The 114,461-nt window shown below is 47.1% G+C and overlaps 27 protein-coding genes across 27 annotated transcripts; 16 read left to right on the forward strand and 11 right to left on the reverse strand.

The window, feature by feature from the left end:
- The first annotated feature begins 6,707 nt into the window (after nucleotides 1-6,707).
- BT62DRAFT_642031 (uncharacterized protein) lies at nucleotides 6,708-8,607 on the forward strand. Its single transcript, XM_043181733.1, has 2 exons — nucleotides 6,708-6,869; nucleotides 6,919-8,607. The coding sequence occupies exon 2, from the start codon at nucleotides 6,921-6,923 to the stop codon at nucleotides 8,529-8,531; it is 1,611 nt and encodes a 536-aa protein (XP_043033553.1). The 5' UTR covers nucleotides 6,708-6,869; nucleotides 6,919-6,920; the 3' UTR covers nucleotides 8,532-8,607.
- Nucleotides 8,608-8,973: 366 nt separating this feature from the next.
- On the reverse strand, nucleotides 8,974-9,772 carry BT62DRAFT_938388 (phosphatases II). The gene has a single exon (XM_043187533.1). The coding sequence runs from the start codon at nucleotides 9,711-9,713 to the stop codon at nucleotides 9,114-9,116; it is 600 nt and encodes a 199-aa protein (XP_043033554.1). The 5' UTR covers nucleotides 9,714-9,772; the 3' UTR covers nucleotides 8,974-9,113.
- Nucleotides 9,773-10,179: 407 nt separating this feature from the next.
- Nucleotides 10,180-16,905, reverse strand: BT62DRAFT_938390 (uncharacterized protein). Its single transcript, XM_043187534.1, has 9 exons — nucleotides 16,820-16,905; nucleotides 16,700-16,760; nucleotides 15,815-16,647; nucleotides 14,620-15,762; nucleotides 11,813-14,568; nucleotides 11,458-11,755; nucleotides 10,857-11,405; nucleotides 10,378-10,810; nucleotides 10,180-10,321 (listed from the first exon to the last, which is right to left on the reverse strand). The coding sequence occupies exons 3-9, from the start codon at nucleotides 16,464-16,466 to the stop codon at nucleotides 10,246-10,248; spliced, it is 5,907 nt and encodes a 1,968-aa protein (XP_043033555.1). The 5' UTR covers nucleotides 16,467-16,647; nucleotides 16,700-16,760; nucleotides 16,820-16,905; the 3' UTR covers nucleotides 10,180-10,245.
- A 1,815-nt stretch (nucleotides 16,906-18,720) lies between these two features.
- BT62DRAFT_840452 (uncharacterized protein) lies at nucleotides 18,721-19,593 on the reverse strand (the record flags this gene model as incomplete). The annotated part of the gene is made up of 1 exon (XM_043182440.1): nucleotides 18,721-19,593. A coding segment is annotated over one exon (873 nt), but the record flags the coding sequence as incomplete, so codon positions are not given.
- Nucleotides 19,594-21,496: 1,903 nt separating this feature from the next.
- On the reverse strand, nucleotides 21,497-22,196 carry BT62DRAFT_911405 (PEBP-like protein; the record flags this gene model as incomplete). Its single annotated transcript, XM_043183833.1, has 3 exons — nucleotides 21,497-21,663; nucleotides 21,713-21,842; nucleotides 21,894-22,196. The coding sequence occupies 3 exons, from the start codon at nucleotides 22,194-22,196 to the stop codon at nucleotides 21,497-21,499; spliced, it is 600 nt and encodes a 199-aa protein (XP_043033557.1).
- A 934-nt stretch (nucleotides 22,197-23,130) lies between these two features.
- Nucleotides 23,131-24,639, forward strand: BT62DRAFT_1081140 (uncharacterized protein; the record flags this gene model as incomplete). The annotated part of the gene is made up of 1 exon (XM_043179639.1): nucleotides 23,131-24,639. One exon carries the CDS (start codon nucleotides 23,131-23,133, stop codon nucleotides 24,628-24,630), a length of 1,500 nt encoding a protein of 499 aa, XP_043033558.1. The 3' UTR covers nucleotides 24,631-24,639.
- Nucleotides 24,640-25,029: 390 nt separating this feature from the next.
- BT62DRAFT_642397 (uncharacterized protein) lies at nucleotides 25,030-27,050 on the reverse strand. The gene is made up of 2 exons (XM_043181734.1): nucleotides 26,825-27,050; nucleotides 25,030-26,776 (listed from the first exon to the last, which is right to left on the reverse strand). Exon 2 carries the CDS (start codon nucleotides 26,772-26,774, stop codon nucleotides 25,155-25,157), a length of 1,620 nt encoding a protein of 539 aa, XP_043033559.1. The 5' UTR covers nucleotides 26,775-26,776; nucleotides 26,825-27,050; the 3' UTR covers nucleotides 25,030-25,154.
- Nucleotides 27,051-27,278: 228 nt separating this feature from the next.
- On the reverse strand, nucleotides 27,279-28,641 carry BT62DRAFT_1013098 (branched-chain amino acid aminotransferase II; the record flags this gene model as incomplete). The annotated part of the gene is made up of 5 exons (XM_043178015.1): nucleotides 27,279-28,049; nucleotides 28,106-28,198; nucleotides 28,254-28,397; nucleotides 28,453-28,527; nucleotides 28,576-28,641. 5 exons carry the CDS (start codon nucleotides 28,639-28,641, stop codon nucleotides 27,279-27,281), a joined length of 1,149 nt encoding a protein of 382 aa, XP_043033560.1.
- Nucleotides 28,642-30,356: 1,715 nt separating this feature from the next.
- BT62DRAFT_642412 (uncharacterized protein) lies at nucleotides 30,357-31,723 on the forward strand. The gene has a single exon (XM_043181735.1). It carries the CDS (start codon nucleotides 30,602-30,604, stop codon nucleotides 31,628-31,630), a length of 1,029 nt encoding a protein of 342 aa, XP_043033561.1. The 5' UTR covers nucleotides 30,357-30,601; the 3' UTR covers nucleotides 31,631-31,723.
- A 984-nt stretch (nucleotides 31,724-32,707) lies between these two features.
- BT62DRAFT_957370 (Pkinase-domain-containing protein) lies at nucleotides 32,708-34,808 on the reverse strand. Its single transcript, XM_043188407.1, has 12 exons — nucleotides 34,740-34,808; nucleotides 34,652-34,694; nucleotides 34,344-34,597; nucleotides 34,228-34,292; nucleotides 33,985-34,167; nucleotides 33,848-33,929; nucleotides 33,686-33,793; nucleotides 33,548-33,629; nucleotides 33,387-33,497; nucleotides 33,251-33,332; nucleotides 32,925-33,194; nucleotides 32,708-32,874 (listed from the first exon to the last, which is right to left on the reverse strand). Exons 1-12 carry the CDS (start codon nucleotides 34,768-34,770, stop codon nucleotides 32,794-32,796), a joined length of 1,392 nt encoding a protein of 463 aa, XP_043033562.1. The 5' UTR covers nucleotides 34,771-34,808; the 3' UTR covers nucleotides 32,708-32,793.
- A 162-nt stretch (nucleotides 34,809-34,970) lies between these two features.
- On the forward strand, nucleotides 34,971-37,776 carry BT62DRAFT_938396 (cytochrome P450). Its single transcript, XM_043187535.1, has 14 exons — nucleotides 34,971-35,130; nucleotides 35,186-35,377; nucleotides 35,435-35,532; nucleotides 35,590-35,681; nucleotides 35,753-35,796; nucleotides 35,856-35,953; nucleotides 36,015-36,184; nucleotides 36,239-36,471; nucleotides 36,530-36,596; nucleotides 36,648-36,854; nucleotides 36,914-36,943; nucleotides 37,008-37,229; nucleotides 37,296-37,328; nucleotides 37,394-37,776. The coding sequence occupies exons 2-14, from the start codon at nucleotides 35,251-35,253 to the stop codon at nucleotides 37,584-37,586; spliced, it is 1,614 nt and encodes a 537-aa protein (XP_043033563.1). The 5' UTR covers nucleotides 34,971-35,130; nucleotides 35,186-35,250; the 3' UTR covers nucleotides 37,587-37,776.
- Nucleotides 37,777-39,262: 1,486 nt separating this feature from the next.
- BT62DRAFT_957377 (Serine/threonine-protein kinase) lies at nucleotides 39,263-45,643 on the forward strand (the record flags this gene model as incomplete). Its single annotated transcript, XM_043188408.1, has 29 exons — nucleotides 39,263-39,373; nucleotides 39,409-39,488; nucleotides 39,540-39,684; nucleotides 39,736-39,843; nucleotides 39,895-40,147; nucleotides 40,198-40,311; nucleotides 40,362-40,570; nucleotides 40,626-40,689; nucleotides 40,745-40,910; nucleotides 40,962-41,107; nucleotides 41,159-41,305; nucleotides 41,352-41,470; nucleotides 41,526-41,589; nucleotides 41,651-42,153; nucleotides 42,212-42,301; nucleotides 42,358-42,394; nucleotides 42,450-42,470; nucleotides 42,522-42,617; nucleotides 42,677-42,768; nucleotides 42,853-42,982; nucleotides 43,035-43,157; nucleotides 43,217-43,580; nucleotides 43,639-43,814; nucleotides 43,871-44,032; nucleotides 44,082-44,325; nucleotides 44,374-44,715; nucleotides 44,773-44,858; nucleotides 44,909-45,124; nucleotides 45,183-45,643. The coding sequence occupies 29 exons, from the start codon at nucleotides 39,263-39,265 to the stop codon at nucleotides 45,455-45,457; spliced, it is 4,683 nt and encodes a 1,560-aa protein (XP_043033564.1). The 3' UTR covers nucleotides 45,458-45,643.
- On the reverse strand, nucleotides 45,414-46,880 carry BT62DRAFT_976242 (uncharacterized protein). The gene is made up of 3 exons (XM_043189222.1): nucleotides 46,809-46,880; nucleotides 46,693-46,753; nucleotides 45,414-46,636 (listed from the first exon to the last, which is right to left on the reverse strand). Exon 3 carries the CDS (start codon nucleotides 46,612-46,614, stop codon nucleotides 45,610-45,612), a length of 1,005 nt encoding a protein of 334 aa, XP_043033565.1. The 5' UTR covers nucleotides 46,615-46,636; nucleotides 46,693-46,753; nucleotides 46,809-46,880; the 3' UTR covers nucleotides 45,414-45,609.
- A 215-nt stretch (nucleotides 46,881-47,095) lies between these two features.
- BT62DRAFT_938399 (uncharacterized protein) lies at nucleotides 47,096-48,033 on the forward strand. The gene is made up of 3 exons (XM_043187536.1): nucleotides 47,096-47,191; nucleotides 47,252-47,635; nucleotides 47,699-48,033. Exon 2 carries the CDS (start codon nucleotides 47,398-47,400, stop codon nucleotides 47,629-47,631), a length of 234 nt encoding a protein of 77 aa, XP_043033566.1. The 5' UTR covers nucleotides 47,096-47,191; nucleotides 47,252-47,397; the 3' UTR covers nucleotides 47,632-47,635; nucleotides 47,699-48,033.
- A 360-nt stretch (nucleotides 48,034-48,393) lies between these two features.
- On the forward strand, nucleotides 48,394-48,645 carry BT62DRAFT_833007 (uncharacterized protein; the record flags this gene model as incomplete). Its single annotated transcript, XM_043182413.1, has 1 exon — nucleotides 48,394-48,645. A coding segment is annotated over one exon (252 nt), but the record flags the coding sequence as incomplete, so codon positions are not given.
- Nucleotides 48,646-62,180: 13,535 nt separating this feature from the next.
- On the forward strand, nucleotides 62,181-64,693 carry BT62DRAFT_997967 (uncharacterized protein; the record flags this gene model as incomplete). Its single annotated transcript, XM_043190694.1, has 6 exons — nucleotides 62,181-62,445; nucleotides 62,500-62,532; nucleotides 62,585-62,804; nucleotides 62,856-63,031; nucleotides 63,082-64,382; nucleotides 64,450-64,693. Exons 1-6 carry the CDS (start codon nucleotides 62,197-62,199, stop codon nucleotides 64,691-64,693), a joined length of 2,223 nt encoding a protein of 740 aa, XP_043033568.1. The 5' UTR covers nucleotides 62,181-62,196.
- A 974-nt stretch (nucleotides 64,694-65,667) lies between these two features.
- BT62DRAFT_643044 (uncharacterized protein) lies at nucleotides 65,668-67,715 on the forward strand. The gene is made up of 3 exons (XM_043181737.1): nucleotides 65,668-65,784; nucleotides 65,843-65,929; nucleotides 65,979-67,715. The coding sequence occupies exons 1-3, from the start codon at nucleotides 65,763-65,765 to the stop codon at nucleotides 67,607-67,609; spliced, it is 1,740 nt and encodes a 579-aa protein (XP_043033569.1). The 5' UTR covers nucleotides 65,668-65,762; the 3' UTR covers nucleotides 67,610-67,715.
- Nucleotide 67,716: 1 nt separating this feature from the next.
- BT62DRAFT_642899 (uncharacterized protein) lies at nucleotides 67,717-69,765 on the forward strand. Its single transcript, XM_043181736.1, has 2 exons — nucleotides 67,717-68,005; nucleotides 68,062-69,765. The coding sequence occupies exon 2, from the start codon at nucleotides 68,064-68,066 to the stop codon at nucleotides 69,672-69,674; it is 1,611 nt and encodes a 536-aa protein (XP_043033570.1). The 5' UTR covers nucleotides 67,717-68,005; nucleotides 68,062-68,063; the 3' UTR covers nucleotides 69,675-69,765.
- BT62DRAFT_1081154 (uncharacterized protein) lies at nucleotides 69,748-72,082 on the forward strand (the record flags this gene model as incomplete). Its single annotated transcript, XM_043179640.1, has 10 exons — nucleotides 69,748-70,116; nucleotides 70,171-70,203; nucleotides 70,264-70,492; nucleotides 70,550-70,731; nucleotides 70,789-71,125; nucleotides 71,182-71,391; nucleotides 71,443-71,481; nucleotides 71,548-71,555; nucleotides 71,623-71,658; nucleotides 71,729-72,082. The coding sequence occupies 10 exons, from the start codon at nucleotides 69,748-69,750 to the stop codon at nucleotides 72,080-72,082; spliced, it is 1,797 nt and encodes a 598-aa protein (XP_043033571.1).
- A 478-nt stretch (nucleotides 72,083-72,560) lies between these two features.
- BT62DRAFT_924281 (uncharacterized protein) lies at nucleotides 72,561-73,616 on the forward strand (the record flags this gene model as incomplete). Its single annotated transcript, XM_043184594.1, has 1 exon — nucleotides 72,561-73,616. The coding sequence occupies one exon, from the start codon at nucleotides 72,561-72,563 to the stop codon at nucleotides 73,614-73,616; it is 1,056 nt and encodes a 351-aa protein (XP_043033572.1).
- A 239-nt stretch (nucleotides 73,617-73,855) lies between these two features.
- Nucleotides 73,856-76,563, forward strand: BT62DRAFT_1081156 (uncharacterized protein). The gene is made up of 7 exons (XM_043179641.1): nucleotides 73,856-74,214; nucleotides 74,266-74,687; nucleotides 74,739-75,278; nucleotides 75,830-76,048; nucleotides 76,081-76,218; nucleotides 76,275-76,347; nucleotides 76,398-76,563. Exons 1-7 carry the CDS (start codon nucleotides 73,974-73,976, stop codon nucleotides 76,478-76,480), a joined length of 1,716 nt encoding a protein of 571 aa, XP_043033573.1. The 5' UTR covers nucleotides 73,856-73,973; the 3' UTR covers nucleotides 76,481-76,563.
- Nucleotides 76,564-78,032: 1,469 nt separating this feature from the next.
- Nucleotides 78,033-82,398, forward strand: BT62DRAFT_938408 (OPT oligopeptide transporter). Its single transcript, XM_043187537.1, has 33 exons — nucleotides 78,033-78,230; nucleotides 78,345-78,671; nucleotides 78,726-78,760; nucleotides 78,824-78,914; nucleotides 78,967-79,191; nucleotides 79,242-79,262; nucleotides 79,316-79,369; nucleotides 79,425-79,459; nucleotides 79,511-79,548; nucleotides 79,597-79,625; nucleotides 79,678-79,722; nucleotides 79,773-79,795; nucleotides 79,851-79,882; nucleotides 79,934-80,053; nucleotides 80,108-80,131; nucleotides 80,188-80,324; nucleotides 80,377-80,452; nucleotides 80,510-80,550; nucleotides 80,607-80,670; nucleotides 80,722-80,803; nucleotides 80,856-80,942; nucleotides 80,997-81,064; nucleotides 81,115-81,190; nucleotides 81,246-81,295; nucleotides 81,345-81,346; nucleotides 81,400-81,493; nucleotides 81,594-81,659; nucleotides 81,717-81,752; nucleotides 81,809-81,840; nucleotides 81,887-81,947; nucleotides 82,000-82,024; nucleotides 82,071-82,189; nucleotides 82,241-82,398. The coding sequence occupies exons 1-33, from the start codon at nucleotides 78,053-78,055 to the stop codon at nucleotides 82,254-82,256; spliced, it is 2,409 nt and encodes an 802-aa protein (XP_043033574.1). The 5' UTR covers nucleotides 78,033-78,052; the 3' UTR covers nucleotides 82,257-82,398.
- A 1,518-nt stretch (nucleotides 82,399-83,916) lies between these two features.
- Nucleotides 83,917-85,003, reverse strand: BT62DRAFT_957389 (uncharacterized protein). Its single transcript, XM_043188409.1, has 5 exons — nucleotides 84,877-85,003; nucleotides 84,722-84,806; nucleotides 84,540-84,674; nucleotides 84,246-84,486; nucleotides 83,917-84,195 (listed from the first exon to the last, which is right to left on the reverse strand). Exons 1-5 carry the CDS (start codon nucleotides 84,890-84,892, stop codon nucleotides 84,088-84,090), a joined length of 585 nt encoding a protein of 194 aa, XP_043033575.1. The 5' UTR covers nucleotides 84,893-85,003; the 3' UTR covers nucleotides 83,917-84,087.
- A 108-nt stretch (nucleotides 85,004-85,111) lies between these two features.
- On the forward strand, nucleotides 85,112-85,523 carry BT62DRAFT_983239 (RING/U-box; the record flags this gene model as incomplete). Its single annotated transcript, XM_043189759.1, has 3 exons — nucleotides 85,112-85,274; nucleotides 85,331-85,432; nucleotides 85,486-85,523. The coding sequence occupies 3 exons, from the start codon at nucleotides 85,112-85,114 to the stop codon at nucleotides 85,521-85,523; spliced, it is 303 nt and encodes a 100-aa protein (XP_043033576.1).
- A 1,980-nt stretch (nucleotides 85,524-87,503) lies between these two features.
- On the forward strand, nucleotides 87,504-90,115 carry BT62DRAFT_643254 (PSP1-domain-containing protein). The gene is made up of 5 exons (XM_043181738.1): nucleotides 87,504-87,561; nucleotides 87,617-87,687; nucleotides 87,748-89,501; nucleotides 89,560-89,745; nucleotides 89,807-90,115. The coding sequence occupies exons 3-5, from the start codon at nucleotides 87,784-87,786 to the stop codon at nucleotides 89,862-89,864; spliced, it is 1,962 nt and encodes a 653-aa protein (XP_043033577.1). The 5' UTR covers nucleotides 87,504-87,561; nucleotides 87,617-87,687; nucleotides 87,748-87,783; the 3' UTR covers nucleotides 89,865-90,115.
- Nucleotides 90,116-95,503: 5,388 nt separating this feature from the next.
- Nucleotides 95,504-96,387, reverse strand: BT62DRAFT_938415 (uncharacterized protein). The gene is made up of 4 exons (XM_043187538.1): nucleotides 96,111-96,387; nucleotides 95,896-96,022; nucleotides 95,826-95,846; nucleotides 95,504-95,764 (listed from the first exon to the last, which is right to left on the reverse strand). The coding sequence occupies exons 1-4, from the start codon at nucleotides 96,340-96,342 to the stop codon at nucleotides 95,749-95,751; spliced, it is 396 nt and encodes a 131-aa protein (XP_043033578.1). The 5' UTR covers nucleotides 96,343-96,387; the 3' UTR covers nucleotides 95,504-95,748.
- Nucleotides 96,388-96,627: 240 nt separating this feature from the next.
- On the reverse strand, nucleotides 96,628-97,136 carry BT62DRAFT_643527 (uncharacterized protein). Its single transcript, XM_043181739.1, has one exon. The coding sequence runs from the start codon at nucleotides 97,065-97,067 to the stop codon at nucleotides 96,714-96,716; it is 354 nt and encodes a 117-aa protein (XP_043033579.1). The 5' UTR covers nucleotides 97,068-97,136; the 3' UTR covers nucleotides 96,628-96,713.
- Between the last annotated feature and the right edge of the window lie 17,325 nt (nucleotides 97,137-114,461).

Consider the following 114,461-nt stretch of genomic DNA (forward strand, 5'->3'; position numbering starts at 1 on the left):
CAATGCAGGAAGGGAAATTCAGGGTTGAAGCAGATTTGAGTGAAGAAGTGACAGACATGATACTCTCACAGGAGCAGAACAGAAGATGGCAATTGATGGCTTTCCTTTCTAAGGTGCTGACCATCATGGAATACAACTATGAGATTTATGACAAGGAACTCTTAGCAATCATGTTGGCTCTTGCAGAATGGCATCACTGTTATGATTTCTTCCACTTTTTATCTTCTTTTTCTCTGGATAACCCCTATCTATACTTAGTCAGAGCACCTAGATCAGCACTTAAGACTGTGAGACAGACTTAGTCATCACAACAAGCCTAGTTGGTCATTGTCTTTTGATGCAACAGCATTGCCTAATGATGCACAATGGACCTTTTATATATGATAGTGACATCCAAGGACAATGGGCACAAGAGACTTGACAACACACAATAAGTAGTAGTATATTTATCCATGATCTGTACAGTATATAAGATGACTCACTCTGGCTGGAAATCCCCAGCTTTAAGCTAAAGTTTATCTCTATACCATTCTATCCTCGAGCCAATCCTAAGACCTTGTCATACAATGATTAATATTCACAATAAAGTGAACTCTGATGTTCCACTCAAAGTGTGAAGTGATGTTAGTTTATCATGTGTTTATAATCATGTGCAGCTTGAGTCTAACAATCACTATCTGATTGGAGCAGTTCAGACTTTGAAAATCTGGACTAATCATCAAAACCTTCAGTACTTCTGTCTTCCTCAGAAACTCAATCACTGACAGGCATAATGGGTAACAGAACTCTCTAAGTATGACTACATGCTCTATCACAAAGCTGAAACTGCAAACAAGAAGGTGGATCTTCTCAGTCAATGAGCCAATCATGATCAAGGAAGCAATGACAATGAGAGGGTCATACTGCTAAATTCCAAGCACTTCTGTGCAATAATAATGCCAACAGAAGAGGAGATCCACAAATAGATCAAAAGCATGATGCAGGACAACAGTAAATGGGACCAATAAGTAGCCCCATCACTGAATCATGAACAAGAAATGATGAAGAAGAGTGGACTAATCTATTATGATGGATAAATCTATATCCCATGAGACCAACAACTTTAGAGTGAAATCATTGCCACCTGTCATGACCATATAACAGCAGAACACTCTGAAATTGTGAAGACCAAGGAATTGGTCTTACAGGAATATTAGTGGCCAAAGATGGGCTAAGACATAGAATGGTATATGAAGGAGTGCAAAACATGTCAACAAGAGAAGGCATTAACCCAACTACATGCAGCACCTCTTCACCCAAACAAGATTCCACAATCACCATGAACTCATATCTTAGTCAACATGATTACTGGCCTATCTGATTGCAATGGATATAATGCAATCATCATCATCATTGATTAATTCTTAAAGGCAATCATTCCAATCACCTGTTCAAGCAAGCTATCTTCAGAAGGATGGGTGAAGATTCTTCATGATGAAGTCTATGCCAAATATAGCATGCCCCAAATTGTCATTTCAGACTGAGGACCATAATTTGTCTCAAAATTCCTTGATAACTTATATCAACTTCTAAACATTTGCCACAATGCTTCCATCATATATCACCCTCAAACCAATGGCCAAACAGAGTGAGCCAATCAAGAGATTGAGAAATATCTCTGATTGTTTATCAACTATCATCAAGATGACTGAGTTAAGTGGCTTGCCTTAGCTGCTTTCCAACACAACAATCATGTTCACTCTGCCACTGGAAAAACCCCATTTTTTGTAAACTACAGTCACCACCCAAATGTCTCACATACAGAATGGCTCCATACAACAACATCCACCTCCTCTGATTTTGCAGCAACAATATTCAGGATTCATGATAAAACATATACTGCCTTTAAAAAAGCAGCAACATCTATGAAGAAATAATATGACTAACATCATACTCCCACTCATAACTATACCATATATAATAAGGTTTGGTTAGATACAACCAATCTTTATCTCTCTTGCCCAAAACAAAAGCTTGCAGATAAATGAACCAGACTATTCCCCATTCTCTCCAAAGTTGGCATCTCCACATATAAACTTCATCTTCTAGTGATATGAAAAATCCATGATGTATTCAACAAAACATTACTTACTCTGTATGGCATGCCTGTATTCTCTAATCAGGAACATCCACCTCTATCTGACCTGAAACTGATTGATGACAAAGAACACTATGAAGTCAATCAGGTTCTTAATCACAAACTCTGCAAGGTTCACACATAGGGTGGAGGATCTTGGACCTCAGTTGATTACTTGATCAGTTGGAAGGACTATAGTTCTGAATCTAACTAATAGATCAATGAACAACACATGCATGCTGATGATGCTATCTGCAATTACAAACTCTCTCTTGAGTAACCATCAAGATGATAGTCTTAAGGAGGGGGTAATGTTATGATTTTTCTCTTTCCTTTCTTGAATAACCCCTATTTATGCTTAGTCAGAGCATCTAGACCAGTGCTTTGGACTGTGGGACAGGCTTAGTCACTATAATAGGCTGAGTCTGCTATTGTCCTTCAACACAACAATGACTCTCAATAACAGACAATACTCTTTTGTAGATAGTAATGATGCTTAAGGACAAAGAGCACTATAACATAGAAGCTCACAATTAGTAGATATATATTTAACTCAAGCCTGAACAGTATATAAGTAGTGTAGCTCTCACTGTATATCCCCAGCTTTGAGCTAAAGTTTATTCTTTTACCACTTCATCTCAAGCCAATCATCTTTGGCCTTGAAGCACTAGATCAACAAGCACACACAAGTGAACTCTAGTGTGACTGTACAAACTTGATACAGTGCTAGTTTATCATGTGCTCAGATCATATGCAACTTGGGCTTAACAGGCCATGACAGGACTGCATTAGAGGTTTTAGACCATAATGAGATCAAGAAGTTTTTGAATGCACATTATATCTCTGCTATTGAATTATATTGGAGAATCTTTTCATTTTGACTACATCAGGAGGAGCCTAATGTTGTTCACCTTCAGATTCATCTTCCTGATAAACAGCTTATAATATATGATGAAAATGCCAGTCCAGAAGAGGTGTTAGCAGCTGCAGAGAAAAAGACAACTACTCTGTTACAATGGTTTGAGCTCAATAAGAGAGATCTAAATGCACACCAATATCTATATCAGAACACTCCTGCTCATCATACTTGGAACAAAAAGATCTAAAATTTATGCTAAAGATATACTACTATTGGTATTACAATTGGTTGAATATATCAAGCTGCTCTCTCATCAGGTGAACAACTCTATCTGCAGCTTCTTTTGACTGCTGTCACCAGTGCTCAATCCTTCCAACATCTATGCACTGCAAATAATATACAGTGTGCTACTTTCAAGAAGGCATACATTGCTATGGGTTTGCTGGAAAATGATAATGAATGAAAGCAATGCTTAGAGGAGGCAGCCATTATGAAGTCAGAAGCATAGTTGCAATCACTATTTGTAACTCTTCTTCTCTTCTGCCAGCCAGCAAAGCCAGACAAGCTAAGGAAAGAGTTTATAAAGAATATTTGTGATGATTTGGCATATAAGCTTCACCAATGTGACAATCAAAATTCAACAGATGCTCAGCTTTATGATTTTGGTCTCTATCTTATTGATAAACTTCTTCAATCTCATAGTTGGCATCTTTCTGAGTGGATCCAGATGCCAGCTTCCACTATGAACTGGGTCACTTATGAGAATAATCCTCTTCTGACTGCATAGCTGATCTATGATATTCCATCTCTTCAGCAATTAGTTGCCAACAATCTTCAAACTTTCAATGCAGAGTAAAAGACTGCTTTTGATATGATTGTTGACTCTGTTACTCATAAGCAAGAGAAATCAGTATTTCTTCATAGTGCTGGAGGTGGTGGGAAGATCTTTGTGTGCAATACAATTGCTGCTGTTGTTTGAGCTCAAGGATAGATTGTATTAACCTGTGCATCCTCAGGAATATCTACAATTATCTTAGTCAGAGGTTGCACAAGCTATAGTACTTTTAAAATTCCAATCCCCTTATGTGATGATACAATATGCAGTATTTGCAGAGGAACTCACTTAGCTGAACTTCTTTGCCAAACTTTTGTTATTATTTGAGATGAGATTCCTATACACAATCAGCATGACATTGAGACTGCTGACCAGTCTTCATAATATCTGCAATAATGATACTCCTTTTGATAGAATAATTATTCTTTTTGGTGGTATGTGTACTTATTTTTGAGTCTATATAGATTAGCATTTCTGATTATTTATTTTAGGAGACTTTCATCAAACATTGCCAGTTGTTTCATGTGGACCAAAAGAACAGATTGTTGCAACTTCATTTTGCCATTCACCATTATGGCTTCAGATCCAAGTCATTCATTTAAAGAAAAACATGTGTCTGAATCAGACTCCAGAAAATATCCAATTTGCACATTGGCTACTCACTGAAGATCAAACCATCTCTCTACCTGCTTCTATGTGCCTTTCTGGCTCTTCACTTTCTGGGCTTATCAGATACATTTATCCAAGCAATCAAGCAGGCTATTTTCAAGACTGCTTTTTTTCAGAATGAACAATTCTCTCTAGATGCAATGATGATGTTGATGAAATCAATCAACAGGTTCTGGATATGTTTCCAGGACAAGAGGCAGTCTATTGGAGCACAGACAAAATAATGGAGGAAGAGTTGGATGATCCTACTACTCTTTATCCAGTAGAGTTTCTTCAAAATTTCAATGCTTCTGCATTGCCACATGCAAAGCTGGCTCTCAAAGTTGGATGTCTCCTCATGCTTCTCCACAATCTGAATCCAGCAAATGGCTGATGCAATGGGACATGGATGATTCTCACATGTTTTTGTCTCCATGTTTTAGAATACTATCTTAGTGGCAACAGTGCTGGCAAGGCTGTTTTTATTCCACATATCACAATCAATACAGATACAGCTGAACTTCCTATTGCATTTTCACATTGCCAATTTCTAGTCAGGCTGGCTTTTGCAATGACAATCAACAAGTCTCAAGGACAGTCAGTTACCTGTATTGGATTAGATTTATGTACTCCTGTTTTTTCACATGGACAACTCTATGTAGCACTTAGCTGCTGCACTTCTGGACAACAAATTTGAGTTCTCTTTCCAGATACAGAAAAAGGTACAAATACTTTAAATGATGTATATCCTGAAGCTCTATTACACTAGTAATATATACTTGTTTTTGAACTGATACCTCAAAATATAAATAATAAGCTGGGTTTGGGGTTGGCCCCAACAAGGCAAAGTCCCATGTCATAGTCAGGTTTCCAGGAACAAAGGTACGAAGGTCCAGCAATCATGACAAAGACATGGGGCAGAAGCTTGTACTAACATACTTGAAATGCAAAGAGCCATGCTAGCCGTGCCATTTGTTTTTCAGGTGTGAAGGAAGCCCTCTTCCGACATGTGTACGCGTATCATCGTATTATCGTTTTGGGTGGATAACTTTTTGGCTGATTCCTTACTAAGACGAAAGAACAAACTTGGATACAGTTGTGCTATGGAGCAGCGGGTTGTCGCAAAGACGACAGCCTCTGAACCAAACAAGATATAAATATATCTGAGGTCAACTCCCATCTCGACTTTTCCTTTTCTCACATTTGCTCTCGTTTCTGTTTGGACGCATAAAATGGCTGGGAATTCTTTGACGATAGGAATTGTGTTGCATGCGCCAGCGCATTAGGTTCATTCGTGGTGATGGCCAAAGTGTTCGGCGTTTTCATGGGACCTCTACGTGCGTTATTGGGTGGTGAGTGAAATTATATCCACTGCAGTGATAGATATATTAATAGGAGCTGCAGGAGCATATCGATGAATATGTATACTCATTTGGGCGAAGGATCTTGGGAGTCTCTGAAGGTACAAGTCCTGTCCATTTGTTCCAGTGGTGAGGGCCTTCAGCTTATACCGTGTGTATCGGATTTGGTTGCCAATGTATGTCAAAATCTATCCGAGGTGAAAATTCACGAACGTCGACTATACCTTACGTGAAGATGAACTCGCTCTTCGTTGAACACATACATCTGCTTATGTATGCGAAAGCTATAGTCCCTCAGCTGAACATCCCGAAATGAAGACGAGAATCAATAGTATCCGTCGTAACAACGAGCGTATCTATCGAACTCATGGTATTTAAACTATCGAGAAGCGATGTAATATTTCATTTTGCTGGTTAGTTGTCCTTCTAGCGTCGCTTCATTCTCTATCTAAAAATATCGCTTTAAAGGGGCGTCCATTCGTGTCGAAGAAATAACAATGAGCCTTTCTTGCATCGGTAGATGGATATCACACTGCTACGACAACATACATATTCGATGGAACTCAGTTGCTGTACAACGAGTATATGCGCCTACTAGTTCGTCGTGGCTGAAAGATACCTTTCTACATTGATTGGACAGCGGCCCGAAAAAAATGCTTTTGTTCCTATGTATCGCTCTAAGCAGGAGGGATTGATCCCTAATCGTAAGCTGTGCATTTTCGCTCAACATTATGTGGTAATTAAAGCGTGGTCTTTTGATTGTTCACATAAACGGTATATCATTGTCATGTCCAGCGGTGGGTGTGCCAGAAAGGAAGCACAATACGAAACAATAATTGTCCGATCAACTGGCGCATCAATTGTCTTGTTGCATGTCCTTTGCTTATTTCGCCCGAAATGGCTTTGTGGCAGCCGAAGTCGGTTTATAGACCAGTGGTCTTCTCCGTCGAGGGCATCATACCACATCTCTTCGTCCCGGAGACGATACCTCGATCCCACCCTCACTTGTATTCCAATATCTCTTTCCTCTCTACTGATATCCAGCTTTCGGTACGTGCCTTTCACTGTCGTTTCTGCAACCTACTAACCCACTCTGTAGCCATGTCTGCAGCTGTCCAAGTCACATTTCAGATGCTCCCCGTCGAACTCATCCTCAAAATCTTCCACATGACCACCTTCGACGGTACTGACCACAACGTCCCATTGGCTCTCAGTCATGTCTCCAGGGGCTGTCGCAGCATTGTCAGCTCCGAAGCGCGTCTCTGGACGAACATCAAGGTCGACAATCAATCTGCGGTCGGACACCCGCGCAGAGTGGGCGCGAATCCCCAAGACGTCTTTCCCGCACTTTCCGTCTATCTCCGCAACTCCAGCCAACTTCCCTTCAACCTTTTGATTGAATATGTCGGACTCCCTCGATACGAAAAAGATCCGGGCTCGTACGACTTCAGTGAACCCCGCACGGACGGCTTCACGCTCTCCCATGCCACTCACCTCGGCAGCATACTCGCCGCCCATGTGCACCGCCTTCAAAGCCTCACCGTCGACACATTCTCCTGGGAGATATACACTCTGATCGTCAACCAATGGGCGGGCCTGCGCCTCCCGCTCGTCGGGAGTTGGAGCGTGAAATACGGCAACGTCCGAGATCTCTATTTGTTCAATGTCTATTCCGACATGTTACAATTTGATATCGGAGAGAGTGAGAATATCCTCACGAACGGTGGCGTTGCGAGCAGTCCGGATGAACTGGCCGGTATAGGTGGACACTATTTCCCGCGACTGAAGCGTCTCCGCCTTTGGGCGACACCGCACCAATGGACCTTCTCTACAAGGAACCTGGTCGAACTCGTCCTGAAGAACATGCCAGAATCACATCGTACTACCGACGAGCTCCTGCGAGTGATTCTAGCCAACAGCCAGCACACCCTGCAGATCCTGGAGCTAAATGGTGTCCTTCACCCATGGGTCAGCCCCCCGAGCGCTCGCTTGTCCCTCCCCGCTGTTCACACCCTCAGAATTGGATTTTCCTATGTCGAGGAAATCGCTACCCTACTCCGCATTGCCGAATTCCCCGCTCTCACCAACTTGTGGCTGAAGCATCTACTAGCCCTCCTAAATGAGAACACGCGACATCAGGAGGAGATGGCTGATATGTTCGACGCCATGGTGGACGAGCTGCCTTTGCGCCAGCTGACCGCGCTGTACATCGAAGCGGTGTCTTTTCCCAGGGAGAATCTGCACCGCATATTCACTTGGGAGGAGATACGCAATGGCACGGTCCCTCAGGACGAGTATCCCGACCCTATGCGATTCATATCGCAGCTCAATGCTCTGCAGTCGCTCACACTTGTCCGACCAGACCCGATGTTCCTCCAGTCCATGAACTACTCTCCGCCGCGTTCGTTGCTATTCCTTCCGTCGCTCTGGAAGCTCAGGTTCGAGACGTCGATTCCGACTGACTACTTGTGCATTGTAGAGTATTGGAGCTATCGCATGGGACTGCTAATGCATGCATCGGGGGGCCGGTACCTAGGGCCTGGTCTTGAGAGGTTGGAGTTGTTGCTTCCTGATACAGTGGACAAGGTCGGGCTGGCAAGATGGATACACAACCGTCGGCCGTATGTGCAGTCGATGGTTGTCGGTTTTCAGCCCGAGGATATTCCTTTTGTACTTGCAGAGGATGAAAGTGATTTTATGGCGGTAGATTAGTTCATCATCTGCGGGCTTTTCTTGCTATGTATTTCTATCACTGTCTTTTTCCCAGTATGGCTACTATCAAACTTGGATTCATGCTGCTATCGTAGTATCTCACAAGCTACGTCATCACTGTCAACATGAGTCTATGATAATGATGCCTTCCAATCCCTCGGCCCTCGTGCACGGGCCTCATGAGTATAAAAGATCAGCCGTGTTTGTTCTTTCTCTCCGTCGCCTCTTTCTTCCCCACCATCTATACCGTGCTCATGAACGCCTCGGTCGCTGACATGGAACAATCAATCTCTTGGCTTACTGCCGGCTCATGGGTCCCACCGTTCAAGTAAGTATATTATGCTCATGATGATGCTCTGGTATCCATATAGTACCCCCACCCCCGCTCCAGCAGACACTGCACTCTCACTCGGTGACACTCGCCCACTAAACTCAGTCTAATAAGTCCAAACAATATAACACGTAGCAAATTCCAACGTGCAGTTCATCACCTTTCTGGCCGCAAAAAAAAAATTAGGAACGATAACAAAAAATCCCCATAACAAAACCATACCCACCTTCAAGCTTCAATCTCAGCAGTAACTACCCCACCCGACGACGAAACTTCTTCACAAATTCAAACTGCGGTCCGGTCTCGGGACTGTGCGGATACCGCGTATGCTTCTCGACGGACCGCCACTCCTCCGCAATGATCATCAGGGCCTCTTCCCCGTCTCTTGCTACACCACTCTGCACCAGCCAACAGCCGATCACCATCCCTGTTCGCCCGATGCCGCCCCGGCAGTGGACCGCACAGATCCTCCCCCGCTCTTCATTATCCCGCAGGACGTCCATCACGCGATGCATGTACCCCACACTGTCTGGCAGGGACCTGTCGCGTATGGGGAACCGCTTGTATTCAATGGTTGTGGGATCCACCCCCAGTAGCGTCGCCCGTGCACAGAGTATGTGCGTGTAAGGCTTTAGCTCGTCGCGCTCGGTGAGGTCGATGAACGTCCGCACGCCCGCTGCGAGCAGGGCGTCAAGCTTGGGCTTACACGGAGCCAGGGGTGTCCATGGGTATTCGCACGCGATGAGGAAAGGTGTGGCCCAGTAGGAATTGGGTATCGGTCGTGGTCGGACAGCAGTGATGGCCAAAGGGCGTGATTCGTCTTTTGAATGGAAGTTGTGAGTGGAAAGCATAGCTTCGCAAAAAAATGGGGATTACTAGGGAACCGAGTGTGTCCAATTCTTATACTAATATACTAATATCTCGATTTTGGTCGTGTGACAGGTCAAACGCAAGGGATGCTTTTTTTTACTCGTATTCAGTACTGCCGCAGCGTGTACGTCGTGCCACGAAACGCGTGACTACCATGCGGTCCAATGGTAAAAACATGCTTCATTCTACAGGCCCACGCATTTTTTGTGACTTGAAACACGTGGTTTCCTCGTCAAATAAGAGGACGCAATACATTCGGTCTACGAACAAGTTTACATTTCGAAATCTTTACAACAAAACTTCTACACACAGTTGTTCTACACACAGCGATCCGCGTCCGAAAACAAACAGGTATAGCGAGGATAGTAGTATGAGCAACATACAACATCAGGAAGCATTAAGATCGTAAAAGCACAGAGGAGAACCAACTGGCAACGGATCCGACACCTCGTGTTCAAGAAGATATTTCATCCGTTAAGCAGTCGGTGAAGCAAAAGGATAGCCAAATATCTCTTAGAGCCTGACATGTCGGGCAGGCGTTGGCCGACCTTTCGGACGAGGCCTGCTGAGCCTCAGAGAATCGCCTCGCCTACATGAGCAAATCAGACCCAACAACAAAAAGAAAAGCAAGAGAACGAATCTCACTTCATGTTCGTCTTTGGTGTATTCTCCTTCAACCCGGTCGAAGTCTTCCCATTCCTCTTTGCCCATCCGATAGCAGTACGCCTAGCAGCCGACCCTACACGAGGACGAGTAGCCGCCACACCCCACATGGTCTCCTGCTTAGGCTCGTCAATCGAAGGACTAAACGGCTTAGAAGCCGATGGAGCGTTGGCATGTGGCGCGATATCCCCGAGCGGAGAGCTTGTGGCGTTCCGATATACATCCTCTTGCTTCGTGATGAGCGGGGATGCAGCAGCTGCTTTCAGCACTCTCGTCGAGGGATAGGGCGAAGCCCTCGAAGATGTGCGGGAACGGACACGCTTTGGTCGGAGCTCCGAGGGTAGCGGCCCGTAGTTCTGGACGGAATGTTCTAGCAGCGCTTGCATGCCGGCAGGATGTGTTGGCGGATCAAAGCCTACGAAAAGTCAGAACCTATACACTCGTCATGCGGATACACTTACATTGCAATGCAAACAACGAAAAAGGCGTGTCAACCCATACGCGTTTGCTCTCCGTTACCGCAGATTCCGCTTCATCACGCAGCTCGTAGTACCTCCTCAGAGCAACGATCCCGCGTTCATCATCCCGTGTAGCGGTAGCAGAGTGAATAGATGCAGTGTCTTCATCTACAACAAAGACCGGCTGGATGGCAGCATGACTGCTGGCTTTCTGCTTGTCGGGAGAAGACATTGGGGTTGCCTCTTCTTGGATCGTCTCGTAAACCGACGACCGCGAGGTTGGAGCATGTGAAAAGCGTTGACGGTGACCATGTCCCCGCGCTCGAGCACGAACTCTATTGTGCTGCACACTGGACATGGGATGGGTGGCATTGGTGAGCGCAGCATTGATCTCTTCAAGATCGATGCTCGACTGCGATCCTTCCGACATCGATGATCCGTCAGCAGGTGACAGCGGTGGTGTGTCAGATCCAGATGTTCCGGAATTCGAAGTACATGTGCTGGAGCATGACCGAGATAGAGGCTCAGGTTTAGTGCAGACGGTCGCGCCGACTAAGAACAGGCGGACATCAGACAAGACATGCGATCTCGCAGAGTAACTTACAAGAAAAGGACATATCCTCCCCGTCGGCAATGAGACAGCTTTCCTCCAAGCTATGCCTATCCAAAAGTCCCTGCTGAGCTCGGATCATTCGCTCTTCTCCAAACTTTGTAGACTCGGCAGTAGAGGCAATCGATGGCTTCATGACGATTCGAGCTTTAACTGCACCACCCTCTTCCACGTCGCCTTTCATTCGGAACTCTGAATGTTTTCTCTTCTCGACACGTATACAGGGTGACTTGTCGATATCCATAATCGATCCAATGGACTCTCTTCGTTCATGATGTCCTCCTCCAAGCATCTAAAGAGATACGGTTGTTAGCGATCTTTATCAATCAATATACGAAACCGAGCCTACGCTGATCATTGTATCATCTTCTCTGGGTCTATACGCAATTCTTGCATTCATACTCGGAACTGATGGCGGACGGAACACCGGCGGTGCAAGATGTCCCCTTTGACGTCCATACTCGTACCCATGCCCAAATGGCGATTCTTCAGTCTCACTCGACCCGATGCCGGTATGATCAAACAACGAATCCACTGCTTCGGACCTAGGGCTACCGACATCCATGGTCGAGTCAAACGAAGACTTTACACTCTCTGAAGGTGACGCAAAAATAGACGTTAACACCTCGTGAGGAGCGGTATCGAACATCTTGTCTCCAACACCCGGCCGCCCCAAATGCATCGCCGGAGAAAATTCACTTGCAGCCGAATCCTGAGATCGATGGTTGTGCCTCGCCCAAGCGGCCCTTCCAGCATTTGCACCACGTATCGCATGCAAATTCCCAACCGAGCTCATACCGTTCATCGAGTCATCCAGTCTGTGGCCACCGCCAAAGCCGATGCCAAAACTGCGATTGTAGCGGCTACTGGGGGGAAATTGGGACGAGATAGAGAAATTCGACTCATTTCGACGGCCAGAAGGCTTGAAGTAGAAACTGGATGCATCACTGTCGACTCTCCTCCGCCTGGGAAGGAACGCGAATGCATCATCCACGCTCATTGACATTGACGCCAATAGACTCTCCGAAGACGGCCTCTCCTGCAAGCTCGGAAGGCCACAGTCACCATAATAGGATGGGTCAACGACTCCAGGGTTGGCAACACGTCCGTAGGATGAGACTGAAGCGAAGCCCATCGCCGGTTCATACCTATTGGGCTTGCTATACGCCGCAGCAGAAGGAGGATAGAATGTGGGTCGATCATCGGGAAACTCAAAGCCCCTCCTTACTTCCTCAAAGGAGTCAAGGCCGGTGAAACTAGACCCAGAAGTATTTCTTGAGTGTCCTCCAGTTGGCCTCTTCGATGACGAGTCTGAGTTCACCCACGCGCGGGGCACTTCGGACACTTCGGCGAGGATGGACTTGCGAACGGAGTCATCCTTCATGTAGCTACCCATGGACAGTGAACGAGCATGTGCAGGCGGGGGGATGATATCAGATAGCGTCATTGGTTTCTCCCTTTCCTCTGAAATGGGAGGGGAAGAGCTCGAACCTCCGAATTTGAACTTGTTGGGTTCGCCGTCGGGCGGATGCGAACCTGAAGACGAGGGGCTCTTGAACTTGCCGCACCCAGCTCGACCGGACTTCTCATCGGTGAGGCTGTCTGTCGCAGACAAAAGAGTGGGTTGCTTCATATCGCGGACCTGCGAGGTGGTGTACATGTCGAAGGAAGATCTGCTCTTCGACAGTTCTTCATGCGAGGCAGAATCACGCAGTAAAGTGGGCTTCTGTACGTCCTTGAGGGCAGTCGCCAATTCGGTCCACTCCTGCAAACTGTCACCTGGAACTCGAGGCGGTGGTAGAGATGGAATGGAGGGGATATCGACCTGTAAGAAACCATCCCTGATAGGACCTGTTAAACTGTAGCGCAAATCAATCTTTGCTGGAGTCCGGAACGCCTTCTCCAACTGCTCCACGAAACTATGGCGATCAGATTCACCCGACTCATTCAGTTTCCGCAGCTCGCCCGTGAAATCGAATGACTTGTTCATATCTTCCTCAGCGGACTGAAGGTCCGCATGGTGTTCCTGCTCGTCGACCACTTGTGCATGGAAAACTGGAGGAGCCGGAACGTCAACCTCCATCTCCTCGTCGACAAATGACAATCCCCCCAGTCGATCATTGATGAACGATAATGCTTCATCATGATGGTCCATCGCATCATCCGCGCCGCTCCTCTTGCCACTCTCGACAATCTCCCAGTAGTCCATGATTTCCTCCTCCTCCTCAGCCTCTATTACCGACACTTTCTTCCCATGCAGGATGAACTGGAGCTCATCGGGGATATCAGAGTCGGGATCAGAGACGTCGACGTCCTCAGCATACGCAGAGACATCAGAGCCACCCATAGTTCCCTTCATACCAAGCATCTTACGTGCACCCGGTGCGAGCGGTCGTCGGGAAGTCGTATCCTCGTGTTCGGTACTAGCCCGAGATGCTCTGTTATCGGCGCCCAACAACGCCCTCTTTCGCATGAAAATGGGATGATTCTCCAGCTCGTTGAAGCCCTTGGAGGACGTCGAAGTTCTAAAACCAGTGATAGACGGCCTGAACGTTGACGGAGGAGGTCGTGCTGCTTTCTTGACACTTTGGGTGGGACTTTGTGCAACAGCCTTCAAAACTCTGGACTTCGCAGGTCTGAGCGGTCTCAGTACAGGTGAAGGATCTGGGGCCGGCCCAGGTGTAAAAGTCCGTTCATGAGTACACGTGAAGGCCGTGGACAGGGACCGTGGCGGAGGCGGAGGCGACGAGGGCGGTTTGACCGGAGGAAGATTATCAAGCACTGGCCAAGGAGCAATCTGCTTCCCGAGCTCAAGCTCACTCGCACGCTCCTTTACAAATCCTATTTCGCGCTTCTGCCCAGATTGAACGTCTGGAGGAGAGGTGCGCACGGTAGCTTGTGCATGTGGACGCAATGAAGTGATCGATGGTCGTGCTGGACGCAATGTCTTCGCCTTCATCTTTGTAGGAGTCGTGTCGGACACTCTTGTATTCCGTCTAGCAATAGGCGAAGGATCAGATGTCCCACCGGGTGTAGCCTCCAAGTCCAACGTATTGATCAGCATTGCGAGGTCATTTGTCACTGCGTCCAGGACCGATAAAGCGCCTAGGAATAACGTTCAAAATAGTGAAAGAAATGCCAGAAAATAGGACAGACCATCTTCAGGATCCTCGTAGATTCCCCGAGGCCTGGCTTTGCCCAGAAGTTGGTCAGAAGCTGGTCTTGGACGGGCTCGACGGACAGGCGTAGCCACCAGCACCTCATTCGTTCCAGGATCCTCATGACCATCACAAGTAGCAGTCTCCACTGTCACAATTGGGCACTCTTTGCTGTTCACAGAACCAGGCGGACCTTCCCCTACTTGTCTCGCTTCTTCGCCCTCTCCACCCATACCGATCTCCGGCAAAATATCATTCAATAAGGTCCTTTTCCTCCCTTCCGAACTCCTCCTACCCTCCCGACTATCCCTTCTCTTCTGCTCCTCCTTAATACCTTTCTTGATCCCTCTTTCCCTATCCCTCACCTCCCTCACGGTCTCCAAACCCGCTTCATCCCACTTTACCGATGTGCCTGAACCTGATGATGCGCGAGAGGTACGCGAATTCGGACGAGGCAAAGAGGCAGTGGACATAGCAGAGGCCGGTCTGGCCATGACCACCGCAGACTCAACCGAAAATCGATTGTTATCGACTACCGGAGGAGGAGCCTGAGACGCCGTAGAAGAAGGCGTAGATCTGCCTCGTGTAGCAGGCAGCTTCATCGTCATAGCCGAAGGGAGGCCAAGCCCGAGGATGCTTCGTTTCTTATTGAATCCAAGAGTCTCAGTAACCTCAGGACTGGTCGTCAATGCACCCGCCTCGAAGCTGCTAGTAGAGGGGGGCTTGAGCTTGGGCTCCGTCACCTTCTTCTTCTTCTTCTTCTTCTTCTTCTTCTTTTCAGTATCCTTCTTCTCAGTCTTCTCCTTCTTCGGAACGTCCTTGTGCTTTTTGGGCGCCTGAACCTCATTACCTGGATTCTTCAGTTGAGCCCAGCTCCCGATACGGGCTAGGGAACGCATAGCACGCAGCGCGATGGAACCCTGGCGTGGATTCTGATTCTGATCATTGGGTGGTGCAGGAAGTCCTCCAAGCGTCGGTGTTCGTGAACGGGGCTGAGGCTGGGGAACGATCTCAGGAGAGGAGAAATTATTCGCCTGATAAGTAGGACTGAATGTGTTCGGGGCAGAAAGTAGCGCCCCAGAGTCAAGGGAATTGAAGCGCGTTCTAGCCTCTTGCGGAGGAGATTTGAAAGGCTCGGGAGCTGAAAATGACTCTATGAGAGATTATTAGACGAAAGCAGCACGCAGACTTACTCTTCGACCTAGGTATAATGTTCGGCCGTTGCGAATCCTTGCCCTTGTCTTTCGCTTTGTCCTTCTCCTTCGAATCTTTCCGTCCTCTCCCCATTGCCCACCATTTTTCCTTGCTCCCTTCTTCTTTCTCCTTCTCCTTCTCCTTGGCCTTCGCCTTAACAGGTGGCACATTTGTAACTTCTGTCATGGATCCACCTCCCCACCCCATCCCATCCAATGCCGCCCTGGATTTCTTCTTCCTCACTAAAATAATCTCTTCGATATCCGGATCCTCGGTAGGATCCACGTAAATTTCAAAACCTCCCCTGGCAGATTCGGTGTTACCGCCAACGCGCCGAACGACGTCGGAAAAGTCCCGCATCTTCTCCCGCTCCTTGATGCCTCCCCCAACGCCTAGCATGCTGAGTTTGGATTTCTTGGGGACAAGGCGCTTCCTGGGGCTGGCCTCCTTGGGAAGTGGAGTGAGCGCAGAGGGACTCGCCCTTGAAGCCCATGGTGAATCGAGAGGGTGAATGGCAGACGGCTCAGATGACAAGCCTGTTGCAGAAGGCGTGGTGCCAACAAGGCGAATGCCGGGGACATCGGATATTTCTGGTGGTGGTGTTGTTACCGCTCTTGACTGTTGAAGCAGTGGATGGCGCAGCGTCGTCATGATAGTTAGTGTTGAAAATCGTCAAAAACCGGGAAGTTCGTTAAAAAGATCAAGCAGAAACAGAAATGTCGTAAGTCGAAATATCAATCGTTAAATCAGTCGTGTTATTGTGTCAATTGAAATGAGCCGTAAAAAGGCGGTTAGTTGTAATTGTTGGTGAGTTTTGCGATATCGGGCAAGTCTAGAGATTCATGTCAGAGGCCAGCAGCGCGTGACAACCACAGAGCACTTACTTATTCGTTACTCACCTTGAGTATACGTATGCTAGGAAGGATGGATATCACCCTTGGAAATCTGATGACGCGAACTAACGGTCAGGACGATGATGGTGAACATGAAGAGCGCAAACGCACAAATTCTCGACTTTCCTCAGGACTCCGGACGCTCTAACGCTGAGCCCAGTCCCCTCTGCCGCAACAGAAATGCCCTGCCTTCCTCGACTCTGGATATCTATTGGCGTAGTCAGCATATGCTACCAAGAGCAACAATAACAGCTAGGAAACGCGCCTACTCGTTTTACCTCTAACCCAAAATCGGCTGCCAGTCCGTCAGAATGACGGTCGAGGGGGAGAACAAAGCGATCTCCGACGGACGGGAATGTTGAACTTCGATCACGTGATGGTGACCATAACGTTAAATTTAGATAATTATTTTAAATTTCAAATTTCACCAACGAATTTGACATTGATCTTCGCTTACATAGTGCGCAAGCGCATACCGAAATAGGTTGGAAATAGGACCAAGAAATCACTAACAGGAACCTTGACAAATGCAATTGGTGCCCGATACTGTAGTGACATCGTGAACTTTCTATGAGAGGTTGTGCGTTCTCCAGAAAGGAGCGGATAATGTTGACAATAACATCAAGGGACAGGAACATCGACACGTACGGCTATGTAAATGCTTCTGGAATAAATTTATTTTAGCAATTTTCACAGCTAACGCAGCGGTGAGAAATAGTTAGAACTTATTACTGTCTCCAGTACGACGCCGGAAAGTGACTATCTCTAGGACGGCTTTTTATGAGATCCCTGGTCCCAAGCATAGCCACGCGCAGGCTAGTAGGGCGACCATCCACTAGAGAAGGTGAGCACTAACAGATAAAATTTCACCGTCCGAGTCGCCATGCTAATCTTACGAAGTCTAGGGGAAAAAATGTGGAGCCGTAATATGTAACCTAGTTGATATGCTCAAAGAAAGGCTGGCAGGAGTCACAGTACTACTTGCGAGGCAGTCCTCGGTGGTTTGGTTGTAGGAGAGAGGGGTACACAAAGGGACGGAACGAGCAACGGGGAAGCTACCGGTCTTCTCTGTATCCTATTCTAGGCACGCACTACTTATGCCTGTGTTAAAGAGTGCCACTGTGCGTCCCGGTCACAAACCATGCCCAGGACATGACGAGCTCCTGTACGGCCATTCAACGTAGGAGAAAATGTGCGCAGGCAGAGGTCGACCAAGTAGTGTCTCTCTCGTTTATACTTTTAGAACCTGAAATTGTCTCCAACCCATACGGCTAATGCTAATTCCATACCTATCGAAATTTTAAGCTACGGGAATAAACCGAAAGATACTCTTTGACTACATATCGCCTACGTACTCGATGTCCTTTTCTCCACCCACTGCGACATTTTACAAAAATTTTCTCCTTCCAGAAATATCACAATCATGGACCCTTGGTGTAATATACAGAAGACAGATTAATCACACCCAAATAAAGGCAGAGAACGATACGAAATGGAGAAATTGAAGGAGCAAAAATTGTAGGACAAAAAAAAACACAGAAGTAAAAGGTCGGACTTTAATCAAAGACCACGACGGTATCGAAGGAAAGCTCGACATTCGCCCTTCGAGTCATCAGACTTTCCTGCTCTCCGACAACCTCATCCCCGAATAGATCGACATGGACCTTCTCGAACGACGAGACCTCTAAACTCGAAGCTCGGGCATGCACCAACTCGGAGAGCTTGGGAAAATCGACTCCTCGGCAGCATATTTCTGTAAGCGCTGGACACGGTGTCAATGAACCCGGTTTCAGCACGTCCAACCAAACATCATCCACAGCAGTCAAACACATTTTCCCCACGGCAGGAAACCTGCAGAGAAATCTTCGCGGTGCATCGCTGTCACAGCAATGGATTCCATGCAGCTCCAGCGTCAAGAGCTTACTGTACGGGACAAAATCCTGGTTTCCCACAAACCAGTCTAGAAGAACCGTGGCATCCGGCAAACTCTCGGCGTCGTAGAAGCTCAAGCTCCTTGACAAATCTTCGAGGGCCAGCTCCACTAGAACCGGTAGTTCCATATGCTCCAGCAACCGGATCGCATACTCCGTGTCGACAAAACCGAAGGAGAACCGAATCAGGTTGGGCAAGCTAATGGTCGTCGCACTCGAATGCGGCAGCACTGCAGGATCGTCAAACCTAGGTCCCCACCCCACAATGGAAAGACACCTCAGCTCCGGGCATCCTTCTAAAATGGCTGTAAATTCCCGCAAAGTCGGCATAACGTCGCTCGCATGGTACTTGAGCTCCAAGTCCACCAAATTCCTCAGTCCCGATCCCGTCCAATCAACATGCACTCCCACCAGTCCCACCTCCTTCAACGCCGATATCCCCTGACCCCCAAAAAGCCGCAGCGGCTCCTTCAACCCTACGGGCTCGAACGTCTCCCCCTTTCCTACGAAATACGCGTTGCACCGCGACAATTTCACGGATCTCAGGGACGACATATCCACGCGCTGAGTCTCTTTCAGAAATGTCCACATTGGTGCCCATGTGTCCGTGAGGACGCTCAGGGACCTCCATCGGTTCGCGTGCGGCAAGAGAAGGCGCAGCACCACCTGCATGTCCTCTGGCCCGAACCCGTGTGAATGCTCATCCCAGTCCCAATCGGGGTCGCGAAAGTCCAGGTACAAATCAAGGGGATGGACCCTGGAGCGGCGGAGCCACGTCAAAGCGCATGAAAGCTGCCCGACGGAGGTAGGGAACGTGACGATAATATCCGTCCACAAGCTACCCGTAGAAAGCGCGACATTGCGCCACCGCGAGCAGACGTGGGAGAGGTGTACCGCGTTTGTTTGGCTGGAAGCATAAAGGAAGATGTACGATAGTAGTTCGTTGGGTACGCGTTGAGCAAAGCACGAAGCCGTTTCGAGGGCCATGATCCTCGTGAAAGGATGGAAGGAAACCTGAGTTGAAATGAAATTATCGACTTGGAATTGCCTTTCTGAGCGAACAATGGGCGTAGTGGCCATTGTCTGGCGTACCTGACTAAGAGTAAAATCCAATAACAGAATGCAAAGCAACAGCGTACGGGAACGTGGACGCAGGAAGGGAAGAGGTGCTGTGACAAGTCATATCACAGCTGTGGTGCTGAAATAATTTATACGTCTTCGGTACCGGCCATCACCTTCCAAAATCCCCACGGTTCGTGATATTAGGCGCGCACGTATACAAGAAACCCTCCCATTAAGGCGATAGCGTTCCAGTCTAGGACAAGGTGATGCCGCGAGGCGACCCCCGTGTCAAGCTAAGCGACATGTTGTATGCACCTGTATGTTGCAGTGGGTCCTTCCATCTGTTCAGCAACACGATATCCCTGCTTCGAGGTGACGGCGACCTTAGAAACATATTGTGTTTCGCATTTATCGCCTACAATCACCTCGCCAAGGCAGTACGGCCATACCATCACGGACTCCAAGGCGGCGGATCTAGTAGCAAACAGCAATAGGCGCCCAGGTATGATCGGCATTCCGACCAAAAGAGCTAGTTCACGCACGACATATATACATTCCATCGTCTTGGTGACGTTAAACGGTTGATGACAGCTGGTTAGAGCTTGATTAAGGGGATTATCATCCAAAAACAAGTGCGAGCCTCGTTCCAATCCTAATGAAGGATACGTAATCATCAAGGCCGAACAGCTCCCTTCCGATGGGATAATGAGAACCTCGGCCTTGTCCCTGTGCAATTGAAGATCCAGAGCCCAGAATGGTGTCCGTTGTTTACTATATGGAATAACAGAACTTATGTCCGAGAACGCGTCCACGCCTGGCACATGCTTGGCTCCCTAGTCGAAAATATCGGAGGAGAAAAGTGTGAAGAAAGCTAGCAACCGCATCGATCCGAGCTGTAAACAAGGGATAAGTGATAGGCGCTGGTTCACAGATACCTCATGTCGATACATTGAATTGCTCCCACATACTGTTTGTATACAGACACCAGTAGCTGGATTAGCAGATAAAACCCTGATGCAAAGAGTCATCTAACCACAACGACCGAAAAGAAATTTCCCAGTTGATTTTTACTTACTTCAAAGCACAAGACTATATGAAATTCACTCACCGGAACTGTTTTGTACTTCAGGTCCATCGGTTATGTCCGTCACAAACAGTATCCTGCTGAACCCGAGAATGTTGCCTGTTTGGTAGGAAGGCTGTTACTCCGTATGTAACTAGGTGAGCAAAAGGAGAAGTGGTGAAACAAAGATAACGGACCCGAAACATTTGCGCGCTAGTTGGTTTCATCAAGTATAGACCTTGCACCACACTCGGCCACTGATATTGAATCTAAGTAAAGAGAAAAGGGGGTAGGGATGCACATACTAACATCGACCACCATCACCTGTAGGGACTCTGAGTGATTGGCAGTCGCATTTCCGTGAAAAGCTTGGAAACTGAGGTGCAAGTTACGACGCCGTAGCTTGGTAACAAGAGGCGACAATACCTCAACTCCCTTTACAAAAAAATCAGATGAAAGAAGGCTTACTATCAGGCAGATGACAACGGCAGGATCATAATACATAGATCTCCATACTTTGGCGACGGTGATAAATCGCACGACCGCAAGAGCGGGGAGGAGTTGTGGCTGTGCCTGTTGGCCGCCGAGTCTCCATATCGTGCTGCTGTCACTTTCGTGAATCGTACCGATTGTGTAGAAAGGCAAGATCCAACGTTGAAAATACATCAGGGCGAACAAGTCAAAGAATTGAGATAAGCAAGATTATCAATCATCACTACGGGCCTCCCACGATTACTCAGTGGATCGGACCAAGAAATAACTGGCGCCGACAAGCTTCAGTCCATACTTCTTTCCGAACTCAATAGCGTTCCAGCTACGTCTCTGTGTCATTTCTGCCCCGTATTCAACGGCTCCCTGAGGGACAGAGAAACCTGCTGGCTCTTCAAACAGGAGGAAAGCTACGGGTGCTAATTAGAATCTCATCAGTGCTCGCAACTGATCACAAACTGTATCTATGAAGACCCGTGCCAGGAGGAGGTCCAGGAGGTCGATAAGGCGTAGTGGAGGTCTTGGTCTTGAAGGCAGTGAGATTGGTCGTCTCAGAAGCGCTCTCTATAGGCGACTTGATTCCAGTAATCTACATTAGCACGTCAGATCGCAGAACAAACAACACTTGCAGAAAACATACCACCCAATGCCTAAACTGCCTAAATTTTGGCTCTGCTCGCGATGGCGCATCTGGATCCGTCATAACGAGCGTGTAGGTGGGCTCGCCTTCGGTGCCAATATTATTCTGCATGGGCATGAAGTTGATCTCTGGTTCATCAAAAGCTTCTTCACGAGTGAGCTCGGAGCCCAGCAAGCCCTCCTTGCCGGTGGGGTAGATAACCGTGAATAGAACTGAGGGGGAGAACGCTTCGGGAATAACATCTGGTATGATCTTCTCTCGTTCAAGGGAGACGATTACAGATGATAAGGGATCGGTGGACATGACTGGTGCTAGAAAAGTAGTACAATTTCCCGCGAGTGCTGACGGTGCTGATCGTTTGAGGGAGACCTTTGTCTGTCTTATTAGTCGTAGTCATTTGCCAGCCGGGCCGGCAGCGGCCCGTTCTGACCCATATTTACGCGTAATGAAGTAAATGGAAGCAGGTAGAAGTCGACGAATGAAGAAGTCAGTCCAAGCGAAGCTGCTATCATTTTAGTATTGAATGAAGCTTCAAGTCTCCTACAACTTGAAGAAAACCAGAGAACAACCATGAGGGGCGGGATTTCACTTGAAGAAGTGTATACATTTCCTTTCGATACATACACAGTATTTTTGAAGAAAAGGTTAATTTCTGACAATCGACAGACTGATGAGGAGAACCTATGACATATATGGTGAATTTACAGCAAAACAATCATTCTGTTCTGGATCCCTCACCCTCTCTTACCTCTCTTGCAGATATGGAATACCGTGTTCCTAATACTTAGTAGAGAGAACCGACCTGACTGTTGGCATGATGACGGCGGTCAAAATTGAGAAAGATTTGAATCAGAATAAATTTTTTTGATTTTATCCACCACGTGATCTAGACGCGTCGAACTGAATCAGTAAATAACTAATCGATCGATCTCAACCTCGTCAGTCCAAAATGATATTACTTCCAGCTAATCCTATTCAGAGATATTGAACGTAGCAATGAGTGTCGAGACGGACCCTACATAGCAAAGATGTGGCATCCAGGACTCGCTGCCGAAAAGCGACATTCAGACTCCGATCCGATTTAAACCTCCCGGGCCGGACATCCTTACTCTTCCACTTACTTTGAAGCTCTACCACAACTCTTGGCTTATCAAAAAACACAAATCGAACGCCTTTTCCAGCGTCATTACCAAAGCCGGTATTAACCTGAGGAATAGAGACCTTGTTGTAAATCCCTATGTCAACTTCATCCGACAATTCCGTCGACGACACGCCCATATCCTCCTTCTTCCGTCATCCCACTGGTATCCTTCTCACCGACCTCGACAAGGCGCGCTTCGACAAAGAGATACCCCTTCTCGAGCATCAAGTCAGATACTTCAATGAGCAGATTCCTCTCTTAGTCTCACGGAGGGACCAAGTCACACTCTCCCTAGCAAAGCGCAGATCTGCTCTTGCACTTGTGTGGCACCTCCCGCCGGATGTCCTCAGAGAGATCTTCTCTCAAGTGGCTGCTGATCATGATAGTCTCGATCTCAGCGGTGGCGCGTGGACTTTAGGACAGGTATGTGCTCTATGGCGCGACCTCGTTCTTGACACGCCTTTGGTATGGTCCAGACTCACGTTGAAGGGCGTATACACCTCTCAGTCGCTCCAAGTCCTCGCCGAGTATCTTCGCCGTTCACGAAATTGTCCGCTGCATATCAGAGGAACGTTTATTGTACATCCACAGTCGGCCAGTGTCGATCTCTTTGAGGCGGTCTTCGAGATGCTAATAAAGAGCTCGCCACGATGGAAATTTGTATGTTTCGTGATACCAGCGGAATTCCTTAAGCATCTTTCTGCTCTATGTGGGAAAATGCCCCTTTTGGAGGAGGCTCGAATCCATTTGTGTACCTATTGCCGCGATAATCCTGATGGTGTCGAGTGGAGACACTTGTTTTCCAATATCCCATCTCTACGAAAGATGTCCCTTGACGGACCAATGCTTTCCGAACAGATGTTGACTTGGAACCATGTCACTCATTTCGCGGGAAATGTCGTTCGCCCAGGCGATATCAGGACTATTTTTAAGCTTCCCGCTCTTGTCGAGTGCCACTTGCGGTGTTACGGCTTCCTGGATGACTCTCTACAATCACCCATTCGGCACAACCGCGTCAAATATTTGGCTGTGAATGCCACGCGCGTGTTGGCCGTTCTCATGTTGCCCTCACTGAAGCACCTAGAAATTGACGAGCAATATGAACGAAACGAGCGTGTCTATGCCGAAGCGATGTCGGCTTTCATGGACAGATCTTCGTCTCACCTGCGCAGCCTATCCATGACCTGCAGGTCATTCAGAACACGGCTCAGACAACCCTATTATACGCAGATGGTCGAGGATTTTGCCATAACTATCCACACCTCTGCGACATTAGTAGCAATGTTCTCCTCGAACAGGTGTGACCTCTTTCCTAAACTGCGACGACTCCGTATCAGACTTTCCAGGGGAGTTTATCTCTCGAAAGATGTCCTGCTGCTCGTTAATTTCATCAGGGAGAGGTTGGATGAAGCAAAGAGTGTGGCTCTGGGTGTCGAAAAATTGGATAAGGTGTACATCTCGAGCCCGGTGCCATCCCATTTAGACAAATTTAGGAAGTGTGGGTTCGATGAATTTGAGATTGGTGTGTTGACGGTCGAGCAGCAACTCCACTACTTAGACCCGCCTTGGTTTGACCGTGCAATAGTAGCAGATTGACCTGGATATATACATGATAGATACGAAGTTTTCTGTTTATCAGCTGCTAGAATGTGATAATAAAGAAGTGTTTGCTGGCGATGTAATGAAGTTGCCCTTGGTCCCACTCGGCGTCTGAGAGGAATGATTCTGTCCCCATGTCTGTCTAGTATGACACTATGCACCGGTTCAAGACGGATCTGGGGTCGCGTTCTGCATGGTACATTGTCTAAGACGGATCTAGGGTTCGTGGCACGATAACAGAGAGCAGAAGTACCGGCACCAAAAATGGACATGGTCACCCATTGGATGATAGGCTCATATTCCGTGAATTCTGGAGTGATGGAACGGAAGGGGTGAAAAATCGGCTTCACACGGTTACATGCAACACTTTAATAATCAAGAGAAGCCATGGTATGAAGCAAAGTAATTGTGATATTATTTTTCATAATGTATACTAGGATAGCAAAGATGCAAAGAATGACCATAGTAGCCCAATTGGCAGGAAAAGAAATCCACAACGAGAAAGGAAAACAGATGGTGAACTAATCTACCGCCATAAAATCACCTTCATCCTCTGCAAGGACAAAAGGAAAATACTCGGGCTGAAAATTGACAACCATCGACTCTGCATACGGCCGACGGTTGTGTATCCATCTTGCCAGCCCGACCTTGTCCACTGTATCAGGAAGCAACAACTCCAACCTCTCAAGACCAGGTCCTAGGTACCGGCCCCCCGATGCATGCATCAGCACTCTCATGCGACAGCGCCAATACTCTACAATGTACGAGTACTCAGTCGGAATCGACGTCTCGAACCTGAGCTTCCGGAGCGATGGAAGGAATAGCGTCGAACGCGGCGGAGAGTAGTTCATGGACTGGAGGAACATCGGGTCCGGTCGGACAAGTGTGAGCGACTGCAGAGCATTGAGCTGCGATATGAATCGCATTGGGTCGGGATACTCGTCCTGAGGGACCTTACTATTGCGTATCGCCTCCCAAGCGACCGTGCGGTGCAGATTCTCCCTGGGAAAAGACACCGCTTCGATGTACAGTGCGGTCAGCTGGTGCAAAGGCAGCTCGTCCACCAAGGCGTCGAAAATATCAGCCATCTCCTCCTGATGTTGTGTGTCTTCATTTAGACAGTCTTCCAAATGCTTCAGCCGCAAGTTGGTGAGCGCGGGGAATTCGGCTATTCGGAGTATGGTAGAGAATTCCTCGATGTACCCGAATCCGATTCTGAGGGTGTGGACGGCGGGGAGGGGCAATCGAGCGCTCGGGAGGCCGACGGAGGTGTGAAGGACACCATTTAGCTCCAGGATCTGCAGGGTGTGCTGGCTGTTGGCTAGAATCACTCGCAGGAGGTCATCATTAGCACGATAGAAATCGGGGATATTCTGGAGGACAAGTTCGACCAGGTTCCTTGTAGAGAAGGTCCATTGGTGCGGCGTCGCCCAAAGGCGGAGGCGCTTCAATTGCGGGAAATAGTGCCTCCCAATACTGGCCAGTTCATCCGGACTGCACGCATCGCCACAGTTTGTGAGGATATTCTCACTCTGTTCTACATCGACCTTAAACATATCGGCATAGACGTGGAACAAACCGATATCTTGGACGTTGCCATATTCAACGCTCCAGCTCTCGACGAGCGGGAGGCGAAGCCCCACCCATTGGTTGACTATCAGAGTGTATATCTCCCAAGAGCGCGTGCGGACTGTGAGGCTTTGAAGGCGGTGCACATGGGCGGCGAGTATGTTACCGAGGTGAGTGGCATGGGAAAGCGTGAAGCCGTCCGTGCGGGGTTCAATGAAGTCGCCCAAGTCTGGATATCTCTCGTATCGAGGGAGTCCGGCATATCCAATCGAAAGGTTGAAAGGAAGTTGGCCGGAATTGCGTAGATAGACGGAAAGTGCGGGAAAGACGTCTTGGGGATTCGCACCCACTCTGCGCGGGTGTCCGACCGCAGATTGATTGTTGACCCTGATGTTCGTCCAGAGACGCGCTTCGGAACTGACGATGCTGCGACAGTCCCTGGAGACATGACTGAGAGCCAATGGGACGTTGTAGTCGGGTCCGTCGAAGGTGGCCATGTGGAAGATTTTGAGGACGAGTTCGATGGGGAGCATCTGAAATGCGCGCACGGGGACTTGAACAGCTACGGACATGGCTACAGAATGGGTTGGTAGGTGGAGAAACGACAAGGAAAGGCACGTACCGAAAGCTGGATATTAGTAGAGAGGAAAGAGAGATATTGGAATACAAGTGAGGGTGAGATCGAGGTATCGTCTCCGGGACGAAGAGATGTGGTATGATGCCCTCGACAGAGCAGGCCACTGGTATATAAACTGACTCCAGGTGCCACAAAGCCACCTCTTCCGGGGGAACTAAGCAAGCAAAAGACATGCAACAAGACAATTGACGCGCCAATCAATCGGACAATTATTGTTTTGTCTTGTGCTTCCTTTCTAGTATATACGGCGCCGGACATAGCAATGATATGTCATCTTTATGAATGACCAAGAGGCCATGCTTCAAATTATCGCACAATGTAGAGTAAAAATGCACAGCTTACCATTAGGGCTGGAATCAATCCCTCCTAGTGCATTTCTGCAGGCCTCTTTCCAATCAATGCAGAAACGTATCATTCAGCACGATGAGCCTAGTAAATTTCAATCATCGTCGCAAATAACGCTCCAGTCCTCGAACTCTACTCTCCCTTCTTGAATTTCCAGCAGACTCTTCTTCATTGCATCTGCAACAGGGGTTGGTCCCGGCAACACCAAATCTCCCTCTCCACCTTCAAGCCCAATCCTCCCAACCGATGCCACAATAATCGCCGTGCCCATCAAAAACACCTCTGACAATCTCCTTTGGGCACTCAGTGCTTTCAACTCTGTCATCGTCACCTTCCTTTCCGCTACCTGCGTTCCCCTTTTCTGCAAAAGCTCCATCACCGACATCCTCGTCACTCCAGGAAGAATAGTTCCGTCGAGTTCGGGGGTAACGACATCGACTCCATCCCCGGCCTCCCTTTTGATAACAACAAACACATTCATGACTCCAGCTTCCGAGACCACATCATCCAGAACCCACAAGATCTGGTCATACCCCTTCTTCGCTGCGACACGTTGAGGGAGTAATCCAGGGGTATAGTTGAGCCCTAGTTTGTGCCCTCCAGTTCCACCGGGCCACGCGCGCACACTGTCGCTGACGGCGAGGAGCGACACGGGCTTTGCAGGAGTCTGTCTGAAGAAGGGTCCCACAGGAGTGACGAGAACATACAGCAGAGCGTGATCAGAGGGTGCTAATCCTAGGGCCGCTCGCGTACCGATGATGGTGGGTCTGATGTAGAGACTGTATCCTTCAAGGGCGGGTATCCAGCGTTTCTCGACCGAAACGAGGCGCTTTATGAGCGTCAAGACCGCATTTTCATTGAATGGCTAACACCGGTGTCTGTTAGAATGGCTGGAGATCGTCGACGATGCGAAAAACGTACGGGGAGTGCGCAACGTCCGGCGGACCGTGCTAGGCGCGCCATGTTCTTTTCGGGTCTGAAGAGCCGGGCCTTCCCGTCTGGACCTATGTACGCCTATCACATAAGTGCGAGGTTAGTTAACGGATAACAAGGAGTGCTTGGATTCCACCTTCATGCCTTCAAAGACGCTGGTGCAGTACTGAAAACAAGAGCTCATCGGGTCCAACGACAGTGGAGCGTAAGGCTTGATTTCGGGCGCAGACCATCCCGTTGAAGGGTCGAAACTCACGACGAGCATATGGTCCGTAGACACCTAACAAAAGACGATGAGAAGCAGGATCATCGTAAAATCGAACCCAGCGCCATACCGATCCGAACACCAGCGATTCCGGTGCAGGCATAGGCTTGAGAGAATTAGCGAGCGTGATAGTGAGCTTTGACGCCTAGTGACAGTTAGAACAATCTAACGGTAGAGATCAAGGCTGGCATACATCGAGGTCTGGGACACGAGAAATGCCTTCCAAGGACCCATTTTGTAGAGATTTCCAGGCGGCCATGATGTCTTGCAGTCAGGAAGAGAGATGATGGTAGGCTTTAAGTATACCAGTCGTCGAGTCATTCTTCGAGTCATCCGTCGAGTCACTGATGGGAACTGTCGGACTTATCGGGCACCAAAAGGACGACGTTTCAGCCCAGATCATTTTGGATTGATGTGTCAGTGTCGTTATCAGGTCTGTTAACGGTCTACTACCAGCCACAGCTTTGATGTTATAAAAGTCGCACATTTGCGAGGGTTGCCCGCTTGAGTCTGTATGACAGCTAGAGCTTTACCGTCCTCTTAGTGCAACATCTTTATTGGAAGCAGAGTGCAACTTGCTGAATAGGACAAGCCATCGTGCTTTATGATCAACATTTCCCGAGGAGCTCGTAGACTAGGTAAGACCAGTGCTTGCATCGTGTTTGGTTCAGAGGCTGTTGTCTTTACCCACAACCGGCATTTCCCGAGAAAACTCTGCCGGGAACACTTTATGGAAGCTCTGGCAAGTTCAGCACTCAGCCTGGAAAATAGCGAATAATCTTGCGCACCCTCGAAAATGCCCGATGTTCAGAGTAACAAATAGCACCTTTTGTGGTGTTTCTGTTCTCTTTGTCATTTCAGCAACTTAGCTCTGGATAGTCGTCTCTTCGTCAAATGTTTGGTAGCCTCTGTCCTATGGAGTCCGCCTGTCCAATTCATTATTCTACGATATACAACGGTGATACGCAGATCTTGCTCATACCTTCGATCGAGGAATAATCGGCGGCCCTCAAATTTAATTCTCAAAAGATTTGGCAATCAAGAGGCTGCTAGAAATTAGAATACGATTCTCAACTGCGTCAGGTTTTGTGTGCTTCGCCCAGAAGTGTGCAATTTTTCGGAAGGTTCAGATGGACCAAAAGAAAATCACTGTTCCCGCCGCGCTAAAATTCTTGTTTCGTCTTCCTGCAAGATAGGCAGTGGCGTTCAAACACGGATATTACCTAACTTCCATTCGAGCAGACCCACGAAGTAGTCCTGCGCTCAAAAGGATCCGGCTGTACCCTGGAGACGACATGTCCTATTATGAGTATGTTATCTTGTGTATATATTCTCTGAGAGGAGGCTGACATGCAACTCTATCTTTCGTATGGCTGCGAAGATCATGTCTATCGCAATAGCATTGCATCCAAGCCTCTAGCTCAAGTGCATCCCATAGCCTTACGGGTAAGACCATTATACCAAGATTCTCCTGACATCAGACCTCATGTAGGCATCGAGGAGTGGCGCGGCTCGGGTCTTCTGCATTTTTGCAACACTCTCTACTCGCTCCCGTTTCTGAAATGGAGAAATACCACATCATGGGATCACGTCGATCGTCTCGCCTGCAAGGTTGCCTCATGTTGTAGTAAGATAATCCGGCATCCTGCGGATACAATCCCGTGTGGTGGGCTCATATGTCAGTTTTGTGCATCAACGCTGGCTCGGAAATTACGTTCCTGCACGTGAGTGTATGGCTCTTATCGTAGGACTGCTCAATCACCAACGTGTAGGTTCACGAGTCGTATTTCTGTTAACCGACGGCTTCATTATCAGATACATCAGATCGTCGGTGTCGTTTCCTTCACAGCGCAGTAGGTTACTCCGACTATTTACATCTCCTCACATTTTCTTGCGTACAGAAATGGAGCAGATACCGTATCGATCATGCGATTCCATTCGGATGATATATCAGATGACTACTCCACCTACACTGACTTGATGCTCCGCTAGATCTGCTACCGGTCGTTTCAGAATAATTGCGGCGCCAGCGATACCACGCGACCATCAACAAAATTTGTAAAGGATACTGAAGAACGGTAGGACTGTGGATTCATCCTTTTCGCGCGCGGATACCGCGAGGCTGAAGGAAAGATGCCTTACCTACGTTGAGACATATAATGCGGACATTACATTCCTCTACTTAAGCGCTCTTCTCATAGTGGTCTTTCCAGCTGGCTATGGTATCAGGCAAACGTGTTCACTGGGACGATTCAATAGCAGACAAGCGTGCCGATGGGGATGGAGCGAAAAAGTTTCTCTCTAGCCGTCCCACAGCCATCCTATCCTCCACGGATGCTACGCCTCTTCGACGGGTTCCGATTCCCTCCACGACTTCGTTTATTCATCCTTCGCCGATTTCGTCCCAACAACAACAACCGATTCTCTCTCAATTTCCTGCAGCTAATTCTACCATCGCGGCGGTTACCCCACCTACTCGAAATGTTCTGGCTCCCTCTATTCCCGCATATGATCGAGCACCGCCAGCTCTGTTACAACACGGCACCTCTTCATATAATAGGACACACCCCTCTTCGGCTAATAATCCGTCGTCTCACCGTCAACGGGCTAATTCCTTACCAGTTGTTTATCATACTGGTCCAGCGCCGCCTCATCCTCATACACTACCATTTTCCATAACCACACTATCCCGGCCCCAAATCCCACCCATGGCGCCCCACCCGTTCTCAAATTATCCTTACCAGCTACCGCCTCAGAAGTCCCTGTTAGCGCTAGCGCCCAGTTCCCCGTACAACAATGCACCTCCAAATAGCTTAAAGCAGACATCACACTCGCCGCGGAGGCTCTCGATCCATAGATCTCTCCGCTTAGGAACATGCGAGCCTGTCGATTTCTTCGCGCCCCAGCGTGTCCGTCATGCCTGCGCATCGGAGCCGGCCTGCCAGCCTCCCCTTCCCCGTCTTTTCGTCCTCGTCGACACCGGCGTGGTCCGGTTCAATATCGAGGTGCTGCACCAGTATCAGGACCAGGGACTGGGCTCCGTCACGGTGGATGACGTGCTCGCGAGGGTGCGGAAGGTGTTGAGGGAGAGACTCGATCCGCAGACGCTTGGAGGTCCGTATGAGTGCGTAGAGGGACGGAGGAGTAGTAGTTTTACGACGGTCTGTGTGGGATTTACTGTGAGGGAAGACAAGGGGCAGGAGAAGTGGAAGATGCATTTGAGTAGGGTGGATGCGTTTACGAGGTGACGAACGAGACTGGTGCTCGATGTTGCGGATGTTCGATTCCACATTGTGTAATATAATAATACAGTGCTGCCGGAAAAGCCTGTTATTTTTCCAACCAGCATCGGCAAGGAAGCGCTTTTGGAGATTAACACAATGATTAATTATCATGAGCGCGAGAGTCAGAGAGTCAAATGAACAAACCGGTTCGAGGTGATAGCGTCGGGTAGCTGAATCATATCATGGGTCTCGACGTATGAAAAAATGAGATGTTGACAACAATGCTCGAGAATTACTACTATTTGTATAATGATCAAGATCCTCGTAGGCTAGGACACGTACAGCTGGATTTTTGACTCGAACAAACTGTGGGGAAGCCATTGTACTTTCTATCGGACATCCCATAAGCTTGGAAACACGGAGACCCGGCAATGCTTGGAACTTGACAGCATTCGTGGTCAATATCAAGGTTTTCCACTAGTATTCTCACAGACTCAGCACGTCGCGAGACTTGGGAAGCTGAGAGTCAGAAAAAGAAGGGATTAGGTTGAAAGAGGCTTACCTGGCCGTGTATATGAAAAGTTTAGTAAAGATATGACACGCATATGACGGCGAGTCGCAGACAAAAAGAGTCTGTCCAGTAAATTTATGTGCCTGTAAATTATATCGAGCAGCTAGCTGATCGGTAAAGTCGTGTATTGGAACTGATTCCATAGGTCCTCATCGGCCATTTTAATGTAATTTGTGTATTAATGCTTTTGCTCAAGGTGGTTGATCCACTCGTCTTGATAGCGCTCGGCGGTAGCAATAAGAGCGTCAATATCCACCATTAGCTTCTCCCAGTGCGCGTAAAGAAGGTCGAGGCAATATTATATATGTCAGCCTTTTGTTGACCCAGAGAGATGGTAGCACGCTTACAGTGCGAGAGCGTCCGGATATTTCTGAACGACCCTGCATCACTCGAGTCAGCTTCCTTGTTCGTCTGGCTATAGCAAGGCGGACGCAGTGTATAAAATCCTTTCAAGGGTACCTGCTTGGCCCCTTGCAAAATAGAAAATTCGGTACTGTACATCCTGAGTGTACTGATTCAAACCACAAGTTACATGAGGAACGCCAATAAATTTCATAAATGTTACAACGGCTATATCTTTGGTATCTCTTTCCCATCCACTAGTACTATAAAATCATCATTTTCGTAGAACATGGGGTTCTACAGATGGTGACATAATCAGGGCTTTCCAGAGCTGTCTCCACGATATCGGGTTCCCCTGAGGAATGATTAGCAAAGAATACGATGTCAGAGGAAGGTGACACTGACGACATCTCTCTGCATGACACAAAAGCTGCCCTCGCTTCCCCGATAAGTAAAACGTTCCACCAGCACCCAGCCTTTGAACATCTCCTTCCTACGATCACGACCCCCAATGCGAAGCCGAAGTATACCATCACTACTATCCAGGACCGGTTTACACTTGACCCCCAGACCCTCAAGACTTTCATGGATCAGCGTCAGAAGCAGAGAGAACCCAAGAGAAGCATAGAATCGCGTGAGGTAGGGTGTGTAGCGATTTCCGGACTGAGTTTGGGACTAGAAGGATATCAGCATGAGGGGGATCGTATAGTCCGCTTGGGGGGCCAACGCACGAATAGCATCAACGACTGTGTGAACTGCGAGCTGTGGCCGGCTGAGAACATCATATGATCTCCATCCGCATCCACTTCTTCTCTGAGAAAAGTGTGGGATCAGGCGTACACGTCAGTAGGAGAGGAAAAGGCTCACTCTGGTTGCGCAAAAGTTGGAGCAGCGAGATCAAGATCACCGCTATTTCTGAGCTTCTCAGTAAGTTTATCGGCTAGGGCCAATGCACCTCTCTGAGCGAGCTGACTAGACCTAAGTGGCTGTGAGTACGGCGCCTTTTGACAGACAGCCTGGCAAGCTACCTCATGCACCATGGATGCTGATAAATTTGTGATATCGACATCCTCTCTGCTGGATCTATACAAAGTAGACCAGTGAGGAGAGCTAAAATCCCCCTTCGTTTAGTTCGGTTCCATTTGATTGGCCAGCAAATCGCTTACACAGCGCATCGCCCCGGATGTGACACCACAGCGGGTCATCAAATATTTCGCCCTTTACGTAGCGAGCGAACTCTGTGCTGTTCACTGTGGGTTCATCCCAAGGGGTATCTAGTCATATCATTAACACTGGCACCGCAAGGCGAGATCATCAGTGAAACGTACTGCCCGCGAGAAGTGTGAAAAGAATGACACCCATACCCCATACATCAATGGGCTCGGCCTTATAAGGTGTGTCTAAAGCGAGCTTGGGAACCACATGAGGGGAAGACGGTAGGAGAAACAGTGATGTGCACACGTACTTCCGGAGCGACGTAAGGAAGGCTTCCGCACCGTTCAGTCAATGTTCGCGTCTTGCCGGATTCTTTGAGTTTATACACTGCGGATAGCCCAAAATCGGATATTTTGAGGGTTCCTGCAACGTCAAGAAGGAGATTTTCGGGTTTAAGGTCTCTGTGACATACACCTTGGTGGTGTATGTAGTCCTTTTTTTGATAGATGCACAATTCAATTCTTGACCACGAGAGAAAACTTAACGAACGCACCATGCCCGTAACTAATTGTTTGAAATAGAGATGAGCTACTTCATCTCCGACCCCAACATCGGGAGCTTTTCGTTCTTAATGAGCACACGAAAAGATGAGAAACAACTGACTCGTACCAATCTTATCGAAAAGATCGCCCCCTGCGGCAAGTTCGAGCAACATGTAGATTCCGGGATGATATAAATGCCTATGCTTGATCTCCACGACCACCGCATTATAAAATTCAAGCACATTATTGTGCTTTAAGGCAGCGTGGACACGCATTTCTTTGTCGATGGTCTTGCGCTCCTTGTCGGTTGTGGCATCTGTGAGAGAGATCACCTTGCATGCTGCCACTCTGTGTTCCTCAAAATTAACTGCACGAAATACGCTTTGGGCGTGTCAAAAGAAGAAATGAAATGTCAAAAGAAATGGAAGCACGCACGTCGAGAAGCCGCCTCCGCCGATTTGCTGCACGAGCTCGTGCCCTATGATCATCAGAGATTGGTCGATATAACTGATGTATAGCTTACCAGCTACTTTTGGATACTTCACTGCCGACATTGTGGGGCAGGAGGGGAGGAGAGCAAAGAAAGTGTTGAGTGTGGTAAACAGAAAAACGAACGCGACGCGTCGCTAATTATTTTGTCACGTGCAAATACGGAACATCGGTCCGAACCCGAAGGTCCAGTCCAGACCTAAACGCTCCCACCCCCGGGGGCCGGAAAAGAGGCCGATAATTAGGTGAGTTCGGATGCTGATCTAGAACATGCATCAGTACTTTTCAATGTGTTTTCGGTATTCGTTCGACTTGGGGATATCCCCCCCTGCTGTCGAGACCTCATTGGAATGATGGATCCGAAGCATCGCTTGATCTTATGATCATGACCTTGCCGGCGCTTTGATTTTTCCAGCTACACCACAGTATGTATCTCCAAATTACCCGCAGAAGCCGCTATTAAGATAAGCTCGGGTTCAGTCTGCCGGTGTGCCAGCAGAAGGGGTATATAACTCGAAACCAACGATGAATCTGCCACTCGAGTTATGTCCCTCCTCTCTTATCTCGCACTAGGTTACGCCCTCTACCTCGTAATACGCCTCACTTACTCCTTCCTCAAAAAATCACCTTTTCAACATATAAATGGACCTCCGGCAGTGTCCTGGTTCATGGGTAAGCACCATCCACTCTCTTCTCTGACAACCACCGGTTTGAGGGGAAAATCTACAGGTAATCTAAGCCAGCTCTTCAATGCGAAAGGTCTCCCGTTCCATCAAAAAATTGTTGATGAATACGGAGGTATGATCAAAGTTCACGGTTTTTTCGGGGTCGGTCATTTGTTCCGGCCTATCCAATTTAATCTAAAATCTGATACGTTCATTCAGGACGAGCAATTGTACATCTCAGATCCCAAGGCACTTCAGAGTGTTCTTATTAAAGACCAAGACGCCTTCGAAGAGACAGCTGTGTTCATCGAGTGTGTCATCCTTTGATAGACGCTTTGATCCTACGCGTCTAATTTCTGATATTTCTGACATGACTCATCAGAACGAACAAGGTCATCTTCGGACCTGGCCTTGTTGCTACTACAGGTGAGTAGCCCATAATGCGACCCCCAACTCCCAGATCCTTATCTTCCCGCTCGTCCCAGGGGACCAGCACAAACGACAGAGAAAGCTGGTCAACCCTGTGTTTTCCGTGGCACAGCTGAAAGAATTGATGCCAGTATTCTACAGAATATCCGATAGGGTGGGTAGAGTCCTCCCTCCACTCCTCTCCATGAGTTGACTCAATGCTCTCGTTTATCTAGCTAGCGGACGCCATGGAGACAGAGCATGGAGAGAACCCCGTCCTGGACATGTCTGAGTGGATGTCACGCGTCGCATTGGAGATGATCGGGCAAACGATCTTAGGCTATAGCTTCGATCCCCTCAGCTCTCGAGTGAATAATCCATACACGTCGGCCATCAAGGAACTCATGTGGGTCAATCTTCACATTGGACCTTCTTTTCTCTAATACTGGCTGCGCCGTAGACCGACGATCTTCTCCCTTTCCCTGATTCGGCAGTTCGCCCCGTTCCTGTCGAGGTTGGGGAGTCCGAGTTTCAGAAGATGGTTAGTGGAATGGACGCCGAATCAGGCGGTGCAGAAGGTGAAGAGCATTAGTGATGTAATGCATGACACGGCGAGGGAAATTTTAATGGTGAAAAGGGAAGAACTTGGGCGAGAGAAAGCCAAGAGTAACAGAGATATTATCAGTGTTCTATGTGAGCCCTTTTTCCCCATGCCCTTTTCTAATTACTCAGAGATGACTTTTCTCTGTAGTACAAGCCAATGAGAATGCTACTGAGGATGCTAAGATGAGCGAGAACGAGCTCACGGGTCAGATGACGTTCGTTTAGCTTTTTGTTGCACAGTGTGTATTTAAAAACGAGCTGTGCAGGGTCCTCATTTTCGGAGCGCAAGATACGACCTCGAGTGCCCTTTCGCGAATTCTCCATCTCCTTTCCGTCAGGCCAGATATCCAGGACAAGATTCGTGAAGAGCTACATACGGCTCTGCAGGCCAAGCAAAGTGGCGGAAGGCTCGAGTACGATGAGATAAGTGAGCTTCCTTGGTTGGATGCCGTGATCAAAGAGACACTTAGATTGTATGTTCGTTTTCTGCTTTTCATTGTCCTTGCGTCGGCTCACGCGGTACCTTTTTAAGATACCCTCCTGTACCTTTTGTTCGTCGCACGTACGTTACCGTTCGTGCAGTAACATCTATTCAGCAATTGATGCTGATTATTCTCGCCCTGCAGTGCTATCAAAGAACGTTCACTGACGTACTCTCCGGACGTGCACGATCTGGACTCTTCTGCTTCCGTTAGTGTTCCCGTAGGGACAACATTGTTTGTGGGTATCGCTGGTGCGAACAGACTTGAAAGTATATGGGGTCCGGACGCCAAGTCGTGGAAGCCGGAACGGTGGGTCAACGAGCAAGCACCTGGTAGGCGCGTGTTGCCCGGGATTTATGCTGGCATGTGGGTGTATATTTATGCGCCAACTTTTATTGCTTCCGATTACTCATGGCTACGCTTTCTTTGCAGGCTGTCGTTCCTCGGAGGCGGCCGATCGTGCATGTATGTTCAAGAGAGATATTTATCCGTTCTCAACGCCTGATTGACATTTTATACTTTTTTTCTAGCGGTTATAGATTCGCGCAGATAGAGATGAAGGTTCTGTTGGCGACGCTTGTTCTCAGGTTTCGGTTTTCTTTGACCGATGATGTTGTTGTGTGGAACCTTTCGCAGATTATTTCTCCGTCAGTAGTGACGAAAGGAGGCGAAGGGCAGAACGTGGAGCGGAAGGGGATGCCTCTCAGGGTGGAGGTGTTGTAATCGAGAAAAGAGAGGCATGGCCAGTAGAAGACCCCTTCCCATTGGTCTTCGTGGGAGATAAAGTCATAGAGTAGGATAACGACTCTGGATATTCATGGTCATCTATGTTAGCTGTGATCTTGTTGTAGCGAGTGGTACATAGTCTGTGGTTACATTTGTGTATCACCTTAACGAGCTAGTTCATTGGAGATCCTAACAACCCGAGGTGGGTGAGAGGAGAATTCCTTATGATCAGCTGGAATCCTTGGGGGTGAGGCGAAATGGTACTGAAACGACAACCCGTCTTCTCTTTGCCTTTTTTCAGCTACTAGAGTATCTTTTGTCCTTTCTCGTTGTCCCTGGTGTGGGTTGGCAGGTGGAAGCAAGACTTTTCTAGTTGGAAAAGGCGGGGAAAGCAGCGAGCTGAACAACTATGGTCTGTTCAGTGCTACAGGCTGTACGGTAAAGGGAACGACAAGGCCACGTGTTACTCCAATCGTGCCTGAATTCGCGCGATCCCATACCAACCTTCGTTCCGCTTTCAGAGCAGATGGGCTGCGGAAAGGCTAGGAGCATCTGGTATTCCATGGCCATCCCTACACAACAGCCAATGTAATAATGTCCAAATATTCAGTTTACGAAAGCAGAATATTTGGAGATGGAGTTTTCGGAGTTTAGCGGATGCACGAGGTGTATGTATCAAGGGCCGTGTCGCTACTCAACGCCGCAGACTATGGTCGTTCTATAGTAGCTGACCTGTGTTCCTGGTGCGAAATAGCAGACCGATGTTATGTTGTATTGGAAGTTGTGTTGCTAAAACAATTAACAGCTGCCAGGCCACAAAAAGTCATCCAAAAATTCAACGAATGTCAAGGAAGGTGAAAGAGGAAATTGTTCAAGACGCCGGCAGGCAGACTGGGCGCAGGCATGTTCCCTGTGTCTCTTTGATGCTTTGGACTGAAGACTGCCAAATGAGGATTGTGGGATTACGTCTTAAGCGCGTCATAAGCTTCAAGACCAGGGAGAGCTGGATTTACGGTATGGGTGTAGCATACGTTCCGAATCTCTGCGAAGCACACAACTTGTTGAAAGATGAAGGGGATCTAGGACTCGGCAGCCCAGTCAGTTGATGGCGCTTCTTGGCAACAGGGATCAGATTCTATCAATGGTCTGTTCCGTGCAGGACTGATCTAAATTTCTAGGCGCAGCCGCAAGGAATATAATGGGTGGCGTCTAGGAACGTTTTTGGCCTCGTGTCGATCCACGTTTTAAATCTTGGAACGAATCTTGATGAAATTCATCAATAATAGCAACACTCTTGATGTGGGCGTATTATCCTTGCGTCTACGGCTCGATTGGGATTGCCGCTGCCAGATGGCCCGGGATTTTGAGCGCCTGTTTTATGCAGTGATGTCGTACGATTTTAGTTCATGGAGGGAGGAGATACCAAAGCATATATTCTGAGGAGTAACTGTTAGGCCGGGAGCAGTGCCTCGAGGCGAAGGAATAAGGCAAGAGAACCAAAACAAGCATGTTTACATAAGCCATCAGTTGAGTCCAAATGCGTCACCTCATGACCCGCTTTCATTATACTTACCACCATCACCAAACCAACGTAGTCGTAGAACCATGATGAACTGAGGTGCCGAGGTCCATTGGGCCCTCCCCTACTCAGTAACGTTGTCCCAACGTCCGACATGGAATCTACAGAGGAAGTACAGAAAAACGAACTCACCGCTCTGCAATCCATCTACGCCGAAGATTTTCAACTAATACCACCCTCGAAGGCCTGGAAAGTGAGTGGGTTGGTTTTTATGTCATTCTCTATACCAACATGTCGTAGGGCGCAGCCAGTTTACCAGAAATTTCTATTCGAGTACGCCATCCTGAGCGCGCGAATATTGGTTTTGGTTTAAATGTCAAGTGCGTGGAAAGTGCCATGCCATAATTCAGTCAATGAACTTATTCCTCCAGATTTCCGAAAACGTATCCTACCCTCACATATCCCAATTTTACTGTACAGAAACCACGCGGTTTGGATCATGATCAAATAATAAAGTTGACCCATGCCCTCCAGAATGAGGTCCGAGCATCACCACGGACTGAAATGGTATTCCAGGTACGTATATGAGCTTATCCTTCCTTCCCTAGTCACCAGTTAGTGCAACAGATTGTCACATTCTGCCAGGAATGGCTGAGCGACAACGTCGCAGCGCCTGCAGAAGTTATTGGGTCACTGGCAGTGCAGATGAGACAGCGAGCAGCGGAAGAAGAGCGAGTTGCGTTGCACATTACTTTCCCTAGAGCTTCCACTGATGTTAATCTCTAGGCCAGACAAGAAGAGGCGGAACGCGAGGCGAAGGAAAGGGAGCAACGACTAGACAGGTTGGCGCGAGAGTTTGATGCGGACGTTCAAAAGCAGCAGCAGTTAGCTCGAGAGCAGCACCGAACCCGTCAACGTGCCAATTCTGAGACTACCGAAGTCCCGTATTCCGATGACACCCCCACCGAAACGTTCGACGAGGACATTGAAATGAATGGTGTTCATTTCGATACCGTCAAGTTCTTCCATCCGCGAAAGAGTATCTTTTTTTAAATATATGGTCACTAAATCCAGCTGACTCCGTAAAAGGTTGTCTAGGCACTATCTACAGCGCAGATCCCGTATGCGATGACACTAACACTACCCTCCCACTTGAACTCCACGTTATCACTTTCGACTCCCACTATTATACGACAAACCAAGGTAGGCTGTCATGTCAAACCACCTTTCCCCTCTTTTTATGTTCTCTTCAGGCAGAAAAAAGGTCAAGCAAGTTGAAGAAGAAATAATCCGATTAAAATCTGTCCGCCACCCAAATGTCGTCAGGGTATTGGCTGTCAAATTGAATGCCCCACATTCGAGCGGGGCCCCGCAGCTGGTCATTTTGTCGGAACAGAGTCCAGCCCTTTCCCTGAAAGATGTGTTGAGTGACTGTGACTGCCTTAGGGAAGACCGAGTTTCGGTACGCGTCCTTTGATGCGGTCTGGCCCGTCCATTGTGTTCTTATCATCTTTCAGGACTACATTGTGCAAATCCTCGCTGGACTTAATGCTATTCATGTCTGTGACTTGGTGCATCGAGGTTAGTCGTTTTTACTCTGATGATTTAAGTTAAAGTCTGAGTTGTTGTAACGCAGGTATCAATGCGGCGTCTATCGGTCTGGCCACACAAAGTTGTCCTTCACAATCGAAGCTTATCAAGCTCAGCGAAGTCGGATATCACACGCGACTACTAGACTTACATCGATCCAACGCCTTCGCTTGCGTGAATCCTCCGGAAGAACGTATCATGCCAGAGGCTTGGTAAGTGTTTGTCCCTTTGAATCTGTGCAGACCTTACGCGAACCTTTCAAGGTTATCAAAGGACGCCAAGAACGAATCGCTATTGTTATATACCCGTCAACGGGATATACATGCCGTTGGAGTCGTCCTTCTTCAGATGCTTCTGGGCCTTGATGTGACCGAGCGATTTGCTGACGTCCATACCGCCCTTCGGTCCTGTTAGAATACCCTTTTATTCTGCCGTGTCCTGTACTTATCTTTTCTCACAGCAGCCATACCACCGGCATTTCAGAGTCATGCGATGAACATGCTTGTCCCTCCTAAGAAGAGTCATATCAATTGTTTGACCCTTTTGGCTGATCTTGCTGAATCATCGCTGCATCGAACGCGCCGAAGTCTTTCAATATCTATGCCCGGTAAGTAGTACTCAACATTCCGTTTTCTTCGCTCACAGTCATTCAGAGCCCAAAACGCCGCTGCATGCATCTGTTTCGGGGTCACCTGAATTCGACTATTTTAGAGGACCAACGTACCGTCAGGCTAGCCGTTGGAAAGAAGATTGGGAAGAATTGGAGCTTTTGGTTAGTATTGACGCCTTCGACCGAGAAGCGAATCTGATCGACCACCTGTGTGTAGGGAAGGGGAGCCTTCGGCTCTGTAGTCAAAGCTCGTAATAGAATCGATAACCGTGTCTATGCCGGTTCGTTTCCGACCTGCTTCAATATTCGTTCCCCGTTCCCCTGACACATAATCAACTACAGTCAAGAAAGTTCGCTTACGAACCTTACAAAGCGATACAAAGATTTTCCGCGAGGTGAACGCTCTCAGTCGGCTGAGCCACCGCTTCATCGTGCGATACTATACTACCTGGGTCGAGACTGCCGAACCTACGTCGACTGGGGCGTCCGACGAGTCCGAGTCCGAGTCTGATTCCTATTCCCAGTCTAATGGCACCGAAAACGGCATGACCTCCGTTCCTTCGAGGATCCAATCGCGTGAGCCTAGTGGGCCGATTATATTCAATATGGATGATCTCGACGACTTGGGTGGAACATCGAAGGGGAGCTTCCCTAGTATACATTTCACGAGATCGTCGGAATCACAGGAGGATACGGACAGTGATAATGATACTCCGTTTGGGGGGCTGTTCAGGAAGGCGGGCGATGAGGATGGTGAAGGGTTGGGGACGTTGACGCCCACGTTGACTGTGCAGAGAACGTTATATATCCAGATGGAATTTGTAGAGAGGCAGACTTTGAAAGAGGTACGCTTGTTTCTTTTCTTTGGCAATGTCACGTTAGCTCATATCAGTATTTCTGTAGAGAGTCGATGAAGGTATATCAGAGTCCGAGGCGTGGCGGCTGTTTCAGCAAATCGTAGACGCACTGGTGCATATGTCGACTCTTGGTATCGTCAGTGCATCCATGGAGCGTTCTTGTGAAGGGTTCTCATACTTATGTCATCCTAGATTCATCGCGACATCAAACTGACTAATATCTTTATCGGTGAGTGTCTATCGTTTTCACCTTTTGAGATCAAGTTTTCATTCGCCTTTTGTAGATGCGAAAGGCGACTGCAAGGGTAAGTGGGTATTTGCATGGCGTCATAGACATCGTTGACGTTATTTCATAGTTGGTGACTTCGGTTTAGCCACGTCTAGTCTCGCGGCAGTGGATCCGTCAGATGTTTCACCGCGGATTGCTGCACAAGAAACCGATATGACATTAGGTAGGTCTGGTTATAAGGTCGAAGATTATAGTACGCTGACAACGCACTACCTGAAATAGAAGTCGGCACGCGCCTATATATTGCTCCGGAAGTCCAGTCGCGTCGAAGGAGGCCGACTAATCATACCAAGGCTGATATGTACAGTCTAGGGGTAAGCGTTCCCTCAGGTACCACATATCGGTTTTCTAACCTCTAAACTTTGCCTTGTCCTAATCGTTCATAATTGTGTCCTCAGGTCGTATTCTTCGAGATGAACTACTTCTTCACCACGGGCTCCGAACGTATTAGTGTCATTGAGGCGTTGAGGCGTCCCGAAATCATCTTTCCGGATTCGTGGGATTCTTTGAGGTTACCTCAGCGTGAAAGTATGCCACCACATGTCCATTTATTAGTATGGCACTGAACGCGTACCTATAGTTATAACCTGGTTGTTACAGCATGAGCCAGACGATCGGCCTACAGCATTGGAATTATCGCAAAGCCCATTATTACCCTCGAGACTCGAAGACGAATACTTCAAGGGTGCGCTGAAGATGATGAGTACGTGCCCGCCGTTCTTCCACTTCCATTCCTCTCATTAATTTCGTTTGATCGTGCAGCAAAGCCAGATTCTCCGCATCATCAAGCCGTCCTAGCTTCCTTGTTTCAGCAGCCTCCCCGACCGGTTCGAAGCTTTCTATACGATCATGAAGCTGAGCTGCCAGAACACGCCTCGCTTAACGGGATGGTTCAAGATCACCTCACTGCAATATTTAGGCTACGCGGGGCGGTTGATATGGAACCTCCATTATTGATGCCGATTACATCACCGGAGGACGACAAAGACCATGCGGTCTTTATTGACCGACACGGAGATATTGTGAAGCTGCCATCTAGTCTTCTCGTTACGTTTGCAAGACTTGCGGCTCGCGGAGGTATCACAAGGATCAAACGTTTCCATATCGCCGATGTGTATCGCCCCCAGTACGCCCCGCCCTGTTGTTGTAATCATCAACATCTAATACTCACGTTTTTCTTGTAGAGCGGTAGCTGGACATCCAAGACCTCATAAAGCGGCTGTGTTTGACATCATTACGCCTGATCTGATGTCAGGACCTGTGGCTGCAGGAGCTGAAATCCTTGCTGTTGCGAATAATTGCCTCGACACTTTCCCTAATCTTGCACAGATGTATGAGATTCATGTTTCTCATTCGAACAGTGTGTTCTCCTGAGACCTGCCCCTTCCCCCTGGTTGTCTCTAATCGTGATTTTAGTTGTCGATGCGGTCTTGGGCCGCTTACCTGCTGAGCATAAGAGCACGATTGTTGAAATCCTCAATCAGCCAAAGTCATCGACGTTTCAGAAGAGGGCACTGTTCTTGAAGAAGGGACTTCTGAGAAGCATTGCCGATGAACTGGAAGTTCTCAGCGATACGTGTGAGTCCCTTTGAGATATAACTTTTATATTATCTGATGAGAGGAACAGACGAGGATGTGGAACCGCTTCTTATGAGGCTTGATAAGCTCTCATCGCCTCTCCTGGACATGATACGGCCAGCAATCGAAGAAACCAAGAGGGTTGTGAAGACCGCTTCTCTCGCCGGTGTTTCGAGGCCGGTCAAGTTCTATCCGTTGATGGTGGGAAACCATCTCAAGGACTTCAAGCACGGCATTCTTGTAGAGGTTGTCAGACGAAGCAGGCGTATTGAACTTCTCGCAGCGGGTGGAAGGTAAATAGGTTCTCATTCCAATCTCTTTCTATTCTGACATCTTCGTAGATACGACAACCTGATCACGAAATTCTCCCCTCCCAAACCTACCGCAGAGTCGATTTATGCCGTTGGACTCCAGATCGCTATTGACAAGATCACTGCGGCTGTGGCATCGTTCCAAAGCTCCTCTGCCAAGTCTCTGCTCAAGGAGGCCAAGTCTTTTGGATACTGGAGTCCACGACGATGTGATGTGTATGTGATCTCTTATCATCCTGGATATCTTCAGGATCGATTGGGGCTTGCATCGTATCTGTGGAGACATAATATCAGCGCGGATATTATGTACGAATCCGCCATCACGAATGTCGAGACAAGTGTCACAGATACTTGCAAACGGGAAGGTATACTGTGAGTTCCAGGCGCTTTTCAACGTGGCCCGTTGTTGATCTTACCATCGATTTCCAGGTTCACTGTTAACCCAAGACCAAAGAGAGATCAGACCACTGGCGTCAAGGTCACGGCGATCTTTGGCAATTATAGCGATGAAGACAGTAAGAGGGTTCTTAACCGACTACACGTTTGTGTCTGACCACCTCGGCAGCATTGATACCTCGCCAGGAGCTCGTCGCGCATCTGCAAGAAGTTATTGCTGCCCAGAAGCGCGCAGATTTGGCAACGAGTGGAGCGACGACGTTCTTTGAAGGAAAGAACCTTTTGGCGAACAAAGAGACTACAACGTTGGACCTTCAGACTGTACTACCAGCCGAGACTGTGAAGAAGGGACTACGACGAAACAAACTTATCGTTCAGGACAAAGGTGTGACAATATGATTTTCCTTTGATGTTCTTTGGCTGATGTGTTCCCTCCTCGCCAGCTCATGAACTCGGAACGAAGATTCACCGAGCGTTTACGAGCAACATGCCCATGCTCGTAGTTGACATACCACCTGCCATGCTCGTCACGCTTACGAGGACCAATACGTGGATTACCAGCGACGAGGCATGGAAATTAATTTCTCCGGGGTTCAACAGCCATGTTTATGCTCAACAAGTACGCGACGCTGTTGCGAAGCGAAAGGAGGATGGATTTCCGTTCATACTTTTGTATGCAGCACGCGAAGAACGGGCTTTACTTCTTCAACTGCGCTAGTTCCTTTCTGATTTCAGTATCATCATCACCGTATTGCTCGACGTGGTCCGCCGTGGCCTCGTTATATATATCCTATACACCCACATCATTTTCTTGGGACTTTATGTAGTCGAAGTAGAAATTGTAGTATAATATGCGTTTGTATATATCCATCAAGCCCAACCTATTTTATAATATGCATACTCCACGGCCTCGTCTGAGATTCCATTCTCTGCATCGCAAATTACGGTTTCCCTTGAAAGTACGACTAGCTCGCCATCCCGAAACACTGATTCTACGGTGTTTGATTCTGTAGCAAAGGTCGGTCGGAGGGGTATGACAAGATGGAATACCGCTCCCTTGCGCAGAAACTTTCGGAGGCATGCTTGGATCCACACAGCATGCTGAGCGTCGTAAACAATATCTCCTCCCAGTACAACGTCAAAGGGTATATCCAGTGAACGGTCGTGATTGTCGCTGTCGGCCCAGTCCAAAAAGGTGGAACTGATGGCGACCGACGCAGGCTGAGCGAAATTATTCGCAATGTTGGCCTTGAGGTTGTCCAGAACCGACGGGTGGAAATCCGTGGCGACAATCGTGACACGTCCTTCGAGGAGCTTTCCAACGATGATGCTGACCAGGCCCGTCCCGGCGCCCAGTTCCAATACGCGCGTCCCCGGGTGCAAGCCGAACGCGAGGGGATCCTCCACGATGGCCTCAGCAAGCACGCACGCCCCGCCCCACGTCTGTGCGCCTACACTGCCGAAGTCCTGGTTCTCCAGTGGTGCGTCGGTCAGCCGCACTTGGATAGCACCGGGTGCAAAGACAAAGTCGCGGTGGATGACACCCGCTCCTGCCGTGCCAGAGCATATCGCTAGGAGCGCAGCCGCTTCTGCGATGAGAGCATCGTCATGATTTAGCTCTTCGGAGCAGAGCACGGCCTGCGAGACGAGGGCTGTGAGCCATCGGATGGCGTACGAGCGCTCGAAGGGATCGGAGCGCCACTCGTCGAGGACGGCGACTGTTTGGAGGTCTGAGCGACGCCGCTTTGATCCTCGTACTGGAGGGTTGTATATCGAGCGGAGGTATAATAGACATTCCAGGAGCTCTTGGGGGGAATTGTATGGAATTTTCTTGATGGGGGGGAGGCGTGTGGTAGGGGGTATTATGAAAGACATGATTTTATGTGTTTAGAGGGTGCTATGGTCAATATAAGTAACGAGGGGAAAAGCGGAAACGTTGTGTACGATACATACTTTTGAGAAAAAAGGGTTGAGCGGTGAGCTGTTTGGAGGAGATTGAGAGAATTATTGATCACTATACAGAGAGGAAGTCAGATAAAGATTAAGAAATCCAAAAGTGTATGTATTACTTGCGTGGATGTTAGCACAACAGCATCTTGAGTAGGAGCAAGAATTCACAAAGATGAATGCTATAGTCAAGAATTTGTCCTTATTTACTTTCAAGCCCGACAACGTTTTACCCGCTCCACCTCAATGAAATGGTGGATGGTTTCACTTCGACGATATCGGCTGCAGATCCGATAAATGCAGCGGTGCTATACGGTCCCGTTTTACCTGGCAACTATCCTACGCCACGTTTAAACCCCTTCCAGCCGCCGCCATTTCTACCCCCACCAGAAGCAATCCAGCAAGTCGACCCCCATTCTCCAGAACTTTTCAAGCAGAGCATACACGTTGTACGAAGGCTTGTTATAAATCTCCAAAATGAAGCAACAGATGCGTTGTCGGGCATGTGAGCTTTCCTGACATCTTTCACTATGCAGCAGCATTTTTCTCACAGCGTCCATCCCAGCCAAAACGCCTATCATCCAGGGAGTAGCCCTGCACAGACAGAGGGTACTTCTGATATGCTCTTTTTTTTTCGTCGTTAGGATGTTGCACTGACGTTTGATTTTTTTTGTCATAGCGAATATTTCTGCGTTGAAAGAGACGTTCGAGATGCTCTCGGATATAATGCGGCGTACAGGCGTGGGAGCACTCCCTCTTTTGCCGTTTCCACCGCAGCCGGGTGCACCGCAAGTTGTGCCCACTGAGCAGGAGATGATGGTTGACGTGTCGAAGTCCGTCCAAGTGCTTTATGAGAGACTCAAGCGGAGTCAGGAGAGCGCTGCTGTCGTTGCTAACCTTCTTGGAGCTTCAGATGCGCCCCTTCGGGCTAGTGGTCGTAAATGACGAGGTGAGAATCAACTGTCTAGTTCATCGTTCCAACTTTCTAACTATTGGAATGTCAATTCCGCAGAGATATCCATGGCTACATGTCGCCGATCACGTCTAGTAACTTGGGAACCAGATGGTCGTGTACTAAACCTTGAGTGGGTCTTTCGTTAAATAACGAGATTTGACATGCTCTAGTCGCAGTGTTATATCGTGAAACAATACAAACAATCGAAGAGCATAAAGATAACTAGGCGCTGGTGCTGAACAGCAGTTTAAGAAGCCTGGGGAAAGTGTCATCGAATTTATCACTTCAGATGAGAAGGAGCAGCCTTCTCGGCATTTTCATTTTGTCGGCCTGGACGAGAAGAATTGAAAATTGGACCAACTCTTCGCCATGCTATACGACGGAGGCATGAGGTCATCTGTTTGCTGACACCACGCAGCGAATGGATGGGATGATTTTATCTCAATGTACTATAAATACTTAAATCGTCCTTACCTCGTAGCTCAAGCTGCTTCATTGCTATTTGGTTATCATGCGCACCCTCTTCACGACAATGCTTCTCCATCCCTGGAACGTTGCATCTGCGATGCTAATCTCAGGTGCACGGCAGAACCTCGTTGCGATAGAATACAATCCATCAGACCTCTATTCCAACTAGCTCGTCTACCAGGACGCACCGCTGCATCCATCTTTTCCGACAAAGGCCGCGTAGAGTGATTGGGTACGCCTCGCCCACCTTAAAAAAAGTTTCCCAGCTCCTCAGCCTGTCCTAGGGCCCCGACGATGAGCCTGGCGCTCTTAATCCTGTCACTCCAGCCATGATCCAGCTTCCAAGTCCGATTCAAGAGAGTATTGCGATCAGCTTGAACCTAGAACTTGATCGGTCCAGCCTTCTCGCAGGACACGACTCAAGGTACGGTCATTGTTGTCCTGCTGGCAACACAGGAACGACTCTCATTCCTGGCTTAGCTGTCATACCGTTTTCTGGCTACCAAGCCAATGTACTCACGTTGAACACTCAAGTCTCGACTCAACCTGATGGAGTCAGACATTATTCGTATGCCACGAATGAGGACGTTTCTACGTACGTCTTCTCGTGGATGCTCCTTTCTGCACTTGATGTATTCTTTCGCGCCATAAGTTTTACAACATGGTGTCGCCTGCCACGATAATTACACTCGGCCTGCAAAGCAAGGCATGTTGCAGGACGACACAAGTACCTGGTGTCAATCTTATATAAGCATAGACAGTTTTGTCCTGAGTCGACGGTCAATTGCCTTTAAGCAATTGACTGTCATACTCAGGTGAGTAGTAGTCATATGTACCTCAGCTTTTAAGCAATTGACTGTCATACTCAGCCTGGCCTATTATCCACTGTGTGAAAATAACCTGCCTGCAACAGGTTATGGGCCCTGAGCTTTAAGGCCTATTTTGAGTTTTTTTTTCATCTTCACATCTTGCTTGTGCCCTGCTATCTCTCCATCAGTCACTTCACTACTGAAATGATATCACCACATACATTATGCCATCCTTTGACACAATCAAAAAGGGCTTTGACAACCTAAATGCCTCCAATTATGGCAAATGAGAAGAAAACATGTCAGCCCTACTCAAAACTCACTGTGAGTACCTTATCACCATTGGCCATGACCCTGAACCAGAGTTTGCAGACCCTGAGAAGCCAACATACCAGGAGAAGAAGGACTGGAAGGACTGGAAGGAGACTCAGGTATTGGCCACTGGCACAATCTACCTCTGCCTTGATGAATCCCAGAAGGCTCATGTCAAGAGCTGCCTTGACAATCCAGAGAGGATGTGGGACACATTAAAGGCACACCATCAGCAAAGAAAACCAGCAACTCATTTTGTAGCCTATGACAGCTTCTTCAATCTCAAGAAGGAGACAGAAGAGTCACTTCCAGACCTTGCCAGTTGGGGCACTCAAATCATGAGTCATATCTGTGCTCTGCATCCTGCTCATTTTGGCCTCCAGCAGTTAGAAGAAGAGCTTCTTGTTATGGCCCTGATTCATGCACTCTCTCAGCCTGAATTTGGAAACTTTGTCACATCACTATTCCTTCTCTCTGATAAACTCACTCTTGAAGGACTCCACACTGCATTTCACAATGAAGAAAACAATCAGAAGCTGCATGCCAGTGACCCAGCAGTCTCTGTTGCTCTTAAAGCCACACCTTTCCATTCAGCCATGAATCTGGCTACCAATGCCACTGCAAAATGTGGATGGTGCCTTTGTGAGAATCATGCAGAAGAAGAATGTATAACCAAGAAGCTCTCACTTAAACAGGACCATGAACATGCTGCTGACTGTACTGCTGGGAAGCATCATCACAAGGGGGCTGGAAAGAAGGATTTGGAAGCTGCTAACTCTGCCAAGACAAAGGAGGAGACTGCTAGCCAAGCAAGTACTGATTTATCATCATCTGCTGTGTCTCATTGGAATACCAATACAGGTGCTTCTCATCATATGACCTCTCACCAACAATGGTTTTGATTCTATGCTTCACATGTTGTTCCCATTCATCTTGCAGACAATTCAGTCATCTATTCAGCAGGGATTGGGTCAGTAGTATTGGAGCCAGAGATTCAGGGGGAGAAAGGCTCAGTGGTGGAACTTCTTGACACACTATATGTATCAGCATTGAAAAGTAATCTCTTATCACTCTATCATCTTACACAGAAAAAGGGATTTAAGATCTCAATTGCTGGATCAGATGTCACTTTCAGCCAGGGTGAAAAGGTTCAATTCATAGCAACTGTAAACAAGAGCAATATTGGCTATGTCAATGCTACCACATATTCATTCTCAAAATTGACCACTATCATTGCAAACTCAAGCTCCACAAGTACCTGCCAGATGGACAACACACTTTAGTATAGACATTGCTGTCATTGAAACATAGACACTATATGGCACATGCATATAAAGCAGCTAGTAACTGGAATGAAGCAAGAGTCAGATCTTCCAACTGATCCTATCTGCATACTATGTCTCACTGGCAAACAGCATCACCACAATGTTCCTTGTGGCTTCTCAGAGTGGAAGAAACACCTTCTTGAGCAAGTATACAGTGATATCAAAGGTCCAATGCCTGTCACAACCCCAGAGGGCTATTGCTACTGGATAACATTCATCTGCAGTGCATCTGACACTTAGGCCATCACACCTCTGAAGTATAAAAGTGATACCTTTAATGCCTTCAAGCAGTTCAAAGCATATGTAGAGAATACCCATCCAGGACTCAAAATCATTGAGTTTCAGGAAGACAAAGGTGGTGAATATATGGGAAGAGAGTTTATTGACTTCTGTGCTGAGCATGGGATCAAAAGGTGACATACTGAACCTGATGAACCATACCAGAATAGCACAGCAGAACAAGCCAACCACATGATTGCAGAGGCCATCACTGCTATGCTAAATGAGTCACATCTCCCACCATCATTTTGGAACCTTGCTCTCTGAGTATTCATTCATGTCTGAAATCACATCCCCACAGATCCTCTTCCAAACATCACACCCTTCACAGAATGGGACTCAAATCACTGAAAACCAGATATATCCCACTTTTGTGTGTTTTGTTAGGCCCAAGCATCATGTGTGAGTAACCATGTGATAAACAGGTGTCACCTCACACTTTGGGTGATTGTCTGAGTTCATGAGTGTGATTACAGTGGTGTGTCATAAGGCTTTTAGATGGTTTGAGGATAGAATGGTATGAATAAACTTTAGCTCAAAGCTGGGTTGTCGCCAGCGAGAGTGAGCTCTTTAAATACTGTATGTGTCCTGCTAATAATAGTCCTATACTAATTGTGTATTTCTCTGTCTGTTGTGCTCTTTGTCCTTGAGCATCGTTACTATATATAAAAGGCAAATTGTATGTCATCAAGCAATTGGAAGAATAGCAGGCAGTCTTGTGATGACTAAGCCATGTGACCTGTCCAAGCTTAAATAGGGGTAAAAATGATAGGAGAGAGAAAAAATTGTAACATTACCCCCCCATTAAGACTATCGTCCTGATGGCTTAATTAAGAGATAACTCATAGTCGTGTATTGCATCATCAGCAGACATATATTTTTCATTCACCCATTAGTTAGACTCAGGCCCATATCCTTTCCACTTGACTAGATAGTCGATCATTGTTGTCATCCCACTGCCTTTTGCCTTAATCTTTTGGAGTTTATGATATAAGATTTGTTTGATCTCATAGTGTTCTTCATCATCAATGAGATCCAGGAGAGGGGGAGGTGGTTGTTCTTGTGAGAGAAAGGCTGGTGCGATATATGATGTCAATAGAGCTTCATTAAAAACATCATGGACTTTTCACATTATGGGCAATCATAATTTGTAGGCACTGATGCCAATTTTAATGAGGATCAGAAAGGGACCTGTGCATTTATCAGATAGTTTGCATTTGGGGCAGGGCAAATAGAGGTTGGTTGTATCTAACCAGACCTTGTTGTTGATGTTATAGGTCTGGGCTGCTCACCTTCACTTGTCGTATTGCACCTTCATTGTTGTTGCAGCCTTTTCAAGTGTGACAGCAGTTTTGTTATGGATTTTTTCCATAGTAATAGCAAAGTCCATTGAGGCTGGCATTGTCATGTGAAGATGCACTCTGTGTGTGATATGAGGATGACAACCATAGTTGATAAAAAATAGTGTCCATCCTGTTGCTGAGTGTATGCGACTATTGTGTTGGAAGGCTGCTAATGCCAACCATTTGACCCAGTCATCTTGTTGATAATTGATAAAAAGATGCAGGTACTTTTCAACCTCTTGATTTGCTCATTCCATCTATCCATTGGTTTGAGGGTGATATGTGGTGGATGCATTTCATTTAATGTTTAGTAATCAATAGAGGTCATCAAGAAATTTAGAGACAAATTGAGGTCCTCAGTCCAAGATAACTACTTGTAGCATGTCATATTTTGTGTAGACTTCATCATGTAAAATCTTGGCCCATCCTTTGGAAGTGAGTTCCATGGAACATGTGATCGGAATGATTGCTTTAGAGAAGTAGTCAACAATGACCAGAATGGCATCATAGCCATTGCAGTCAGACAGGCCAGTGATCATATCAATGGAGATATGCATCCACAGTGAGGCTGGAATCTCATTTGGGTGTAGTGGGGCTGCTCAAGGTTGAGTCAATATTTTGCCATGCTGACAGGTTTCGCATGCTTTGACATATGTGATGATGTCATTCTCTATCTTGAGCCACCAATATTCTCACAGCACCAGCTCTTTTGTCTTGGCTATTCTCAGGTGTCCTGTGGTGGCATGATTGTGACAGGTGGTGATGATCTCACCCTGAAGACCTATGTCTCATGGAATGTAGATCCACCCATCATATTGGATCAGTCTCTCTTCCATCTTCATCCCTCATTGATGATTGAGTGAGAGGGTGATCTGCTGATCCCATTTATGATTGTCTCTTGTGATGCTTTTGATTTGCTCATGGATTTCTTCCTCTGTTAGCATTACTATGGCTCAGAAATGTTTGGGTCATAGCAATGTGATACCTTTATTGTCTGCCCCCCCCTGATCGTGATTGGCTCTTCAGCTGAGGAGATCAGCCTTTTTGTTGGTGGTACCAGATTTGTGATATAGCATATATTGATATTGACTGAGTTCGGTAATCCATCAGGCCTGCTGGCAATTCAGTTTTTACAGCTGATAGAAGTATTGTAAGTTCTGGTGATCGGTCCATATCTCAAATACTAGAGTAGCCCTGATAAGATAATGTCACTATTCTTCCAGAGTGAGCATGATAGCCAAAAGTTCCTTATCATATATCTCATAGTTTTGTTCAGTGACCATGAGGGCCTTGGAAAGGAAAGCGACTGGTTGCCACTTCCCATCTTGTTCCTGAGATAGTACCACTCCAACAGCCTCTTCACTTGCATCTGCCTCCACTCTGAATTTTCCATCCTCCATAGGAATAGTGAGGATGATGTCTTCCACCAATCTCCTTTTTAGATCATCAAATATGACCTGTTGTGAGGGTCCCCACATTCAGAGGGCATTGCTGGTTAGTTGGGTCATCAGTTGGACCATCTTGCTGTAGTCTTGAATGAAGCATCAATAGAAATTGGTGAATCCCAGAAATGATTGCAACTCCTTCTTTTTTCTGGGCTCTGGCCATTCTGTTACCCCTGCCACCTTGATGGGGTCCATCCAGATGCTTCCTTCTGAGATGATGACTCTGAGGTACTCTGTTTTCAGTACTTTGAATTCGCATTTCTCCACTTTGAGGAACAACTTGTGTTCCCTCATGAGGTTCAACACTTGTCTTACCAACCTCTGATATTCCTCTTTTGTTTGGGACATAATTAGAATGTCATCAAGGTAAATGGTGACCTTCCCAGTGGTGATGAGATCTCTGAAGATGTTGTTCATCATCCACTGAAAGATTGCCAGGGAGTTAGTGAGTCCAAAGAACATGACAGTGGGTTCAAACAGTCCTCGGTTGGTCCTAAATGCCACTTTCCATTCATCTCTCTTCTTTATTCAGATGTTGTTATACCTCCACTGTACATTGAGTTTAGTGTAGTATTTGGCCTCTCAAAGTTTGTCCATTAGTTCGGAGATCAACAGGAGTGGATACCAGTTTTTTATAGTCATCTCATTTAGCTTTCAATAGTCCTGTATGGGTCGAAGCTTCCCATCTTTCTTCTTTACAAAAAAGAAGGAGGATGCCATAGGGGATTTCAAGGGCTGAATGCATCCACTAGACAAGTTTTCCTCAAGGAACTTGTCAAGCTCCTGCTGTTCGCTGACACTGAGGGGGTACATTTTGCAGTCTAGGTTGGCACTGGTGTTTGGGATTAGTTCAATCGTGTGATCCCATGGCTTCAGCTTGGGCAGCTCATTGAAGCTCTCTTTGTTAAAGAGGTCCTTGAAATCTCATGCCTATGTGGGTACCATCTCTTCCAACATCCTCTCCTCCTTTTGTTGGTTAGCTTTTGCAGCCAGTTCGTTAGTGTGATGCACTGCTCAGATGTGCAATTTCTGCTGGATGTCTATTGTGAGGATCATCTCCCTGTCTTCCATTTCCTGATTCCATCGATCTTCTGGATCTTCATCTGGTAGCTTGAATGGGATCTTTCAACAATGGCATTGAGCAAATGTGATCCATCTGGTCTTCCAGTTAATCAGTGGGTTATGCTGTATCAACCAGTTATGCCCAAGGAAGACCTCTTTAGTTCCGAGGTCTGTGACAGCAAGGTTGATATGTTCCAAATGATCCCCGATCTTTAGTCAGAGTTCTATGAATTTAGTGATCGAACCAGCCTGATTTTTTGTTTCATCAGTGTTATAAACCAGGATCAGAGCTGCAGTGGCTCAAGTAGGAAGTTTGTGTTTGTCGATGAAGGCACAATTGATCAAACTTCCGGTACACCTGCTGTCAATCAGGGCAGTGACTGTGTAGATGGAACGAGACATCAAGGTTTTGATCTGGACTTTAGCAAGTAGGTCCTGACCAGCTGCCTTGGTTCATTGGATGAATTTTTTTAGTCCATAGAGCTCATCGAGCTATTCCAATGCTCAGCATCTTTGTGTGTCCTTTATTCCTTTTATTGCTTTGTCGACCACCTCCTCAACATGGGTTTTATGGACCCAATTTTAGAGTATGGCTTTTGCCACAGCCTCATCCCTGGCTTCTCTGATTGCCCTCCAGGTCTATTCAGTATTGAATAGCTTAAGCCAGGTTTTGGGGCTCTCTGCCCTAATTCGGCCTGTGGGTGATTGAGTTCTTAATTGTGATTCTTTGGTGTGTATGTCATAAGATAGTGGTATATTCAAATGCTTGATGATAGTAGATATAGGCATAACTACAGAGATATGATCAGTCTGCTCAGCGTCTGAGGATTGCACACCATGGGATTTTTTGGCCAAAACAGTGGAATCGCTCACTGTCTGGCCTCCTCTTTTACCTCCTCCACCTTAGTTTCCTTCTCAAGTTCTTCATCTTCCTTTTGTAGTTCAGTGATTTGGGCTCAGATGTCCTCCTGGGTTCATTTTTTCTTTGGACAATCTTTCACCATGTGTCTCTTCTGCCTGCAGTTAAAGCATTTTCCTTTCTTTTTCATCTGATTAATGTCCATGGGTTTACCAGCCCCAGTAAAGGTAGTTCCAGTCCTGGTTTTGTATGAGGTCGGGGTCGTAGAGGTTCTCTGTGGTTTCCTAGCAGTTGTCCCTGATTTATTTGGGGTTGGCAGGGTTGGTTTCTTCGTGTAGTCCTGCAGAGTAGACGATTCCACTTTCTGCCTTTGCTACTCTTTGTACATCTTAATGATTCATTCTTTCCATTCATCATAGCCATTCGGCATGAGTATTTTTATGCTAATTGCTGATATCATTGTGATGTAGGAGGAGGGGACACCTTGCTTGAGGGCCTCGACCATTCAGCCATCATTGGCCATGTCCTTTCAGAATCTGGCCAACTTGGTGAGCCGTTCAAGCTTGTCAAAGTAATCTATTGCCATCTTATCTCCTATTTTATACTCCTTGATCTTTTGTTTGTGTACTTCTTGTACTGCCAGATCAATGAACTTGTCATTTAGCATCTGTTTGAAGACAGGCCATGAGGAGTATCAGTAGTGATTCCTGGTGGTGGATCGGAAATTTGGGGAAATGAGGATCCATCAGGTTTTGGCTTTTTCCTCAAGGTATGATGCAGCGAATATGACTTTATTTATGTCACTCCCTAAGTATCTGACATAGACTTCAAAGTACTGTTTGCAGTCCACCAGGAATCAGTTGATATCATCTGATGCTCCCTTGAAGGGCCTGGGTTTTCATAGGAGGTCAGAACAGCATTGGAGGACATTGGCATTTTTGAGTAGTGCTCTCATCAGGTTGAGCCACTCTGAGAACAGGGGCTGGTGCCACTCTGTTGGGGGTCCTGGGAATGAGTGCAGGGAGTGATCATTGGCAATTGGGCTTCCTTTCAGAGCATCGTCCACTCAGACAATTACTCTATCTTGCATGGTGAATCTAAGACAGACTGCCTCAGGGTCATCTCAGATGGGTTCTTTTCCTGTCCCACTAGTCTCAGCCTGGTCGGGGGGTGGTTGCCCTCCTAAGAGCCTGCTTTCTTTGCTGATCCAGGGATTTTGGAATCCCACTGCTGCCTAGAGGCAGATTTATGCTAGCTGTGCAGCTGTGAGCGAAGATGATTGGCCAGAGTCTGAAAGGATGCTCTGGGCTGACAGGGCCCAGTATGTCGCTCTTTGGGGTGGTACTGGGGGGGTTCTCAGCATTGATCATATAGTGAGTGTGGCTTGATAAGCCAGCGGCCAGCTTATGGGGTATTCTGGATGCCTTTGATTGTATTGTTGGATGGTATAGTCTGTTGCTGCCCACCTTAGGATTTCTGTCTTTCTGTTAGTGTCGGAATATACATATAATTGTCCAATTTGCGATGCTACCCAGGTAGCATTGCACTATAGAAAGTTTACCCCTTGCAGATAATACTCCTGCTATTCCCATGTCCTTTCTTCTCAAGCCAACCTTTTTGCTTCTTCTTCATCTGTCTCTTCCTGTGAATCATATGGCGGCCCTTGGAGCAGTTCACTGTCCTCTATTTCTTCTTCCTCATCCTCATTGTCCTCTTCAAGGAGAGAACTGATGGGCCAGCTGTAAATACTCTCTATGACTTCTTGGTGTATCATTGCTTCACTCTCTTGGCTGGATACTCGGACCAGTGACTGGGGGGTCTTTATAAGCAGTGGCTGGTTGACTTCTGATACTGAGGTGATACCTGTTCTCTCCAGTTGCTCTTGTCACCTCCACTCACTCGTGATAGAGGTGGACATTGTGCTAGTAGTCATTATCAATGAGCTGCCTGACAACCCTACTTCTGAGAAAACCTCAGAGAGCACAGATGGGGATATGAGCATTGCCAGGGATCCATAATCTGTAGTGTCTGAGGATGGACTCATCACTTCCAAAGATGGAGTCTGCACTAGGGGTTTATGAGAAGGGAGGATACTCAGGGGTTGGGAGCCTCAGGTATCATCTAGTTTGGGTGCCATCTGTCCAGTGTTCCAGGATTCCACTACTCAGGGTGCTGGGCTCTCTGAATATGGGGGTTGAGAGTGAGAGGTTGGCTTGTATGGGTGCAAGGACACTAGTGACCTCAGGTCATAGTCCATATCAGCTGCCAACATCAGCCCTTGCCAGTCAGGCACTTTCCACTTCTTGCTGCTTATCTCGATGCTGCTCATCATACTGTGTGGCTTCCTGCCTCTGCTGGTCTTCTGACTCATGATGTACTGGCTGTGGCTCATCCTGCCTCCTGCACTTCTCCTATTGAACAGCATCATCATAGTTGAAAGGGATGGTGAAGTTCCAGGTCAGGAAGTACCAGTGAATGGTTTCTTCCTATACTCGTCATTGTTGCTCTTCATCATTTGAGGAGATCCCCCCCACCCTCGAGCTGGTCCTGGAGAGAGAGTGGAGGCTGTGAGACTGGCTATGAGGAGATCTGAGGCTGGATCGCTGAGCCATCCAAGGGGCATCAAGAGAGTCTCTGGTGTAGTCAGCAATCCCAGGGGTTCAGAGGGTGGAAGAAGGAGAGGGGGACTGATGGAAGCAGTCTTTCAGGATGTCCTCATCCTCATGGTTGGGGGCTGGTCCTGGTATGAGTATACCATACCTTCTTGGGATGCCAGTGTCTGTGTTTCTGGATCGGGGAGAACATTGTCCTCCCATTTCTTCTTCACCATTCCCCTGATGCATGCCACTAGATCTAGCTTCTGGGGGCTGATAGGTCATTCATTGGGATTTGGGGATGTCATGTAGAAGAAGGTCAGAGGTTACATTTCGTAGTATTTCATGGATGTGTAAGAATTCATTATAATGTCTAAGGGCCCAGACAGTAATTGAGTGGCATCTCCGGCACAGCTGGATGATCACCAATAATCCTATCAAGGTCCTGATGATGGAAGAGAGGAGTTTGAAGAACTCATGATCAAAATTTGGGTCAGTAGAGGTTGCAGGGGGCATTTAGTTTCTCAGCACAATTAGGCTTGAGAAAGGGAAGTCAAAAGCTTCGAGCTAATTGTTAGGCCCAAGCATCACGTGTGAGTAACCATGTGATAAATAGGCATTATCTTGCACTTCAGGTGATCATCTGAGTCTATGAGTGTGATTACAGTGGTGTGTCACAAGGCTTTTAGATGGCTCAAGGATAGAATAGTATGAATAAACTTTAGCTCAAAGCTGGGTTGTCGCCAGTGAGAGTGAGCTCTTTAAATACTGTATATATCCTGCTAATAATAGTCCTATACTAATTGTGCATTTCTCTGTCTGTTGTGCTCTTTGTCCTTGAGTATCATTACTATATATAAAAGGCAAATTGTATGTTGTCAAGCGATTGGAAGAATAGCAGGTGGTCTTGTGATGACTAAGCCATATGACCTGTCTAAGCTTAAATAGGGGTAAAAATGATAGGAGAGAGGAAAAATCATAATATGTTTGGATGCCTTGCATATGTGCTAGTATGAAAAAAAGAACATTGAGCATTAGAGTCACACACCCAAAAATGTATCTTTGTTGGGTATCCAGAGAGAGTAAAAGGCTGGCTATTCTGGAACCCTTCTACACAGTGGTTCATCACCTCTAGCCATGCTGTATTTGATGAGCATGTATTTCCTGGAAATCACAAAAATATTATAAATCCTCTTGGTGATGATACATCTTCCACAAACAGACATAACAGCACAGATACTGCTATACCTGATGGAATGATGCCTCATCAAGGGAGAGAGAACATACCTACTGATAAGCCATCTCTGTCATCTGAGCAACTCTCATCATCATCATTCTTGCCATCTAAGCCAGCTCTATCCACTCTATCAAATATGCAAACACCTCTAGGATCACCTCTTACTCCACTATCAAGTCTTTTGACATCTCCTACACCCTCTTCACAACTTTCATGTTCTCAGGCACACTTCAAGCCACAATACAACTCCAAAGGTCTTATAATTCCATCTCCAAACACTGGACATGGTTTTCACTGTAAACATTCTGGCACCAATGTGATGAACTCACCAGACTCAGATGAACCCATTTCTGATCCCATTGATGAAACCACTGCTGAGCCAGAGCTTACTGAGACAGATGTTGTTGCAGGAATGACTTTTGTATTGCATGATGATAGCTATATCACATATACAGAAGCTCTTGAGCTTACATTTCAGACAGCAGTAGAGATGGCAAACCAAGCATCTGTATCCAATGATGAACCAAAGACACTTGCAGAGATGATGACTTAGCCAGGAGAGGAAAGTGAAAAATGATATGAGGTAGCTCAGCAGGAATTGAATGCACTGCAGGAAAGTGGCATCTTTGAGCTTGTGAAGCTCTCTCCAGGGTGAAAGGCTATAGGTGAAAAATGGGTCTTCAAAGTGAAGTGTAACCCTGATGGATCCATTGAATGCTACAAGGCACACTATGTTGCAAAAGAGTACTCACAGTGGCCAGATTTTGACTACACTGAAACCTTTTCTCCTACTCCAAAATGGGCAGCCATCCAAACAGTCCTCACTCTTGCTGCACTTGAGGACCTGGAGCTCTGGAGCATGGACATCTCATCAGCATTTCTGAATGGTGATCTGAAAGAGGAGGTATACCTTCAACAACCAGAGGGATTCAAGACAAAGGACAGGAGCTGGATGTTTCATCTCTTTAAGTCCATCTATAGACTGAAGCAGGCTGGGCATGAATGGCACAAAAAACTCCATAGCACTATGACTGAGATAGGCTTTGACAGAGTACACTGTGAACACAGCATATGGGTGTACAAGAGAGATGATGCTTGGATTATTGTTCTGGTGTTTGTCAACAATATAACAATTGCTGCAAAGTCCATGGAGTCTGTATGACATGTTGTCAATGATCTCAAGAAGCACTTCAAACTTCATGATCTAGGTCCAACTTCATTCCTCCTCAGTGTCAAAATACACAGGGATCATCTAAACTGAATGCTCACACTCTTTCAATCACAGTACATCCAAAAAATCCTAGAATGCACTGGAATGTCTGACTGTAACAGTGTCAGTACTCCTCTTGATCCACACACTAAGCTATCCAGCTCAATGTCCCCTGCTACTCTAGAGGAATGGGAAACCATGTGGCACATCCCATATCTCCAGATCCTTGGCTCTGTAGCATACCTGGCCATCACCACTTGTCCTGACATAGCTTTTGCAGTCAGCATCCTATCATGTTTCAGCAAAAACCCTGGATTGAGGCATTGGGAGGCCCTGAAGCACCTCCTCAGATACATAAAGGGAACAATCAACCTAAAATTGACATATTCACCTGATGCTACAAACCCAGTGCTGTTCAAAATGTACACAGATGCAGATCATAGTGGAAACCCAGACAATGGGTGCTCAACCTCAGGATATGTTGTCAAGATGGGCACAGGTGCAGTCAGCTGGATGAGCCAGCTACAATCTATAGTAACCTTATTGACCACAGAGGCCAAATATGTGGCTGCCATCTCTGCTGGACAGGAAATTCTGTGGCTGCAAAATCTGTTCACAGAATTTGGCTTCCATTATCTGTCACCATCTCCACTGCTGATTGACAACCAGTCTGCTCTCTCTGTTGCTTGCAATCCTGATCATCACAGTCATGTCAAACATCTTGACCTTCACTTCTACTGGTTACAAGATGAGGTTGAGCAGAGGCACATACATATTGAACATCTTTGCACAGAAGACATGCCTGCTGACATCTTCACAAAAGCCTTAGGGAAGGAGAAGATGACTCACATGATCAGGCTGTTGGGTCTTGAACTCTGAGAAGTATTGTGTCAAGAAGGAGTGTTGCAGGATGACACAAGTACCTGATGTCAACCTTATATAAGTATAGACAGTTTTGTTCTGAGTCGACAGTCAATTGCCTTTAAGCAATTGACTGTCATACTCAGGTGAGTAGTAGTCATATGTACCTCAGCTTTTAAGCAATTGACCATCATACTCAGCCTGGCCTATTATCCACTGTGTGAAAATAACCTGCCTGCAACAAGGCATCCCCATCTTTCTCAAGCTAAGACTTATGGTTCTCTAGATTCTGCACAAATAGTGATTGCTGGATGCTGAGCTGTCCTCCTTTGATGGGATGGATGGACTCCAAAGACCTCACATTCAGTGCATTAAGTCGGATGGTAGACAAGGCAAGGGTGCAGGTCTTCTTCTACTATCAAAATTGCATGATTTTACATTCTTCCTGCCAGGAAATCATCACAACACCCTAGCTTAGAGAACAAGGGTGGATATGAATTCATGAAGGGTTACTTTCGCGTGCTCAGGCTATGCCTCTTTTTTTAACGTTGCTAATGTTGCACTTAGCAAATTGTGTCGATATAGTAAAAGAAGGGATTTTTATGATTCGTCAAGCGCGTCAGGAGGGGTATTCGATAAGATACCTAATACGTCGTTCTCTGGCCCTCTTTAAGTTATTTAAAATTACTGGATAAAAGGGGCAATGTATCTGATTCGTGCTACTTAACCTTAACCTTTGTCCGCAACAGTCATGGATATCGACCCCATTTATCTTTCGGAAGACGAACCATCATTACGAAAAACGAAAAGGATCTCGCATGGCAATTCTTGGCCTCCTCTTACCCACTTTGATCAAATGTGGACCCAATATAACCGATGGGAATACAAAGAATATAAAGAAATTAGCGAGGGCGGTGGCGTGACGAGCATTGTGGACGACGAAATTTTTCGACTTGTTCGTCTCAGAGCCTTCTTTAATTCGTTGAAAGGATTTTATACGGTGCGTCCACCCTGCTACCGCTAGATAGACAAGAATGCTGAAAGGGTGATACAGGGTCGTTCAGATCTAACCGGACGCTTTCGCGCCGTAAGCATGCTGCCATTTCTCTTACTCGATGAAAAGCCGATGTATATGATAGCGCTTCGACTTTCTTTACGCGCGCTGGGAGAAGCTGAGAGTGGATCTTGACGCTCTTGCTGCTACCGCCGAGCCATATCAAGACGAGTGGATCGATTTCCTGGAACAAAAGCACGAATACACAAATTACAAAATGACCGACGAGGAGTTATGGAAGCAGTTTCAACAGAAATGGCTTCTCCCAAGTGAGGCAGACTATGCAGATATCATGAGAATGGCCGGTCCGTGAACGTTTGAACTATTTCTTCGGCATATCTGATACTGTACTTTAGGATCTGGTCCGAAGATTGCGCACGATGCGGAGCCGAAATTTCAGAAACTTTTGATAGACCACCTTCCTGATGAGCTGCTCGACGCAATTTACAAGCACATGGATATAACAGACTCACTCCTTTTGTCTGCGACCTGCCGTCGTATGCGTGCTGTATCTTTACCATTTATCTACACAGTAAGCATCTCTACCCGATATTTTCTTTTCCTGACTTTCAGCTTCTCCAGTCTCGCAATCTGGGTCTGTACCAAAATACCACGGCGATTTTGTCCCGGAACGCCATACAGAAGGAACATGCAATCAAGGATCTGCTTAAGGCCTCCGTTCGGGCCCTCGAAGATGCTTATTTCCTCCTCACCCGCCCCGATATTACCTCCAAATTCCAGAGCATAAATGTGTTCAATCATTGGGACATCACTATAACTTTTCACCACGATGATTTTCCACCCAGCCTTTTCCTCCCTGCCATTTCCCATACCATCTGTGCAGTCCTGGGCCATTCCATGAATTTGACCAACCTTTCCATGTTTACGTTTCCCCTCCACAGTCACATCTTCCAAGCTATCGCCGCATTGCCACACCTCCGCACCTTCAATCTAACTAGTTGTCCTATCGAAAGCACTATAACTTCCCCGCAGCTGGTTCAAGTCAGAAATTTGGCTGTACATATCCGAGACGAAGAGTCCATCTCCACGTGGGAAACTCTCGCTCTCTTTCCGAATGCTATCAATGTTTTGTTCTTTCATTCATCGATATTTACGATGCAGCTGGCCGACGCTATCACCTTGGACCGGTTTAGTCATCTGACGCACCTGTGCTTGGGGAATTTAGTCGAGACAATCTTTCCCGATATTGTTCATTTCCTACACGATACAACAGAACATCATCTTACACACCTAAAGCTTATATTCATAAATCCCATCGATGATGCCAGCCTCTTCGTTCTCCTCAACGAATTGCAGGCCCATCCCATGGAAATTCTTATCATCGATGGCTTGCTGGAAGGAAGACCCGCTATCATCAGGCGTATATCCAGTTGTCTCCCTGGTCTTACCGCACTATCTCTCTCTCGGCGAGAAAGCCAGCGCCAACGAAAGACTCGATTCACATGTTCCTGGCCCCTTCCGCCGTTCGAATATGCGCCATACTTTTCTTCCTTCTCAAAGCTGCGTTATTTCGACTGGAATTACCGTATGAACCGTGGCGTTACGAGCTGGACAATGCTGGTTATTGAAGGGAACGACAAGTGCGGTCCCTGTGGCGCACCGTACGAGCTCTGGGAGAGCAAGGATGGTGATCTGGATGATAATGATAGCCAGCACCCCCTGGTGTCGGTTTTTGCTGCATATAGCCCTTCTTTGGAGACAGTGACTGTGGGAGGCGGCGGAGGACTTCCTTTCGCGTCGTGGGGTATTGTTCGCGGAGGCGATGGCACGACAATATCGAAAGTGGTCCCAACGTCAAAGCTTTCTGGCTCCGCCCGAGGAATATGGAACCCTAATGAGTGGAGCAGAGATATTGATTCATGGTAGCGTGTGCTGCGTGCGGGCTTCACTCAGTGATTGATCATTGCATCGATCGCCGACTGCCAATAGCACTTCCTGCCGATATGACAAACTTTGCTTTGCAGATTGGGATGTCAAGTCCGGTACGAACCCTCTCGAACAGCTCCGATTGATATACACGTATGCCGTCATTAGCAAAACCATCATGGTTCTCGGCTATTTCCCTAGGACGTGGGCAGGTGTAGGACGGGAAGATAGAGTTCATCGGGGCGGAACTGGAATTATTTATGGGAGAGAGGTTGCTGATGGAGACGAAATTCATGACAGCGAATAGTTGAATGCGCCAATAAACTTGAGCGATATCGAATAAATCAATGGGGTCTTGACTACGGTAAATTTATACCTGCAGGCTAAATATAATATTTTGAACAGACGACTATCCTGCGAGGGTTGGTCACTTGTTCTCAAAGCGAGGAATAGGTGGTACAAAGGACGAAGGTGGACTTCTCCCGAAAGAGAAAGCCTTGTGCTTTGTGTAATGGTAATTGGAAAATAGCGAACAGGAACAGCTGAATAGCTGGCTTGTGTTCTGAGGAATGTGAAAGTGACCGATAGCCATCTTTTTCAACAATGCACCTGATACAGGTTAAATTAATTGGACGGCAAGTAATAGTCCGAACAATGGGACTGCCTAGAGTTAGCAACATCATGACGTCGTCGGGTCGGGCGGCGGAATAGTCCTACTACTGAGGATTGCTTGTCAGCGGCGTGCGATCCAAATAAATATTTCCTTCCCTCCCACATCCATCATCCTAAGCGGTAGTAGTCACACTGTTCGTCTACCTTCGTGACATGGCCTTTATTCTGTTTAAAATAGAAGTACATAGTGTTTCTTTGGCATTCCAAGCACCATTCTAGGGTTGGAAACGGGCCTTGCAGCAGGGTGGGACCTCAAAAGCCTTGGCAAGGTGCGCGATTTTCTTTTCTTCTAAAAGACATATTTTTTAATTTGATAGCAATATGCACCTAGCTCAGAGAACAAGGGCGGATATACATTCACGAGGGGTCGCTGTTGCGTGCCTTAACGTTGCTAGTCCTGCGCTTGGCAACAAATTATATCGATATACAACAAGGGATTTGCGCACTTCCTAGATAGTTTATTAAAGCGCGTCAGGGGGGTTGGATGGGATAGCTGATACGTCGCTGTGAGTAGCATTAAATTTTATCTCTCTTCCAAGTTCAAACGTTCATTCCCTGACGCCTAGTGTCCTCTTTCTTTTCCAGAGATCCGACGATGTCTGCAGAAGACTACTGTTCCAGCTCTGGTTATCAGTGGCCCCCGCGCACAGCATCCCTGAAATTATCTACAGCGGGCTGTTATACCCAAAAAGTCGTGTCTTGTGATGCCTCGCCACTCGGTCCATTGTAGGTGTATTTATACGAGGTCGCTTTTTTCTTGACCACTCACCTCACCAACTTTTAGCCCTCGTCCTGGAGACGTTCATATACACATTACCCTTCTCTCGCCCATCATCGCCACTCTTTTACCTTTTCACTTTCACACTCCAAGGTAAGCTATCTTTCTGCTATTAGTGGCTCGCAACTAACAACATATACAGCTATGTCCGGCAACATGAACACAGATATCAAAGTCTCAAACGGCTCACCACCGGGGGAAGAGCAAGCATCGCAGGTCGTGGGACCGATCAATCGACTTCCTGTGGAACTTCTACTGTCAATCTTCGAATTTACCACTTTCAGCCCGCCCGACTCTACCGCGCCTTGGCGCCTCATGCGTATCTGCAAGTCCTGGCGAAGGATTGTCACATCGCACCCTTTGTTATGGACCACCATAGTCATCAACAACTATTCTGCGTATCCCGATGGCTTTATCGAGATGGGGGCCTTCTCCGCATTCCCTGTGCCCATGGCTTATCTTCATTATTCCTCTCCTCTTCCTGTGAACATATATGTTTCAGTTCGTGGAATGCCTAGACCCAATATTCCTTTCACCAGAACCCATGCTGGTGTCTTGTCACACATCTTCAGGCGTTTTTCATACCGTATCAGGACCATGTGTTTCTCTTTCGACTCTTGGGAGTTTTATGGCCTCTTGACGGAAGGTCTGACTCTAGTTCAGATGCCCATCTTGATTCGATGGGAAGCCCAGTATATCACAGATCCACGTGCCATCTTTCATGAGGATTTTCCGGAGTCTAAGAACCTAGATTGCTGTTTCGCGTCGGCCGCTCTCACGGCAGGCACAACCCAAAAACCCGAGGTTGTTTCACGTGGAATCTCACTGTATCCTAATCTCAGGTATCTCAATCTGATGAGCACTCCCATGTCATGGGACATGTTCTGTCCCTCCAACCTCATCGAGTTACATATTCATCGTCTCCCGCTACAATACCGTCCTCACCCTAATCAGCTCAGACAAATCCTCGAGTTCAGCCAGGATACGCTTCAAGTCTTGGAACTGTCCGGGACAGTATTCCAAAATCATGCCTTCGACAGTCCACTCACCATGTCGCGCGTCCACACCCTCAAAATTGGCTTTTCCCTTGCAGAAGAGCTCCAGTGTCTCTTCCCCCAACTTCTCTTACCAGCGCTTACCTCGCTCGAAGTGAACAACCTGGATCGCAAATCGACGTGGTTTGGACGCCCTCCTGAGGATATGGTGCAAGCGGCAATTGCTGCATTTGAGGTTTTGGCTGGGTGTTTGCCCCTCGATCAGTTGAAACACCTTCGTCTCGACTGTATCACCTTCCAATTACCTCGGAACAAACTTCTGAGTGCAGGACAAGAACACGTGTCGTTCCTCTTCCTCAACAAGCTCACATCGCTTACCAGCCTCTCGTTGTACAGCCCTGACGTCATCACCCTTGGGTGTATGAGTGACTTCCCCGATATCCTTCCGGCGCTGAAGGTCTTGAAAATCTCGACGCCCGGGGTGAATTACTATGAGCATATTCTGTCCTTCTGGCAGGAGCGTGCACGTATGCGTGCCTGTACAATTCTGGAGTGTTTTGAACTAACGCTGCCAGTGTGCGCGAAGGAGAAGGCCGAGGCGATTGTTCAAAGGGATGAGGTATTTGCGAAGAAGGTCGTGCTTAGATATCAGCCGGATTTGCATCCGCCTCTTTGGATGCTCGAGGATGATAGGATGGAAGATGATGATGCCGACGAAATGGACGACGAGGAGATGTATGAACTGGAAGGCGATATTGATGAGATGGACGAAGATTAGAAGGTTTGATACTCCTGTCTATCGTAAGTCTCTCCAATGTAATATTTCATATTACCGAATAGTGACGAAGCACAAAAGAAATTCTAATATCTGGACTGCATTGTTTTACAGTTTTCTCAGTTTGACCCAATGGTGGCACTGGTCCGCTGTGACCGAAATTGTGCAACATTCAGGTTTCATGCCAGGATAAGCAGAGTTTCGTGATGCAGTTGGTGATTGCTTGCTTGACGCCATTGTTCTGTTCCTGTTGCCTTTGTGGGATCTGCCGGCAGTTGTACTTTGTTTTGACAAAGGTTTGGTTGACTTTTCGAACGTAAGCCGCGGCTACATAAGGACTGCCTCTGCCCACAGTCGGCGTTGCAGCACATCGTCCATCGCGCTACATACTAAGATCAGGTAGGCAAACCAAACTGCATGCATGCATGGTCCAGCGCTGAACGAATGCTCCACAGGCATGGCGAAGCTGAAGGTTCCGAGTCGATTATTGCGCAACAGGACATCGAAAATCTCTCCGCCTTCCTCTCCCATTCACCGCCTTCCTCCCGAACTTCTCATCGAAATCTTCCTGCAGGTTACCTGGGAACCAAAGATGCGGGACATGTGGGGTGTCAGGCCCACCGGCCTACCCTTGGTCATCTCCCATGTTTGTGGTATCTGGCGCGACGTCGCTAACAAGTGTTCTTCCTTGTGGACTTCTGTGGCCATTCAGCGGTCATCAGCAGTCGCCGCGCCAGCCACGTCTCATGTTCACGATTCTGTTAACGGATCTCGAGTCGGCTTTCCTCTGGCCCAGCTCTATCTCCAACGTTCGGGCGAACAACCTGTCAATGTCGAAATCGTTGTCCGACCACCCCCATCGTTCCGGGATTGGTGGACTCGCAGGCATGCATATGTGCTATCCGACCTTCTCCTTCCTCACGCTGGACGATTCAAAAGGCTGGTGATCAACCATCATTCCTGGGAGTGCCATCGCATTCTTTGGGAGCGCATCTTTGCTATCTCGATGCCCATTCTGGAAGATCTACAGTTCTACCACTTCTCCCTCCGGGATGCCGACGAAGTGTTTGCGACTGGGGGCTTGGCTCCACCCAAAGCAGAGCTATGCCCGTCTCTTAAAGACATGATCATTGGTGTTCCATGCCGGTGGCAAGGATTCCGACAATCAAACCTGACATCCCTCAGTTTCGCACGGCTTCTAGTGCATCACTGTCCAAAGATCCAAGAATTGGTTGAAATCCTACGGCTCAGCAAGGATACCCTCGACAAGGTCGAGATCCTCGGTGCGTTTGAGGCCGGAGACTCCGGGGCCTCGTTCTCTCCTGGTGAACGTTTATCGCTGCCTAACGTTCGCATGCTTCGTCTCGGATTTTATAATGCTCGCGACCTCCGGCCGTTGCTCCACCGTGTCGCGTTTCCTGCGCTTAGGGCCCTGGTTATAATCAACATGTATGGTGAAGACGCATTTGGAGGCTATATGCGTGATCTCCATGCCCTTTGCATCAGCCACCTTTTTGATACTATGATACGCTTCCTACCCTTGAGCCAGATAACCTTTCTTATTCTTCGATATGTGTGCTTTCGAGAGGAACGGTTCCCAGCATGGGCCAGTTTCCAACGGGGCTGCGTCGAAGAGAAACACTTGCCCACGCCGTTGAGGTTCATGGCATCCTTGACGTCGCTCAGGCACCTTTTCTTAATCTCCCCTGACACCGCGACCTTGACGTCGATGAATTACCCCATGCCCCTCATGTCCACAGAGGACTCTGTATCCCGACTGCCTCTGGTCCTCCCAAACCTTTCCTTCCTGCGGATCATGGCCCTCTCGCCAAAAAACTACAGAAATATTTTTGACTGGATTGTCCAAAGGCACTCTGTGTTGCGCGCGGCTCTAAGTGAACGCTACCATGTTGGGCCTTTCCTTCGAAGAATGCATCTGTGCTTACCCGAGGACGCACAAGCAACGGTTGACGCACTAGGATATCCTGGACTGGCGTGTGAAGAGACCGTTTCATACCGTCCTGGTATTCACCAGATGAAATACCCTGTCATGCACGATGACTTTTAATTAGAGCAGCTTAGAGTTTAGAAAACCGACATGTGGTCCCACTAGAAAATTTAGTATTTATAGATTTTCTCCAATGCAATGCTGCGGATCCATCGGGCCGCAGTCCGGTGGCTGTGGCGCCCAACCACTCAACCACCTCCATCATGCAGGGCTGGAAATCCAGCCGTTGTCTCGGTGTCGAAGCGACGCCTCTTCGTTACCTACCACCATGCAGGACACTCACTATTTGTTAGAGGATGAGGCCTCTCTACGGCGCCAGACCTATCATTCTGTATCATGGCCACCAACGACAGTCTTCGACAAGGCTATATACAACAGCAGCATGTCCTACAAAATTTTCAACCACTTCGACGAAGATGGGCCCATCGACGTTTCTCAGGACATCGATTTCAAGGTGGCCCGTTTGGAGGCGTTCATAACGACCATGATAGGCTTTTACTCGGTGAGTAATTTTTCATCTGCGTCGGGGAGAGTAAGTAAGTAAACCTTTATATAGGGCGACTTGGATCTCACGGGTCGACGTCTCTCCGTAAGCGCAATTTTTTTTTAAAAAAAAAAAGGTCGCGGCAGTCGTTCATTATATTTGAAGAGATTTGAATTCTATTCATCACGTTGGTCTCTCTTTCTTGCCGACGTGGAAGCTCTCGCCCCATTTGTGCTGGAATTCGAACGCGGATGGACATCTGAGGGTCTCCTGGAAGGCCAAGGTCGCTCGTATGTGTACTATGAAATTCAGAACGAGGAGATGTGGGAAAATTTTCGAGAGCGATGGCTTGTACCAAGCTCATACGTTTACGAAGACGTGAAGGAATGGACAGGTCAGTGAAACTTTTTTTTTCATTATGCCTACTTCCGAAATCTCACCCTGTCATTAGATAGCGTTGTCAGGCAGATAACAGACTCCAAGGGCGAGCCGAAGATCCAGAAGTTATTTCTTCTTGATCTCCCTGACGAGCTGCTGGATCTCGTGTTTCAGCAGGGGGGCAGTGGCGTCGTACGTCTTCTGTCAAGGACTTGTCGACATATGAGGGCTTTGGGAGCGCCATACACCTACCGAGTGAGTCAGCATCCGGTGCTACCCAAGTGGAATCTAGCGCTAAGGCATCGCCCTTAGTTTCGCTCCATACGTTTGTGCGTGCCTTCGACCAATGAGATAGCATTAATACTAGGCAGGTCTGTCACGGAACAAAAAAAAAATCGTTTGTTCTGGTGTTATCAGCAGTCTCTGGACAAGGCGCATCAAGACATTGCATTCCTCGTAGCGCGCCCTGATATCACTAAACAGATCGAGATTCTGAATATTCGCAATTCCTGGGCCGGCAGCGGCAGGTTACCTACAACCTTTGACACGCGCTATGATTTGTCTTCCGTCCTCTCTGGCCTATCGGCCGCCTTTCCTCATGGCGAAAGCATTACGATTTGGTCGTCAGCACGCACTTCCTTCGAACCATGTCAACTCTGCCCAACCTGAAGAGGCTGGTCGTAGACCGATGCTTGTTCGGTGTAGCCAGTGTGGCGGAGGCTAAAATACTGGCTGCTGTACCCAGCTTTTCAACCTTGACAACGTGCGCCACCTACGGCTGGCGATATCTCGTATCAGTGGACTTGGAGGGCTGGATTGGATTACGGCCTGGAACATCCTCGCGTTTTGCACTAAAATCACCTCTCTTTACGTCTTTTCCCACTCGCAGCAGCTCGAACTTACCTTGTTCATCCGGTCGGCCAAGGAATATCACTTCTCCTATTTATCGCGCTTGTCCCTGACAAGCATCTCGGCTGCATCGGTTGGCCTTCTCTGCGTTTGGCTGTCAACCTTGAGTGATAAATCCCAATATCACTCATTTCAAAACTCGATTTGCCGCTGGCATAACAGACGCAGAAGTGCGTCCACTATTAGAGGTACTCGCGCCACAGCCTCTCACGAATCTGGTCCTTGACGGTTTGTTAGAGGGCAGCGCAAGCGTCTTCAGTGACATCTCCCAGCGTTTTCCCCAGTTGACTCATTTACTCCTTTTCCAACTGCAAGAAGCTCGCTTGGGGTCCCGGGTGCTTAGCCTGAGCCATCGGCCACGTACGCTTCCCAACTGGCCTCCCTCCTTCACCTTCGCTACTTCGGGTGGAACCTTGGGGAACCAATACCGCCGGGCGGGCCTGTTCCAGAGGAGACCAGTGCTGAAGAGAATGCTGATAAAGAGGATGCAGATGCAGATAACGACGAGGCTCCAAGCGACCCAGACGAAATCGCTGCAATGTTTGCCAAGCGCTGCGTGGCGCTAGAGGTGTTCATGCTTCATGATGTATCTTTAGGGTGGGATATTTGCCGCACAAGTGATGGCCGAATGAGGTTGAAGAAAATGAGCGACTTCAGATGTTGGGAGTCTATCCCGTGGAATCCGATGTCGACGTGAACAGTTGGAACGAATCACGTAGGCAAATTAATGAGCGCCGTTCAGTGTTCCTTTGTCATACAGATGAACGGATGGAATGGTAGCGAGCTTTTCGTCGTCTGAACGTTTGTCTTCAAACTTCAAGGCTCTTCCATCTTGAGCAATCACTGAGCGGCATAGTTAACTTTTGAATTTGAATCCCTGTTGATCCATTTCAAAGTCTTCCTCTGGCCCATGCTTCGTCCACTTAGATCCTTGCTACGGAGTGATTGCTATTTGTCAAGAACAAAGACCGACGAGTGGCGTTGGATAATACGTGGCGAAGCCACATTGTTTCGCGTGTAATGCCACAAAGGAATAGACCAAATCATGTCTTTATATCATTGACCCACGATAATCAGACAAAGACAAGGCAGAATGGTAAAGACCACATTGTGCTGGTAGATATAAATGAATAGTTCACAGGTAATGGTGACCAGCTTAACCCCATCACACCAAGATGATGATGCCGCTTCGCACAACACCATCCCTCCCACCCATCGCCGCTCTGGCCGAAAGCGACTTCAGCGACTCCGAGACAGACAGCTGTCCTAGCGTCCCCCCCAGTAGTCCGCTCTCCTCCGACTTCATGTCAGATTTCCTTGACGGCCAAGACCGGTATCGCGACTCTAACCAGATTAAACATTGCAACAACGTCCAGGAGAAACGCAACAGGAGGTACAGCAGTCACGATGACGGTCGTAATTTCAATCGCGATGTCAAGTTTGATGCCCGCGAACCTGACCGGTTCAGTGGCCCTGTACCTGTAACTCCCGTTACTTGCGTCGTCAGACTCCCTGAACTCAAGGTCGACCGTCGCGATGCAGCATCACCCCAACGCGACGTTGCACACCGTAGCACAGGAAGTCCCAGGAACAGCGACCGCAGCCTCAATTCCTTCGAGAACAGCTACATGTGCATCAACCAAGGCGTCAAGACACCCGAACGCGGCATCAGTGGCAATCGCGAGGGCATGTCCCTCAAAGAATACAGGTTCCGCCACTTCGACGTTAAAGTCGCCCCACCGGATGACACAGCGCCCCCCTACGCCCCAGGCATGCAGACCGAAACCGAACCCGTGGCTAATGTCGTCCTCAACCCGGATACCAACTCAGTCCCTGACCAACCCCGTCGAAGGGCGCGAGCCCGATCGGTCACCTACGAGCCAACTATTTTCCGATGCGTCCAACCCGACTGCGACGAGCACTTCGAAACTCTTGACGAGGTAATAGCGCATACACCTGTACACAGGGGCCAGTTTGGGGATAAGGACAGTGTACGGTGCGCCTGGCCGGACTGCAACTGGACTAGCAACATGGTAGGTAACGCGAAGAGGCATTTTTTGGTCATCAAGCATAAGAAGAAAGGTTTTGTTTGCGATGAATGCTCCGAGATGTATACGAGGAAAGATGCGTTGAAGAGGCATCAGATAAAGAGGCATAATCATCGAACGGATGAGGATGCTGCTTTGGATGAGATGATGAGGCTGCTCAGGGACTCGGAGGACACGGATTGAGGTGCAGGCGACCGAGATGTTATCACAAACTGTATTTGTGGGCTGTAAAAAAGAAGCTCAACAAGGCGTCAGCTGTACTTGTCGTCAAAAATGTATTCAAACCCGATATGATTTTACCCAGGCGCCCAAAGAGCGATACATAATTGACGCAGACCCGCATATCATTGTTCGCCATTTTCATCGAACAATTGATTAGATGGATGATATTGCAATTCACCTTTGCATATTCGGAACAGTGATCTTGGGCGCTTAAGTTGTATTCAATCCTTCAACGGACTCGCACGGTCGCCTTCGATCCATCATCTGATAGACGCGGGGTTGCCTTCTTCCCAGACCGTCGTCGCTCCATATCCTCAGATGAGCAATCCCCCCACACCTGCATCTCTTTCATCTCGTGGCCGCGGTCGAGGATCTGCTCCTCCCACCACTGCAAATCATTCAACTTTTAAACGAGACATCACCGACGGCTTGGCCGCAGATCCCATCACAACACTAACGGTACCAGCTGCGGACGAAGAGGCTGTCGCGATCAAGGATGTGAGATACATCGGGTCATACAATTGGACGGATAGCTCATCGCCGACGATCTTGGTGCCAGGTGAGAGGTTGCATCATTTCCCAAGCGCCGGGCGCTAACCCATCTGCCCAGGCTCTCCCCGGATCTGGAGGAACAAGCCTACTCCCTTTATCGTCCCCGCTGATTCAGGATACCAGTTCTGCGACCAGAATGGTTACCGCCTCCCTAAAACTCCGTTGCTACCCATCCTCGCTGCTGTTGACAATATAGCACCCGGGTCCGACCCCTCTTCAACCACGATCGATTGGCCCTCTGTCGATTTCATCATCGACAGAAACGGGCTACGCAAGCTCATGGCGTGGGTCAGCGCAAAGAAGCAGAGTTTTCGGATCGACCTGCAGCTTGCAGGGGAGAAGACGGTGCTATGTAACCGGTGGGAGGCAAAGACAAAGATGAAGAAATTTGGGTATGGGTATGCATTCGAGGGAGCGGTCACGTGTGCTGCTCCTGGTTGCGAGACGAGTTCAGGCGGGCATCATAGGATCATCACCTATGTGTGTGCGCAGCTATGCCGTAAACTTCGCCGTAACCTGATAGTTTCGTAGGACCTCAGTGGTCTCAAGATGGTGGTGCGTTTCGAAGTGGACGCGTGCCTTGTCCCAGAAGATCCAACCCATGCATCAGTTGACGATTTGTCGGCTGAGTTTGCATCGAAGCTTGCCCTCCCAGCATCCACGGACATAGTCGAGGACACGATTTTGTTGACCGTCATCATCGCCGGCAAACCCATAGCCAACGAATCTACTGTTGAGCTGGCGACAAGGAAGGCCGGTAATTCGCTATTATGGAGGGAGAAATTTCTGCAGATGTATTTTTCGCAGACACCGGAGCTGTTCATCGGTACGCACAAGGATGGCTGTTTTACGGACGTCCAGCGAAGGACGATGGAAAGCCTGTCCTACGTTGAAGAAAATGTTCAGAAGAAACTGAGGGAGTTGGGGAAAGCGTTGCATGATATCCAGGCTCTGGTGGCAAATTCAGGGTCGACAGGACGGTTGAGCTTGATTGGCAGAGATAAAGAGCTGTTGGTTTTTGAGAGGCCGACGAGCGACAATTGCTTGCCGAATAAGTACTTGAAGAGGTTTGTGCGTGGGGAGTGAAATATCATACGAAAATAAACACGGCAGATCTAGGCATATATCCATCAAATGGCGAGCTTTTGATGACGAAAACTGAGGTCGGTTAAACAATTCAGCCGGAGAGGATGAAACAGTGCGAAGCAACACTCACAATAAAATTCCCGACATAACTTCCATGCCCACGCCAGTAGATAATGTGAGATGGCGCACAGGAGCATGAGAAGGGGTCAGGGTCGCTGTACTGGAGAGAAAGTCTCCAACACACAGTCCCGAGCACAACCAGGTAAGTGGCGCCGGTACCATGCAGAACCGTGGTCGAAAGGCACGAAAACCACTGGGTGACAGATTCAGCTCGTTTGTTGCACAGTGACATTTGAAATGCTTACACAAAAATGAGAAAGGAAACCCAAACCGAGCATTCAAAAGGCAAGTTAGGTATGGTAACGGTGGCGGTGTGGTTACCACTCAGAACGATGTTCTGACTGGTGTGCCTGAGCTAGCATTGAAATTACCTATAGGCCAAAAGTCCGCCGTGTTGCTATTAAACTCTTCGGTAGCCTTTTCTCCGGCACGACCGCAACCGTCTACCGGCTACAACATGTCGCCTGACGCCAAAGAGTGAAGAGCAACAGAGAAGCTCTGCAGGAAATCCTCACAGGCATGGCGAATTTCTCGATACAGAATTTGAAGGAGTATTGGACCATCCATTGTCCTGGTGTCGACACCCAATTTCCAGGGGACCCTCATACGATGATCACGAGTGGCAGTCTTGGACCGTAGAACTACTCATGAGACTTCGCCGGTGCAGACCAAGAATCTTGGCAAGAAACGAGGACGAAAGACGAACGGTCCGGCCGCTCCCCTTGATTCCCATGACGCGTCATCGCAAGGCGTCATCTCAGCTTCACTTGATGCAGATGCTGACGGGCGAACCAAAGACAAAACAGTGCCTAGATGAAAGGGGAGAGAGGAAAGACCGTCAAATCTACGCGCGATGTCAAGGAAGTGTTCACATTACATGATGAGAACGCCCATGTTCGGTACCTTAATCCTGATTGTGAAGACATTCTTGTCGGTGAACAGCACAATCATACACTACAGAGAACATTGTAACGGCGTTCCCAGAAAATCCGGAAGCATCCGCTGCGTGTATTTCGACTGTAATTGAGTGGGAACAACGGCGGGGTATGCGGGATGGCATTTCTTAGCGGCGATCCATCTGGAGGGGAAATTCCAGTGCAACAAGACCTTCATCATGCCTGACAGAAGGGGAGGCCAAAAAGTCTAGCCGAGTAGATATCTGCATAGTGCAAAGGTAAAAGACTGGTCGCATTATGCTCCATGCAAGGCGCGCCATTCAAAGCTTTTGATAGCAATCTCAGGTTCTTCCAGCAGTCTCATCGGTAGCTTGCATTGTTAAGCGAGGTTGCTCTTCCACATGCACGAGCCATCTATGCGCAGTGTGGGATCGGATTTGATTATGGGCCCAGTCCGAGACTTTGGTTCCGTTGCTCCAGGGGCTATTCAGTCCCTTGAAACAGAAACTTGAGCCTGTACAGATACCACGGCAATGAGGAGGTTCACTTGAAGCTATAGCAGAAGTAAATGTAACTAGATCTTCATGTCATTGCTGAGCTGCACACCTGCTTGTGTTCGTCGTCGTCACACAGAAGATTGGGTATATGGTATGACTCCTCAGTATTGACTGAGATGATAGATCTTCGGCATCAAGGCACTTGGTGCGGCACCGCGACACCAGCACATGGCTATGCACCTGCTGATCATTCTGCTTTCTACTTGATGGGACGGAATGCAAGGAAGAGACCATTCCGAGTCAATGAGGGATGGTGGTTAAATGCCAAGTAGTTGGAAAGGGAGGCGATCGGTTTATGTTTGTGCGTCTTTATTTTTTGAATGCACCAACAAGGACCCACAATTTGCCTTGTTAGGCCATCACCTGCCTTCCTTCTCTCGTCTCATGGCCCCAAGTTGAAAGGAACTTATGGCAGCTTTTAATTTCTCGATGTTATCAGGTATAGCGCACGGAAAGCCGTCATCAATCAAGAATCAGAATCCTGGGGGCCCAGCTCATTACCTTGGTAGCACCCGGTGTGCGGTCGTCTTTCTAGAGGGCGATAAGTATGATTTGACGGTACATTGGAGCACGAGGAGCAGCTGTCAAGAATCCCAGGAGATATAATCGGAGCTTTTGATGCTCTTTTTTCATTTGTCGCCAAGAAACGATGCATATGGGCATGTATGTTTTCTTTGATTAAGCTGATCCTTCTTACAATCTGATGTATTGTTCATTTAGCTTACAGGGGCGGTGTATCAATCTGAACGTGGGGGAACGCTGCTTCTCGACATCATGTTCCCATTGTGAAAAGCCAAATACGAGTCGTTTTAACCTTATCTTTCCCACTGATGTTTCCTTGTCGAGAATGTTATGATGGAAAGCCATAGTTCAAAATTGTCGGCCAATGTGGTTTATTCCCGCAAGACATATCATATGTCACCTCAACTTCTTGATTACATGTGATTTTTGATAGGCGAGGCTGCTATGCTTCCTTCCATCGACGCTCCAGCATTTCTTTCGCTACCTTTATCATATCCGTCAAATTTTCTACCAAGAAAAACGCCGAAAACTGCGGCCCTCACACCTCCCTTCCGGCGTCACTCCGTCCGATGTGAACATCCAAAGCTCATGGTATACGAACATGTGCTATCCTTATCAACACTGATTCCGATTCCGCATCCAAGCTAAAAATACGAAATATAAGATGACATCTTCCTGTGCGGAAACTCTTTCGAACCTTGTGATTATGGGCGATCATCCAGTGCGAGGCCCCCACTATTCGCTTGCTAAACTCAATCGTCCAAATTCATACGCACCATCCACCATTCCTGACGTTGAAAAAGATGAGGACGAAACATATCAACAGCAAGAGACTATGACCGGTGAGTCCCATGAGCGTGATTTCTCCGCCGCACATGCTGATAATGATGGTGAAGCCGACTCGATTTCTGTAAGTTTGTCACTACGCTACGCCTACATATTGGATTTACTAACAGTGCAGGCCATCACCGGTGCGCAGTTCGATGATCCTAACTTGGACCGGGATCATATGTTGGTGTTTGATGACGACAGCCCTTACCCAGAAGTGCGGTCAGCCGTCTCCAATACCGACGATCCCGATATGCCTGTAGCGACTCTCCGAGCGTGGATCATTGGTCTGATGTGGGCTATCCTCATACCTGGCATCAACCAGTTCTTTTTCTTCCGCTATCCAAATGTCTACGTCACGGGGATTATTGCACAACTTTTGTCGTTTCCCATAGGTCAAGTTGCTGCTGCGTACGTTCCCCGGTGGAAGGTATTTGGAATATCGTTGAATCCTTGTGAGCTTGGAAAATCCACAAAGAAATAGGTTTGCTTACTTCTATTTCAACTAGCACCATTCACGGTTAAGGAGCATGTTCTAATAACGGTACGCCGATCGTTGATTGTGCGGGGGCTGAGCATGTTTCATGAAGTACATTTCTCATCACAGATCATGGCTTCTGTCGGTGCTGGATCGGCGTATGCTACTGACATCATCGTCGTTCAAAGGGTATACTATAATCAGATATATAGCTTCAGTTGTATGTTCAACCCCCCTCACAACCGCCTCTTTCTATTGATCGTGATTCACAGACCAATGGTTTATTGTCATGTCAACGCAAATCATCGGATACGCCATTGGTGGAGTAGCACGACGATTTTTGGTTGCTCCCCCTTCAATGATATGGCCTGCAAAACTAGTCAATTGCGCCTTGTTCAATACGCTACATTCTCAGCAGTATGCTGGTATTGGGAACCGTGGTGGAATCAATCGAGAGCGATTCTTCGTCTATGCATTTTTAGCGGCTTTTGCTTGGTGTGAGTGCGTCTGTTACCCAAAAGCATCCTAATCGATGAATTCTCGTCAGATTTCTTCCCTGGGTACCTTTGTGAGCAAGACGCGTTCGGTAAATGACTACCATGTGTCCCAACTTTGTTCCAGTCCAGGCGCTCTCCTACTTCTCGTGGATTACTTGGATCAAACCAAATGATGCTGGTAGGTGATTCATTGAATTCGCCTCCTCATCGTCCTTTTAAACCTATCCCTTCAGTTCTGGCTCAGCTGTTCGGCTACATCCATGGATTGGTGAGCTACGCCATCGTTCGTTGTCCAGTAGAACTTCATATCCGCCTACAGGGATTGTCTGTAGTGACATTTGATTGGAGTCAAATTGCGTAGGTACTCTTCTTGCATCGTACAAACCGTCTGCTTATGACTCGTAGATACATTGGCTCCCCCCTCGCTACACCCTGTGAGTTTAATTCACGTAGCATCAATCTTCCCGCGCTGATTACACGGACCAGGGTGGGCTGAAGCCAACATATTCACAGGTTTTGTGTTCTTTTTCTGTGAGTCGTATTATAATAATGAATCAACCTTAGCTGATTCTTCATTACAGGGATTCTAACGCCCATCCTCTACGTATGTAATTATTCCGTGGTTGTTCAGTCGCGCAAGAAGCTCACCTTGGTCAAAGTTCACGGATACATGGCATGCCAAGTATATGCCGTAGGTCACCACGACTTGGCCATTGGCATGTACTCATTGCTGCCTGTGCAGGATATCTTCGCGATCCTCCTATGATAATCAGATGCGAGAGTACAATGTTACGCGGATCCTCCGGCAAAATTCAACATTCAATGCCGATGCCTATCACGAGTATAGCCCTCTTTTCATATCGTAAGATTAATCAGGTCCGACCAACTATGGCCCTCGTTGACGACTTCCCTATAGAACGACGTTCGCAATTTCATACGGGTACGCCGAGGTTTCCACTCGAACTGCAGGTGACGAGGTACTGACTATGTATTTAGCCTGTCGTTTGCCGCAATAACTGCCACGATAATGCACGCGATCCTATTTTTCCGAAAACAAATATGGATACAGAGCTGCCGTGCCTTGCATGAGCAGCCCGATATTCATTCCCGTCTAATGTCAAAATATAAACAAGGTATGAGTCTGCACCTTTTCAAGTTCAACTGACATTAAATCTATTTCGTCAGTACCGGAATGGTGGTACCTTGGTATATTCTTTACAATGTTCGTCCTCGGTGTAATCAGCATCGAAGTATGGCCCACGTACGTCTGCTGCGCACCATATTTTCTCGGTATCTCTAACCGACGTGTCCTTGACAGAGAAATGCCGGTCTGGGCATTTCTTCTAGCGCTTGTCATCGGTCCGCACATTTTCCCGTCGATCCTGGTAACGACTCCTCAACTCCATTTCATCCAGCTTTCACATACGTCATCCCTGTGGGCATGATACAAGCCATCACGAACCAACAAGTCGGAACGAAGTGAGCTTTCTGCTTCAATAAGGTGTTCTCAGGCCCACGGGCACCTCTTAGTGTTATCACGGAGCTCGTCATCGGATACGCTCGTCCCGGCCGTCCCGTCGCCATGATGATGTTCAAGACGTGGGGTTACATTGTATAGGTCCTTCCACTGCCACATTGTTGCCGTTGGCTGATCCGGGTTCTAGACCATGTCACAAGCTCTGACATTCACTTCCGACTTTAAGCTTGGGCATTACATGAAAATCCCTCCGCGGTCGATGTTTTGGGCCCAGGTTATTATTTCCCTACATTCTCTTGGCTGTCTCTCATGGGGTCATTGCACGTAGGTCATAGCCACTACTGTCGCTGGTACAGTACAGCTAGGAGTGCAGTCATGGATGTTCACGAACATAGAGTAGGTGACTTTTTCCTGTTTGTTTGCAACCTTATTAATCCGGGTGGTAGGGGAATGTGCTCCCCTGACCAAAAAGACGGTTTCATATGTCCGGGTACGGAGGTATTTGGGACCGCTAGTATCATCGTAAGCTATCATCTGAGAGCTCCTTGTCTAGACATTAATGGCGGAATGTTTCTAGTGGGGTGTCATCGGCCCGGGGCTGCAGTTTTCCAAAGGACAAACTTATTAGTGCGTTGATCGCGCCTCTAATCGTCTTCTATACTAAGGAACCATATAGTCGTAAGATTTTGATCCAAATTTCTCGTTTCTTTCTGATTCTTCCCACTCAATAGCGCTGGTTTACTTTTTCCTGATCGGGGCCATCGCTCCCCTAGTCATATATTTTGTAGGCAGGCGATATCCGAGCAGCTGGCTGAGATATGTCAAGTACGTTCTTTTCTACGCATTTTACGACATCGTTGACACCGACTACAGCTTGTATGTCCTCATTATCACGCTCGTCCGCGTTATCTGATAGCTTTAAAAGCCCCGTTATCTTCAACGGAACTGGACTCATACCACCCGCCACTTCTATCAATTACGTTCCTTGGGCGTGAGTGTTTGCAGCCCTTTCCCGTCTGATGGTTAATCCAATACCTTTTCTAAACAGTGCAGTGGGAATGCTGTTCCAATATTACATTCGAAGGCAGGCACCTCTCGCTACCGAGATATCTCCCTTCTTGCCGACATTTTACATCTCAGACGACACTTCTCCTGGTGGACGAAATACAATTGTACGTTCGCTTAACACCCTTGAGTCCGCGACTCATTCAAACACAGATGTCTTGTCGGCCGCCCTTGACGCCGGGACGACCGTCTCGATTATCGTGATATTCTTTTGGTAGGAGACTATTCCTATACCAGGACCTGAGAAATGACTGACGTGGAGATAGCCTGCAATATCCCAGGAACGGAACGGTCAGATTTCCGTTTAACCTTGAGATCTCGTTCCTGACAGATGTAGATCGGCTTGGATACAATACAATCGTGGTGGGGAAACACAGTCCCGTTCAAAGGTGCGGATTATGGGCCAGGTGGGATCGGCACACCAGTCAAGGCATTAGCGCCGGGGGAAACTTTCGGGTAAGGAGGCTACCATATAACCGTGTTATGTTGACCTCTTTTTCGCCGTAGGCCGAGTATGTGGTAAACGAAATACAGCGTCTTTTAAAGTGACGCATGCTATCTCCACGTAGGACTAGCATGTAGGGCTGATTCGATGTATAATTTGCTGCATAAGCTGTACATATAAAATAGTTGTATCATCGTACCTGTATATGAGCAAGTATTTATACATCTATCTCAATGTCCCTTGAACCAAAAATTGTCGATTTTGTGGATTTTGAACCTGACCAGTTCTATCCTCCCAGTAGGGCAGTCTCTTGATGTTAATATGCTCGTCGTGCTGGCCCATCGAAGAACTAATCCTCAAGGAGCCAACGCCTGTCCGGCAGAGGTTGAGAGCCGGGGAATAAAAATAGGAAAATATACAGTCCTCAGGGAGTACCTTCAGAAGATGCATAATCTTACCCACAGGTCCTTTCACATCTATACATACGAGTTACAGCAATTATATGCCAACATTAGTTCATCAAAAATCACAGTGTCACTGGAGGAAACCCTCCGGAAAGATGCGGCCACGCCGATCCTAGCCATACGGCCTTTTGACTGCTGCAAGTGTGGGATAATATAAGACGCCTTCGATGAGGTTTTTCCCTCAGAACATAAGGATTTACGAAACCCTTCTCATGCTGAAGGTCTGGACTAAATAGGAACCGAGATGTCGGTAAGAAATCTCCTTCCAATGGTCCGCGACAAGTCGCCGAGTCTGCCATAAAGGTCAATCCGTGCAAAGCGGATCTCTTCTCGAAATGAAGGGATAGCAGCCGGTCAACAGACGGCAGTGAAATTCACGTATTGATCCACCGGAGATTGCGCAACCTTTTAACTTCCTGAGGCAAGAGAAGTATCCCGAACAAGTGCCTGTCCAGAAGAAGTAACGACCTGGCCCTTGGGTCCACCAGAAGTACTTAGTGGTGGCGAGGAAAATGAAGGGTGTTTTATATAATATAATCATGCCCATATGTTTGAAATGGATCGCCAGCGTACAATTTCGAAATGTGACCTGAAATTCCATCACTAACATGTGTCCCCATTGGTGTTTGTCAAGACGCTTCACTTGTCAACTTTTCCATGAGCCTCTCGTGTAGTTGAAGAGTCTTATCTGTTCTGCAGTGCTAGGGTAGGATTAATAAGTCTGCGGACTTGTTAACTGTTACTTATTAACACTGACACCTGGGGCCATGTTAATAACATTATGTGATCGCCGTTCATAAACGAGCCCATTTGCTCTGGCCCTTCTAGGGCATCTCGTTGGCAGTTACATCAGCTATGAATGTGGGTTGTTGGTGGATACGACGCTCAATGTTAAGTGGCGGGGGCAAAATGGTGAGTCGGAGCGCTCTGTCATAAAATAACACATCGTACAACCGCTGGGACCACAACCTATGCATTATTGATCAATTTTGGGCTTTCTCTGACCGGCCTGATCTCTTGCTGCCTTCTGAGACTTATCAACTGCCAGATACTTATTAACATGTCCGTTTCGCGGCCATATATTAGCCTCACACTTATTAACCGTACCGAATTCTGCATGCACCTCCAGAGTTGTGTTTGGAGAACAAACACCCTGTTTTTGAGCTTAAAGCAGTTGGAGTAGTGGTTACACGATGTTGAGTCACAGGAGACCTGGACATTTCTGAGGGCCACTGAAGGGCCAATTCCAACTCTTCGAAAACGGTCATACAAGACGGATCTCCTCTAGACCGCTCGATGACACTGACCAATGTTTATAAAGTGGATGTTGCACAAATACACTATATGCCGCCTCGAAGAGATGCTCTAGAAGGCAGACGCGCGAAGGCAACAGGCCGTTCGCGACATGATATTCAACGACCAATCGCGGTTGCTTCCGGTCTCCGTCAAGACACCCCACTTGTCATCTTTTCCATGAGCCTCTCACGTAGCTGAAAGAGCTTCACCTGCTCTTCGCGCGCCTCGCGGAGTTGTGTACGTGCGAGGTCCAGGTTCTGGATAAACATCGGTCAGGGCCATGAAAGGTTTTACGGGAGAGACGTACCGGCGGCACGCCCTTGAACGCCTTGATCTTGCTCCGCTTCGCCTTTATCTGCTCTTTGCGCTGCTTGATACGGTCGGACTGGGCTATAAGATCAGAGATCGTGACGGGTGGCTCTGAGATCGGCAGCGCGGAAAGTTCCTTGCGATATTCCTTTGCTTTGCGAAGGAGGGCTTCCCGTCTGCGGATGGTATCTTCCACGGATTCCCCGGACTGAATGTCTGATTGAAAATGTTCCGTCCACCTGTAAATTAAATAGTGCAGGGTCGTTTCTATTTGAAATTAGACTGAGCCCACTTTTTTATCTGATAGTGCTCATGCTTGGCCGTGGCGAGATGAGCGACGAGCTGCCTCTCGATAAACGCCAAACGAATCTGCATTTGCTTCAAGGAGAGCTGCTCCTCCGACAGCTGGACGAGGGCGCGGGAATAGCTGGATATTGTGAGTATTTCATATGCGGGGCATGTCAAAAATTTTACTTTGCAAAAGACATATCGTCGAGGCCCAGAATTTCGGCTACCGAGACTAGTGCCTCGAGTTTCTGTTCAAGTTCATCCGGTAGACCTGCAAAAGGGAATAATGTCACTGTTTTTCCAGTCTTCCCCCCTCAAGGAGATCAGCACTGCGCACTTACTCTGGACGACCTCCATGTCCACGACGACTTACTTCCGCCGCTGTGAGAAGAATCAGCGTAAGAGACCGAAAAACGCCGACGGCAGGTCACTCGACAAACGCGAATAATGACAATCACCACGAACGCGACACGTACACAAGTACAAACAAACACGGATGTCGTAAGCTTTGTTGACTTTCATTGACCGGGTAATATTCGATGTCCTTCCATTCTTGTTCTCGAACCACCATCTACAATGAAAGTCAATGTCAAATCCTGGCATGCTGTCGCTCAATGGCAATGGGACACAGGCAACGACCAGGACGACGACCCCGAGGGCGATGTATGCGGGATATGCAGGGTGGCCTATGAGGGTTGCTGCCCAACTTGCAAGGTACCGGGAGATGACTGTCCTCTTAGTGCGTTCCTTTGCCGTCTTTTTTCCACTTCTTTTCTGAGGATCGTCCCTCTATAGTATGGGGTGAATGCAGCCACGTTTTCCACATGCACTGCCTCTTGAAATGGATCTCGACGTCTTCGTCGAAGCAGCAATGCCCTATGGATCGTCGGACGTGGGGTGCGTGGCATTTTTTTTTCTCTCGCATACCTTTTGCTCATGATTCTCTACAGTAACCGCTGAACGTAAGGTCGGCGGCTCGAAGACATGAAGACCAGCCGCATTCGCATCCACGCACGCCACCGTTGTATCCATATACGCTGTATTCTACCGAGGATTTATTACCCACGCTTCATCTTCCCCGCCCATCTCACCTACGCCTTTCGCGTTTGTACTTAGATACCCCACCCCCACGGATTTTCAAGGGTTTTCAAAAAGTCATTCCATCTCGGAGTTCTTGGTTTACCTTTGTAGTTTATTGGTATACACTTATACGATAACGATACAATGTACTTTTATTCTCCTTACTCTTCGCCGCGCAACGGAAGCAAAACGAAACGGGGACGCTGGGTCTTGGGTGGCTATGATCAGGGTCGTTTGTATTTCAATTGTTTCGTTGATGTTTTCCTAGCTCCAGGCATACATGTCTCGACACCATCATTACGTCGCTTGTTGTGTATCCGAGCTCAGGCTAGACCAGTAAGCGCCGCTGACGTTTTCTTTGTGAATATGTGCTGATCTATTCTTCTAAAATAAGTATGTGGTCGCCGCGACACTGAGGCCATCTCATCTGTTGCCTCGATATATGAATTCCACCGAAGCTTGCACGCTCATGAGATGAGGCAGCCTCAGTTTCGCTCCATGCTCGTTTCTAACAGGGAGCCCAGAGCGTAATTCCTGGTCTTTCTTTGAGTTAGAACACCTTCAGTCTCTATTTCCACGTTGCATAATGGGGTCAAGTCGGGGAAATTTGAAACTCAACATTGTTTCGCTGTCCAATGTGGGGCGCTCAATCTGGATGTATCTCGTTACCAGCCTATTAGATGCATGGCAGCAATGCATCGGAGCATGGGTATGAAGCTCGCAAGCTCCGGAGCGCTGGAACCGTTCAAATTTGAGCAAGTATGCTATCACTTGACCTTCGCGCAGCTACTGATGATGGTCCTCTATCTATCAAAGAATAATCTCGCTCGGACGAACAAGGCAACAAACGCAAGAGCACATCCTTGCTTGCCACTAGGTGACTGGTATTAGGAGATGCCAGGGTTACCACCGGCACTCCACATCTTTGCTAGACTCCAGCGCTTGCCCTCTTCCGTAATCCACGCCGCGTTTCTTCCTACCGCTTACAATTATCCCCTTTTTCCTCTATCGGATCACGTTTTAGAGGAATCTTCTACCGATGGTTGGCTTCATTCACAGCATTTCTCAAGAAACCTAGGCAGTGAACTCGCCATCGAGCCTTTACTTCCCGTCGATGTCTGATGATCTGCCTGATTCCTTCAAGACGAGGCCATTTCGGAGGTAAAAATAAAGTCCGCCTTGTGTCGGAACTTCCGAAATAGTGATTGAAAGGACCGCACCGCAGATCAGAGCGCGTCAACAGTGGCGCGTTAGTTCAATAATGGCTTGACAGTGTCGCGTGCACCTTTTGCTGTCCACACACGATCGCGCGAAAAAGAAGGATCCGGAATTGTGGGCCAGTTATTGTCTTGACTTGACGTGGACTGAGATGCATTGCCAAAGATGATCCGGAATGAAGCCGGTCCCGAGGACAGTACTAGAGTCGAGGTTTTGTGGCGCAGATTTTACGGCAGACTCGTAGCTAGACAAAAAGAATAAACCAGATCTCCAGTAAAATGAAGGAAATGTTGAATCCGTAAAACATAACGGAAGAAGTAGTCAGTTGTACCGGTCAGAGGGACAATGGACATGCCTTTTAGGTCACATGCCCCTGTCAATGGGTCAGCTGAGGCGAGGCTGGACTAAGACCCTTCTTCTTCCATTACCACCACCAGCTTGCTGACGACTCTTAGATTCTTACGACTAGATTTCCCTACCCTTACATTTTGTCAAGAAATAGAGCCGACAAGCATCCATACATACAACGAAAAGGCGGCACTGAACGGGATACCCCATATTTCGCGGGCTGCGTGCGTGTTTCACGACTTTCTCCTGCCTTTTTTCCGGTCTAAAGGCGTCGTTCCTGCAGCAGCGAAAGAAAAAGAATTGAGCATCTCTAGAGTACTGGATACTACGTTGTGGTTGCCACGAAAACCTGCCTGATTATTTCCACGTTTTGTGCAGCAGTACGTTTTTTGCCTTTTAAATCATCTCGCGCGCTGAAAAAGCGCTTTTTCTCAGGCTTCAGTCACAGGATCGACTATTGAAAAGAATATTTAGGTGGGCGTTAGTGGTATTGGTTCAAGTTTTTCGTGCGTTTGCAACACGAACTTTTTTTTTTTCTGCTCCGCTATTGACATGGATCCAAACAGAAACTGGCGTACGATCAACGTAAACAAGGCACTTACATGGGACCGGCGACGAGCGACGAAGAGGACAGGACCAATCGCTTCTTGGCTTCCAATGGTTCTGATGCTGGTTCCGGGTCAGGACGAGAACGTGCGGCCAGCCAGCCGCCGCGTACGCCAGGACAGCAACATTTCTTCTCTTCGCCGTCGCAGCAGCCCTTCGTGCCATCAAGCATCAACGTCGTCAGTTCACCTTGGTCGAACCAGCGACTATTGAGTCCGACCCGTCAGATGGCTACCCGGAGTTCGTCCTTCTCGAATACAAATCCACAACAGAGCCAGTTCGGAACGGCCATGAGGGAGAGAAGCTTTCCTTCAACTTTTGAGGACGACGAGTCTGAACTCGAGAGTTTTGACGAGCGGTATATCCCAACTTCGCTTTCGAGGGGCAGGACCTACGCCCAGGATATCTCACGCAGTCGTTCTCAGTCGCTTGCCGCAGGAAGGCCTACTCCGATAGGCAGCCCGTATGTTGCTACTCCAAGCATGGCGAGCTGGAACGAGTCCCTGTTATCCAACCCGGTCAACATACCCGGTCGATACGGCGACATGAAACCACCAGGCTCTAGCCGGTATGGTTCAATGGGTAGATCCCCTATCAACATTAACGCTTCTTCTCCTTCCCGGTTTGTTAGATATGACATCTCGAATATGAGCCCGTTCGTCCGCGACGTGGGTCAGATTTTGTTGGATGACGGGTCTGCATTCAGAGAGTTATGGTCCGGGATGAATCCTCCGAGGGGTGAGAATGGTGGCGGTGGCGGCGGCAGTGGGACGGCCAGTCGAAGGCATAGCGTCAGTGTCGTACAGCCAAGGCGAGGAGCAATTGTTGGTTTCAATGCTCCAGGCGTGGAGGATGTCGACGATCAGCCATCGTTTTCTTCTGTCAATAACTATGGCCACGGTGGACTTATGTTATCGGATGAAGATCTTGCGGGCGACCTCGGACGGCTTAACATTAACGATGGTCAGTCTCCATCCCAGCCGACGAGCCAACCGTCTTCTCTGCCTATCTACGCGCCTCTGTCTCGCAGTCCGCCCTCCAACGAATTTGCGTTTCCACCGATCAATGTGAGCAAGCTGTCGCCTAGTGATGGAAGTGAGGAGCAATTTGAGTCACGCTACCGACAGCAGCAGACGACGCCTCAGCAGCAGCAGCAGCAGCAACAACAACCCTCACGGGAGCTTCACACGGCTAGGTTTATTCCAGGGCAAGGGATTCAATACTATCCTCAGACGACCAGCTTCTCTTCTCCCACGCGTGCACGAGCCCCTTCCTACTCCAACACTGTTGCCTCGCCGACCTCGACTCGAGCGCCGCCGCCGCAAAGCCAGCCGATCCACCACCGGCTTCCTTCTTCGGAGCATGAGCTTGGAAAGGGTCTGCCCCTCCACTCGGTGCCGTCTTCGTGGCCGCTATACATCGTGGAGTTTAAGGCGGGTCGAACAGATCTTTTCTACCTTACGGATCTGTCACAGGAGATTCGCGTGGGTGATTTGGTGATGGTGGAGGCTGATCGAGGAAAGGATTTGGGCAAGGTGGTCAATGATAGTATTACGGTCGAGGAGGTGGAGGCATTCCAGAGAGATAGACAGGGCAGGGACGAAGAGGAAGGCCCTGTGAGTCCTGGAGGGAGCGGAGGAGGCAGTAGTGGTGGTTCGAAGAAGGAGATTAACCCAAAAATGATCTATGGCAAGGCGTCCACGCATGATGCTCAGTATGTTTGATTTCCCTTTCTCACGACACGAACAGCAGCCTGACCGTCGCTATCTAAGGCTGTTAATGTCCAAGATGCAAGACGAGGCTAAAGCGCTGCAGCTGTGCCAGAGCAAGGTGCGCGCCAAGAAGCTGCCGATGGAGGTCGTCGACGCCGAGTATCAGTGGGACCGGCGCAAGTTGACGTTCTACTTTATTGCGGAGAAGAGGATCGATTTTAGGGAGCTCGTCAGGGAGCTGTTCCGGTAAGCAGGAACACACCGGTTTCGCTGGGTCGGGTTGGTTGCTTACAATTTTTGCTTTCAGGTTGTACAAGACGAGGATATGGATGGCTTCCCTTCAAGGAGGCAGCTACGAGCAGTAATCACGCGCGCAACAATGATGACTATACCACCACCACCACCACCACCAACGTTTCTCGCACACTCAAAACTTTTTGTCTTCCCTCCGCTTTTCCTTCGTATTATTCTTGGTATATATATATTTCTTAGGCATATTTGGATAGACCATGCATGCACTCTATTCTATCTATTATATTCTTTCTTGTTCTGTACTTGTATATGTATAGTTCGCCTTTTTTTTCCCCCTCTGTCTCCCCGCTTTACTGGCTCATGGTCATCGTTATTATCTATTTTGAGACCCACGTGTACAGTAGTCCTTCAATGTTTCTGCGTCTTGATCTTTGCACCTTTTGACGGTTTCTTTTTGGACTGGAGGGTGGGGGGTCTTTGCGATGATGATTGAGTAAAGTAGGATAAAACTACATTGTATTAGTAACTGTTATAAGGCCAATAAAGCGCGAATCAGTAAACCTTATATATATAACCTACCATGTTCTCGTTTTCTTATGTTCCTTCGTTTGTGATTATGACTGCGTGGGGACTGTCACGAACCACTTTGGTTTAATGGCCATTTCGGTGATCTCGGAAGCCCATTTGTTTGCCGCTGTATAATAGAGGGGTACTTGGAAATTAGCCGGCGCCGGAATTCGGCACGATGTCTGATCTTGCCCTGCGCTATATGGACCCAGCATCGACAAAAAACCAGCAAACGTACCAACCCAACCCAGAGCGCACCCAGTCGCCGTCTAGAGGGCTCTTTACATGCACGCAAATCCTTTGTAGGGTAAGTTTTTCTGTGCTGGGACAACAAGGTCTCTGACCCCCCATTTCCAGCTGCAAAGACGTACAAGCCCTGGTTCCTACGTGGGTTATGTTGACCGAGGATGATACTGCAAATCTCATCGTTCCCTATATATAGTGATCATTCCTGGCGAGTGCTGGCCCGAGGCATTCCTGGAAAGCTACAGTAGCATGCCCGTATCGTATATCTCATGAGACCAAGTCTCGCAGAGATTCGAGATTTGGTCCCCCCTCTCCGGAAAGATCTGAAGAACCTGTGTTGTTTATTATTCGCGTAGAGGATGAGGATGGCGAAGGGAAGTAGCTGCACGAAGCCTTTCTTGATTCCACTACCCGCTCGACAGATGATGGGATGAGATGATGTACGGACTCAGAATAGACGAGCAGCATAAACCTCAAATCAGTGCATGGCTTTGTTTGGCATACCGCGCTCCGTTCAGTCATTCAACGCAATCCCATCTACGATCCTGCTGGGAATTTTCAGCATCAACCAAAGATTATCGTTTCCCCCGAGCGTTTTGGAGTAGACTTTCTTTCTGTCAGTTTCCACGTGGTGGTAGTGCCAGTTTTCGCTCGCTTCCTGGGCTCACTACCCGCTAGTAGAAGTTGGATTGGAGGACTTTGTCTCGCGGCAACGCTCAGCAAGGATAGACTCCCCTCCCCCCCCTTCAATGTGAGATTCGGTAGTAGTCTCTGCCATGTATTCAACCCTTGCTTGTCAGCGTTGCGACTTCTAGCTGCCACCACAGACATATGGGTAGGCCCCATCCCATGGACCTCGTACCTGGCTCGCAATTGATTCTGTAAACTCTCTTATCTCTCAGGTGGTCATGCTCTGCAAGGCGACGACCTCTTGTCCAGTGGTTATTGCTGGAAAAAAAAAAATTCTTACTGAAAAACCCCCGCAGGGGCACACGCTTATTGCCGCAGCCATGCCTGTTTAATCTGATGAAGCAGGTCGCCGAGAGATTGAGATTCGGAACCCCCCTCGCCCTCGCTGATGGTAATGTCGGACCAAACGGGCGGGGTTCACTGTCGTGCGTACAGGGGAAGACAAACCGCTCAGAACGGAATCTCCTAGACCCTCGAGAGAAGCTCAGCGAGCGAGCGATCGTTCTTCCCCCCCACCACTCCATCCTATTCCGCTCTCGAGCTGCCACCGAAGACGAAGACGAAATTATACATTTCGCCTACCTCGCTCTCGTCCCTGAGGGCTGAGAGGTTTCCAATAATCTTTTTTCGGCTGACGAAGTTGTGTTATACGACGCACGTATTTCAACAACGTCCTTGTTATGATGTCGCTCGAGAACCCCGGAGGGGGGGGGGGAATTGGGAGTCTTTGTGAAGGGTATCAGATCTGCTATTAGTAGCAAAGGACAACCCCTCTGCGGCCACACATCCTATGGAATTGAGAGATACTTTGCCTGAGAGCGACTTTGCTGATATAGAGATTGGGTGTGTGTCGTAGATATATTGAAGCTGCATGGTGACTCTGAGGGAGTGGGGAAGAGCACCTATTCCGCCGCGGAAGAATCATGCTCATGCCCAACGGCGGCATCGATGGTTCCATGGATCCTCTACAGTGCACTGGTCTGCCCATATGTCTTTTCCATCCACTGTGAACTGTGCACTCACGCCTTCTGTATTTAATCCTAGTTTTTTTTTTTCTTAAGCATTCAGCATTCAGCATTCATCGCCAGCCAACTTCGAGCGTCTAACGACCCAGTCTCCAGGTTCCCATATTACACGAGGAAGAGGGGGGGGTGGGACCTAAGCGGACAATTCCTAGGTACCCGGTACCGACCACTGGCACTATGATATTGGTAGTCACCACCCTCGGATCGACGTTTACTGCGCCGCAGATCCTCGTCTGGTGTAGCGAGAAATTGGCCTCGTGCACGTTCCTGGATTGAGATCCACAAAAGCGATAAACGCCACGAGGATACTAGTACTATTACAAACCTCTTCAAGTACTCCTCCGGTAAGCAAACTTCAAAAAACCAGCGGCGAGCAAGCCCAGCCGTCCCTCCGACAACCAAATCCCGTAACGCTTCTTTCCCCAAGGATCCCAACCTCCGCTGAACGCCGTCTTCAAGAACATGCCAGGCTCTCTATTGTCTTCAAGCGCCCATTGTCGTGCAAATCGAACCAATGACGAGCTCCGGCGTCTGGGAGACGTATAGCCGCTGCTGATACTTGTCCTCCAACCGGGCCACGAGTCGAGTTGTTACCCGTCCTGGGGGGGCCCATTGATGAAAGCCGAGCAGACTGTCTGACTGTCTGTGTGGACCTCGAAGAAACAATTCTGTATCCCGTGGGGCGCAGCATGCACCAACCTCGCAACGGACTACCATTTCTCAATCCTACGACGAACAGTAAGATGACGAAAGGGCGTTTGGTATACTCGTACTCACATAAGTGACTGTCCCTCTCGCACCACCCAGTCGCAGCGAGCGCGTCATCGTGTCTTCAAAGGTTGTACCTACCCATACCCATACCCATACCCCACCAAACACCTTCAGCCTCGATGGTGGCTCCCATAGATCCATCTTCGTTCCTGCGAGCTGCAAGTCGATCGATCCTGAAACGCTGCCTTTTTTTTTTTCCCCCGAATGGGTGTGCACAGGGTCCAATTCGTTTCGCCAAATTCGGGCCCAGCCTGGGTAGGTGAGCGAGCGAGCGATCAGGGGATGAGGTCGACGGCGGGGCTTCTACTCACCGGGGGGGTACTAAGATAAGATCGTAGGGGAGGGGCTGTCCACCCCGTTGTATGACCCAATGTAACTTGGTTGGGGTCCTCTGATGGCGGAGGCACCGTCAGAGTGATAATGGGAGTTGCGCTTAGGGCCGTTGGTGATTTCTCGTTTGACTTCTTTTGGTCGGACCGGTCGTGGCACGGACGTTTGCGGGGGGGTTATCCATATAGTTCAGAGCATCGATGGGTCATTTGTATTCATCTGATAAAGCTCAGGAGAGTCCGTCGATGCTCCGCCATGCAGGTAACGTCTTTGGGGTGCACAGTTCTGTAGCAGTGAGCACTACAAGTTCTCTTCTCTGAGAAAAGTCGCAGCCAAGTCAGAATGGAAACGGAAACGTCGCTGCCAAAGTCTGGATTATTTCAAAGTGTCCAACAAACTCGTGCTTATTAAGACGCAAGTGAGTCATATATATATACATATTTCTCGGTGGATCTATAGAACAGGATAAGCATGAAGCTGAAGCAAGCATGAGTGCATGCCAGGCACTTGTCACAGAATACTGAATCAGGACGAACGGGCAAACAACGCTGGTTTATCATCTTCTCTTGTGGCCCATACTGCCAACTCTGACCAACGTAAGCGATCCGTGTATCCTGCTAGTCTTGCTGCTGTTCCTAATGTCGAGAAGAGCTGAGATTGGCCAGAGAGCCTTTGCTGTATCAATATAGTGTTCCGAAAGTGCGCGTTGTCTGCACAGATACGGCCGTGACGCGAGCTGAGGATGTATATACTGCCCAGATCGACAAGGAACTGGACGAGGACCTGAAGGCCATTTTCAAGTACTTGTCTGAGTTTGGGTCGCTTTCTGAGGGACGGATTGTCGACAGGGAAATGATTCGGTGCGTCACTTGTTTTCTTTAAACCCATCTGGAAGTGTCGATCTGGTCAAGAACCAAGATCAGCGGGCCAAGGCGGCGAGAACGCAGTCCACGTGACTGTATGCGCTTCCAAGGATAGAAGCTTGCGATGATGGGCTTCTCCAAATCTGGCTTATCTTGCCACCCCTAAACCGTCGGCAAATATACGCCGTCTGGCCATCACGCTTGGTTTGATAGATATGATCTTTCAACCCGTACAACGGCAACCAGACTCAAGCGTCTCACGGCCCAAAATTGTCTCCGTTACAGCCCGTTACCCAAGATATCTTAGCGCGGGTCGGTCACACCAGGTACCGACCACCACCCTCGAATCGGTTTGCTGCGCCGCAGACTCCCACCGCTTTTCCACCTGGGGAAAGAAGGGCATGCCCTCATATATGCGCCTGTCAGGTTGGGATACATGTCATAGTTATCATTCGCCCTCTTAAATCATGCAACTGAAACTTATCATCATGATGAACTCCAAGTGACGCGTGACGTCATTAGACTCGTATCGGTGAATCACTTAATGACTCGGAATTTGATTTTGACTTTTTTCCACAACCCCGTCGGGCAATGCGACTTTCCGCTCTCTCAAAAAAGAGGTCACGTACGTAAAACTCACAAATTGACGTTTTCGCTCCGAAAAGTTGACGAACTTCGATATAGGCACAACAACGTATGAAAAATGAAAAACGGCCCCGAACTCAAAAACGTCCGGTCAACGGATTTGTGGTTTTTTTTTTATCGAAACGAACAAAGAGAAAGGCTGGCTATTCGCAGAGACCGTACGAGAACGAAAAGTCTTCGCCAGAGTCTTATTAGACTCTGTCCAATCCCTGACTGGCTGCCTTCCTTTGAGCCCAGAAGCATTACGGTTGCATGTTTCCTAAAAATACCAGCCCGATATCGAGATGGCGGAAAGAATGCGCCTCTTGGTGCTTTACAGATAAGGACATTGGCGGCATCATCCGTTTTTCCTTCGTTCCAGGTATCTGCGGGGATACACATGCTCCAGAATCATTCCTTACGCGCTCGAGAGTTAAAGACTAACGGAAACGGGTTCTTCAAGATGGGTGAACCCTACCCGTTCTTCACTCCTTTCATTCGGTTATAGGGGCAGACTATGCTTCTTAAGACCTTTTTTTACGACAGTGCTCTCACGATGATTCTTTTTTCCCTTATCATGAGCGCGGAAATCGCGGAATCTGATTCTTTCTCATCCTTTCGTCATAATAATTCTTCTTTTTCTTCCCGACGTCGCATGCGGGGTTTGGATGGGTATACAGCGATACATGATTGGAGTACATTTGAATGATGAATTTGCGTCTATCTATGGCAAGCCTTGGGTATGCAGTAAGAGTGAAAGGGAAAGGGAGAGGCGATTCCGGTTTTATGTTAGCGAGAAGGAAAACAACAAAAACAAAAAAACAAAAAGGATATAATAAGATAACTCCCGAGTCCTGAATGAAAGAATGTGGGTGAAATCCCTAATGGTGTCGCGTCCTGGAGGAGATGGGATGAGCGACATTGAACGAAGAATGGAAGAGAAGGAACGGCAAATCACTTTAATTTAGAAGTGAGAGTCCTGCAATGCCCCGTCAGCGACCAAGCCAATGACTAGCAGCGGCACGCACTTCAATATCACCAACGACACTTGCATACTGAGGAACGTCCGCCTCCTCGACTGGTTGATATTGCGCGCAGCGTCCGCCGCATTATTAGAGGACACCTGCCCCACCGTCTCTTGCGCGCACGTCTCATCTATAAAGTAAAGTCAGCGATAACGACTCCCTCGCCACCACCACCACCACCACCACCTTAGTAAGTAAAAAAAAAAAAAGAAACGCACCTGGGTCATCCAGATTGATAACAGCCGACACCCTCAACGGCGACCGCTTAGCCCCCTGGCGGCCCCTCTGCCGCCTCCCCGGGCTCCCATTGCGCCTGCTGCTCCGCCTCCGCTGGAGGTACCGCCGATCCTCGAACACATGCGGTGCGATCCCGCTGATGACCTCGCGGGGTGTGGGCTTGAAGTTGGCGATGGCGGCCGCGAGCGTTGCTTGGTCGTGGATATCAGTCATCGTGGTAGTTGGTAGTTGGTGCTTAGTGGGGAAAAGAGTGAAGAGGGGAAGAGAGGGAAAAGAAGGTGGGAGAAGGGGCCCACCACCCAATCTCGATAAAAGAGCTGCTGCGTGCGGCACTGCTTCCAGCCGCTTATTAATAGCCTGCTGTTGGTGGCCCATCGAGGCACGTTTCCCGACTTTTGTTATTATTATTTTAAGCCCCGTTAGCCACTGCATTATTCTGAGAGAAAGGGGAGTGGGGGGGGGGGGGGGGGGGGGGGGGGGCGGTGCGCTATCGTCGCCGACGACGGTGAACTGGAAAGAAAGAAAGAAACCGTTCTCACGTGGTCGGTCGCTTGGCGAAATCTCGGTTGACAAATTCAGATGTGTTAACCGATGGCACTGCCTAATAGTAATAGTAATAGTAATATTGCTACTACCCGTCGGCTCCACTTGGTATTATGTACAGCCATCCACATTGAAAGCCTGAAGCTTGATATATACAGCGTTGGGGGAGGGAGGGAGGAGAACGAACCCCAGTGAACTCTGAACAAGACGCGCGGTTTTAACCTATATTGCCTAGCCGCGTCGAGAACAGGATGTCGGTCTGACACCCCCCAGCGGCGGCGAGGGGGGGGGGGGATAAACAGGAAGAGAGAAGTGTCATTTAACGGAGAAACCTGTGCCAGCAATCCACACACTGTCCTCCAGGTTGATGTCAAAAATTCATTCATATTCACCATGTCCGACAAGCATGGGCCAAGGGAGAGAGGTGGGGGATAAGAAGCGAGTCGGACCACGGGGAGATCGAGTGTACTTGCTATATATCATGTATGAGTCGACCCGGAGTAGATATTGCAATTGATGATGCATGACGTCATGGAGAGGAAAGGGATCGTTGTCGATATGTGGGTGGATCCGGTGAATGCAATATTTACAAGCAAGGGGGGGCATGCTGTCAACCTGTTGCTGATGGCTGACTAGGGACAGTTGGTATCTTAGTTGGGGGGGGGGGGGGGGGATAATGTGCCAGGCAACCATACCAGATAGAAAAGAGGATATATTTATCACTTTTTACCCAGTTAGCTACTCTGTACCAACCATAGTAAGATGCACTAAGCAAGTGATTACCTGGAAAGAGCATAGTTCCCTCGAGTGCAGCATCTCTATGTCTAGCAGAGACTAGGGCATTAGTGGGCCTCTCTGTGCAACACACATGGTTTCCAGGTCTGAGAACAGAGATCTGCATGATCAGCATGATGACAAGAACCAGGGTCCAGCCTGATTGGCTGACCAGGTAGCCATGTATGAGCTCATATCTGTCAGGAAATGAGTTTAGCCTTCCTGGTTGCATCAGCAAGCATATTAGTCAGTAATTGATTATATTAGTCAGCTATAGGTAGCTAAGAAGTATAAATACTAGATCATGTATAGAGGGAGGGCAGGTTTCTGACCCTCTCTCAAAGCACTACTAGGTGAATAGTATGAGTTGTGTTTGGTTAAGAGCTTCAAGTCATAGACTCAATCTGAATAGCATTGTGGTGATCAGGTCACTTTGTTTTGTGCAAGAACCCTCAGAAAGCAACCAAAAGTGATATCAGACTATCAGAACAGACCCAAGACAGTTCAGAACAGTCAGTTTTGTGTATAAGTCACAATCAGGTGCATTGTATCAGTTCAGAAACTGCACCAGGCAGACCATTTGAGATAAGTTTTGTTGTGTTCAGTAACACAGACAGCTTTGTCTGAGTAAATGTTACAATTTTTCCTTTATTCTATTTCTTTTCTTACAATTAACCTCTATTTATGCTTAGTCAGGGTGCTTAAAGGGAGTGCTTAAGACTATGAGACAAGGCTTAGTCATCACAACTAGCCAAGTCTGTCATTGTCTTTTGACACAACAGTGTTGCCTGATAATGCACAATTGATCTTTTATGTATAGTAGCAACACCCAAGGACAATGGGCACAAAGGATATGACAACACACAATAGGCAGTAGTATTAATAGTTGACACTTGTACAGTATTTAAAGAGGCTCACTCTTGCTGGGAAACCCCAGCTTCAAGCTAAAGTTTATCTTCACACCATTCTATACTTGAGCCAATTTTAAGGCTTTGTAACACATTGATCAGAATATGCATCAGTAAACTTAGTCAATCTCCTGAAGTGCAAGAGGACTTCTGTTTATCATGTGTTTCTGTTCATGTAATGCTTGGATCTAACAATTAGCTTGAAGCTTCCTTTTCCCTTTCCTCACACACTATAGTGTGGAGGAAATCAAATGCCCTCTATCAACACATCAGACCTGAACTTTGACTGAGAGTTCTTCGAACTTCTTGCATCCATCATCAGAATATTGTTGGAATTGTTAGTGATCATCCAGCTGTGCTAGGGATGCCATTCAATTACCACTTGAGCTATCAGGCATTACAATGAGTTTCAACACATCTGACATATGCTATATAATGTAACCCCAGACCTTTCCCTACATGACATCCCTGAATCCTGATGAACATTCCACCAGCCTCTGACAAGCCCTCTACCTGAAGCCAGGCCTAGCAGCCCATATCAAGAGGATGTTCAAGAAGAAGAAAGACATAGATACCCTCCTCAATGACCCAACAGCAGAAGTAGTGACCCTTGCATCGCAGGATTCAGGAACTCATGGGTCCTGACCTCCATCTCTGATCATGAAGACAAGAATATCCTGGAGAATTTCTTTCAGCAGTCTCCCTCCTTCAATCCTTCCAGTGCCTTTTGAATCCATGGGATTGCTGACCATGCCAGAGATTCTCTTGATGCTGCTTGGATGGCTTCAAGACCCCCTCAAACATCATCTAGAAGCCAGTCTTGCAGCATCTCACCCCATCACTCTGCTGGAACCAGTGCCAGAATGGGAAGGGCACTCTCAGACAGGCTTGACAATGAGTGACAAATCTGAGAAAACCAAAATGAGATCATCCACTGCCTATTCCCCACATGGGACCTCAATGTCCTATTCAACTATGATGAAGCCCTCTGGCAGGAGGAGCAAAGATAGCAAAATGCTCTGCAGCTGGCCTGAAGTGAGCTCAAGGAGCACATCATTAATAGAAGGAGGGAGGCAAATAAGGCTGCTGAGTATGATTGGCAGCATCAGGAGCAGCAGTGGAATGTTGAAAGAGTCTGATTGGAGAGGGCCAATGTCTCCAACTGGTACAGACTCTGACCAGAAGTCACATCAGTACTTGCACCAGTACAAGCAGACTGCTCCCTCTCAACTCTGATATTCAGAGAGCCTAGTACAATCAAGTCTGACCCCTGGGCCCCAGAGCACTGAGAAAATGCAGAAGTCCTCACAGCAGATGAGGCCTAAGCCAGAGGTGATCAGGTCACTTCTCCAACTCAGGACAATATCCTAAGAACTGCCCCATGCTCTCCAATCCTCTAGTATCCCTCTCTCCAATGAATTCCTAGTGTCAATACTACTTTTGAGGATGACAAGTCTGTCCTCAGACACTATAGACTATGAGTACCTAACAATACCCACATCTCCACCCATGCTCTCCAAAGGTTCCTTAGGAGCTGAGTGATTGGGCAGCTCCTTGACAATGGATACTGCTGAAACATCTGCCTCTATCATGAGTGAGTGGCAGTGGCCCAAGCAGTGGGAGGAAACTGGTATGACTCCAATATCAGGAGTCAATCCACTGCCACCTATCTTGATGCCTCAAACTTTTCAAGCCCCATTGCTGAGCCCAGCATCCAGCCACAGCAGTGGATCAATAAAGACAATATGACCAACAGGGGACAAGGAGAATTTCTATGATCCACTGACATGCTCTCTCCATGTTCAGGCATGTAAAATTGCAAAAATTGTGAATACATGGACTGCATTCCAGACCAGTAAGCATGTAACAGAAAATAGGACTAGAGTGCACAGAAACCTAGCTATCATAATGATAAACTGAAGTAACAATAAGCAGAGTGCATGGCCTAGTAACAGACTAATACCAGAGAGATTAGGCTGCATGTGAGGTCCCAGCACTTGGCCCCAAATGTGCCAATACTATTATGAGAGGGCATGCTAAAAATAAAAAGATTATGATAGAAATATGATCAGTAAGTCTGATCACATTGACCAAAGATGCACAGCCATTGATGCACTGATGAGATATATCTTAGAACAGAGAACTGAGATCCAAAGAAAGGTATCTGAGTAAATGGGTACTGAACAGAGAAATAGACTAATGACAACAAGCTAATAAGTAGAGGAATATTACTCCAGGAATGAATAGTATGGATACTGCCCTGAGCCTTGCATGTGCATACATATGGTGCCTTAGTGTGCATAACACAGCAAGGGACTCTGCATTATACCAAAAAATGGCACCTTTAGTGAGTCAGATGGAATGACTGATTGGACACAGGGAAGCAGAACATAGCCATTGTGGCTGGCTCCTGGCATGAGAAATAACTCCAGAGGTCTGGGACAGTTTACCACTGTCAGAGATGTCACTGGGGAAAGAAGAAAGCAAGCAGACCTGGCAAGGCCAGCTAGCCAATGTCAGCTAGTGAAGGAACAGCAGGCACAGTCATCACTTGGAAGAGAATAAGTGTGATGACTGTGATATGCATGTGAATAATACCCACAGGATCTGACATGGAGTCCTGTGCTTTGAGGATACCATAGTAGGAGTGTATTAGTAAGTACCATAGTAGAGTATTTAAATACAGTATTGTATGACTGGAGGAAGAAGTTTCTGACCCCCCACAGTTGCAGTGTATTGAGCATAGAAAGTCTTGCACTCTAGCTCTGGGTTTGTGTTAGTAACTCTGGGTGAGAGAATAAACTGATTATTGATATCATTAAGAGTGCTGTGAGAACTAAGCGAGGCATCAAAGCTCATGAAGGACTTGAGCCCAGTTTGATAAGAGGTTTTAGATTGTGCTCTAATCTGAGAATAAGAGAGCAGTGTCTGAAGGGCATCATCTTGAGTTTTTGAGGTATTTGTGATGCATGGCACTACAGGTGGCAGAGGTTCAAACCCTTTGGTCTGTCAGATGGTGTTTTATTGTGTTTTGTGTCTCTGGATCACATAGGTTTGAATCCTGTGGATCTATAATCAGTTTGGAAGCTTGTGAACAGAGATCTGTGCTCTTTGACACTTATGGATGTGTTGGTGATTGGTTTCTGCTTAGAGCATGAAGCTTTGAGTCGTGTATTGTGTGTGTTAAGGATTTTGAGTTGATCTGAGCTGTGCTTGGGACCATTTGGAGAGTTTTGTGACAGTGTTTTGACATGTTGTATTGAGCTGCAGTACCTTTTGCCTTGAGGCCCAGCAACACCAGTTGCCACCTCTTGTTTTGATAAAACAAAAAGCTTTGAGACTTAGAGAGGCCTCAGACTGTTGTAAGCATGCTATTACTGTTTGCATGCTGTGATCTCATTAAAGAAGACAATTATATTTGTTGATTGCTACTTTTATTGCATTATAATCCCCCCATGAACTAAGAGTTTTGTGTGTGTGTTGGTGTGAGTGTGGTCAGTGGATAATGCTCTGCTGTATCTGTTTTCACATTGCATGTGCTCAGATCCTCTTCACCATCCACTGATTCCCTCCTTGAGGAAGAGGAAGAGGATGATGAGCTTAAGGAGGGTGAGGAGACTGAGAGCAGCAAACCACCTCATGCTGGTGGAGAACTTGCTTATGGACTGGTCAAGGATACAGATAAAGAAGTGCTGGAAGAAGAAATCCAAAAGATAAAGATGCAGGAGTATCAGGAGCTATACATAAGAGGGGTAACATTTTTATAGTGTGATGCCAGCTGGTTGGCATCGCAGATAGGACAATTGTACAAATATTCCAAACCTAATGAATAAACAGAAATCCTGAGGCATGCAGTAATAGATTATGCCACCATGCAATACAACAAGAATCACTCTGAGGATCTGGTCAGCAGGCCACCTGAATACCAGGAGCTGCAACTAGTCCAACTAATACTATAGTCACCACTCATCACCCTGCAATGAGCCATCTACATGGCATTATCTCTTCAGAGCAACTATTCAAACTCCACCTCATCTATCTGATCTATGGCAACTTGGCTGTCATGAATCTGACCACAGACATTGACCAGACTGAACCAGTATTGAAACCCCTGGACAAGCTGAGGAAGCTACATATTAGAGGCCCAGCCCTTATCTGATGAAGCTACCAGGAGTGGTGCTAGAAAGAATCCAATCAGAGATGACTCCAAGATGATACAATTAGACTTCACTATAAAAGACAGTGTCATCATTTGAAAAGAAGCTGTTCCACAGGGAAGCCCTGTGGCAGATGACAATTCACTCTATTCATTCCCATGATCACCAGACAAATGATGATAACTCCCATTTTCAGAGTGGTCTAACCTGATGGACATGCTACCCAAGAATGCTGCAGTATTACAATGTAGACCCAACCTACTTTACAAGCCCCAACCCTTCAAAGAGGCCTCAGATGACATTGACCAGTTTCTGGTTGATTGCAAGCAATATTTTGAAGTCTATATTGGATACCTTAGAACTGACATGAACAAGGTAGTATTTGCCACCTCATACCTCAAGGAGAAAGCCAAGATATAGTGGATACTCATCTCCCTGAACTTCTGATCGACCACCAAGGAACACTACTGATATCCCTCATGGCCAGTCTTCAAACAAATGTTACATGACAAGTTTATTGATCTGGCAGTGCAAAAAGTGTATAAGCAGAAGATCAAAAACTACAAGATGAGAGATAAGATGGTGACAGACTATTTCAATGAGCTAAAACAGCTAGCCAAACTTGCTGGAATCCAAAATGATACAGCAAACAACAGATAAACAGTCAAGGCTCTCAAGAGAGGAGTTCTCTCCTCATACATTATAATGATTTCTGCCATTGGCATTAAAGCATTAATGCTGATGGGCTATAACAAGTGGAAAGAAAGAATCATCGAGATGTACAAGGAATGACAAAGGCAGAAAGTGAAACAGTCAACACTGCAAGATTACATGAAGAAATCAACCCTGCCAACTCTGAACAAATCATCAGGGACAACTGCTGAAAAATCATCAGGATCCTCAATGGCTTCAACTTATGGCATGCAGAAAACAGGAACAGGAACAACATATATGGGGGTGAAAAAGCCTATGGACATAGATTGGATGAAGAAGGAAGATAAATGCTTCAACTGCAGGCAGAAGGGCTATATAGCCAAGAACTGCCTAAAGAAGAAATAAATCCAAGAAGACATTTGAGCACAGATCACTGACCTACAGAAGGAAGAAGAAGAGCTTGGCATGGAAATGAAAGTGGAGGAGATAAAAGATGGGGCTGGTCAGTGAGCAATTCCACTGAGCCAGCCAAAGGACTTCATGGTGTGCAGATCAAAGCTGCTAGTCAGACTAATAAAGTTTCTGTAGTTACTCCTATGCCTAAATTATCTATGCATTCAAATATACCCCAGTTACTCACTCACACTGAAGAATCACCAAAAGAAAAAACTCAACTATCTGAGGGCTGAAGAGAGGCAGAGAGCCCTGTTGGCTGGCTGAAGCTGTTCAACACTGAATGGACTTGGTGGGCCATCAAGGATGTGAAAGATGAGTCAGCAGCCAAAGCTGTACTTAGGAATTGGATTCACAAGACTCAAGCAGAGGAAGTTGTTAATGAGATAATCAAGGAGATAAGGAAAGCTGAATGATGCTGATAATATGCAGGCTACATGTTCAACCCTATAATTTGCAAATTCTGCATAACACACTAGAATATGCTAGTAACTGAGAATCATTAGCCAGTAGAGGACTATGGCTGAGGCTCCGAGCTGATAGTCATGCTAGTCACCAATACTAAGTCCAAAAGGGGACTTTGTAAAATAACATGGCCTAAGGATAAAAATCCTAAGTCAGGTTTGAACTTAGAAAAGTTCAGCACCACACCTTGGAAAATACTAAGTCCAAGTTGGACTTAGAAATGGTATCTCAAATGGGGCCAATTCTACATGCCACTAAGACAAGTATATTCTAAGACAGCTAGGGGTATAATACCATAGCCAGTTGTGGAGTATTGAGTAGAGATAGCATCATCTAGGAGCAGTAAGAAGAGAGACCCAATGATCTGTGGCTAGCACTGTGAGTTTTGACTCAAATGCCTAAGTTCAAATTTCCTAGGTATCAGGTGACCTAAGAGACTTAGAATTGAGAGGAATAGAGTGGATAGGACCGGTTGACTGGGCCTGATCAGGCCTGATCAATTGAGCTACTAAGAATAACTCAGAGGATTAAAACTGAGTAGACAGAAAGGAGTTAGGTACCCACAGGCACTGTAGGCTTAAAATAAAGATGTGCGGTGGCCAGGCAGGTCTGGGAAAGCCTAGGGGAGTCCAGGAGTGCTGCCATTCTAGAATAATGGCATGATTCCGCTTTAAACAGGAGAAATATTATTTTGAATGCTTTATTTATAGATTCTGTACCTGTTGATGTATAAAAGAAGGGAATGGGGGGGAAATAGCAAGCAAGCGACCCACCCCCATGTTCAGGCCTTCTAGCCCACTGTAGCTAGTCCCTGGGACAATGGATTTTGAGTTCTGCTTCAACTTAGTGATTTATTTAAGTTGCTTTGTCACTTAGAGAGGATTGGATTGGAATAATAACTGTATTTTGGGTTTTGGATTAATTTGGGTTCCAAACTATAAGGGTTTCAGCATCAGAGTACAAGTTCTTTGGTTTTGAGGACCGCTAGCCAGCCAAGAGTGCAGCTAGTCAAGCCTAAGTGCTTGATAGACTTAGTATTTAGATTTCAGAGTTTATTGGGTTTTGGAATATTCTAAGTTGATTTGGAGCGCAATTGTGCATTGGTTCTAAGTCCTAATTATACTTAAACATTGCTATAAACTACTCTCATGAGTATTGCATCTTTGAAAGCAAGATAGAGTTAAATAACTATCTTTATTGACTGTTTCTGTGATTTTACTTAAGACTGCAAGAGTGCTTCTATCATACTCAAAACAACCAACCTCAACTGTATTTGATGATTGTATATTGAGTGGTTAGGTGTTGGTGTTTGAGAGTTCATTCCTCATTCACTTCTCTTAGTCACTTAGCTGTTACCAAGCACATCATTGAGCTCTAGAATAGCTTGATAAACTATGAGGACCATGAAAGTTCATTCAATGATCCAAGATGCCAGGCCAAGACCTGCTGGTCAAGGCCCAAATTGAGACACTCACATCTCAAAGTACCTATGTGATCACTGTATTAATTGATAGCAGTTGCACAGGTAGCTTGATTAATTGAGCCTTTGCCACCAAACACAACCTTCCCACTCAGGCCACTATAGCACTCATTCCTGTCTATAACACCAATGGGACCAAGAACCAAGCCAGCTCAATCACTAAATTTGTTGAGCTCAGGCTCACAATCAGTGATCACTCTGAGAGAATTGACTTGGCCATGACTGACTTGGAAATTAAAGAGATCTTTCTTGGATATGACTGGTTGATCTGCCATAACCCACTGATCAACTGGAAGACCAGATGAATTAAATTTGCCTGATGCTGATGTCAAAAGATCTCCTTTGAACTGCCTGATAAAGATCTGGAAGACCAATGGGATGAAGAAATGGAAGACAGTGAGATGATTCTTGCCATTGACCTGCAAAAAGCCATACACATCTGAGTGATACATCATGCCAATAACCTCACTGCTAAAGCCAACAAATAGAAGGAGAAGAAGATGTTCAAAGAGATGGTGCCTGAGTGGATGCAGGACTTCAAAAATCTATTTGAAAAGGAAAGCTTCAATGAGCTCCCTAAGCTGAAGCCATGAGACTATGCCATTGAGTTAATCTCTAATGCAAATGCCAACCTTGACTGCAAAACTTATCCTCTCAGACATAATGAACAGCAGGAGCTTGACAAATTCCTTGACAAGAATTTGTCTAGTGGAAGGATTTGCCCATCCAAGTCCCCTATGGCATTTCCATTCTTCTTCATCAAAAAAAAGGATGGCAAACTTTGACCCATTCAGAACTACCAAAAACTAAACAAAATGACAATCAAAAATCACTATCCACTTCCTTTAATCTCAGAGTTGATGGATAAACTCTGAGGTGCCAAGTACTACACCAAACTTGATGTCTGATGGAGATACAATAATATATGGATCAAAGAAGGAGATGAATGGAAGGCAGCATTTTGAACCAACTGAGGGTTATTTGAACCCACCATTATGTTCTTTGGCCTCACCAATTCACCTGCAACTTTCCAGTGGATGATAAATGATATATTCAAGGATCTCATTGCAACTGGAAAGGTAACCATCTATCTTGACAACATCCTAATTATGTCATGAATAAAGAAGGAGCACAGAAAGCTAGTATGCCAAGTACTAGTCCTAATGAGGAGATACAAACTATTCCTCAAAGCAGAGAAATGTGAATTTGAAGTACTCAAGACTGAGTATCTGAGAGTTATCATCAGCAAAGGAAGCATATACATGGACCCTGTGAAAGTGGCTGAAGTAATGGAATGGCCAGAGCCCACCAAGAAGAAGGAACTACAATTCTTTCTGGGTTTCATAAACTTCTATCAGTGCTTCATTTGGGACTACAGCAAAATAGTTTGCCTTATGATACAGCTCACCAGTAATGCCTCATAGTCCTGGGGCCCATTCCAACAATTGGTGTTTGATGATCTCAAGTGCTGATTGGCTGAGGATGTGGCTCTCACCATCCTGACATAAAACAACAAATTCTATATTGAGACCAACTCAAGCAAAAGCATGATCAGTGTCATTCTCTCTCAGGAGCAGAGCAGTAAATGGCACTCTGTTGCATTTCTATCCAAGGCTCTTACAGTTACAGAATGCAACTATGAAATCTATGACAAAGAGTTACTTGCAATAATGCTTGCTTTGGAGGAATGGCAGCATTATCTGATTGGTGCCCATGAAACCTTTGAGATCTGGATGGATCATCAGAACCTTTGGTACTTCCAACAACTGCAGAAACTTAATCACTAACAAGCCAGATGGGTAACCAAACTCAGCCAGTACCAATACACATTGCATTACAAAGCTGGTACAGTGAACAAAAAGGCTGACCTTCTCAGTCATCAGGCTGATCATGATCAAGGAGGAAATGACAATGAAGGAGTCACCTTATTGTGACCCAAACACTTTCAGGCAATGATAATGCTGACTGAAGAAGAAATCCATGAGCAGATCAAAAGTGCCATGAGAGATATGAAGAAGTGAGACCAACATGTGGCCCCATCTCTTAACCATGAGTGAGGAATAATGAAGGAAGGAGGAATGATCTGCTATGATGGGTGGATCTATATCTCCAGAGACTAAGGACTTCATAGTGAAATTATTGCCACATGCTATGATCACACAATGGCCAGACACCCAGGCATTGCCAAAACCAAGAAGCTCATCCTGTGGGAGTACTGGTGGCCTAAAATGAGCTAAGACATCAAGTGATACATTAAGGTATATGAAACTTGCTAAAGAGGCAAGTCCTCTACTCAACCACATGCTGCACCACTCCACCCAAATGAGGTGCCATCATCACCATGAACCCACATTTCAGTCAATATGATCACTAGATTGCCAGACTGTAATGACTATAATGCTATTATTATCATAGTTAATCGCTTCTCTAAGGTGATCATTCTGATCATCTGCTCCATAGAATTAACCTCTAAAGGGTGGGCCAAAATTCTATGTGACAAGGTGTACACCAAATATGGCATGCCCCAAGTCATCATCTCAGACAGAGGGCCTCAATTCATATCCAAATTCTTAGATGACTTATACTGACTTCTAAACATCAAATGAAATGCATCCACTGCTTATCATCTGCTGATATGCCCTCTCCATGTTCAGGCATGTAAAATTGCAAAAATTGCGAATACATGGACTGCATTTCAGTCCAGTAAGCATGTAACTGAGAATAGAATAAGAGCACACAGAAACCTAGCTATCATAAGGCTAAACTGAAGTAACAAGAAGCAGAGTGTATGGCCTAGTAGCAGACAAATATCAGAGGGGTTAGACTGCATGTGAGGTCTCAGCACTTGGCCCTAAATGTGCCAATACCATTACAAGAGAGTATGCTAAAAATAAAAAGAATATGATCAAAATATGATCAGCAATTCTGATCACATTGATCAATGATACACTGATGGAACATGCCTTAAAACAGAGAACTGAGACCCAAAGAAAGGTATCTGAATAACTGGATGCTGAACAGAGAAATAAAATGATGGCAACAAATGGATAAATAGAGAAATACTACTCTCAGAGATGAATAGCACATGTACTGCTCAGACACTTGTATGCATACTTACAGTGCTTTAGCATGCTTAACACAGTGAGGGACCCTGCATCATACTGCAGTATGACATATACCATATTAGGTAAGTTAATTAATGCATGTCAGACCAGAAGCAGTGCATTTTATGTGCCAGAGAGAATGTCACAACACTGAAAAAGAGAACATAACTATTGTGGCTGACTCCAGATATGGGAGATAACTCTGGGGGTCCAGAACAGCTTACTGCTGTCAGAGATATGTCACTAAGAAAATAAGAAAGCAAGCAGACCTGGCTAGGCCAGCTAGCTGAGGTCAGCTAGCAAGCAAACATTGCACAGTCCTAGCCTGAAAGAGAATAAGCATGGCAACTGTGATATGCATGTGAATAATACCTATGGGATCTGGCATGAAGTCCCATGCTTTGAAGATATCATAGTAGGATTGTATTAGTAAGTATCATAGTAGAGTATTTAAATACTGCATTGTATGAGTAGAAGAGAGAGTTTCTGACCCCTCACAGTTGCAGTGTATTGGGCACAGAAAGCCTTGCACTTTAGCTCTGAGTTTGTGTTTGTAACTTTGAGTGAGAGAATAGATATATTATTGAATATCCTTGAGAGAGCTGTGAGGACTAAGTGAGGCATCAAAGCTCATGAAGGACTTGAGCCCAATTTGATAAGAGGTTTTGGATCATGCTCTAACCTGAGAATAAGAGAGTGGTGTCTGAAGGGCATCATCTTGAGTTTTTGAGGTATTTGTGATGTGCAGCACTACAGGTGGCAGAGGTTCAAACCCTTTGGTCTGTCAGATGGTGTTTATTGTGTTTTGTGTCTCTGAATCACATAGATTTGAATTCTGTGGGTCTATGATCAGTTTGGAAACTTGTGAACAGAGATCTGTACTCTTTAGCACTGGTGAACATGTTTGTGATTGGTTTTTGCTTAGAGTGTGAAGCTTTGAGTTGTGTATTATGTGTGTTAGGGATTTTGAGGTGATCTGAGCTGTGCTTAGAACTTTTTAGAGAGTTTTGTGAGAGTGTTTTGATGTATTGTATTGAGCTGCAGTACCCTTTGCCTTGAGGCCCAGCAATATCTGTTGTCACCTCTTGTTTTGATAAGATGAAAAGCTTTAGAACTTAGAAGAGACTTCAGACTGATGTAAGCATGCTATTACTGTTCATGTACTGTGATCTCATTGAAGAAGACAGTTATATTTGTTGATTACTACTTTTATCACATTATAATCCCCCCATGAACTAAGAGTTTTGTGTGTGTGTTGGTGTGAATGTGGTCAGTAGATAACACTCTGCTGTATCTATTTTCATCTTGCACATACTCAGATCCTCTTCACCATAAACCGACAGCCAGACAGAATGGGCCAATCAAGAGGTGGAGAAATACCTTCACCTCTTCATCAATTACTGACTGGATGACTGGGTGGAATGGCTGGCTCTTGCTGTCTTCCAACACAACAACTGAGTCCACTTGGCAACTGGCAAAATCCCATTCTTTGTCAATCATAGATGACATCCTAACATTGCCCAGACCAAATGATGCCACACTACAACATCTGCATCCACAGACTTTGCCATCACCATGGTGAAAATCCACAATAAAACCAAGATGGCCCTTGAAAAGGCTGTAACAACAATGAAAAGATGATATGACAAACACCAATGTGCTGCCCATGAATATTTGGTTAACAACAAGGTCTGGCTGGATACCATGAACCTTCACCTTCTTCAACCAAAGTGAAAGCTTGCCAACAAACACACAGGGCCATTTCCAATACTTGCCAAAGTTGGTAACTCCACATACAAACTACAACTTCTATTGACCTAGAAAATCCATGACACCTTTAATAAAATGTTATTAACATCATACATTGCATCTGCCTTCTCTAACCAAGAATGACCACTGCCTCCACCTGTTACACACATGCCACTGGCCTCCATGTCACCTCAACCAACCATGAATCCAATCATGCTACCCACTGGACTCTGGCCACTTCCCATTATCTACTAATTTCATTTCACCATTATCATTTCACATCCATATTTCACATTATAATATCTAGACCCTGAACTTGGTAGTGAATACTGACACTGGAACCCAATGGAACCCGACTCAGAATTAGCTACCATTAGTATATAAAGCCATGTACATCATTGTAACTACTCAGTTTGAATATCAACTTGGATAAGCCATCTACACTTCACACTCACTTCCACTCCTTCCTATCTCATCCATTGGATTCCACTCCAAAGGATATTCCTATTCACTTCTCTAATGGAACTCTGTTTTGTCCATCCAGATCCTTGGGCTCTGACTCAAAGGTGATGTTGTCAATAGCTTCGTCGATGCCCATGCACTCTGCCAGACTCTGCATGTGCACTCAAGCCTACTCGATTGGCATGTTTCTAACAGTATATTTGAACTCAAACCCTTGAGTCGAAAATTTTATCATGTCCACCACATTTACCCAACTCACAGAAACTGATCCCAAACAAACCCATCCAAACATGTTTTCTATAGAAAACATTCTGGCCTCTGCCTTAAAGAAACAACTAGGCCTTTTTGGATCAGCCTCCAGTGGAGGACAACCTTCCTGTAGAGAAACCTACCATCACTCTAGCTTCACCATCTGCCAACCTAATTATGATAGCTCCCCTAATCCTTTTGATGCCACCAGCATTCTAACCAATAGGGCCCAAAGGGCCAGCCTGATGTATGATGCCCAAACTGACTCTCTGATAGACCCTTTATCTCTGGGCAATCTGCATAGGAATCCAGACAGCCCAGACTCAGAGGGCAGAGATGAAGACACCCCCACTCATACCCCCATCCAATAGAAACCAGGTGGCAATCCACCAAACCCTTTTCCAGATGGACCAGGAGAACCAGGAGGACCCAATGACCCAGATAGCTCTAATAGCCCTGCTGGAAGTAACAATTCAAACCAGCAGGACATGTTCCTAGAATTCATGAACCTGTTACGAGGAGTCTCTGCTTCTCTCAACAACCCTAAACCAGCCACTATCCATACCAAGGTCAAGGAACCAGAACCATTTGATGGCTCTGACCCTCACAAACTGAAGGCTTTCATTGTCTCCCTTCAGTTGAATTTCAATGATAGACCTACCACATTTGTAGCAGATGCTAACAAGGTTAACTATGCCATTTCATTCCTGGCTGGCACCATGCTTAACTGGTTCAAACCAGACATTCTTAACTCCAATCCATGGAATCCACCAGCCTGACAATTCTTCTATGCAGCTTTCCTAGATGAGCTTCATAGCAACTTTGGCCTCTTTGATGCCATTGGAGATGCTGAAGATGCATTAGAACACCTTTGGATGCATGATGGAGATCAGATCATAAAGTATATAGTCCAATTCAACTAGTACGCTTCACAAATTGGGTATGGAGATAACTTCCTCCATCACACTTTTTACCATGGCCTCTGCACCCATATCAAGGATGACATGGCATACCATGGAAAGCCAAACAACCTTCATGATATGCACTTTCTCACCCAAGAACTTGATGCTCGCTACTGGACCCAGAAGACCAAAATTGCCTGTGAAAACTGAGACAATAAATTTCTCAGCCCCAAATCCAAGGAGTCTAACACATCTTCCTCAGACTCTAGCTCCACACTGAAACCTACCACCCCTAAGCCCTATGCTGACAAGCTAGGCAAAGATGGCCATCTTACTCAGGAAGAAAAAGACCACAGGTGCCAGAACAACCTTTGCATGTTCTGTAGAGCCAAACACAAGACTGAGGACTGCAACAAGTGGAAGGCAGCAGCCTCCACTAAGGGTTGTGCAGCAGAAGTCGACACCACTCTCATGGAACTGGCTCTGATGGAGTCAGAAAACTAAAAAGCAACCCTGTTCTCTCCATGCAAGTTCAGGGTTGTGTTGACTCTATTCGCACATCAGAGGTCATCACTCTCAATGCAACATCCCTTTCCAACCACTCCTTCCACATCCCCCTCTCAGCAGAATTACCGACTACCACAGAACCTGATGGTTCTCCAACTTATATCATTCTGCATTTTCTTGCCCTAATTGATTCTGGCTCTAGCCACTGCTTTGTTGACACTAAGTATGTAGCTGCCAATGAAATTCCTATTAAAACCATCTCTAGTGTGCAACTTCGATTATTTGATGGCTCTATCAGGAGCCATATATCTCAAGTCACAACTATCCCCATCTGTTTTCTGTCTGGAGACACCTTTCCCATTGACTTCTATGTCATCCCTCTGGATTCATCTTGCAATCTTGTCCTAGGATACAACTGGCTCTCCTGCTACAATCCACTGATTGACTGGGCTGAGAATAGTATCATTTTCTGCTCAAGCTACCAAAACCTCACTCCAACCAATTCTGCAGCTCCCACCACATCCCAGAGACTTCTATGCCCACAGGACAACAGTCCACCCCTCTTTGAGCCTCCCAGCTCAAATCCGGTGAAGAGGATCTGAGTGCATGCAAGGTGAAAACGGATACAGCAGAGTGTTATCCACTGACCACACTCACACCAACACACACACAAAACTCTTAGTTCATGGGGGGATTATAATGCAATAAAATAGTATTCAACAAATGTAATTGTTTTCTTCAATGAGATCACAGTGCGCGAACAGTAATAGCGCACTTACAACAGTCTGAGGTCTCTCTAAGTCTCAAAGCTTTTTGTTTTATCAAAACAAGAGGTGGCAACTGGTGTTGCCGGGCCTCAAGGCAAAGGGGTACTGCAGCTCAATACAATACATCGAAACACTCTCAAAACTCTCAAATCGTCTCAAGCACAGCTCAGATCAACTCAAATCTCTAACACACACAATATACAACTCAAAGCTTCGCGCTCTAAGCAAAAACCAATCACAAACACATCCACAAGTGCCAAAGAGCACAGATCTCTGTTCACAAGCTTCCAAACCGATCGTAGACCCACAGGATTCAAACCTATGCGATCCAGAGACACAATAACACAATAAAACCCTATCTGACAGACCAAAGGGTTTGAACCTCTGCCACCTGTAGTGCTGCATATCACAAATACCTCAGAAACTCAAGATAATGCCCTTTAGACACTGCTCTCTTATTCTCAGGTTAGAGCACAATCCAAACCTCTTATCAAACTGGGCCTAAGTCCTTCGTGAGCTTTGATGCCTCGCTTAGTTCTCACAGCTCTCTCAAGGGTATTCAATAATAAGTTTATTCTCTCACCCAAAGTTACAAACACAAACCCAGAGCTAGAGTGCAAGGCTTTCTGTGCCCAATACACTGCAACTGTGGGGGTCGGAAACTTTTTCCTCCAGCCATACAAGGCCATATTTAAATACTCTACTATGGTACTTACTAATACAATTCTACTATGGTATCCTCAAAGTGTGGGACTCCATGCCGGATCCCACTGGTATTACTTGCACACATGTCGCAGTTGCCACACTTATTCTCTTCTGGGTGATGACTGTGCCCGCTGTTCCTTTACTAGCTGACATCGGCTAGCTGGTCTAGCCCAGTCTGCTCGCTTTCTTCTTGCCTCGGTGACACATCTCTGACAGTGGTAGACTGTTCTGGACCCCCGGAGTTATCTCCCATGTCTGGAGTCAGCCACAATAGTTATATTCTCTTCTCTAATGTCTCAACATTCTCTCCAGCACATGAAACACACCACTTCTGGCCTGGCATGTATTAATTAACTTTCCCAATATAGTATATGTCATACCATGGTATGATGCAGAGTCTCTCGCTGTGTTAAGCACACTAAAGCACTGTTAGTATGTGTGCGAGTCTCTGAG

The sequence above is a fragment of the Guyanagaster necrorhizus genome (assembly GCF_019112545.1).
Source record: "Guyanagaster necrorhizus MCA 3950 unplaced genomic scaffold BT62scaffold_55, whole genome shotgun sequence".
In the NCBI taxonomy this organism is placed as follows: Eukaryota; Fungi; Basidiomycota; class Agaricomycetes; order Agaricales; family Physalacriaceae; genus Guyanagaster; species Guyanagaster necrorhizus.

What these genes read in the sequence shown, in the direction of transcription:
- BT62DRAFT_938399 (XM_043187536.1), top strand. Translation starts at nt 47,398, where the DNA reads ATGCTCTCGGATATAATGCGGCGTACAGGCGTGGGAGCACTCCCTCTT.
- BT62DRAFT_957389 (XM_043188409.1), bottom strand. An exon ending in GACGATATGTCTTTTGCAAA is followed by an intron (nt 84,675 to 84,721) that starts GTAAAATTTTTG and finishes CACAATATCCAG; the next exon opens with CTATTCCCGCGCCCTCGTCC. An exon ending in GAGCACTATCAGATAAAAAA is followed by an intron (nt 84,487 to 84,539) that starts GTGGGCTCAGTC and finishes TTTAATTTACAG; the next exon opens with GTGGACGGAACATTTTCAAT.
- BT62DRAFT_957370 (XM_043188407.1), bottom strand. Translation starts at nt 34,770, where the DNA reads ATGTCGGCAGTGAAGTATCCAAAAGTAGCTG. An exon ending in CACAGTCGTTGATGCTATTC is followed by an intron (nt 33,195 to 33,250) that starts GTGCGTTGGCCC and finishes ATATCCTTCTAG; the next exon opens with TCCCAAACTCAGTCCGGAAA. An exon ending in GTGTCATGCAGAGAGATGTC is followed by an intron (nt 32,875 to 32,924) that starts GTCAGTGTCACC and finishes ATCATTCCTCAG; the next exon opens with GGGAACCCGATATCGTGGAG.
- BT62DRAFT_642899 (XM_043181736.1), top strand. Translation starts at nt 68,064, where the DNA reads ATGGCGAAGCTGAAGGTTCCGAGTCGATTATTGCGCAACAGGACATCG.
- BT62DRAFT_976242 (XM_043189222.1), bottom strand. Translation starts at nt 46,614, where the DNA reads ATGTCTTTCATAATACCCCCTACCACACGCCTCCCCCCCATCAAGAAA.
- BT62DRAFT_938390 (XM_043187534.1), bottom strand. Translation starts at nt 16,466, where the DNA reads ATGACGACGCTGCGCCATCCACTGCTTCAACAGTCAAGAGCGGTAACA. An exon ending in CTACGAGGATCCTGAAGATG is followed by an intron (nt 14,569 to 14,619) that starts GTCTGTCCTATT and finishes CGTTATTCCTAG; the next exon opens with GCGCTTTATCGGTCCTGGAC. An exon ending in GGAGGATATGTCCTTTTCTT is followed by an intron (nt 11,406 to 11,457) that starts GTAAGTTACTCT and finishes GCCTGTTCTTAG; the next exon opens with TCGGCGCGACCGTCTGCACT.
- BT62DRAFT_642031 (XM_043181733.1), top strand. Translation starts at nt 6,921, where the DNA reads ATGTCTGCAGCTGTCCAAGTCACATTTCAGATGCTCCCCGTCGAACTC.
- BT62DRAFT_1081156 (XM_043179641.1), top strand. Translation starts at nt 73,974, where the DNA reads ATGAGCAATCCCCCCACACCTGCATCTCTTTCATCTCGTGGCCGCGGT. An exon ending in ATAAGTACTTGAAGAGGTTT is followed by an intron (nt 75,279 to 75,829) that starts GTGCGTGGGGAG and finishes ACTCTTCGGTAG; the next exon opens with CCTTTTCTCCGGCACGACCG. An exon ending in GGCGAACCAAAGACAAAACA is followed by an intron (nt 76,219 to 76,274) that starts GTGCCTAGATGA and finishes CGCGATGTCAAG; the next exon opens with GAAGTGTTCACATTACATGA.
- BT62DRAFT_643044 (XM_043181737.1), top strand. Translation starts at nt 65,763, where the DNA reads ATGCCTCGCCACTCGGTCCATT. An exon ending in GCCTCGCCACTCGGTCCATT is followed by an intron (nt 65,785 to 65,842) that starts GTAGGTGTATTT and finishes ACCAACTTTTAG; the next exon opens with CCCTCGTCCTGGAGACGTTC. An exon ending in TTTCACTTTCACACTCCAAG is followed by an intron (nt 65,930 to 65,978) that starts GTAAGCTATCTT and finishes CAACATATACAG; the next exon opens with CTATGTCCGGCAACATGAAC.
- BT62DRAFT_938415 (XM_043187538.1), bottom strand. Translation starts at nt 96,342, where the DNA reads ATGACTGATATCCACGACCAAGCAACGCTCGCGGCCGCCATCGCCAAC. An exon ending in TATCAATCTGGATGACCCAG is followed by an intron (nt 96,023 to 96,110) that starts GTGCGTTTCTTT and finishes TTTACTTTATAG; the next exon opens with ATGAGACGTGCGCGCAAGAG. An exon ending in GTGTCGTTGGTGATATTGAA is followed by an intron (nt 95,847 to 95,895) that starts GTGCGTGCCGCT and finishes GGGGCATTGCAG; the next exon opens with GACTCTCACTTCTAAATTAA.
- BT62DRAFT_642412 (XM_043181735.1), top strand. Translation starts at nt 30,602, where the DNA reads ATGGTATCAGGCAAACGTGTTCACTGGGACGATTCAATAGCAGACAAG.
- BT62DRAFT_938408 (XM_043187537.1), top strand. Translation starts at nt 78,053, where the DNA reads ATGACATCTTCCTGTGCGGAAACTCTTTCGAACCTTGTGATTATGGGC. An exon ending in GATCAAACCAAATGATGCTG is followed by an intron (nt 79,370 to 79,424) that starts GTAGGTGATTCA and finishes CTATCCCTTCAG; the next exon opens with TTCTGGCTCAGCTGTTCGGC. An exon ending in ATTATCGTGATATTCTTTTG is followed by an intron (nt 81,948 to 81,999) that starts GTAGGAGACTAT and finishes ACGTGGAGATAG; the next exon opens with CCTGCAATATCCCAGGAACG.
- BT62DRAFT_643527 (XM_043181739.1), bottom strand. Translation starts at nt 97,067, where the DNA reads ATGGTGAATATGAATGAATTTTTGACATCAACCTGGAGGACAGTGTGT.
- BT62DRAFT_642397 (XM_043181734.1), bottom strand. Translation starts at nt 26,774, where the DNA reads ATGTCCGTAGCTGTTCAAGTCCCCGTGCGCGCATTTCAGATGCTCCCC.
- BT62DRAFT_938388 (XM_043187533.1), bottom strand. Translation starts at nt 9,713, where the DNA reads ATGCTTTCCACTCACAACTTCCATTCAAAAGACGAATCACGCCCTTTG.
- BT62DRAFT_938396 (XM_043187535.1), top strand. Translation starts at nt 35,251, where the DNA reads ATGTCCCTCCTCTCTTATCTCGCACTAGGTTACGCCCTCTACCTCGTA. An exon ending in TCTACAGAATATCCGATAGG is followed by an intron (nt 35,954 to 36,014) that starts GTGGGTAGAGTC and finishes TCGTTTATCTAG; the next exon opens with CTAGCGGACGCCATGGAGAC. An exon ending in TCGGCCATCAAGGAACTCAT is followed by an intron (nt 36,185 to 36,238) that starts GTGGGTCAATCT and finishes GCTGCGCCGTAG; the next exon opens with ACCGACGATCTTCTCCCTTT.
- BT62DRAFT_643254 (XM_043181738.1), top strand. Translation starts at nt 87,784, where the DNA reads ATGGGACCGGCGACGAGCGACGAAGAGGACAGGACCAATCGCTTCTTG. An exon ending in GCGTCCACGCATGATGCTCA is followed by an intron (nt 89,502 to 89,559) that starts GTATGTTTGATT and finishes TCGCTATCTAAG; the next exon opens with GCTGTTAATGTCCAAGATGC. An exon ending in CTCGTCAGGGAGCTGTTCCG is followed by an intron (nt 89,746 to 89,806) that starts GTAAGCAGGAAC and finishes TTTTGCTTTCAG; the next exon opens with GTTGTACAAGACGAGGATAT.